The sequence below is a fragment of the Tursiops truncatus genome, chromosome 3 (genome assembly GCF_011762595.2).
Source record: "Tursiops truncatus isolate mTurTru1 chromosome 3, mTurTru1.mat.Y, whole genome shotgun sequence".
Taxonomy (NCBI): Eukaryota; Metazoa; Chordata; class Mammalia; order Artiodactyla; family Delphinidae; genus Tursiops; species Tursiops truncatus.
In genome coordinates, this window is record NC_047036.1 from 159,541,851 (window position 1) to 159,669,750 (window position 127,900).

Below are 127,900 nucleotides of genomic sequence, written 5' to 3' on the forward strand. Positions count from 1 at the left end.
GGTGTCATCACTTCCCCTCTCTGAGCCTCAGTTTTCTTACTATATAATGGTGCAATGCCTCTTGGAGTATCTTAAGAGTTGACTGAGCTGACTTCTATGTGTCTGGCTTCTGGCCAGGGCCTGATAGGCAGTAGGTGCCTCTAAATGGTATTCCCCCTTCCTGATACCCAAGGACACTGCCGAGTCCCCTGGTGAGACCACCCTGCAGGTTTGGGCTACTCACCATTGCCTCCAAAGTGGAAGGTGGACAAGACGGTGGACCACGAGGTGGGCTTCTCCGGGTGTGCAGAGGCAAAGATAGTGACGCGGTAACACTCCTTCTGCCGCATTGCCCCAGATGCTTGGCTCAAGCTGTGCATTGCTGGAAGGATGAGCAAGGGTCAGACCAGTAAATAGATTGTGTCCCCACCTCCGCACCTGTGCCATCTGCCAGGAGCTCTTAGAGCACTCCTACCCATGCTTTAAAGCCCTTGCACCAATGTCCCCTCCTCCAGGATTCCGTCCTCATGCCCCTTGCCACCCCATCCCCGCCCCTTCCCAACCTGTCCCCACCCCCTCCAGCACAGCTCCTACTCTATGGCGCCGGGGTGTCTGCATCCAGCTCTGTCTCCCCTGGCTGGGAGCTCCCCAGGCTGGGGCTGAGGCTTCCTGGGGCCCCGGCCAAGACCACGTCAGAGAGTGAGAGGCTGCTTGGGCCATTTGGCACCCTCCCTTTCCCTCCAGAGGCCTCATTAATTTGCCACCTGCATCTTGCTAGCTGCTACCTTTCCTGGCACGGGTGAATGTTTAACAAACACCCTGGGACGTGAAACTCATTACCTGCTGGGGTGCAACTTTCCCAGGGCTGAGCCCTGACACCCCAGGATCCCAGCAGGAAGCACCAGACCTGCATGAGTGGAAGGGTCTGTCTTGGCCTGTCCCCACCTCTGTGTGACCTTGCGCAAGTGGCAAGACCTCTCTGGGCCTCAGACACCCCACAAGGATGATGCCTGTAGGTTTGAGCTGACCAGGAGCTCTAATGGAGGATGCAGGGCAACCGATATTACGGTACCCATTCTATCAGGGTCCCGGTCCTGGGGTGCCGTCAGGGTGCAGGTGGCAAGGCTCTCGTCCTGGCCCTGGGGCTGCCACTCAATGCAGTATGTCATGCCCTGGGCCTGGGCTGGCCAATGCATGGTGGTCCTGTTGGCTCTGGTACTGATATTCAGAACCCCTGGTTCTGGAAGAAGACAAGAGAGGCACATCAGAATAGCTGCCTCATGCTCCCCCCAACCCAAGGCTCCTATAGCCCCATCCCACCCTCTTGACAAGCTCTAACCCCCCAGGGCCAGGAGTGTCTGTACCTGGTTCTGTCTCCCTACGCTGGGGGCTGCCAGGATAGGGGCTGAGCACAGAGGGGACAGCAGGGGCTGTTTGAATGAATCGAGTCCTCCCCCAGCCTAACTGTGGGTTCCCTGCCAGGATGCCCACAGTCAGTGCTCCCTAGGCTGCCACTACTACCCTGTCAGGCTAGTGGGCATCTCCTGGTCCAGCAGATGCCTGGCCACCCACCACCCACTTTGCCCAGCGGTGGGTGGCTGTGGTGGAGGAGGAGCCTCCCGGCTGGACCAGAGCTCAGAGCCCCGAGGACAGACCCACTCAGCCCCCTGGGCTCCTCTCTCCACTCCCTACAGCAAGGTCACCTGCACCAACCTGAGAGGTGGGTACTGCTTCCAATTCTAGGGACAATAGCTATCATTTATTGAGTTCCGACTGTATGCGCCAGGCCAGTGCCGAGCATTTTACAGGCGCCACTTTCCCACAAAGTGGGACGATGATTATCCCAATGATATAAAACCTGAGGCTCGAAGCCGGAGAGCCACCAGCGCAAGGTCACATAGCGAGGCCATGGCCCAAAGCAGACCAGGAGCTGACAGACTTGCTGCTGTGTCACCCTGGCAAGTGGCTTCATCTGTCTGAGCCTCGGTCATCTCATCTCTGAAATGGGCATCATCCTAACAGCCCAGCTGGGTGCTCAGCAGGCTCAGGACTAAGGTGAAGCGAGCAGGGCATGAAATTAAGGAGGCGCCAAAGAACTCAATCACCGAGATCAACACTCTGCTAATGCAATATTTTTTAAAAAATCAAAACGAACCTAAAAATATGTACTGAGTACTATTCACAGTTGCCAAAACAATGGAAACAGCTCAAATGTCCGTCAGTGGAAAAACAGATAAACAAAATGTGGCCCATTCACACAGTGGAATATTACTCAGCCATGAAAAGGAATGAAGCACTGATGCCTGCTACAATGTGGATGAATCTTGAAGACATCAGGCTGTGAAAGAAGCCAGACACAGAAGGTCACATAGTAGATGATTAATTCTATGAAATGTCCAGAGCAGGCAAATCCACAGAGACAGAAAGCAGATTGGTGACTGTCAGGGGCTGGGGGAGGGGGAGGGGGAGTGACTGCTAAGGGGGAGGGGGTCTCCTTTTGGGCATGATGAAAAGGTTCTGGAACTAGACAGAGGTGATGATTGCACAACATTGTGAATGTAATTAGGGCATCAAATTGTACTTGTTAAAATGGTTCATGTTGATATGTGAACTTTACCTCAATAAAATACATACGTTTACATACATACATAGAAACCTTAATTTTTAAATTTTAGATTTTTTTTTGAGGTAACACTGGTTTATAATATTATAATAATAAAAATGTTTCATGTGCACAATATTATATTTTGACTTCTGAATACCCTACTGTGTGCTCAACATGAAAAATTTAGTTTCCATCTGTCACCATACAGTTGATCCCCTTTACCCCTCCCCTCCCCTTGCCTCTTCCCCTCTGGTAACCACTAATCTGTTCTCTATATCTAGGTATTAGTTTTGGTTTCTCCATCTATTTAGTCAGTCAGTTGTTTGTTTGGTTGGTTGGTTGGTTGGCTGGTTGGTTGGTTTTTATATTCCACATCTGAGTGAAATCATAGGGTATTTGTCTTTCTCCAGCTGAATTGTTTCACTAAGCATAATATCCTCAAGGTCCACGCATGTTGTCACAAATGGCAACATTTCATTCTTTTTCATGGCTGAGTAGTATTCCGTTGTATACATGCACCACATCTTTTTTGTCCATTCATCCATTGATGGGCACTTAGGTTGTTTCCATATCTTGGCTATTGTGAATAATGCTGCAATGAACATAAGGGTGCATATATCTTTTCCAATTATGTTTTCTTTTTCTTTGGATAAATACCCAGAAGTGGAATTGCTGGATCATATGGTAGTTCTAGTCTTAATTTTCTGAGGAATCTCCATACTGTTTTCCATAGTGGCTGCACCAATTTACATTCCTGCCAACAGTGTATGAAGGTTCCCTTTTATCCACATCATCGCCATTGATTTTTTCATTGTGTATAAATATATGTATATATTTAATATATGTATACATGTATATAAAATGAGCAAAATGTCTAGATTTTAAATAAAGACAGGATCAACCCTGTATTTGCATGACCCTGCCTTGCTTGCCACATCCTGATCTTGGCCCTGGTCCCAATAAAACTTTATTTACAAAAACAAGTGTTTGGCCTGGGCCACAGTTTGCCAGTGAGAAATTTTTTAACTATTACACTATAGCGCTATGCATTTTTTAATGCTATGCATTTTGAATACTTACTTTACACGCTCCTAAATTAGACACCATATTACATTTTTGTGCCTCGCTCGCTTCACTCTAGTCTAGCTGAGGCTCGAGTACGTACTCAGCTCCAAGAGGCCCCCCCCCCACCACTGCCCAGCCAAAGGCACCTGAGTGGGTATAGGCAGGAATGTGCCATGTCTGGTTGGGACCGAGGCCAAAGCGATTCCGGGAAAAGACAACCAGGTCATAGGCGGCACCCGAGAGGCTGAGATTTTTCCGCAGGCGCAGAGTCCTCGTGGCCTTGGCCTTACATGGGCAGGACAGCATATGCAGGTGGACATGGTAGGTCACCTCCATGCCTGAGTCGGGCCCGAGGCAGCCTTCTGGAAGCTCCAGCTGGGGCAGCTGTTGTGAGTGTGAGAGATGGTTTGTGGGGACCTGAACATGCACGTCGTCCCCGTGGGTTGACATCAGGATGCTGCCCACGAGCACAGGCTCATCCACGGGCCACAGCTGATGACATGTATGAAAATTTTTTAAAAAATAGTAAACCTCAGTGCTGGCAAGGCTGCTGGGAAACTGACACATCCACTGCTCATTGGTTTAGGGGGAGGGGGGAATAATTTGGCAAAACCCACTGAAAACCAGAGAAAAAAAAATGTTTCTGTCTTTGGACCCAGTTACTTCGAGCCTGGACATTTTTCCTAAGTAAAGAAATTCAAATTATAGGAAACCTAGGACGAGAAGGAGCTTCACTACAGCTTTATCGTGCCAGCCCATTGGGGACCTGGCGGAATCAATTATGGTGAAGCCAGGGGTTGAAATGTATGGTGAGTTTGCCCTGACTCAGGCAGGGGATTTCCCCTCTGTGCCTCAGTTTCCTCCTCTGGAAAATGGGTTCATTCGACTGTACTTAATGAGCTGTTTGGGGGACTTCAAAAAAATCATCTCCCATCCAGACCAGCACAGTCAACCCCTTCCTGGCCTTCCAGCTTTCACGTGAGCCCCCCAAACTCTGCTCCCCCAATGGCTGCCAGAGGGAGCCTGTGAACACCTGAGTCCAGCCATATCCTTCCTCTGCTCACACACCCTCCATGGTTCCCCATTACCTTCAGAGTTCAACCCACAGTCCTTCCGGTCCCTACCACCTCCACGGCTCATCTCCCTCCTTTTAAACACTTCCACTCCAGCCTCTTGTCTCCTTCTCTCTGTCCTCAGGCCACCCCACAGACCTGCGATGGTCCCATTACCTGCTCATGGAAGGTCACCTTCCTCCTCCCATTCGGGCGGAGCTGCTCCACCGAGAACCTCACCTTGGCCTGTGGGGGGTTTTCTGCAATGAGACAGCAAGACAGTGACACTGGGGGTGGCGTCCTTGCTCACAACGTCCTGCAGACCCTGGATTGGGACCCAGGACCTTTTCCTTCCCTCCAATGAGATTCCATGGGTCGTTAAGTAGTTTTCAAAATCTGCAAACATGGAGATCCACTCCATGATAGTGTGAATATACTTAATGCAACTGGCTAAAAATGGTTAAAATGGCAAATTTTATATTATGTCTTTTTTTACTACAATTAAAAAAAAATCTGAAAACAGCCGTCAGAGTTGTTTCCCAGCAGATACGCACTTGGGTGGGCAGGAGGAAGCTCCAGCTCAAAGGGTAGGGGGACAAATGTTGACAGTCACTCCCCCCATCTCTCCCTCCCACCCCCACCTCAGGCCACGTCTCCACTCTGGAGCTGCCCTGGCTCCAGCTTCCTGTGTCATTTCGAAAAATCTGCCTTCACGACACAGCCACTTGCACCCATCAACTCCTTGTTCGGCTTTCAAAGAACAAAACCCACCAAACTAATTGGAAGGAGAGAAAGACTGATAAATGTTTTCTTTTTATTATGGATTTGCCACATTTTACAAAGTGAAACTTGCCCACTGCCCTGCCACCTTGCACTAATTTTCCCTAATTTCTTCGGCAGCCTTATTTCTAACATCCATCACCTTAACGCTAACGCTCACCGCCTTATTTCTAATACTACTACCATCTTTCTAATGCCCGTCTCCCTTCCTGTGGTCCAGGGTGCTCTCACCAGGGGGGATGCACACAGGGCTGCTCCAGCTGCTCCAGGGACCTCCGGAGACCCCCGGCCTCAGCCGTCGCCGCAGCTGGAATTCCTGGGCCGTGTCCATCTCCAAGGGGCAGAGGCATGACTCTGGGAAGAAGCAGATCAAACATCAAGCAAAGGGGCTGTCCCAAAGCCAGGAGCACCCAGGGCTTGGCACTGGTCACTTAGCCATCGTGCACATATTAAGCTCCAACTGTGCACATGCACTTATTGAGTGCCAGCTGTGTACAAGCACTGATTGAGAGCTAATCATGTGCCAGACCCTGAGGACACAGCCAGAATAGGCCAGGTCCTGCGCTCTTGGGGCCTCAAGGATCACCCACTTCTTCTACTGTCTGGAGTTCAAGTCTCAGCAAGGCCACCTACTAGGGATGTGAACTTGACCAAAGGCTTCACAAGCCCAAGCCTTTGTTTCCTCACCTGTGAAATGGGAATAATCCAATACTGAACTACAGGGAGGCGCAAACAAGCCTACAGAGAATTTAGCACTGGGTCTAGCACACAGTGGGTGCCTAATTAATGCTAACTTGCTACCGCTGTCATGGTCACTATTATTCTCACCGAAGCCAGCATCATCCTGATGTCCACAGTCGCCCTAAAACAAGACCATATTTATACATTGTTTTACATTTGGATGTTGAACATTCTAGCTTTTTTGAAATTTTCAACAATTACTCTGCTAAATGTAACATGGAACCCTGGATTGGATCTGAGAACAGAAAGAGGACATTCTTGGAAAAGTGGGTGATAATCCAAATAAACTCTGGAGTTTAGTTCATAGCGAGAGACCAGTGACAGACAGACTTGGGAACGAAAGCCATTAACCTGTGGGGACGCTGGGTGAAGGCTCTATGTACTTCTTTGTAACTTTTCTGAAAATCTAAGATTATTCCAAAATAAAAAAGTTTGTTTTTTTTTTTAAAAGCATTATTTGGGGGAATTTCCTGGCAGTCCAGTGGTTAGGCACGTTCACTTCCGGGGCCCGAGTTCAATCCCTGGTCAGAGAACTAAGATCCCACAAGCCATGCGTCGAGGCCAAAAATTAAAAAATAAAATAAAATAATTATTTTAGGAGGCAAAATTATATTTTTATAATTTCCTAAAAAAATATTTTAAGAGACAAAACCTATCTGTTTGTGGTGTCGTGGATGAGGAGAGGCAAGTTTAGGACCCAGCTAGCCCCACACTCCCCGGCTGATGCTGAGAGGTCCCTGGACATCCTGAGCCTCAGTTTCCTCATCTGCAAAGGGGGCCTGAGAGGGTCCACTGCAGAGTGTGTTAGGGGGCTGGAGATAAAAAGCAAAGAGATGCCCCTCCCCAACAGGAGTCCCATGTCACCTGCCTCTGACTGATCCGAACCCATTCACTTGATGGGAAAACTGAGGCTCAGGGAGGGGCACAACATTTGGAGGGAAGATGGGGCCCAAACTGAGGCAACTCCCTGGACTCAAGATGTTCCCAGGCTGAGGGAGGGGGAGACACCACAATTCAGAAGCTGTGTGGGTGTTCTCTGTCTCTCCCAAACCAGGGACTCCTTGGGGACTTGGTCAGGGCTGAGGTTTCTTGCAAGCCTAGGCTTGCCCTGCTTGCAGGGGACAGAGGGGAGAATAGAGTGGCTGAAGCATGAATGAAGGTCCAAAGAAGACATACAGATGGCCAACAGGTACATGAAGATGTGTTCAACATCACTCATCATCAGGGAAATGCAGATCAAAACCACAACGAGATACCACCTCACACCTGTCAGAATGGTTATCATCAAAAAGACAAGAGATAACAATGGTTGGCGAGGATGTGGAGAAAAAGGAACCCTGTGTACTGTTGGTGGGGATGTAAATTGCAGCAGCCACTACGGAAAACCGAGTGCAAGTTCCTCAAAATATTAAAAATAGAGCTACCATATCATCCAGCAATACCAATTCTGAGTATTTATCCAAAGAAAAGCAAAACACTAATTGGAAAAGATACACGCACCTTCATGTTCACTGCAGCATTATTTACAGCAGCCAAGATGTGAAAGCAATCTTAGTGTCCATCGATGGATGAATGGATAAAGAAAATGTGGTACATGTATCAATGGAATATTATTTAGCCATAAAAAAGGAAATCCTGCCATTTGCAACATGGATAGTCCTTGACGGCATTATGTTGAGTGAAATAAGTCTGACAGAGAAAGACAAATACTGTATGATCTCACTTACAAGTGAATTTAAAACAAACAAAAAACCAAACTGATAGATACAGAGAACAGAGTAGTGGTTGCCTGAGGTGAGGGGTAGTGTGTGGGCGAAACGGGTGAAGGTGGTCAAAAGGTACAAAGTTATCAATATAAAATAAATAAGTCCTGGGGATGTAATGTACAGCATGGTGACTATAGTTAACAATACTGAACTGTATTGTCCGAAAGTTGCTAAGAGAGTAAATCTTAAAAGTTCTCATTACAAGAAGCAAAATCTGGAACATGCCTGTGTGGTGACGGAGGTTAAACAGACTTATTGTGGTGATGATTTCACAATGTATACAAATAACAAATCATGTTGTACACTTGAAACTAATATGATTTTGTATGTCAGTTACATCTGAATTTAAAAAAGGAGGGACTTCCCTGGCAGTCCAGTTAAGACTCTGTGCTCCCAATGCAGTGGGCAGGGGTTCAGTCCCTGGTCGGGGAACTAAGACCCCACATGCCACACAGCACGGCTTAAAAAAAAAAAACAGAAAAAAAGAAAGGAGGGAGGGAGGGAGGAATGGTGGAAAGGTAGTTTCCTGGAAGAGGCAGCCCTTGAACTGGACCCTGAAGGTGGGTTGGATTCACATGTGCTCAGATACAGAGGAGGGCATGCAGGTGGAAGGAACTGCATATACCAAGGCAAAGAGGCTGGGAATCCAGGGCATAGGCAAAGAATGATGGCCATTCAAAAAGGGGCCAGAGGAAGCATGAGGCAAGTGAGGGGAACTAGGGCCAGCTGAAGATAAGGATGACTTACTGAGGGTAGTGGGGAGCCATGGAGGGTGTGTGAGCAAGGGAGATCACAATCAGATCTTCATGTCAGAGAGACCCAGAGGCTAAACATGGGGCAAGAGTGGAGGCCCCGTGGGAAGGGTGATAGATACAGAGATTGCAAAACTGATGGGAGAGGTGTGAGGGTGCCCTGTGCCTGTGCAAACCCCTGATCTGGGGAATAAACTCACCCACTTCCATGGGCTGCCAGGTGTCCGGTGCCGGAACTGTACCTCAGCACCATCCTGGTGGGCTGGGGTCTCCCACTCCATGAGCAGCTGCCCCGCTGACCTGGACACCTTGATGTTTCCTGGGGGAGGGTCGTATTTAACTGGAAGCAGAGTTGGGGGTTGGGAAGGGGAAGCCGGCATGTGTGTGAGCTGTTGGTCCTGAAAACTCTGGAAAATCTTCCCATGATCCTCCTGGCCCATAGTAAACCACCAAGCTCCCCAAATTTGAATCAGGGGCACCTCTACAGGTCCCATCTAAGCCTGGGGTTCTATCTAAGCCTGGGGTCAAAGAGTTAAGACTTATACACAGGATCCTATTAGTAAAGGTATCTTTAAAATATTAATACTCATTGCTGGCAAGGCTGTGGTGAGACAGGCACTTCTGTAAATTGCTGATGAGAGGGTAATTAACTGATTCTATTTTTTTCTGAAGGACTATTAGGGAAATCTTACTAACTTTTTAAGCCGACTTCAAGGAGCCTGGCCTGAGGAGAGACATCTATCATGCTTTCTGCATCTCGGTCATAGTGTGCCTGATTCTAGCTCAGGGCCTTTGCACTTGCCGTATCCTCTGTTTTGCTGTATCCACACTTCCCCATCTTTATTCCTACTGGATCTTTTTCATCCTTGAGCTGGAGCCCTCCCTGACCTCCCAGCAGTATCTCATCATGTGTAACGATCATGCCTTGTCCATCACCCTACATGAATCTGGGCTCCATGAAGGCAGGGACAGGGTTGAGATTAGGGTGAGGAGAGGGAGGCAAGGTTGTACAAATACAGGGTCAGATCCTGTCTTTATTTGAAGTTCTGGGGAATTCCCTGGTGGTCCAGTGGTTAGGGTTCTGCACTTCCACTACAGGGGGTGTGGGTTCGATCCCTGGTCGGGGAAATAAGATCCTGCGTGCTGTGCAGTGTGGCCGAAAAAAAAAAATTTGATATTTGATTTGTCATGGCTTTTTTTTTTGCATTAATATTAAATTTTTTTAAATGTTGCATCATGGGACTTCCCTGGTGGTCCATGGGTCAATACTTCGCACTCCCAATGCAGGGGACCTGGGTTCGATCCCTGATCAGGGAACTAGATCCCACACGCATGCTGCAACTAAAAGATCCCGCATGCTTCAACAAAGAACCCTCATGTGGCAACAAAGATCCTGCGTGCCACAACTAAGAACGGCACAGCCAAATAAATATTAAAAAAGAAAAGTTGCATCATGCTATGGTTTATAATGACTACTGAGGTTTTTTGGCACCCCCATAACATCTTGTGGCCAAGGAGGGCGCCTCATTCATCTCACCCTTGTCCCAGCCCTGTGCTGTGACCTCCATTGGCCTTGCCCATGTCCCCTGTGACTGAGCATGGCACACAGTAGCAGTTCAACGAGTATAAACTAAGTATATGTTATTGATTCGTGAAAACAGATTTTAAAGACCGAACACGGGGGACTTCCCTGGTGACGCAGTGGTTAAGAATCCGCCTGCCAATGCAGGGGACACGGGTCCAGTCCCTGGCCCGGGAAGATCCCACATGCCGCAGAGCAACTAAGCCCGTGCGCCACAACTACTCAGCCCGTGTGCTGCAACTACTCAAGCCTGCACACCTAGAGCCCGTGCTCCGCAAAAAGAGAAGCCACCGCAGTGAGCAGCCAGAGCATCGCAACGAAGAGTAGCCCCCACGCTCTGCAACTAGAGGAAGCCCACGCATAGCAATGATGACCCAATGCAGCAAAAAAAAAACAAATTATAAGACCCAATAGGGTCTTGGCCACATTACAGTATCAAGGAGAAACCGGAAGCTACCTACATGTTCATCAGTAGGGGATCCGTTAGGGGACCATGAAAGACTCTGCCAGGTTACATGACAGAGTTGGACGTAAAAACAGCTGGCAGTATCCAGCCCCTTGCCAGGGACCCAGAATTCCCTCAGGTCTAGGCTTGGGGACCAGAGGCTTCTCTGGGTGAGGAAGTGGTAGTGGAGAGGAAGAGAACAGGGTGCTGACCTGAGCTGTAGAGGTTCAGGGTAATGTTGGGGGACTTCTCTGTCCAGTTGGCAGCCCGGGATTCCACCCAGAGAGTGACAGCGTGGAGCACGGATATGCCATCCTGGTCGGAGAACTGCAGCTTGGTGGCTGAGCCTGCGGCAAAGTAGCAACAGCGCCCGGGCTTGAGGCTGCGGGAAGGAGGGTATCGGTACTGAGTCTCAGCGGCCACAGCAGATGATGTGCATCACATCCCAGAATCCTTTTCTTCCCCTTTCACCGCCGCTCCCCAGCCTGGGGTTTTCTTAGGGATCAACTAGGACTAAGGGGTTTGGAGGATCCCAGAATCTCCTAACATGGGCTGCCACAGAGAGAGGGAAGAAATGAATAGATGGATGAATAAGTCACAGGGTGAGGATGAAGGAAGGACCACAGGGATCCTGATTGCCGCCCAAACTGTATGCCCACCCATGCTGACCCCACAACACAGATCCCCAGCCCTCCCTTCTGACATGAGAAACTGAGGCCCAGGAAGAGGCAAAGACACTGCCGAGCTCATACATCTGAGAGTAGAGGCAGGGGGTCAGGAGCAAAGGCAGGATCCTCACCAGCATCTCAGGAAGTGGCTGACCCCAGCTGCAGGGCCCTCATATTCCCAGGAACATTCATAACCAGCGTTGCTGAGTATCCGGTAGCAGTTTAGGTCCCGGGGGCCCGAAGCTAAGCCTGGAGGTTTGAGAACAGATTAGAGTGTGGGGGGGTGGGGTCCCCAAATTGACACACCCCAGAGAGGAATCTTTGTGACACTTATGCAATCCGGTGTCACCTCAGCCTAAACACGCTGTGACTTCCAGCACCTTCCTGTGCCCTTCCTGCCTGTCTCCTGCCATCTCCCTTGCACCTCCTCCTCCAGCCACTTCAGCCACTTCACTGGTCCTCAAACACACCAGGCTCACTCCTACCTCAGGACCTTTGCATGTGCTATGCCCTCTGCCTGAAATGTCCTTGGCCCAGATCTTGACATTCCAATTTCTCCTTCAGTGTCACCTCTTCAAGCACTAGGCTATTTGAAGTAGCCCCCTCCTTCTCCATCCCTCACCCTGCTCTGTTTTGTTCCTAGCACGTCATTGTATGCAGGATATGCATTTGTGTGCCTCTTGTCCACCTCCTGCACTAGGCTGTGGCCCCAGGAGGACAGCTGGGCTCGCAGCTGATTCCTTCATGTCTAGAACTGTGTCTGCACGTAGTACGTGCTTGGTAAATATTTCTGGAACAAAAGAATAGATGAAACGCCTTGCCCAGTGGCAGATTTTGTGACTTTGTTACAAGCATGAATGTTCCAGCAATGCTTGCCTCGGAGCAACTTCAAAATGTTTAACAGCTGCTTAGCCCCACATGCTGACCAATCAGGACGGACACAGACACCAGTCCTGCGACCCTGTTACGGAGTAGATGAGGCTTACAGAGGTGACTGCTCCAGGACACCTGAGTTTGGTGAGGACAGGCCATCAGGCTGTCGGGTTGGGGCTACTGAGACCCCAGTCTTTGGCTGGGCAGGAGGGAGCTGAGGGAGTGGCTGCTTGGGATGGGTCAGTCAGAGCCCAGTACAACCCCTTCCTCCCACGATGGGGAACTGCCCCAGACCTGAGTCTGCATCCGGATACGGCGGATCCTGAAAACAGCACCCCATGGTGCCACAGGCTTCAGCTGCAAAGGCAATGAAGAGAAATGACAGTCTCAGCCTTTCACTTCAGGGGAGGGGGGCTTGCCCAGTGACCATCCACGCACCTGCCCACTTTCCCATCCTTGCACCCACCCACCCATCCACCTTTCTATCCATCCATCCATCCATCCATCCATCTACCCATCCACTCATCTATTCAGCCATCCATCTTTCCACCCACCCACCCACCCATCCATCCATCCATCCATCCACTCACCTATCCATCCATTCATCCATCCACCCATCCACTCATCTATTCAGCCATCCATCTCTCCACCCACCCACCCATCCATCCATCCATCCATCCATCCATCCATCCATCCATCCACTCACCTATCCATCCATTCATCCATCCACCCATCCACTCATCTATCCATACATTCACCCATCCATCCATCCACCCACCCATCCAGCTCTCGAGCCGCTCCTCTAAAGCAATCCAGGGTCCCCTGTACCTCTCCCTTTTGCTGGTCTCCAGTCCTGCCTGAACTCTATAAGCCCTGAAACCTTGCTGATCTCCAGTTTACAGAGAGGGAAACTGAGGCACAAAGAAGTTGCCCAAGGTCATGGAACAGCAGAGCTGGGATGAGAGTCCAAACCTAGTCATCTGCTGGGGGCTGGGTCCCTTCCCATTCGATTCCACAAGATGGAGAGAGAGTATGTATATTACATACACTGGGTACATAACACTATTTTTTATATATATATATATTATATATATATATATTATATACTTGGTCTTTATCCCTTCCTTAGCTATTTCTCATTAAACTCTGGGATGTGGGAAAGATTCAGAGCTTCAGCCCACCCCACAGAAGACAAAATCAAGACCGGAGGGGAGATGAGATCAGAATCCATGATCATCCATGATCATCCAGCTCACATTTGATAGAGGGAAAGACTGAGGCCCAGAGACACAGAAACAACCCTGGGAACCGGGTCCACAGCCCTCCACATATACACACACAGCCCCCCGCCCCGGCAAGAAGAGCCATAGGGGACTACTCCAGGGTAGGGGACTCACCGCCCTGCCGGGGTAGCAGGAGGAGAAAGAGGGGGACCAGCCTGGTCACCCCCTGCCCCATTAGGTCCTCGAAGAGGGTGGCAATCCCGGACGAGCTTCTGTGCTGCTGGAGAGACCCCAGCCACCCAGTCCTCACCCAGGAACACATTAAAGCTTAGCAAGAAAAACTAAAAGGAAAAAAAAAGTTAGGTGTCGTGGCCCCTCCCAGGGTAAGTCAAAGTGAAAAAGAAACCCAGGAAGTCAGCCCGGGCGTGGTGGCCTCATTCAGACCACAAACACACCCGAGCCCCAGGTCCGGGGGGTCTTCTCTGCTGGCCCCAGACTGAAGCTGGACACTGGGTGAGAGCCCCATGGGTGGCCTGGGGCTCTGTGCCCTTGGCCAGGTCTCCAGCCCTCTCTGGTCCACTTCTGAGACTTAGGAGCTAAATGGGAGGCCAGGGTCTTCAGACGTCAGAGTTCACTCTCCCAGTAAATTGTTATGAAGTGCTTGCTGTAGGCTGGGCCTTCCAAAAATGTCCACCTCCCCGTTTCCCGAATTCCAGCCTCAGGGCACCCTGGGTTCCAGGTCTGGAAGAGTCTCCTTGCTTCCTTTAGACTCAACTTTGTCTTTTCTGTGTCTTTTTCTCAGCCAGAGGTGGAGAGGTTGAGGCGGGGAGGGGGGTGGTCTCAGTTTCTGACCCTCTCTCCGCACTGTCAGCAAAGGCCCAAAATGTCCATGGAGAAGAGCTGATTCATGCTACCAAGTGGATGAACCCCCAAAACAACAGGCTGAGTGAAAAAAGTCAGACACAGCAGCCCATATGTTGTATGACTCTATGCATATAAAATGTCCGGAACAGGCAAATCCACAGAGACAGAAGGTAGATTAGTGGTTGCCAGGGGCTGGGGGAGGGGAATGGGGAGCGACTACTCATGGGGATGGGGCTGCATTTTGGGGTGCTGAAAATGTTTTGGAGCTAGACAGAGGTAATTGTTGTACCATATCGTGAATATTCTAAATGTCACTGAACTGTATATATTAAAATGGTTAATTTTATGTTATGTGATTTTCACCTAAAAAAAATGTTCTCGGAGCCCAGGTGGGCAAAGAACAGGGTAAGGGTCTCTCCTGGGGGAGAGCATCTGGGGAAACTGAGGCCCAAGAGGCCAGGAGGAAGCCCATTCTCTGAGAGCCAGTCCTGAGGGGCAGCTGGGCTGGCCAGGGTCAGGCGCCCAGCAGGCCATGAAGTCAGAGCCATCAGAACAAAGAGGCAGTGTTCCAGGCCTGGCACAGTGGGGACGGGGACCCTGTGACCCTGCACAGAGCAGTCTTCACAGGCAGCAGGGCCCAGGCCAGGCCAGGGGGCGGAGTAGGTTTGAGGCCTGGGGGAGGGTCAGAGACAGAGAGAGACAGAGACACAAATGGAGAGAAACATAAAGATAGAAAGGACCATTGGAGATAGGGGTAAACCCATGGCCCACCTCTCAATGATCCTGAGACCCCTACGTCAGATGCCCTATTTTGCAGATGGAGAAACTGAGTCCAGAGACACCCAGACCACTCAGGGTCCCAGCTAGAGGTGAAAACATGGATGCAAACCCTGAGGCAGGGCACCCTCCACAGTGGGGCTGAGCTTTGCACCTTCCAGAGTAAGACCCATGCCCCAGGGCTACTCCCTACCTCCCACCAACCCCCCTCCCGAAATTTGGGCCTCCCAGGCCTTAGCTTCCCCATCTGCAAATGGGCTAGAGTGTGGATAAAAGAGGGTTGCTGCCCACCAGACAGCCAGTATGATTTATCATTCTTTGGGGGCTCGCAGTGGCCTCTGCTCTTGTCACACCTCTTTCCCATCCCCCCAAAGTTAGAGCAGTCACTGGAAAAACATCAAGGGGGGTGGGGCAGAGCTGGACACAGACGCCCCCAGCTCCTTGAGGTCAGGGGCTGGGTGCAGGGAGGGGCAGAGGTTAAGGGGGCCCTGCAGGGGACCAGGGAGGGCTGCCCAGAGTAAGGAGGTCTTGAACTGGCTTTGTAGAATTAAAGGGCATTCCCGGCAGAGGTCACAGAAGAGGCAAAAGTTCGGGGGACATGATTTGGGGAACAGCAAGATGAACGTGGCAGGTCTGGGGCTCCATGGGAGAGATGAAGATGGTAAGGGGGGCCAGGGCCTTGAGTGCTGGGCTGAAGGGCTGGGCTTTTTCCCAAGAGCTTTTTCCCAAGGAGCTACGGCAGGAGTGTGAGAAGGATTCCAGCCACTTGTCAGGTGTTGTTTCTACCCTTTTTGAAGTCACAGTTGGAAGCTCACCTTGAGGTTCACCGCAGCCCACCTTCCCCGTGCCAAATCTTTATACTCCCACCTCTCTTGGCCTGCCTGCCACCTACTCCAGGAAGCCCTCCCAGCTGCCCCAGAAGCACACCTGGGATATGTCCCCAGAGCTGTCCCACTTTCAGATGCCCCACAAACTGGGGGGAGGGAGAGGCAGGAAGGATAGGGTCATAGGCCCCCCTCCCCAGGAAATGGTAATGGGAAGAACCACAGAACTTCCCCACCCCCTCAGCTTCCGCCTTCTGGGGGAAGGACGGGTAGTAACCTTTAGCCCGAGAAGGGCTGAGCTTCTCTCCATGTGGTCAAGAGACCTGGTGCCCCTGAGGGGCATCTAAGGAGGATCTTGAAGGATGAGTAGGAGTTGGCAAGGAGAAAATCCATGAGTTCATTTAACAAACACATTTATTAATAAGAACATTTTTCACCAATAAGAACATTTCTCATTTACTCAACCAGGACTTCCTGAGGCCTCCAGAGGATCAGTTGAGGATGTTTTAAAGAATACATAGTGGTGATCATTTTGTAAGATATAGAAATATCAAATCAATATATTGTGCACCTGGAACTAACATAATGTTGTAGGTCAATTATAATTCAATTTTTTTTTTTTTTCGGTACGCGGGCCTCTTACTGTTGTGGCCTCTCCCGTTGCGGAGCACAGTCTCCGGACACACAGGCTCAGCGGCCATGGCTCATGGGCCTAGCCGCTCCGCGGCATGTGGGACCTTCCCGGACCGGGGCACGAACCCGTGTCCCTTGCATCGGCAGGCGGACTCTCAACCACTGCGCCACCAGGGAAGCCCTATAATTCGATTTTTTAAAAAAGAATACATAGGGGAACTTCCCTGGCGGTTCAGTGGTTAAGACTCCGCACCTCCGCTGCAGGGGGCAGGTGCTCGATCCCTGGTCGGGGAACTAAGATCCTGCACGCCGTGCAGTGTGGGGCCCCACCCGCACCCCCCCCAAAAAAGAATACATAGGTGGGACTTCCCTGGTGGTGCAGTGGTTAAGAATCCACCTGCCAATGCAGGGGACACAGGTTCGATCCCTGGCCCGGGAAGATCCCACATGTCCCAGAGCAACTAAGCCCGTGTGCCACAACCACTGAGCATGCACTCTAGAGCCCGCGAGCCACAACTACTGAGTCCGCGTGTCACAACTACTGAAGCCCGTGCTCCACAACGAGAAGCCACCGCAATGAGAAGCCCGCGCACCGTAACGAAGACCCAATGCAGCCAAAAATAAATAAATAAAAATTTAAAAGTAAATAAGTACATGTATTTATTTTTTTAAAAAAGAATACATAGGTTACCAAGAAAAGAACTCATTCATTCACTCCCTGATTACACTCCCTGATACTCTTCATGGAGATATTTGAGGAGGGTTTTGATGGATGTGTAGAAGTTTGCAAGAAAAAATCTATTTATTCATTCAATAAATGTTCTCTGATGCTTCTCAAAGAGAATTTGAAGTGGATTTTGAAGGATAGGTGTTCACCGTGGAAAAATTGCATTCAGTCAGTCCTCCAGTCGGTCAGTCAATAAATGCTCCCTGTTGCCCTTTGAAGAGGTCATTTGGGAAGGGGTTCTGGGAAGAAGTTCTCCAGATAGATCACAGGCATTTGAGACCTCTCTGGTGGCTTCCCCTCCAGCAGCTCCCCATCTGTCCAGCCCAACCACCTCTGGTACACGGAACCTCTCTTTCCTCAGGGTTCCAGCCAAAGTCCCAGGGAAGACTATGATTGACTGAGCTTGAGTCACATCTCCATCTTGAATCAATCACAGTGACTGAGATGGATAAGGACTCTAGGTCACATGTCCACCCCAGCCTGGATTACAGAACTTTTAGGCAGAACTAGCCAGAGACAGAAAGTTGGCCATGGTAGGGTGTGAGCTTACCATCACCTGGGGTATGCAAGCTCCAGATGAAGTCCATTTATTGTAGGGTTGTCAGATAAAACACACAACATCCAGTTAAATTAGAATTTCAGATAAATAACACATAGCTTTTTAGCATATCTATGTCCCAATTATTGCACAGGACATATACTGAAAAAGTATTCATTGTTTATGTGAAATTAAATTTAACCAGGTGTCTGTATTAGTTTGGTAGAGCTACCATAACAAAGTATCACAGACTGAAATCACAGAGTGATTTCAACAACAGAAATTTACTTTATTATAGTTTTGGAGGCTAGAAGTCCAAGATCAAGGTGTCGGCAGGTTTGATTTCTTCCAGGGTCTCTCTCCAACGGCTTGAAGATGGTATCTTTTCCCTGTGTCTTCACATAGTCACTTCCCTTGTACAAGTTTGTATACTAATCTCCTCTTATAAAGACACCAGTCACATTGGATTCGGATCTACCCACATGACCTCATTTTCGTTAATTACCTCTTTAAAGGCCTTATCTCCAAATACAATCACATTCCGAGGTACTGGGGGTGAGGATTTCAACTTATGAATTTTGGGAGAATGCAATTCAACCCATAACAGTGGCTGCTTTGGAAAACGGTCTGGTAGTTTTTGAGAATATTTAAATGTAGAGTTACCACAGGACCCAGGAATTCCACTCCTAGGTATATACCCAAGAGAATCGAAAGCATATGTCCACACAAAAAGTTGTACATGAATGTTCACAGAAGCACTCTTCACAATAGCCAGAAAGTGGAAAAACTCAGATGTCCACTAATGGATGAATGAGTAAAGAAAATGTGTCTATCCATGCAATGAAATATTATTCAGCCATAAAAAGGAATGAAGTAGTGGCGTTTGCTGCAACGAGGATGAATCTTTGTTTTTTTTTTTTTTTTTTGAGGATGAATCTTGAAAACGTCTTGCTGAGTGAAAGAAGCCAGACACAAAAGGCCACATGTTGTATGATTTCATTTATGTGAAATGTCCAGGACAGGCAGATCCACAGGGACAGAAAGATTGGTCTTTAACAGGGGCTGGGGGAGGGAGAATGGGGAGTGACTGCTCACTGGTATAGGGTTTCTTTTGGGGGTGCTGAAAGTGTTCTGGAATTAGATAGTGGTGATGATTGCACATCTCTGTGTATATGTTTAAAAACCACAGAATTGTACACTTTAAAAAGGTGAATTTTATGATAGGTAAATTACATGTCAATTTCAAACCGTGTGTGAGAAAAGCAAATTTGGCCTTGGAGTCCTGTATTTTTATGTGCTCAATCTGGCCACCATAACTTGGTGGGACACTACTGTACCTCACAGGCGATTAGCCAGAGACCTTAGCTAGGGTTCCCTCCAATCTGAGAACATACTCTAATGTCCAGGTCGAACAGTTGGTAACCAAGGGACCCTGCAGCTGCAGAGACAGTGGGAGTCCCAGTGAAAGAGAGAATATGGGTGCCATCTTGGGACTTTGGGCTTTTCCCAGCCTCCCTTTCCCTTCTGCAAAGTCAGGCTGAACAATTATCATCAGATACCTGTGAGAGGAGGTCCTCATGAGGCATTTAGTTGGGTGCCCAATTGGCGCTCGGCAAAGGCAGCCATCCTCAAAAAAGAAACTGGTAACTACAGTGGCCACCTATTCTTGTAAATAAAGTTTTATTGGGACAAGGGCCAGGATTGGAGTGAGGCAAGCAGGCAGGGTCGTGCAAGGGCAGAGTCTGATCCTGTTTTTATTTAAAATGTTCATGTCTAGCTCATCATGCATTTTTGTATTCGTTTCGATTTGTAAAACTGTTGTATTAAAATGTTGTGTATCTTCATTACTGACTTTTTTTGTGGGCGCTTCTTAAATTTTGCACAGACGTGAGTGCCCCACTCGCCTCACCCTTGTTGTGTGCCCCCCGGGGCGGGGAACATGGATTAACTTTTCTGAGCCTCAGTTTCCTCTTTTGCAAAATGGGGATAACTCTCCCTTCTAGGAAGATTCATTGAAAAGTGTTTACTTCTAGGCTCTAGGGGTGGGGCGGGGCCTGAAAGGGCGGGGCAGGCTCGCTCGAAGGGGGCGGGCCTTTCGAGACCGGCTCTCGGAGAGGGGCGGGGTCAGGCCTCGTCAGCTGACCGCTTTGGCCAACGGCAGGGTGTGGCGGGGCCTGGCAGACTGAGACGGGGCAGGGCGCAAGCGAGCATTGCGGACTAGCCGGCGATGGACGAGCCGAGCCTCCTGCGGCGCCGTGGGCTCCAGGTGAGGCCCCTGCGCGGGCGGGCAGAGGGCGCGGGCGGAGTGAACCTGCTTGGGTGCCGGGGTCGGGGCTTTGGCGAACCTGCTTGGGTGCCGGGCTCGGGGCTTTGGCGGACCAGGGGAAACTGAGGCGGAGGGAGGTGCGCGCTCCGGAGACTCCCACTTGTCCACCCGCATCTCAAAGTGCTTTTCGCCTGTTGGGAAGAGGGTATGTCCATTTGACATATGGAGAAACTGAGGCTCCGTGGGAGAAAGGGGCTGAGGTTTCGACCTCTCCACCAGCAGCTCTAATCATATTTGCAGCGACAGCCTCTGAGCGCTCACCATAAGTTCATCTCGTTGTGTCAATACTTTTACTAGTGCTATATTAATATTAATTAATGTGTATTAATACATGCCTCGTGCCTTCGCAGCGCCACCGCAGCCCTGCCTCAGCTCACCCCTAAGGCAAGCTGGGGAGGCTGGGGATGTCAGTCCGCCCTTTCGTCAGATCAGGAAACTGAGGCTGGAGTCTGGGAAAGTCACAAACCCCAGGTCGCACAGCAGGGATTCAGTCCAGCGACCTTAACCAGCTCTCAGGTGCACAAGCCACTGCCAGCTGGCTCTGTGGCCTGGGGGGGGGGGGGGGCTGAGGCGTTGGGAGGCACTCTTGGGTCTCCCGACCTCAGTTTCCCCATTCATTAGAAGGGCCCTCCTTTTCTGACCACTGGCCCCGGGTTTGCGTTCGGGAGGCAGCGCCACCAGGAGATAAGCAAAAAAGGCATCAGACCTAGGAGAGGCTGACATTCTAACGCACGTGACCCCGCGGCGGCAACTTCCTTGACCTCTCTGGACCTCAGTGTCCCCATCCATCCAGTGGGAATTTAGACAATCTAGCCGTTTCCCTCTGGGGCTTAGACCACAACTGTAAGAAGCCACCAGTTGCAAGTGGGGGAACCCGGGATTCATCATTTACCCAACAAACATTTATTGAGTGCCTGCTGTAGTCCCCCGTCCCACCCCACCCCCGCCCCCCTGGAGAGGTGGGGGATGGGAGGATTCACCCCTGGAACCGCCCTCCTGGATCTCCCAGCCTGTTGGGGGAGACGAATGCCTGAGCAGCAGTGACCCCGCACAGGTGTCAGCTGCGATGGGGCACGCTCAGGCACCCCTGGAGAAGGCGGCTGAACCGAGGGTTGCTGGGTGGCCTTGGGACAGAGGAAGCAGCCACTGGTGGCAGGGCAGGGAGCAGGTGTTTGGGGAAATGAATGAGGCTCAGAGAAGCTAGAAAGTAGGGGATGGGGTGGGGAGGTGGGCACTGAGGCCGAGGAGGGAGGGGAAAGGCAGGCCTTGAACCCGGGCTGCGGAACTGCGAACTTGTTGGGAGGTGAAGGAAGAGCCACATGTGTTTCGGTTGGGAGTCAGGGAGGGTGTGGGTAGAGCTGCGAGGCAGAGACCCTGAGGACATGCGGGGGGGGAGGGGCCGTTGCCAGAGGCAGGAGTCGGGGGCCTGAGCATAGAGGAGGGGGTGCAGCAGGACTGGTTTGCAGTGGGGTGTTGTGGGGAAACAAGCCCCGCCCGGAGCCCCAGATAGAATTGAGCCCTGCCTGCAGCCTCTTAAAATAGAGAAACCGCCTTCGGGTAGGCGAATGGGGGGTGCAGCTGACGTCAGAAACGGGGGGGGTTGCTGTTCCATGGGGAAGAGGCACCCATTCCCTGATGACGAGTCCCATGTTACAAATGGGAAAACTGAGGCTCATAGAATCATAGCCTCTGTCCAGGTGTCACAGTGTGTAAGGCGACAGAGGATTTGAACCCAGGCAGATCTGGCTCTCCCTGCAGCTCAACCCCATACTGGCAGGCCTCCATCCAAGGAGGCGGAGGGGCAAGTAGGGTTTGCCCAGTTGAGTGAGGGCATTCTGGACAGAGGGAACAGCACGTGCGAATGCCCAGAGGTATGCAACCATATGTATTTATGGGGAAGCTAGAAGCCATTTCTTAGCGCTAGAACTGGGCATGTGAGATGGGACCATCTGCTTCCAGGGCTTCCAGCGCCGATTTTGAAGAGGTTAGACTTTCTTCCTAGGGTGATTGGGAGCTATGGAAGGTGATGGAACAGGGGAGGTCATGTCAGATCTGAGCGCTTTGAAAGACTCCTCTGGAGCAGGTGGGGGCCAAAAAGGGGGCCAGAAGCCAGGAAGGCATCTAGAGTAAAGGACCAAGTAGGAGACACATGAAAATAATTTTTAAAATAACAGTAGAAGTGTAAATAACTGCTCACATTAAGGGGCATCTACAAATGCTAAGCACTGTACATGCATGTAGTTCTCCAACAGCCCAAGAGATTATTAGCCTTATTTTTCACAAGGGGAAACTGAGGCTCAGAGAAGGAAAATAGCACCCAGGAAGTCAGGGAGTTGGAATTCTAAGTGTTCTGGCACTTGAGGATGCAAAGATGTTGAGGGCCTTGGTTTGGGGCATCAGTCACACACTCCTTTAATTGGAGCCCAGAGCGCCCCCAGCCAATCAGGTCAGAGCCAATCAGATACCCTGGAGGGTGATCCTTGCCAAAGGTCAAAGAGTCAATTCATAAAAGCTTGAGGAAGTCAGGTGTTGATTGGCCAGTCCAGACAATAGCTGTGGGTATCCTGGCCAATCTGACTGTGGCAATGCAGGGCATGCGGTTGACTGAGTACTAGGAGGTTGTAAACAGGACCTGGCTTGGCCTGTGGACCACCAGTTTGCATTGGCTGTGGGTAAGGGGAAGAGGTGGAGACTGGCCCTTTCTGGTTTGGGTTAAGCTCAGTCTTCTGTGTAGCATTTGTAGGCGCCAGTTAACGTAAGCTGTTATTACTAGGACTACTACCACTATTATTTTATCATTATTTTCATCATCTCCCACTTTGCCCTTTGCTTAACAAACGACAGAATTTTAAAAGCAGATCCCCAAAGAGAGCATCCAGGGACAGGGAAGGTGTCCAGTCTGTCTGGACTTTGTCTCTCCTGCTGCTGGGGAAGCTCCCTGGAAGGTCCATCTGACATCCTCACGGCCCAGTTCCAACTATTCTCCTCCTCCAGGAAGCCCTCCGGCTGGTGCCATGTGGTCCCTGCTGACCTCTCTTTCTTCGCTCCAGCTGCCAACTTCCTATGAGACTTGGTGCCCACTGGGCTGAGTCCCACCTCCACCCTACTGTTTCCCACTAGCCTGCTAGCCCAGCCTGAAGCCCTCCTCCTGGAACTCCTTTGGCTCCCCTCTCCCTCCAGCCCCTTCTCTTCCTCTGGGTCCCTACTAATGCCTCCAGTATGGGGGTGTCCATGCCCTACCCTGTCTCCTTCAGAATGTGGGTTCCTCGGGGTGGAGCTGAGGCTTCTGGTGAGGAGGCAGCATCTCCCAGCCCAGTCAAGCCCAGAAGAGGATGCCATAAATATTATCTTTAAAGGGCAGTTCCGGGGGGGTTAGACCACCCCCACCCCCACCCCCTTCCTAGGCGGGAGCCACTCGCTGAGGAACAGCTGGCAAAGAGGGGGCTGAAGGCAGAAGCAGATGGCGCAGGGAGCAGAGGGTCCGGGGGTGGTGCCGGGAGAGTTCCATGTGGGCCCAGCGTTCCACTGAGCCTTTGTAGGGGGGCTGCTGACCTCACCTCTCTGTGCCACTTCACATCTTTTTGTATTTTGGAAGTAAATTAAAATTTGTGGTTAAATTGGTAGTTATTAACCTCACAAAATCATTGTGTGGGCTCTGATTGATCAAAGCTTCCCCCAGCGCCAGGCCCTGAGCCTGCTACTTGATTCCTCCCAGGGCCCTATGTAACTGGACCATTTTCCAAAGGAGGAAACTGAGGCACAGACGGGTGAAGTCGTTTGTCAGGGATCACACAGCCCAGATTAGGGAGCCAGACTGGGAACCCAGGACTGTCCGTGTTTTGGAAGGAAATGGCTGGGATGGGGTGTGGGGGGGGGGCAGCATGTGTGGGCACAGCAAGAACCCCTGAGTTCAGATCCCAGCTCCTCACTGTTTTGCGGGTTAGTAGGGGAGGAGGAAGCGGCATGAGATCTCATAACAACCGGAGGGGGCCGAAGGAGACCCTAATGGTGGTGGTGGTGGTGGTGGGTCCATGAACGTTTGCACAGAATGATAGTGAGCTCTCCATCCCCAGAGGTATTCAAGCAAACAAGGGGACCTCAGGGTGGCAGGTGAGCCTCCTCCCACCTTGAAGGGCTCTGACTTGATTTTCTGAGCTCAAGGTAGCGGGGGTCCAGCCTCAGGGCGACGCCCCACCCCCGCAGATCCTCCTCTTCCCCTGCCTGGAGACCCTGTTAACCCCTCCCAGCCCTGTCATCCCGAGCCCAGCAGCTTCCGGCCCCCTCCAATTGGCTGCGGGGGCTGATGACATCATTGGTTGCCATGACGAACGCCCAACTCTGGATGTGGGCAGCCCTGAGCCCACCGAGGTAAAAATAGTCCTGCATCCTCGGCGCAACCGCCTGTGTGTGTGTGTGTGTGTGTGTCTGTGTGTGTGTGTGTGTGTGTCTGTGTCTGTGTGTGTGTGTGTGTGTGTGTGTGTGTCTGTGTCTGTGTGTGTGTGTGTGTGTGTGTGTGTGTGTGTTTGTGGTGTCCAGAGACCTGGATTCCCGGCCCTACCTCCGTCGAGAGATGTGGGCAGCTGCTGCCCTCCGCGCCTCAGTTTCCCCGCCTGTAAAAAGGCCTCTGCTCCTGATGAGTAGTAGCGGCTCAGTAAATGTGCGTAAAATTTAGCAAGTATTGCGATAGTCTGCGAAGGCCCTTGCTGAGCTCAACAGTAACACAACAACAATAATTTCTGATCATTTTTACCCCAGAACCCTCTTACGTTATCTCCAAATTACAGATGGGGAAACCAAAGCACAGGTAGTACCAGTCACTTGGCTCAAGGTTCCACGGCCAGGAAAGAACAGATGATAGATCTGGACCCAGGTCTGGGTGTCCTCAGATTCTAAACTTGTGCCACACAGCCTTTTGAGAATTAAAAAGCCCTCTTGGGCAAGCCATATTTGAGGGTGGACTCTGGGGTCACAGTGGAACCCAAGCACAGGGCTTTCTGCCCTATATATGGTGAGGACACCCAGGGTTGGTGCAGATCGGCTTGCTGAGCTCTAAAAGAGTCTTCAGTAGGGAGTCACTGGTCAGTGTGCCCAGCCCCCACAAATGACCAGGACCCAAACCTGCATAGATTCTGCAGAAGGTGAGTGGGGAATGGCTTTCAGATCTGGGAGGGGACAGGGTGAGGATGACTAAGGAATCTCCCTTTTCTCAATAGATTATTAGTATTTAGCCACTACTGACATACATCTTTGTAAATATAACTAATTTATTTTGAATAATGACTTTTAAAAAATGCAAGTACGGGAGCTGAGAAGGGAGGTAGATTGGGAATCTGAAAGGGCTTCCTAGAGGGAGGGACACTTGAGCTGAAACCTGAAGGAAGAGCTTCAATTAACAAGCACCAGAAGGGAGGGAAAGTGGTCCTGGCAGAAGATACAGTTGGTGCAAAGGCCCTGAGGCAGGGCTGAGTCCAATGTGTGGGGTGAGCAGAAAAGAGGCATTGGTTGGAACAGGGTGAACAAGGGTCCAACTGGGAAATGAGGTGGGTGGAAAGCTAGGGATGTGAAGGGTTTGTCTCCTTGAGAATGACCCCTGTTTTCTTTTCAGAAGGAGCTGAGCCTACCGCGCCGGGGACGTGGGTGAGTTTACCTGGGGCCAGTGGGCTGGGTGGGGCCCTGTGGTCCTGGGCACAGATATTTCAGCAGCAGCCTCCAAATTGTGAATTTATTTAGTAATTACTACAAAGCTTCTCACCTTGATCCTGCCCCGGTGTTTGCAAAGGACTTCACAGGTGCCTCACGTGGCCCTCACCACAGGCTGGGAGGTGAGGTACAAACTATGCCAGTTTGCAAACGAGGAAACTGAGGTGCATAAGGGTTGTTTCACTGGCTGTACGGCAACCAACTTGAAAAGGTGGCATCCAGAGTCCAGACTGTAGAATTCCAGTCAAGTATCCTGGAACCAGCTTGCATGCCTCCCATGACAGGAAGCTCACTCTATTTTGGGGAACACCGGCAGAAAATCATACACTTCAGGGTCACATTAATGTTCCTGGTGATTGGCATTTTGAGATCCCAAAAGCTCAAAAAACATTTGTTCAGTGCCTTCCCCTGTTTACAGATGGGGAAATCAAAGCCCAGGAGGGGGAGGAGTTTGCCTTGTACTGGTGGTCTGGGGGAGTGTGAGTGCAGACACTCCCTCTTTGGAGGCTGCATTTGCCTAAGTTGGGGGTGGGAATTCCCTTGCGCCTCAGTGAAATCACTCACTCAACAAACATTTTTTTAGGATCTACTGTGTGCTGGGCTCTGTTCCAGGCACAGGGGACACGGTGACGAGTCAATGCTGGACCCTGCCCGTGGAGCTTGCACTCTCTTGGGGAGAGTGATGAAGTGATGTTATACAGGGGAGAAATTAAACAGAGACAGACAGAGGGGGCTGGAGGGTGGCTTTAGCCCTGAAGATGTGGGATCTCTTAGAGGAGGTGACATTTGAGACTAGATCTGGAAGAGGAGGAAGAGCTAGGGGGAAAGTGTCAGGGGAACAGCATTCCAGGCAGAGGGAACAGCATGGTCAAAGGTCCTGAGGTGCGAACTAGCTTGGCACTGGAAAAACAGCATGGAGACAGGGGTAGCTGGGGTGAAGTGAGCATAGGGGAGGTGGAGGGAGAGGAGAAAGGGTAGGTCCTGGGGGTTGGATGAGAGTTTGAAATCTGATGGTGGGGCTGGTGTCAGAGTAGCCCCCAAGCCCAGACCATCTCTTGTTGGACTGGGGGTAGTGCACCTGGTGGGGAGGGCCCTGAGGACCCCAGTAGGGAAGGGGTTTGGACACTGCCCGGAAGGCAGGCACTGTCCCCAGCCTTTGCCCAGGCTGGGGGCGGGGTAGTGGACCGTGAATCAGTACAAACCACTGAGGGCAAAGTCCTGGGCCACGGAATAGGACGAGGACAAAGACTCCCTGAGGGCTGTCTAGTCTTTGCCACCTGCGGTGTGCCTGACTGGGTCCAACCAGGATTTCAAGGGGGCCGTGGCCGGACACAGACAACCGCAAACCTTCGGAGTCTGGGCTGGGCAGGAGGGAGGGTGGGGCTCTGAGCGCCAGGGGTCCACGTGTAGGGAGGAGGCTGGTGGGGCTGAATTAGGATATGAATGACGGGGATGACTGTCCTGGCAGAGGGAACCCAGGGAAACAAAGTGCTGGAGGCGTGGTCGGGGCCTCCGGTGTGCGCCGGGATGGTGACACCCGCTGCGGGCGGCCGGGAACGCCTGGGCTGAGCGGCTGCGGGTGGGAGGATTGGGGTGGGGCACGCACACCGTGGATTGGTGTCCGAGAGACACCCCCCGGGGGCGGGGCTGGGCGGGGCTCGGTGAGCGCGGAGGTAAGGCCTCGACAGGGAAGGGGCGGGGCCAGTTGATGGAGCAAAAAGTCCGGCAGAGAAGGCAGTGACTGCCCTTCCTTTCCGGCCGTGCAGCTCGGGGGCTCGATACCCGGCACCCTCGGCGTCCCTGCTCGGGAGGGGTGGCACCGCGGCTCCCGCCTCGCACAATCCGACCTTTGCTGCGGGTCTGTGCCTGCGCGCAGGTGCGGGGCTCCGAGCCCCGCCCCGGGACGGAGAGAGCCCGCCCCCCCACCACCACCCGGCGGCCCAGGCCCCACTCCGCGTCTGTCTCGCCTGCCAGGCGTACTGTCCCGCTGTCCGCGTCTGTCTGTCTGTCCGATCGCGACACAGTCAGGGCTTGGCGGCCACGAAGGGGCCGTCAGTACCCGGTCGCGTAGACGCGGCCCCGGCCTCGGCATGAAGTCCCGCAGGGACAAGCTGCACATCCCGGCGCTGACCCTCGAGTGAGTGCTTGGACCTGGAAGGGGAGATTTGGGGGAAGAGGGGCAGACTGACAACCACCCTTCTTCCGTGTCTCTGTTCAAGTCGCCCCGAGTCGCACCGCCGCCTCCAGGGAGCCCTCCCGGGTCAACGGCCTGGCCCCGCCCTCGCGGCCTGCGCGAGATCTAGTATCCCCAGCCTCAGGCCCCTTCTCCCTAAGGAAACCACAACCCCGGTCCCGTCTCCCCATTCGGCCACACGCAGGGGCCGTTGCCGGGTTCACCGTCCCCGGCCTCTTTCTTTGCAGTCTGTCTCCAAGCAGCCAGAGCCCGTCCTTGCTGAGTCCCAGCAGCCCCTGCAGCCCCTGCAGCCCCTCTCTGGGCCTGCACCCCTGGAGGTAAGTGACAGCGCGCGCGGGCGGGGCTCGGACATCGCCCTGGCACCCCAGAGACTTGGAAGCTGCCCAGACCCAGCTCCCCCGCAAGGTACTGTGGGCTGGTGACATGGACTCTCTGGGCCTCAGTTTACCTCTCCATAAAATGGCACTGTGATCCACACTAGGACCATGATGGGAAAATTCCATATTCAGTCATAGGCAGCAGGTTCCCCCTTCTGATAGACGGTCAGGGCAAGGCCAGAACTTGAGCTGTTGCCCAAGGACTTCCTCGAGACAGGTGCTGGGTTCCCAGCCTGCTCAGGGCCCTGCTGAATTGGCCTGGCCTCCTGTGCTGTGATCCAGCTCAGCTGGCCGGAAAGCTCCTCCCTGTGAATGTACACACACACACACACACACACACACACACACACACACACACACTCCTAACTCTGAGAGTCCACCATTAGAGCCCTGTGCACTGAAGTCAACCAGGCCAAGTGGTATAGGGAGAAAAGAACCAGCTTGACTGAGTGCCTCAAGTTCCTTCTGTCCCCTCTGCAACCCTGGGAGAGAAGCACCCTTTCTGATCCCATTGCCCAGCGGAAGAAACTGAGGCTCAGAGAGGAGACACCAGTTCTCCTGGTTCAGTACGTCTGGGGGCCAAGTCAGGGCCAGCTTTGCCATCAGAGTCTGTTGAGGGTTTGAGCCACTCTCTGCGACGGCGGGGTCTCAGGATCTTGCCCCTGTATGGGAGAGAACATCAGGGATATAGTGGGTGCCTCACACAGCTTGGGCAAAAATTCAGGGAGGGGACAGATGTACAGGTCAGTGATGTCTAGAATTTGATGGCCCATCAACCATTTACACCTTAGTATGAATGAGCTGCTCACACTCTTCCCATGGGCCTTTAGTGGGGAGAAGAGAGAACACTTTGGAGCCCACACTGGGAGCTGGGCAACAGGCCAGTACCTTCATTAAGCAGGCATCTACTGTGTGCCAGGTGCTAAGGGCATAGCTGTGAAAAGATGAACATAGTTTCTCCCTCATGAGGCTCTCAGTCAGTTCTCAGGAAGTAGGCAATGAACAAGGGAATGGACAAACAAGACACATTCAGACGGAGACCTCTTAATGTGGTGTTTGAGCCAAGGCCTGAGCAGAGCTAGGGGAAGGGAAGCACCAAGCAGAGGGAGCTGCACATGCAAAGGTCCTGAGGCAGGACCAAGATTTTTAAAGCCCCTGTGGCTACCTTGGGAGAAGAAAGGCTGGCTGGGGACAGGAGACAGGAATGGAGGTGGCAGAGGCAGGGAAGTGGCTAGGGCAACATCTAGGTGGGAGATGGTGGGGCCTGGACCAGGCTGGGGTGTCCAATGGGAGGCAGAGACTGTGTCGCCCCCATTTAGCTGAGGAGAAACTCGGCTTGGGACCTCAAAGTGTATTGTCCAGAGGCACGCTGAAAGAGAGTGTCAGGCCAGATCTGACTCTGGGTCCTTGGCCTCAACCTCAGGTGAGGACAAGATGAGGGGAGGGACCTGTTGAGAGCAGATAAGCCAGTTTTACCAGGAGGAAATAGAGGCAGAGAGTTTGGGATTCTAGCTGAGTCCACTGGCCCCTTGCTTGCCACCAGGGGGCAGCAGAGCCCCGTTGACTTGGGCCAGGCAAGGAAATGGGTACCTGCCTCCCCTGCTCCAAGGGGAATAAGCCCACATTTGTCCCCTCGGCCTCCAAGGCCCTGTGGGTCCAGCTCCTGTGATGAACCACCCTGCCCGCCCCGCGTTCTCCCATCCACCTCTCCAGTGCTCACCCTATTCTAGCCGTGCGGCTTCCTGGACTGCCAGAATATAAGCTGGCCGGGCTCAGGGCCTTTGCACTTGTTGTCCCCCCTGCCCAGAGCTCCGTTTTCTCTGTTTACTCCTTTATTCACTTGTCAAGTCTCCATCAAGCTCTCAGATAGGAAGCCTTTCGTGTCTAAACCTCCCCGCCCCTGCCCCACCCCACCATAAAGGCCCCCAAGCCCCAGTTGCATCCATTATGCACATCCATTTCCCTCATCCTGACCCCATCATGGTTGTGATTTCCATGTTTTCTTGTGTGATTATTGAGTTGTTTTTCTCATCCAAAGGTTTGAGAGCCCCCTGAAAGCCTGACCTGGATCTGTCCTGGTCATCCTATAGCCTCAGGCAGGGCCTGCTGTACATCAGGTGCTCAATTAATGCTTGTGGCACAGACACATGGGAAGCAGCTGGGAGGGCTCTACCTGTGGTGTTGGGGGGGAGCAGTTTGAAGAGAAGGTCATGAGTTGGGCCCATATGGCCAAGGGGACAACAAAGAGGCTGTTCCAGGCAGGAACAGCATTGTCAGAGGCGTGTTCCCTCTGGGGGCTTGACACCAAGGACGGGAAGAATTTGGATTTTCTACCGAGGGCACTGGGAACCACATAAAGTATGGAGCTTGGAGGGGCATGGACAGCTCATGGGCAGGTATGGAGGGCTGGGGTGGCCCTACCAATGTGGGGTCGGAGATGGGGGTCTGTATGTCCACCTGGGGCTTTCCTATTTACACAGTTACTGGCACAAGCAGAGAGAGGCAAAGTCTGAGGCACAGAGTTAGGATTCGAGCTCTAGGAAAGGGATTTACCCAGGAGTGTGAATTTGCTGTGAAATGAGGAGCCGTGGAGGGTGTGTGAGTAGGGGAGGGGCTTGATCTAGTGGGCAAGGGGCTGGCACCAGAGGTCACTTGATCAGCCAGCCTTTCGCGGGAGGTCTTTGCCATGGCCACAGGCCCTCTGGATTGCCAGCTGTAGCCCTGTTCTGCAGAGGAGGAAACTGAGGCCAGATGGGCGTGGGAGAAGCAGCTGCTGGGGATGCCAACACAATGGGCATAGTGGGAGGCATGTAGGCAGCACAGGCTGGGGATGATGGGCAGCTCCTTTACTAACTGTGTGCAGAAGTGTCCCCGGCACACATGGTAGGGGGAGCTTGTGGACACAGCATGTTAGCCTATGGTGCATGAGACCGTGGCTTCATCCCCACTTGGGTCCCCAGACCTATGGGACCTCGAATTCCTCCCATGCAGGAGGCTCTGTTTCCTGTATGTGGCTCAGACTAAGCACCTGAGGATGATGGGTAACCTCTCTCATCCTCATCTACACATATGACCCCACAGCAGAGCCTGTTCTTTAGCCTCAGAATAAGTCCAGAATCCACCCACTTTACTCCACAGCCCCACCCTGGTCCAGGCCTGTGTCCTCCCCTCCCAGACCCTGTTACAGCCCCTCACTAGCCTCCTGCTGCCTCTACTCCTGCCCCCCAACAGCTTCTGTTCCTCATGGCAGACATGGGGGGCGGGGTTTACAGACATAGTCCAGATCACACCCTCCCGCTGCTCACACATCCTCCATGACTCCCTGTTGCTGCTGCAGTAAAACTGCACTCCTCCCTGTAGCCCACAAGGCCCACATGGTGAGTCTTGCTGGCATCTTCCCCTCAGTCCTGCTTCAGGGCCTTTGCATGAGCTGTGCTCCCTGCCTGGGATGCTCTTTCTCCATGGCTGGCTCCTCTTCCTTCTCGATGTCTCACTGCTGGCTGCAGTGTCACCTCAGAGAGGCCTCCTGGCTAAAGTCGTCCTTTGCCAGCCTTACCCCTGTGCTTTTCCTTCCTCAACTTCAGTGTGTGAAATTAACTTGTTCATTTAATTGTTTCCTGTTCACTCTCTGCCTCCCCTACCAGACTGGGGACTCCTGGGGGCAGGGATTATTTGTGGCCTGCATCCCCAGGGTTCAGTACAAGGGCAGACACACAGTAGGTGCTCAATGTTTGTTGAGTGAATGAGTGGCCAGATATGGGTTGTTTGAGCCCCAGTCTGGGGGGCATGGAGAGCAGGCCTGGGGAGACACTCAGCGGATATCTGGGCCACTGCGTGTGGGCCACCTGAAGGAGACACTGGGCTTGGAGGCAGCAAGGCAGGGAGTCTGAGACTTGAGAAGCAAAATGGGTGGCAAGATGGATGGGCAGGGTCAGGGCTACACATCAGGTAGCAAGACCCCCTGTACGCCTCAGTTTTCTCAGATGTGGGGTCTGGGCTCCAGGTCAGTCCTGCCTGGGCCGGTTCCCAAAGTGTTGTGTGGCCTGTGGAGGGTCCACCTTCAGGGTGACACTGTCCCTGACTTCCTGGGGCTGTCATGAAAGGAGGAAGCATTAATTCACAGACATTCCATAGTGAAGATGAACTGTACCCCCAGCTCTGTACCAGGCACTTTCTGTGCCTCTGATTTTATTACATTTTCACAAAGGGACGTGTGTATATGGGGAACCAGAGGCCTGGAAGTTTGCCTAATGCTAACGTTTATCGAACGTTTACCAGGCACTCTTGGGAGGCACAGTGTAGTCTTAATGTCAGCCCCATTTTCCTCCCATCTTACAGTTGAGAATACTGAGGCTTGAGAAGTTAAATCAGGCATCTGATTCCTGATAGTAGCCAGGCTGATGGCCTTTCCCGTCGTACAGACAGGAAGAGCATATCAGATGCCCTGACTCAGTTTGCTAAACACACCCTCTGTGCCAGTCCAGTGCTGGAAGATGCTGGGACCTCAAGGAGCCCAAGCCTGGGGAAGACAGAGCTGGACAGACACAAGAGAAGACCTCCTGAAGGAGGGGACGCTGGATTCTGCCAGGCAGGAAAGGCATTCCAAGAAGTACAGCCAGCGTGGGTGCAGTAGCATGAGCTGGGCCAGGCTGCTGAATGGGTCTTGAGTGCCGCACTCAGAAGGGGTTAGCGCCGAGGTAGGGGAGAAAGGGGCGCGATCGGATTTACATTTTGAAGGAGGGGAGCCAACTTCGAAGGCCCTACATCCAGGTACCGCCAACGCCCCGCCCCCGCCGCCCGCAACCCTGGCAACGTCCCGCCCCTCCGCCCGCGGCCATGGCAACGCCACGCCCACCAGCCAGCACGCGGGTTCGCAGGTCTTGCTTCCGCGTCGCTCGCCCCACCCCGCCAGGCCAGGCCCCGCCCCCGCGCTGTCCTGGGCGGGGTTCCAGGCCTCGTTCCCGGCCTCGCGCTTCCTCCTCGCCCCCCACCCCCAGCCCCGCGGCGCGTGCCCCGCCCCTCACCGCGGGGCTCCCGGGGCAGATACCGCCGTGAAGGTTCGCGTCCCGCCGCCGCTGGTTGCGCCCGCGCGCCTCTCGGGCCTCTGGCGGCGGCGGCGGCACAAAGGGAAGCAGCATGTCCGATCCTAGCTACTGGACGGCGGTGGCGGCGCCCGGCCACCGGAGCCGCCTGGCCAAGGGCGCGCTGCTGCAGCGCTCCAAGAGGTAGGGGGCTTCGCGCGGGCAAAGGCGCGGCGGCCGACCGAGCAGACACGAGTTGCCAAAAGTGTGTCTCGGCAGCGCGGGGAGGGCCACTGTGTCCGGCGGTAGGGGGAAGTGGGCGGATGCACTGGGATCCAGGTATCCCCTGGGGTCCCAGGCACCTTCCTTTCACCGCTCCTTACCCAAATTGGGATGTCTGTCCGCCGGGGTCGCAGCTCAGGTGGTGACAGAAGCAGCAGGGATTTGGGACTGAATCAGGATTCGAACCTGTCCTCTGGGCAGACCTGCGGAGGAGCTTCCTGGAAAAACTGAGGCTGTTTAGTCCCTGGGGCCCAGTCAGCGGAAATGATGGTTCAGAAGCAAATATTTGCTGCGGGAGGATGGTGTGTTTGTCGGTTATGGGGGGGTGGGGGGAAATCACGGTGTTCTATCCAGAGCAAAGTGGAGTCTCAGTTTCTCCTGAAAGGCAGAGAAGCTAAGTGAGGGCTGTGAGCTCTGCTGGACCTGCGTTGAAATTCCAGCTCAGCCACTGTCAGGCTGTGTGCCTTTAGGCAGTTCCTTAACCTCTCTGTGCTTGAGTGTCTCACCAGTGCTTGGTCGGGGCACCAGAGGGGAGCACAGGCAAAGGCTGGGCGGTGGGACCAGCTGCTGAAGGACCTGGAATGACTAATCCAGGGTTTAGGCTCTTCTCCCAGAACCTGGGGAGCCACAGAAGGCTCATGGGCACCTCAGGGATCAGGTGCAGGAAACTGGCCTCAGGCGCCTCTTTTCTGACATAATTCTCACTCTCTGTTGTGCCACAGGGCTGGTTATTGAAAAACGAGGCAGCTTCTCAGGGTCCTGGGCCTTCTCCAGGGAGGGCTGAGCATACAGTTGGTGCTCAGTAGATGCTCGGGAATTGAACAGATGATAGATGATGCCCAGTTCCCCGTTGAGATCTCAGATTTGGTTGTTTTCAAGAAAGCCCTGCCTGAGAGCAAGAGGGAGGCTCCCAGTGTTTTTCCCAAATGCTGTTGGAAGTGAAAAATGATGCATTGGGGTGCAGTGTGGGGGTGAGGGGCTGGAAGAGGATGTGGGCTGTCGGATGTGTGTGTGTTGGGGGGGTGGTGACAGGAAGTTTTGCAGGAACCTGTGGGTTTCGCTTTTGCTTTTGCATCTCAGACTAGAAGACAATCTTTGTGGCTGATGACATCTGTGGCCTCAGTTTTCCAGGCTGGGAAATGGGTGCAGCTGGTCTCTCCCTCCTCTAGGCTTGTTGGTATTGGCAGATGTCGGTGATTTAATTCGCTGGAGAGGCATTGCTTGCTCTCCCACCATGCACCAGGCCCTGTGAGTGATGTCAGGAGAAAGATGACAATATACGTACATGCCACAATTTACCCAGTGCCAGGCCCAAAGCTGAGCACTGTGTATGCACCTTTGCAAAGTATACAGATGGGGAAATAGGCTCAGCAGAGCAGCTGCACATGGAGCCGTGGATAGGCTGAACCCCTCCTCCGTGCATGTCTTGTCTCCTGAGCCGGTTGCTGACCTCACTCTCCTCGGCCTGCACTGTGCCTTCTGCCTGGGACGCCATTCCTGGCCCTGTGAGGCCCCGAGGTGTCATCTCTCCCTCCCTGAGCAGTTCTCCCGCCAAGGCTGGGCTGCGTTGGCGGCTCAGGCTGTGTGGGCTGATGCACTTGTCGAGAGAGAGCAATCGGAGCCGTTGCCGGGCGACTGCTGGAGTGGGTGGGGGGAACCGTGTCGCTCCCAACTTCCCTCTGCCAGGGCGGGGGCTGGGGCCAGGGCACATATGGGAATTACTGGGCAAGGGTTGCGGGGGGCGCCTGGGTCAGGGGTCTGGTGGCCAGGAGGGAGCTGGGATGAAGGGAGGAAAACATGTGGGCAAAAGTTTGGCAGAACAGGGACTTCCCTGATGGTCCGGTGGGTAAGACTCAGTGCTCCCAATGCAGGGGGCCCCCAGGTTCGATCCCTGGTCGGGGAGCTAGGTCCCGCATGCCGCAACTGAAAGATCCCGTGTGCCGCAACGAAGATCCCACGTGCCGAAACTAAGACCCGGTGTACCCAAAATAAAATAAATAAATAAATATTTTTTTAAAAAAAACATTCTTTGAAAAAAAAAAAAAAGTTTGGTAGAACAAGAACAGGACCCAATGTGCAAGATGCTGGCTTTAGGGTTTCCAAGGATCAGATTGGCGTTTTAGGGGGATCTTGGGGAGGGGGTCTGCTCAGAGATTGGAGCAGTGGCCCTGGGAAGAGGTGCATAAAATGGAGTTGGCGCCTGCCTCAACCCACCTGTGGGTTCCAGGATCCTCTCCAACCTCTGCCTTATTTGCCATTGTTCCTGGCAGTGGCCACGATGTGGGCAAGGCTGTGGGGGCGGGATTGTGGAGCAACCTTCCCCCCCCGCCCCCCACCCCGACATTGCGCAGCATGCAGAACTTCCCCCACCAGAGATCGAACCCGTGCCCCCTGCATTGGAAGTGTGGAGTCTTAACCACTGGACCGCCGGGGAAGTCCTGGGTGTGGGATTGTGAACACAGAAGCTGGAGAAGCTGGGCCAGGGCCATGATGTTGCAGAGGGGCGGTCCGCCTGGGGAGCAGAGAGAGAGTGGTCGCCCCCAGCTTCCTGTCCTGCCCGGAAGCCATCACCCATGTGCTCCCAGCTGAGCAAGTGGTCCTGTGAAGCAGGAGTCCTGGACCTGAGCATGTGGCCCTGGACCTGAGCGTGTGGTCCTGTGAAGCAGGAGTCCTGGACTTGTCCCCACCTTCCCCCCCAACAGCTGCCGCAGCGGGAACCGCAAGAGCCTGGTGGTAGGAACGCCCTCGCCGACGCTTTCCCGGCCCCTGTCACCCCTGTCCATCCCAACAGGTGAGCACGGGGGCAAGCGGGGCAGGGTGGGAGTGTCCTGTCTCCACCCCCACTGACTCAGTTCCCCCCCACCTCCTCCTCAGCAGGCAGCAGCCCCCTGGATAGTCCTCGGAACTTCTCAGCTGCATCTGCTATCAACTTCCCTTTTGCCCGGAGGTGAGTGGTCTCCGGCTTTGGGGGATGGTGTTGACGTGATGGGCGAGGGGACAGGCAGGGGCATGCACCTGGTGGCTGGACCTGCCTCCTCATTAGCCTTTTCCCCACCCCTGGCCTCTGCCCTGCTGTGGTCTCTCCTCTGGCTTCCGCCCTTGGCAAATGCACACATGCACGCACGGTCTCCTGCAGCCACATCCCAAGCACAGACAGGTAATTTCTATGAGCCCTCCGGGAGGGGCAGGGGGAGGGCGTGGCATGACTTCGTCCAGGAATCACTCATTCACTGAAAGTTGTTAATTCACTTAACAAGACCTGATGGAGGACCTGTTATGTGCCAGGCACTTAGATGTCACTTATTCATTCAACAACGTTTATTCAGTGCCTGCTGGATGCCGTGCCCTACACTGGGGGCTGAGGAATGGGAGGCTGGACTTTGGCCCTCAGGGAGTCCTCAGTCTGGTGGGAGTGGCCAGCGTGTACTCACTCCAGCAGCTGCAACTCAGAGAGCATCTTTGATGGGGGACGTACTGGCCGCTGGTGTCAGGGAAGACTTCCTGGAGGAGGCAGCTGAAGAACAAGGAGAAAACACACAGTGGACTTGCTCACCCTGTATTCCTGTTCTTGGCCTTTTCAGAAGGTCCTTCCTCCAATGGGGCCAGGATCAGCCAGCCACAGTGCTTGCCCTTGGTCCCCACAAGCTGCAGGGTCCTTGCCTTCCTTCCAACTTCTCATTCTCTCCAGGGCCGACGGCAGAAGATGGTCCCTCGCGTCCCTCCCGTCTTCTGGCTATGGAACCAACACGCCCAGCTCCACTGTCTCGGTACCCACAAGTCCTACCTTGGCAGGCAGACAGGGGAGTGCCAGGTTGGGGGTGGGGAAGACACGTCTTTGGGTTTTTTTTTTTTTTTGCAGTACGCGGGCCTCTCACTGTTGTGGCCTCTCCAGCCGCGGAGCACAGGCTCCGGACACGCAGGCTCAGCGGCCATGGCTCACGGGCCCAGCCGCTCCGCGGCATGTGGGATCTTCCCGGACCGGGGCACGAACCCATGTCCCCTGCATCGGCAGGCGGACTCTCAACCACTGCGCCACCCGGGAAGCCCCTTTGGGATTTTTTTTTTAAGGTGTTGGATAGTTATCCAATCAGCAAACCTCCTGGCTGGCCCCTCTGTGCCCCATTTTGGTCAATGTTGGGGCGTCCCTGAAAGGACCCAGCCTCAGCCCCAAGGGACTCCTGGTCCGGGATACACAGATATCCTCATCCTTGTGTGGTCAGGGAAGGCCTGGTCAGAGGGGGTCTTGGGGCTGCCAAGGGAGCAGGTAGGGAAGGCTTCCTGGAAGAGGGGACATCAAAGCTGGAGTTTTGAGGGATGCATAGGAGCCAGGCAGGAGAGTTACCATCTGATGACCAGCAGACAGCCTGAGCCTTGAGGGGTAATGCTGGGGTCCTGGCTGTGGCACTGACCATGAACCCATGGCCCCGATACCCCCTCCTGCCAGTCGAGCTCATCCTCCAGGGAGCGCCTCCACCAGCTTCCTTTCCAGCCGACGCCGGACGAACTATGCTTCCTGTCCAAGCATTTCCGCAGCTCAGAGAGCATGGTTGATGAGGAGGGCGGCCACCACTCACCTCGCCTTCGGCCCCGCTCCCGCAGCCTCAGGTGGGCCTCGACCTCTGACCCCAGCCCCAGCCCCTCCCTGGGCTGGCTTTGGGACCCACATCGTGGCTCCTCGTCCACCTTTGGTCCTGACCGTGCACAAGCCTGGCCTCCGGCCCTTGGCCCTCAGACCTGACTCAGCCGCCCTTCCCTGGGCTGTGTTTCGGGTCCCATGTCATAAGCCAGTTGTCCCCTCCTTCAGCCCTGGACGCACAACAGGGGCCTTCGACAATGAGATCGTCATGATGAATCACGTGTACCGGGAGAGATTCCCCAAGGTGGGCAGCGCCTGGCGGCTAGACCAGCCCCAGCTCCCTCCATGTTGCTGTCCCTCCAGTGGCACCTGCTGTCTTCCTGGCTGCGTCCCCCCATCTGTCCATTTCTGTTTTTCCCTATCTCTGTCTCAAACTCCCCCCTCCCCCACCCACACCTGTACACGTTGCTCCTTCTCCTCCAATCTTTGGACCCCATCGTCACATCTTCTCTCTCTCCCGCCCCCATCTGCGCATGTCGCTCCCCAGCCCCATCCAATGACCAGGTCACCCCATCTCCCCTGCTCCCTGCCCAGGCCACAGCACAGATGGAGGGCCGTCTGCAGGAGTTTCTGGCCGCCTTCTCACCCGGCGCCCGGCTGGCACTGGCTGACGGTGTCCTGGGTTTCATCCACCACCAAATCATCGAGCTGGCCCGCGACTGCCTGGCCAAGTCTGGAGAGGCTCTTGTCACCTCCCGCTACTTCCTGGAGATGCAGGAGAAGCTGGAGAGGCTGCTGCAGGATGTGCGTGGGGGCAGGGGAGCGCAGGGTTTAGGGGTCCCCAGGGAGGGCAGGGCAGGACCAAGGGCTTGCGGATGACGCTACCACCCATCTGCCCCCAGGCCCATGAGCGCTCAGACAGTGAGGAAGTTGGCTTCATTGTCCAGCTTGTCCGGAAGCTGCTGGTCATCATCTCGCGGCCAGCGAGGCTCCTCGAGTGCCTGGTGAGTGTCTTGGCACATGGCCAGGTGCCGGGCCGAGTCCAGGCACCCAACAGTCCTGCCGAGATACAAGAGACAGGCCCCATCGTATAGGGCTTTGAGAGGAATGCCGGGGGCTGCCGGGCTGCGGCGGGCTTCCCAGAGGAGGGGCCGGGAGCTAAGATCCCAGGGATGAGCTGGAGCCACTGGTGAGGATGCTTCAGACAGAGGGAGCGGCGTGTGCAAAGGCCTGCAGGTGGGACCAGGCCTCGGCTGACCAACCCCTCTGCACCCCCAGGAGTTTGACCCTGAGGAGTTTTACCACCTGCTGGAGGCTGCCGAGGGCCAGGCCCGTGAGGGCCAGGGCATCAAGACGGACCTGCCGCGGTACATCATTGGGCAGCTGGGCCTGGCTAAGGACCCCCTCCAGGGTGAGCTGGGGGTGGGGCAGAAAGAAGAAACTGGGGTGAGACTGCGGTGGAGCCGGGATTCCAACCCATGCCCACCTGACTCCAGAGCCGCCACACTGTCCTTCCTCTCTCTTTGGCCCTGTCCTCAGCCACCTGCAGGGCATATTATGGGGAAAGTGCCCAGGATTCCGGGGTAAGGTGGCCACAAGTTGGAGCCCCTGACCTGCCAAGTCCTCAAATGCTAAGTCAAGTTGGGCCAGGGTGCCAGGGGACCACCTTTAGCAGTGGCATTCACGTTGTCCTGTGAATTCACAAAGCACTTTCCCAATTTCATCCTACTGTGGCCCGGGAAGTGGGAGTCAGACGGGGCAGCCCATGGGCACGACCAAGGTAGCCGAGAACCCCCCAGCCAGGACAGGGGAACAACCGAGACATGGTGCTAGGGGAGCGTTGAACCTGCCCTGGTCCAGGGGTGGTTGGGGGAGCTCTGGGAAGAGAGGATATTCAGGCTGGGGCCTGGAGGATGGAAAGGTGTGCAGATTTAGGGGAGAGAGAAAATGAACCGGGCAGGGGGAATGGTGAAGGCAAAGATTCTGAGGTGGGTCTGTGTCTGGTGTGTTGGAAGAGCAGCAAGGAAAGGGGTGTGGCTGAGGAAGGAGGGGAGCTGGGGGGAGGCGACGGGGTAAGCAGGGACCAGCCGCAGTGGCCAGCGTCCACTGGGATTGGGCTGCCATTGTCCCCATTTAAAGCCAGAGAGACTGAGGCTCCGGGCAGATGAGATTGAGCTGGGGTTCAGGCCCAGGTGTGCCCGAGACCAGATCGCCCGTGGACTAGCCGTGTGGCCGCAGCCAACCTCTTTTCTGTCTCGTGAAGATGACGCAGGTGGCACTGTGGGTGGGCCCGGGTGTCAGAGGAAACACGAAGTGGCCAGGCAGGCAGGTGGCAGCTGAGGCTGCGGGGGCAGTCATCTACCCAGCACCGCGCAGTGGGCCCACTGACAGTGGGACGGGTGGGCTGCATTTGAACCCGGGCCTCCCTCACCCTGAGGCTCACTGCCTCATCTTAGCCTTGCTCTGTGACCGCAAGACACTGTCTTCATGGCCACCGTCACTGCTGTTGTTCACCAGCTGCACACTCCCACCCGGGGCCACCCCTCTGCTAAGCCCCAGGGCTGGAAACTAAGGGGGCTCGCCTGGGCCATGCCCTGAGCTGAGGAGGATGTTAGGAGCCATCACCCAGAGGGGCAGTGTCACAGCCGGTGTTCACAGGCCCAAGACTTGGGGCCAGGGTTCAAGGTAGGCTGAGCATTCGGAGCCTGGGCTTCCCACTGGCCCTTCTAGAAGGTTCCTTAGTCGTTGTTGAGCCCAGCTTCCTGGGTTTGACCGACACCTGGACGCAGTAGGGGCTGAATGACAGTATCGTGGGAGCTGGTCAGGGGAGGCACCATTTCCCCAGCCCAGGATGAGCCCTGGAGGCCTCCGGAAGTCTCTGGGTGGTGGAGGGGCGGGGCTCAGAAACCCCATTTGAGGCTCCTCCCTCATTTTACAGAGACGGTGCCTCTGAGTCACCTTGATGACAGTGGAGGACAGCCCCCAGCACCAGCACCGGAGTCCCCAGAAGTAAGACGCAGAGCTTTGGCGGCCCCACCTGTCTTGTTCTTTTGACGGTAGACCAGGTGGCCATGAGAAGGGCTGGGTTTGCTGTTTGCTGAGGTTTTGCATACAGCAGGTGCTTAATGAATGCCTGTGACTTTGGGGGGGATGGTGGGGGCAGGTGAGACTGCCCTGCCATGGAGGTTGGGCAGGGCAGGGTTGGAGGGGGCACTGGAAAGGGGAGCTTTGCAGAATGTGTAGGAGTTTTCTGGAAGGAGGGCATGCGTGGCTTAAGCAACAGCTCAAACTCGGAAGCTGAGTTTGACAAGTTTGTATAGGAGAAGAGGTAGCGTCAGGTGCCAGGACCAGCAGTTGGGACTTGGGGGCAGGAAGAACACAGCCTGCTCAGCGGTGGGGCAGGACCCTGACCCCTCTTGCTACCCACCCCCCAGAGTCGTGCCCTGGTCGGCCCTTCACGGAGGAAGCCCTGTGAGAGCGACTTCGAGACTATCAAACTCATTAGCAATGGGGCCTACGGGTGAGTCCTTGGGTACCCCGTAGACGCATTTCTCAGATGCCCATGGGGATGGTTGAAGCCCACACAGCCCCTGAGTGTGCAGACAGGGAAACTGAGGCCTGAAGAGGGAAGTGGAGGCACAAAACAGCAGGGGCATGGCCTTGGAAGGGCTTGTCCGTGATCTAGGTCCTTACTTACCCCAGGTGTTTGGGGTTCTAGGAATCTGGGGACTGAGCAAGGGAAAAGATGGCCACACGATGGCAGTAGCGTGCGCCAAGCATTCTTTAAGTGCCGCTTTGACGGATTTGCTTTGGGGGAGGGGGGAGGAGTCCCTCACAGCGTAAGACCGTTGTGGGGTCTGGGACGGAAGGGGGCTTGCAGAGGAGGCTTCTGTGTCCACAGTGGGGGGCTCTCTGGGTCTCAGAGCTCCACAGGGCAGGAGCGGCTTGGGGTCTTTAATAGCCCCAGCGTTTATCTTATCTACAAGGTATGCAAAACCAGCAGGCTCTAAACGGCTAAAAGTCTGCTTATTTGACTTGTAGTTAAAGCGATTTGAGTGTGTGCCAGCGGGGCTTTTGAGCTAACGGGTCTCAGTCGGCTGTGAAGAAATACACAACGTAGGGGGTCATCTTTGGCTCTTTATATGACACCAGGGAGAGTGGCTTAAACCCACGGGGTGGCCGCTTTGGGAGAAGGGAGGGCACAGCGCAGGCAAAGGCACAGCGGGTTGGGTTCTGGACCCAGGTCGGGTCCCAGTGCTTGCCGGGACCTGGATCTCGGGCCTCAGCGAGCCCGGCTCCCCCCCCACCCCACCCCGCCCCGCCCCGCCCCAGGGCCGTCTACCTGGTGCGGCACCGGGAAACGAGGCAGCGCTTTGCCATCAAGAAGATCAACAAGCAGAACCTGATCCTTCGCAACCAGATCCAGCAGGTCTTCGTGGAGCGCGACATCCTCACCTTCGCTGAGAACCCGTTTGTGGTCAGCATGTTCTGCTCGTTCGAGACCCGGCGCCACCTCTGCATGGTTATGGAGTATGTGGAAGGTGCGGTCACTGGGGCTTGCATGCCTCCAGAGCAATGGAGAGCTTACTCCTGATCCAGAAGGAATACCTTATCCCTCCTTTGATCAAGCCCGCAGTCTGCTCTGTCCTCCATGGGGTCCCAGCCTGCCTTGGGGGGCCCTCAGTCTGTGGTGGGGGACCCAGCCTCAGGGAGTTGGAACTGGGGGATCCCAAAGAGAAGTGTGAGGGCAGGACCCTAGGGTATAGGGGTAGGATGGACAGCCTAGGCAGGAGGGACTGGTGGGCAAGGGCCTAGAGGCTAGAGCAGCGAAGGGAGGGAGGCGTGCGTCAGAAGGACTAGGGGGGTTGGGGGCCAGGGTGAGGAGTTGTGGGATCAGGTTTGCAGTTCAGGAATGAGCAGGGCCTTCAGGTAAGTGCAGGACATGCATTTAACCAAGCGGCTGCCGGGTGAGCAGAGGAAGCATGCACTTAGGAGGCACCAGCTGTGTACAGGGGAAGGGACTGTGCACTTAACAGAGCTGCTGCCCTGCCAGGGGAAAATGAGAAGGCAGGGTCTGCCTATCCTCCCGCACCTCCCAGGTCCCCACCCCAATTCAGGACAGATTGGAGACACTTTCCAGAAGGTGGGGAGGGCACATAGGCACAAATCTGGGCACGGCTGTAGAGCCGAGGGCCTCTGTGAGCACGTCCACCCCTCTGCAGGCGGCGACTGTGCCACGCTCCTAAAGAACATGGGCCCGCTGCCCGTGGATATGGCCCGCATGTACTTCGCTGAGACGGTGCTCGCGCTGGAGTACCTGCACAACTATGGCATCGTGCACAGGGACCTCAAGCCAGACAAGTGAGTGGGCCTGGCTCTCAGGGGGCGGGGCTCAGAGTAGCCTGGGGGCGGGGCCTCTGAGTGGGTCTGAGACTGCTCAGGAGCCCCACCACCTAGATTCTCCTGGCATCAAGGGCCCCCTGCTGGTAGAAAGCAGGGATCTTGGCAATGTTGAGCACCTGGTGTGTACTGAAGAGAGCAGGTATTTAATAGGCGCCTGCTGTGTGCAGGGGAAGGACAGTGCACTTATCGAGGTGCTGGCCAGGCAAAGTGAGGGGGCACAGACTGGACAGGGGAAGGGACCATGCACTCACAGAGCTGCTGCCACACAAGGGAAGTGAACATGCACTTATGAGGCACCAGCTATATACAAAGAGCAGGGACATGCACTTTGCAAGACCTTATGTGTAGAGAAAGGGACTGCATGTCTTGAGCTTCTGCTGTGTGTTAGTGCAGGGAAGAAAGAGAGTCCTAGAGTGTTTATTTTATCCTAGTTTCTAGTAGCCACCTACTGAGTGCCCGGTGCTCTCTGGGTGACTGAAAAACGCAAGTGTGAGTGTAAATAATCCCTCATGCTTTGTAACCCTTTCATAATTTTCAAAGCACTCTTCCGTACATTAGTTGAGCACCTCCTGTGTACAGAGGAAAGGGCTGCTCTTTCATCAAGTGCCCTTTGGATACCAGGCAAGAAGTATGAGTTTCTCAGGTACTTGCCATGTGGAGGTGTGGACATAAGCGTTAAGAATCTGCATGTTTTCAGGGCATCTTGTAGTTTGCAAGTGGCTTAGAAAACAAAGCACCTGTATTTGGCACCTGCTGTATACCTGCGCCTGTGCTCACCGTTTTAAGGAACCCAGACGGCGGTATAACTAACTTCTCGCACACTGATGACCTTTTTGAGTTTATAAAGCACATTTTTTAGCTGGCGTGTATTTACTGGGCACCAGCTGTGGAAAGGTGATCAGAACCACAGTTATTAGGCAATGACTGTGTGTCAGTCCCCGAACACTGCAGCTATCTTTTTATAAAGTTTTTATGTTGAGGTCAGCATGCATTGATCACCTACTGTGTGCCAGGGATATGGGTCCCTTTCCAATGGAGGTACTTGCCGTGTGGAGGCGTGAAGAGCCCTGCGTGTTTTCAGGGCCTTAAGAGCCCTGCATGTTTTCAGGGCATCTTGTTTGCGAGTGGCTTAGAAAACAAAGCAGATGTGTGTTGACATCTGCTGTGTACCTGGGCCTCTGTGCTCGACGCTCTAAGGCTGCTTGCTTGCCCATTGGGCCTCTGTGGGATCATCCTGGAGTGGGATCTTCCAAGTGTCCCCAAGGCAGGGCCTGCCCCTCCCAAGCTCAGGACCCTCATCTGAAAAACGGTGTGGGAAGGTACAGTCCTGGAGGGTTCAGGGAGGGATAGGCCCACACAGTAGGTGCTCGAGAAAAATATTTTTTCCTCTTCGCTTCGGAAAATTTCAAATACACCCCGAGTCAGGAGAAGGTACATTTGTTTGCTAGGGTTGCCCTAACAAAGTACCACAGCCTCGGGGGCTTAAACAACAGAAATTTATTCTCACAGTTCTGGAGGCCAGAAGTCCAAGGTCAAGGTGTCGGCAGGGCCGCGCTCCCTCTGAAGGTGATGGGGAAGGATGTGTTCCAGGCCTTTCTCTAGGTTTCTGGTAGTCCCTAGGCTGTGGTGCTCCTCCTGTGTGTGTGTCTGTGTCCAAATTCCCCCTTTTTCTTTTATTTATTTATTTTTTACTTTTTAAAATATTTATTTGGTTGCACTGGGTCTTAGTTGCGGCAGGTGGGCTCCTTAGTTTCGGCCCGCCGGCTCCTTAGTTGCGACACGCATGTGGGATCTAGTTCCCTGACCAGGGATCGAACCTGGGCCACCTGCATTGAGAGCTCTGAGTCTTAACCACTGGACCACCACAGAAGTCCCCAGAAATTTATTTTTAAATGGGCAGATGTCCCCCGGAGGTGCGTGAAAATGTGACTTTATAAAATAAAGCTGGCGCATATCATTTTATCACTTAAAATATTCATATCCTTAAGCTTGCAGGAGAACATGAACAGCAGCATACATGGTAGGTGTGTAAGTTTTAAAAAACTGGTGCGCCCGTGAGAGGCACAAATATTTCTGTACACAGCAGGTGCTAAAGACATGTTCACTTAACAACAGGTGCTTACAAAGTATTCAGTTTGTTAAAATCATGGATGCACGTACAAGAATAAGCTGTAGATCCCCCCCAGGAGGTGTTCACGAAACGTTTTCATGCCCAGTGGGGACGTGCTGTGATTCTCAGGAACTTAACGTTTGCACAGCGGAGTATACAGTAGGTGCTCAAGAGCAACACCAGATGCACCCAGTTGGTGCACAGAGATGTTTGCCAAATTTGTAATATTGCCCAAGACCCGCTGCTTCTTTCAATAATGTGATCATACACAGGCAGTGCTTTCTGATCCATGGAGGGGTCGGGCCGCCTCCTGTAGGACCAAGTTCTGGGGGGGGGCGAGGGGGCGGGAGCAGCCAGGCACCTCGGGCCCCCCAGCCCTGAGCGCACCACCCGCCTGCCCACAGCCTGCTCATCACCTCGCTCGGCCACATCAAGCTAACTGACTTCGGCCTGTCTAAGATCGGGCTCATGAGTATGGCCACCAACCTCTACGAGGGCCACATCGAGAAGGACACTCGGGAGTTCGTGGACAAGCAGGTGGGCGGGGCTGCCTCCCTCTGCCCGAAGCCTGAGCCCAGGACATGGGGAGACTTTGCAGCAAAAAGGAGAAAAGAAACTATCCCTGTAATTCTACCCATACTTTCTTCCCTGGCTGGGGGCGGTCTTTCATTTCCCTGTCCCACCTGGCCCAGGTATGCGGGACGCCTGAGTACATTGCCCCCGAGGTGATCTTCCGCCAGGGCTACGGGAAGCCAGTGGACTGGTGGGCCATGGGCGTCGTCCTCTACGAATTCTTGGTGGGCTGTGTGCCATTCTTCGGAGATACCCCTGAGGAACTCTTTGGCCAGGTGGTCAGTGGTGCGTTCCCCCTGCCCTGTCGCCCCAGGTTTAAGTCTCAGCCCCACTTTGGCTCCGGTCGGTGGTCCCCCCTGCCTTTGCCGGGGAGGGGAGCAGGCCCACTTGTGGATTGGGCACCTATGGCGTGCCCGGCCCCAGCTGAGCCCTGGGGACACAGCCAAGGGCGAGAGGGACAGTAAGGGAGATAAATAAGCAAATTATGGAGCAATCAGAGGCAAAAAATGCTGAGGAGGGAAGGAAGCAGGGAGAAGGGAGGGGGCGGGGGGCGGGTGCAGGGGTGCTATATTAAATAGAGAGTCATGCAGGGCCACACTGGGTGACGTGTGGGCAAAGACTTAAAGGAGCGAGAGGGAGTCACAGAGATGGATGAAGGGAAGGTGCTCAGGGCAGAGGGCACAGCCAGAACAAAGGCTGTATGGGACCAAGCCTGGTATGCTGAAGGAGCAGAGGAGGCTGATGGCTGGGAGCATAGAAAGGGGAGGTGGTAGGAGGTGCTAGGAAGCGCTATCCCCAGTCCCTCATTCCCTCCTCTCATTTTAGATGAGATCATGTGGCCAGAGGGGGACGAAGCCCTTCCAGCTGACGCCCAGGACCTCATCACCAGGCTGCTCCGACAGAGCCCCCTGGACCGTCTGGGCACTGGTACGTAGGTGTGGGTGAGGCCCAGGTGGGTGGGATGGGGGCTGGGGTAAACAAGAGCTCTATTTGAGAGGCTGCATAGAGGAGGGGGACTTGAAACTGGGGTTTTGACGGATGCATAGGAGCTCACCAAGAACTAGCATAAGATTTTGAAGAGTAGCAGGTAGCTGGGTCTGGTTCAGACAAGGGGCACTGAGGCTGTGTGTATGAGCCTGCCAGGTTGCCATGGGCTGTGTCTTACGGTCCCCAAGGCCCAGCCCAGTGGATCCCACTGTCCCAAGTTTCCCCAGCCACCAAAATATTGATTAAGGGACTATTTAATATTCATGCAGCCACCCATTATGTGGCCACTACAGATCACAGTCAGGATGAAGCTTGGCCACTGGAGAGGACTATGGGGGCTGAGGTTGGGGAACAGGATACAGTCAGCTCTGCTTCATGCAGTCAGCTCTGCTCCGTGGGGTAGAAACATGTGGAAAAAGCCCCCTCCTAAGGTTCTGGGGTTTCTCCAGGTGATGGGATCTCAGAGTCCAGCAGAGGGAAGAGCAGGGCCTGGGTTCTAGCCCTAGCTTGGTTCCCCTATGGGCTCTTAAAGGATGGCTCGTTTCCCCTCTCATCTTTCTGGTTCTGTGTTGGCCAAGTTTGGGTTCATAATTGGCCCAGGGGGCCATGGGGGGTGGGGACCAGCAGGGCTCAGCCAGGCATGTCTGCAGGAGGCACCCACGAAGTAAAGCAGCACCCCTTCTTCTGGACACTGGACTGGGCGGGGCTTCTGCGACACAAGGCCGAGTTTGTGCCGCAGCTTGAAGCTGAGGACGACACCAGCTACTTCGACAGTAAGCAGGGGTCCAGGAGGTGGGCTGTGCTGTCCCACGATCTCCTGGGGTGGTGAGGGGTGTCTAACAGGGTCTCCACCCCAGCTTGGTGCCTCACCTTGGGCCTGGAGCTTCCAACTTCCTGAGCTTTCCAAGAAGCTGGGGCATGTCTGCTGGCTGCCCCCCTGCCTGGATTTCCTATGCGTCTGAGCTCAGGAGGCTGTCGCACCACCTTGGGTTGCGGGAGGGGAAACCAAGGCACTGCATGTGGCAGCCCTTGCCTGGGGGTCCCCCAGCAGGTTCAGCCTCCTGAGTGTCAGCCCTGACCAGGCATGGAGCCCTGCCTGCCATACAGGAGGGTGGGGTGCCTCGCTCAGCTTTGGTGGAGGGGTCCCCTCGAGCACTTGAGGTGAGCTCAGACAAATCTCCTTCTCCCCACTCGGGGCTCTGGCCAAACACAGAGTAAACGCCCCCGGCTTCCAGTACCTCCTCCAGAACTTGATGTGTGATCTTGGGCATGTCAGAGGTCCTCTCTGAGCATCTGTTTCCTTTTCTGTAAGATGAGGGACATCCTTTATGTTTGAGAGGCACAATTTTACCTAACTCTGGGTAACCCATCTTAAGGGTGAGGAAACTGAGACACAAGAATGCCCATCCCCAGTCCCACAGCTTTTAGGAACACAACTGGGATTTATTCCCAGATACTAAATCTGCCGCCCAAGCCTCCTCTGGTCCTTAAACATACCAAGCCTGGTCCCACCACAAAGCCTTTGCCCTGACAGTGTCTCCCGACCTGGGAGGCCCTCTCCACATCACCCCACAGCCCCTGTGTCCACCTCCCCCAGCATCAGGTGGGCTGCACATGCCTTTCCCTCCCGCAGCGCGCTCAGAGCGTTACCGTCACCTGGGCTCTGAAGATGACGAGACGAATGATGAGGAGTCATCCACGGAGATCCCCCAGTTCTCATCCTGTTCCCACCGGTTCAGCAAGGTGAGCCTGGGCCCTGGATGTAGCTAGTGCTCAGGAAACAGGGCAAGATGTTTGGGAGTTTTTTTTCTTTTTTTTATTGTAGTGAAATACATGTAACGTAAAATAGACTATTTTAGCTATTTTAAACTGTACATACAATTCAGTGACATTTAGTACATTCGCAATGTTGTGCAACCGTCACCTGTATCTAGTTCCACAACATTTCCATCATCCCCAAAGGGCAACCTTGTACCCGGCTGCAGTCACTCCTCGTTTCCCCTTCCCCCGCTCCCCGGCAACCACTCATCTGCTTTCTGTCTCTATGCATTTCCCTGTTCTGGACATTTCACATACATAGAATCATACGCTATGTGGGACCCCTGGGGAATTCCCCGCGTCTGGCTTCTTAAGGTCGATCCACATGGTAGCATGTGTCAGTGCTTCATTCCTTGTTATGGCTGAATGATATTCCATTGTGTGGTTGGACCATATTTTGTTTGATCCACTCATCAGTTGATGGACGTTTGGGTTGTTTCCACTTTGGGGCAATTGTAAATAGATCTGCTATGCTGGGTGTTATATTATAGTCTCATCAGCTTAACTTGAGTTCCTTCCTTTGTTTATAATTTGATTTAAAAACCTGCACTGCTTATGGGTCTGGGCCCCAGGCAGGAAACCCCAGCTGTGGCCCCTTGGTAGCCAGGCCGCTCTGAGCCTCAGTTTCTCCACCTGTACAGTGGGCTAAAGACTCTACGTCTTGGGCTTCCCTGGTGGCGCGGTGGTTGAGAGTCCGCCTGCCGATGCAGGGGACACGGGTTCGTGCCCCGGTCCGGGAAGATCCCACGTGCCGCGGAGCGGCTGGGCCCGTGAGCTGTGGCCACTGAGCCTGCGCGTCCGGAGCTTGTGCTCCGCAACAAGAGGCCACAGCAGTGAGAGGCCCGCGTACCACAAAAAAAAAAAAAAAAAAAAATCTGTACGTCTTTAGAGATGTGGTAAGTAAGCATCTGAGGAAGTGACTCAGGGAAGTGTCAGGCATGTAGGAAACACTCAACTAAGCCGTCCCCCACGAATGCGGTTGTTGTTACGGTTTTTTTGTTTCTGTTTTTTTTTTTATGATGTGGACCTTTTTTTTTTTTTCAGGTACTATCTGAATTTATTGAAGGGCTTCTTAATCTAGGGTTTGTGAACTTGCATGGGAATAAATTACATCTTTATTTTCACTAATCTCTAACTGAAATTTGGTATGTTTTCCTATTGTAATATAAGCAACAAATCACAGTAATATTAGCATGACCTTGACTTTGTCACCAATACAAATCATGGATTTTTCACATCACTCTGGAGTCGTTGTAAAATATCTTTCAAGTTCAAAACTACTTCAAAATTATGGTACTTATGAGACCTGCTAGATCTTGTTATTTAATGCATTACTAAAGAGGCACGTATAGTACCATATTGCTGGTTTAAAAAATATTCTAATATTATTTTAATATAATCAGCCTCACTTGCAACCTGACCTATTTCATTTGATGCATTTAAAAATACTACTCTGAGGGCTTCCCAGGTGGCGCAGTGGTTGAGAGTCCGCCTGCCGATGCAGGGGACACGGGTTCGTGCCCCGGTCTGGGAAGATCCCACATGCCGCGGCGCGGCTGGGCCCGTGAGCCATGGCCACTGAGCCTGCGCATCCGGAGCCTGTGCTCCGCAGCAGGAGAGGCCACAGCAGTGAGAGGCCCGCATACCGCAAAAAAAAAAAAAAAAAAAAAAAAAAATACTACTCTGAGAAGAGGTCTGTAGGTGTCACCAGTTTGCCAAAGGGGCTCATGTACAGAAATCCATGCTTGTCATGATGGTAGCAGCTCCTCCTCAGAAGCCTCAGGGGCCAGAGCTCTGCCCAGAACTCGCCTTCGTATGTGGACCATTTTTTAAAGTCTTTATTGAATTTGTTTCGATATTGCTTCTGTTTTATGTTTTGGTTTTTTGGCTGCAAGGCATGTGGGATCTCAACTCCCTGACCAGGGATTGAACCCACACCCCCTGCATTGGAAGGCGAAGTCTTAACCACTGGACTGCCAGGGAAGTCCCGTTACTGTTATTTTTAATTGCTTCCCAGGTCTACAGCAGCTCTGAGTTCCTGGCCGTCCAGCCCACCCCAACCTTTGCTGAACGGAGCTTCAGTGAGGACCGGGAGGAAGGGTGGGAGCGCAGCAGTGAGGGGGACTATGGGCGCCGGCTGAGCACCACCGAGGTCCGGTAGGTGGGCTGGGGAGTATAAGCAGGTCCAGCTTCCAAACCTGCTAAGAGGTGGAGCCACAAAGTCTTAACATTGGAAAGAGCTTCCCAGTGGCCCAGTAGAAAAGGGTAAAACATATTGGCCAGCCTGTCAGACCCCTGCCAATCTGGCCCCTATCATCACTCCCTTTGGCTTTGCATTCCTAACCACACTAAACCTAAAGCAGCCATGTACCATCACACTGCTAGGCTTTTGCTTGCGCTGTTTCCTCTGCCCAGAATACCCTTTGCTCATGAAGTCCCTTTCATCTTTCAATGTCCAAACTCACAGAAATAATCAACGTCTGCTAGAGGATGGGCGTTGGAAGCTGGGTTTTAAAAATTGAATAGGAGTTCTCTGGGCAGTCACAGAGGACAGAGCAGGCAGAGGGAACTCACCTTATATTTACAAATTATCTCTGACTCTAGGCTGAGAGTTAAGGTATGGTCACTAGGGGAGACTGGGTGTCCTGGGGTGAGGGCACCTGGCAGGTGTGACTCAGGCTCTTCCCTGCTACAGGCTGAGGTCCTGCACATCCTCCGGTTCCTCCTGCCACTTACCCTTTTCCCAGCCTGAGCGGGGCCCTAGCCCATCTTTCCTGAACACCATCAACCTGGACACGATGCCCAAATTTGCCTTCTCATCAGAGGATGAGGGAGTCGGCCCAGCTCCTGTGGGCCCCAAAAGGCCCGTCTTCATTCTCGGGGAGCCCGACCCACCCCCAGCAGCCACCCCAGTGTTGCCCAAGCCCTCAAGCCTTTCTGGTAGGTGGAATCCAGGGTGGGAGGGATGGTGTCATGGAGAGTTTCCCACAGGAGGGACTATTTGAGATGGGTTTTGAAGGATGAGTAGGAGTTCTCTAGAGACAACATTCACTTGTGTAACAAAGGCCTCAGTCTGAGGGTGATACCCCCCAGCTTCATTGGATTAGGATGGGAGAGAGGAATTGAACTGGGGAGCTCCAAGAGTGGGAGTTAGGAATCTGACTGGGGTGAGGGGAAGGCTTCTTGAAGTAGGGGACTTGAAGAGTGGAGCTTCCCAGGGAGAGCAGTGAAAGAAAGGTGTGCAGGAAGAGGGAATGCCTGAACAAAGGCCAGGAGGCTGGACTGTGTACACACCGACCAGGGAGGAAGGGGCTTTGCCTTCTGTGGGCAGAAGGGCCAAGTGGTGAGATGGGGGAGGGGCAGACTGACCCCCCGACCCTGCTGATCCCCGTAGCTGACACAGCTGCCCTCAGCCACGCGCGCCTACGAAGCAACAGCACCGGTGCACGACACTCTACGCCGAGGGCCCTGGATGCCGGCCGGGGCCGCCGCCTTGGGGGCCCGAGAGACTCAGCCCCTGAGAAATCCAGGACCTCCCCCAGCGGGGGTCGCGTGCCCAAGTCAGCCTCAGTGTCTGCCCTGTCGCTCATCATCACGGCAGGTGACGCCCATGGCCCAGCCTCGTCTTTGCTTGTCTGTCCATGTCCATTTTAACCACGGAGTAGGGGCTGCTTTGGCCAGCGGGAGATGGAGGGGGTCCCTCCAGGTGATGTGTCCCCAGGCACAAAGCTCCCAGGGCTGCTCTTCGGGGCTGAGCCCAGGAGATAGGAAGCAGCTGGGGAACTGGCATTCCTGGCAGCGGGCACTACATGTGCAAAGGCCTGGAGGGGAAGGGGGAGGGTGTTTGGGGCATTGGAGTGGCAGCAAAGCAGCCAGAGTGATCAGTGTGGGGACTTCCCTGGTGGTCCAGTGGTTAAGACTCTGAGCTCCCACAGCAGGGGCACAGGTTCGATCCCTGGTCCGGGAACTAAGATCCCACATGCTGTGCCGGGCGGCCAAAAAACAAAAACAGAAACAAACCGACTGATCGGTGTGGAGGGAGGGGAAGGTGCCTTGTGAGGGGACCCACAAGGGAGTGACCCCCCTCCCTGAACCTCGTCCCTGCAGATGACGGTAGCGGCGGCCCCCTCATGAGCCCCCTGTCCCCACGCTCGCTGTCCTCAAACCCGTCGTCCCGCGACTCCTCTCCAAGCCGAGACCCTTCCCCCGTGTGTGGCAGCCTGCGGCCCCCCATTGTCATCCACAGCTCGGGCAAGAAGTATGGCTTCAGCCTGCGGGCAATCCGCGTCTACATGGGTGACAGTGACATCTACACCGTGCACCATGTCGTGTGGGTGAGTTGGCCCTGGGATGGGCGGGAACAGCCAGACCTGGTTTGAGTTCCAGCTCTGCCCTGGCAAGGCGCTTCCCTTTTGGAGCTGCATTTGTTAGTCTTGGAAAGCAAGCGAGTACTCATTGCCTATGAGGTTTTGGAGCCCAGGGCAGGGAACTGATGCCACCTGTGTCTTAATGGTCCTTGTCAGTTATGGGGAGAGGACTGGGCAAGAGGGATGGAGACCTCAAGGGGGCACAAAGCTCCCGTACAGTGTTTTGTTCTCTCTCCCCCAGCCCAGGACCTGTCCCCTCCCTACTGGTCTCTGAAAGTTCTGGGAAACCGGGCAGTGTGAAAGGCAGCAGCTTGCTGGGGGCCTGTAGCTGACTCAGCTGGGCTGGGGTCTCTAGCTCTGGGGCCCAGGGCACTGACCCCGCTATCTGCCCCCACCCCCAGAGTGTGGAGGAGGGAAGCCCTGCCCAGGAGGCAGGCCTGCGGGCCGGGGACCTCATCACCCACATCAACGGGGAGTCGGTCCTGGGGCTGGTGCACATGGACGTCGTGGAGCTACTGCTGAAGGTGCAGGCCCCCAACCCCACCCTCCACCCCAGAGCCTCCACCCCCGTCCATCCTCAGGGCCCCTGGATCTCCCAACACTGCCCACCCTCTGGGCTGCTCCTGTGACCTCCATCCCTACGCCTTGGCCTCAGCTCCCAATTCTGTGTGTTTCCCCCCATCCGACCATACCACTCCGCATTCGGCCCTGCATGCCCCGTCCCCTCTGCCTCAGAGCCACTCCTCCAGGAAGCCCTTCCTGCCCCCTGGGTGCCCCTTCTCCTGACCTTCCCTCTGGCCCACCCTGACTTTGTGGGGCTGGGGGTATCTGTACCATCTTGGCCTCCTGCCTCCCCTCAGACCAAGGGTCCTCAGGGGCTGAGGCCTAGAGGCGGGGAGGTGGACACAGGTGAGGAGGCAGACCCCTAGTTGGATAGCTCCTGGGACCAGTGGGTGGGTAGATGGCTCATTGGATGGATGGACAGATGGCAGACATCCATCTTTGGCCCAGTGAGTGGGGGGGTCATTAGGTAAGAAGCGGGTGGTTAGGATCCGGGGCTTCCAATGGATGAGTAGATGGGTGGGTGGGTGCATGGATGGCTCGTTGGATGGAAGGCACACAGGCGACCCCTTGCCATCCCTCCTGCAGAGTGGCAACAAGATCGCCCTTCGGACCACGCCCCTGGAGAACACCTCCATCAAGGTGGGCCCTGCACGGAAGAATGTGACCAAGGGCCGCATGGCGCGCAGGAACAAGCGGAGCCGAAGGCGGGAGACGCAGGAGCGGTGAGCGGCGGCCTGGCTGCCGGGGAGGGTTGATGCAGGACCTGTGGCACATTTGGGCGGCCCGGGCCGCTGGGGGCAGGGGTTTTGAAGAATCTGGGTTCCTAACCCCAGGCGGAAGTCGCTCTTCAAGAAGATCTCAAAACAGTCGTCCGTGCTGCACACCAGCCGCAGCTTCTCTTCCGGCCTCCACCACTCCCTGTCATCCAGCGAGAGCCTCCCGGGCTCACCCACCCACAGCCTCTCCCCCAGCCCCACCACGCCCTGCTGCAGCCCGGCTCCCGATGCCCCAGCAGGTGGGTGCACCCCCAGGACCACCCCTTAGGGCTGTGGTGGTCAGCCCAGCGGGGGAGTGAGCAGAGTTGGGAGGCTGGAATGACCTGATGTGTGACAGCCTCAAAGGCAGTCTGGGATGGGCAGGGAAGGTTGTGCCCAGCAGACGGAACATCATGAACAAAGGGGTTCCAGACAGGAGAGATGTGAAAGCTAGACGGAGGCTAGGGAGAGGGGATTGGGGGATGGATCAAGCCGAAGAGCTGGGCTTAAATTGGGGGGCAGTAGGGAGCCATGGAGGGTGAGCCAGAGAGGGCATGGAAAGATTGTTCTGGAGCAGGAAAGGATGGTGACTTGGCCCAACCCTGAGGGTCCCCAGTCTGTGAGAGACAGCCAGAGGTGGACACCCCTAGTCCCACTGGGTTAGCATCAGACTAGAGAGACAGTCTGGGGCAATCCACAGAGGCAGGGAAGGCCTCCTGGAGGAGAGCCACCAGGAAGCCCTCCCTGCCTTCTGGGGACCCCAACTGCTATCTCTCCCTCTGGCCTACCCTGACCTCACGGGGCTGGGGGTATCTGTGCCATCTTTGTCTTTCTCAGATCAGGCATCCTCAGGGGCTGAGGCCTAGGGGTGGGGAGTGGACACAGGCAGAGCAGGGCCCTTACTGGATAACTTCCAGAACCAGTGGATGGATGGTTCATGGGATGGATAGATGTACGGTGGGCAGGTACCTTTGGCTGAATGATTCAGTGGGTCATTTAAGTGAGAAGTGGGTGAAGAGGAGCTAGGGCTTTGATGGATGAGTAGGAGTCCACCAGATCTAAGCCAAAGGAAGAGCCTGTGCAAACAAAGGAAAAACCAGGCCTGATGGGTGGCCACAGGGAACAGTGTGGGCTTTTGGCAGTCAGTCTTAGGGCCCCACCTCGAGGCTGGCATATTGAGGCTGGTGGCCCTGACCCTCCCGTCACCCACAGACACAGTGTCTCCACCCAGCGCATCCCCAAGCTCCAGCAGCCCTGCATCTCCGGCTGCCGCTGGCCACACCCGACCCAGCTCCCTGCATGGCCTGGCCACCAAGCTTGGGCCACCCCGCCCCAAAACCGGCCGCCGCAAGTCCACCAGCAGCATCCCGCCCTCCCCGCTGGCCTGCCCGCCCGTGCCAGCGCCCCCACCCCGCTCACCCTCGCCCCTGCCAGGGCACCCGCCTGCACCTGCCCGGTCCCCAAGGCTGCGCCGAGGCCAGTCGGCTGACAAGCTGGGTACAGGTGAGCGGCTCGACGGGGAGCTGGGGCGCCGCAGCCGCGGGCCAGACTCCGAGCTGGTGGTCATGCGACGGCTGCATCTGTCCGAGCGCCGAGACTCATTCAAGAAGCAGGAGGCTGTGCAGGAGGTGAGCTTTGATGAACCACCTGAGGAGGCCACTGGGCCACCCACCTTGGTGCCGCAGATCGCTGTGGAGGGCGCTGAGGCTGTGCCAGGAGCCCTTGGACCCTTTGAGAAAGACTAATCCCTCCTACCTATCCTCTCCCTGGCCTGGAAGTCAACGCATTTTTTGTGGAATGTGTTTTCCATAAATTGACACCTGGATGGAGACTGAGCCACCAGCCTCTGACACCTGGAAGATGAGAAGCGATCGCGTTTCTTGCTGGAAGGTGCCTCCCTCATGTTCTGGAGCCGATCAATCAGGGGGCCATAGGGGCAGGCAAGGGAGACTAGGGTGGCATTGTAAATAGCAGCAAATCCCTGCAGCTAATTTATTATGTTTTATAAGCGATAGCCAGACTGAGCTGCCACTGTTAAGGCGGCTGCCCAGGTCTTGTCCCATGCACTTGGGACTCATCTGTAGACCCTGCCCCCTGGGCTGAGAAGGAAGCACTTTGGACAAGTCAACGTGTATTCGTGTTTTATGGTTTTTCTGTACTTTTAAAATTTTTTTGTGTTACTTGATCCCACCCCTGACTCAAGACCCGCAGATTTGAAGGGATGCAGCCAAGCTTACCTGTCCAGGCCCAGTTTGGATGACTTGGAGATTCCGTAAACAATTCCCCTCCACCACAAAACAAAGTAATCTTGATGATGGACTGGATTCTGAAGGCTACTTCCTACCATCATAGCCTCCATCCCTAGGCCAGCCATGCTAGAGTCTGCCTCCAGTCCTATAGGCTTAGGAGGTGTGGGAACTGGGGCTTTGATATATGAGTAGAAGTTCACCAGATCTAGGCAGAGGGGTCACCTGCGTCACAAGCAGACACTGATGCCCCAGGAGGCAGAAACCTCAAAGGACACTGCCGGGTAGGAGAAGACCCTGGACAAGATTTTTTGTATTTGATGCCCACCAGGGTGAGAACTTGACCATGATGTGTCTGAAACAGCCCCTGGGGGGTGCCCTCGATATGCCAGAGCCTTGTAGGGCTGAAATTCGAGTGAGAAAAATCCAACTGGGGGGCAGTGAGGCCCAAGTTGGAATCTTGGCTTCACTGTTTGGCTCTGGGAAAATGACTTCCCCACTCTGTGCCTCAGTTTCCTTGTGTTTACAAAACAAATCCCAACGACTATTAAGCACCTACTGTATGCCAAGCGCTTTACTTGTGGCTTTCCCCTCAGCCAACCTTGAGAAGGCTGGAGGTGGTGTCGTCATCCCCATTTTACAGACAAATAACTAAGGCCTGGCAAGGCGTGGAGACTTGCCCCCACCATTGCCTGGAAAGAGTCATGCGGCCAGGCCCTGTCCTGGGCACTGTAGTCAAGGGAGCTGGAATGGAGAATCTGTTGTCAGATACAGCCGACTCCAGCTCCAGCTCTCTCCCCTGTAATGCTGTGTGACCCACTGGGCATCTCAGAGTCTCCATTTCCCATTCAGAGGTGGCCAGCAAGATCACCATACCCCACAATGGTGAGGGCACTTTCCAGGCACTGCAGCCCACGCTGTGTTCTCTCTGGAGACATCCGTGTAGCACTGCCTGGTGTTGGAACTAGATCAAGGCTGTGCATGACTTGCTCCCGCCTTCCATCCCGGAGCTGACGGTGAATAAAAGCCCACATTTACAAAGAAGAGGTCCAATGTCTGGATTTGTGAGGGGCCAAGAAAAGGGTAAGGGAAGAGTGGGGTGGGGGGCGGGATGAAAACAGACCCTTGGCTCAAAGTCACTTTAAGTGGTTTTTTTGTTTGTTTTTGGCGGTACGCGGGCCTTTCACTGTTGTGGCCTCTTCCGTCGCGGAGCACAGGCTCCGGACGCGCAAGCTCAGCGGCCATGGCTCACGGGCCCAGCCGCTCTGCGGCATGTGGGAATCTTCCCGGACCAGGGCACGAACCCGTGTCCCCTGCATCGGCAGGCGGACTCTCAACCACTGCGCCACCAGAGAAGCCCTTGAAGTGGGTTTTGAAGCCTGCTGGGAATTCACTGTTGAGATTCTTCCTGATGCCTTCTCTGGTCCTGGCCTCCTGCTGCCCTCCTGCTGCCCTCTCTGAATTGAGTACCCATCATGGGCTCTGTCCTTAGAAGCTTCATCTAGACACCCGTCTGGGGCCTTGAAGCTGTGTTAATAAATAAATAAACCATCTTTGTGTCCTTTTTTAACCGGTCTTTGCTTGGGCTGTGCCCTTAAATTCCCCTCACCACCACTGGAACCCAGCCCAGCCCGAGCGCGTTCGGTTACTTCCGAAACGCTCCGTAGGTCGGAAACCTTTGGCCACGCCCCCTGTTTCCGAGTGTCTTCGGCTATCTCCGGAAACAGTCCGCATCTGTACAGGCGTTGGGCTAGTTCTCCGTACCCGAGAGAGTTAGTTCAGCTGTTGCCAGACGCTCTAGGCTACCACGGAAACCCCGGCTTTCAACTCCGGCTCCTTCTCGGCTCTCAGCTTGTTTCCTGAAAAGCGCAGCTTTCTGTCTGAGCCCCTCCCCCCAACCCTGCCGCCTCCATTTCCTGAGTTCTGGGCCACCTCACTCGTCCTCTGGAGCCGTCCATGCTTCGGCAGTTTCCGGAAGCTGGTGGTCGCCCCTAGATCTAAGTTCCCAGGGCCTCATATGGGACCAAGCACCCTTGGTTCTTTCCAGAAACTTTCCGAAGTCTCGGGGCCCAGTCTCTGTTATGCCGGTCCAGGCGGGGCGCGCTCGGTCATTTCCGGAATCGCTCGGGCATCTCTGAGTCCAGCCGAGCCTAGCCGAGCCTAGCCGAGCCTAGCCGAGCCCAGCCTCGGAATTATTCATCTGACCCGATTATGTTCGGCTATTTCCGGAAATGATCGGCTATCTCGGGGCGCCCCACCCCCGCCCCGTTACCCTCCAGTCCCGCGGGAGTACGTTCGGCTCTTTCCGGAAACATTCGAGCGTTCCCAGGCTCTGCCTCGGCCTCATTGCACCCTCCCGGCCCGAATACGCTCGGCCGTTTCCGCCGGGGGCGGGCCCGACCGTTCGGAACATCGGCGGCGGCGGAGGTGGGGATCCCGCGGCTGCGGCGACGGCGGCCGCGGTGGAGCCACGGGTCTGGCTCGGCTCTGCGTGACGGCGGCCGCGGCAGCAGCGGTGGCGGCCGCGACCAGGTAAGTCCGCGTTGGTCCGCGTGGCAGGCCGGTCTGGGGGTTCGGTCAGATGCGGGGCGCCCAGGCAGAGTGTGGGGCCACGGTGGAAGCCAGAATGCGAGCAGGGTTGCATCGGGCCCCGCGGGAATTGGGGGCCGCAGGGAGCGGGAGGCCTCTGGCTCGACCTGGCTGCGTTGCAGCCTTCCCCGGACGATGGGGGCGGAACGGGGGACCCTAGGGAGAGATAAGGGGTTGGAGCTGCGGCCCTGAATTGAGGGAGGCCCTGCCGGGAGTGGGGCATCGAGCAGTAATGAGGGGCGCCCAGGCATTGTGTGGGGCATAGTGGGGTGCAAGACGGTAGAGGGTCGACTCCACTTCCGGCCCCTGGGCTGGGCTGCGGGGTCCACGCAGGCCCGAGTGCGCGTCTGCACACGCGTGAGCGCGCAGGCCCTGAGTCCAGCCGCCAAGACCCCAGCCAGGCCTGGCCTCTCCACCCGCCTCTTGGATTCGGGGAGCGCTGGTTCCCAGGCGCGCACACCGCGGCGTGTGCAAACGTGTGCTCAGCTGGGCGCGGAGGCGGGCAGGCAAGCGGATTTAGGCGGTTTCCTGGACGTCCCCCTCGCTGGGCCTCAGTTTCCCCACCTGTAGAGTGGGGGTACAGGGGCCAGGGAGTGGGTAAGTTGGGGCGTCCTGGAATGTGGAGCTTGTGCTCCCTGCTTGGACACCTCTTGCTGCTCCCGTGGTTGAGGGATAAAGTCTGACCCTCTGCCTGGCACTCGAGGCCCTGCGTGGTCTGCGGCTTTCTTAAAGCCACCCTGAACTCTCGGCAAGCATTTCTTGCTGTCAAGTCTTTGCCTGTACTATTTCCTCTGGCCAGTGCCCCCTCCTCTCCTCTGGAGGACCCGCCCCTAGGAAAAGCACCGCCTACCACCCCCCAACCTCTCTGGAGGACTGAACCTGCAGGGCTGAGATTGAGAACGTGTCTGTGCTGGGCTGTGTCTCCCTGAGGCTGGGGGCTCCTAAGGAGTGATCATTGCCCCTGCATCCAGCAGCCTCCCTCTTGTCAGTCGTAGTGCCCTCCTTCCCTTCACCCTTTACTGGCTCCATGTCTACCCTGGGGCTAAGGTCCTCTTGGCCTCCCACCAACCCCCTTCTGTTTTGAGTACCTACTGTGGGCACCAAACTGAGCAATGTCTGGACACCGCCCCCCCCATTCCCTCCTCCCTTGCAGAGATCAGAGATCCATTTGTTTGGACTCACCTCTAGGCCTTTGCCTGTGCTAGGGCCTCTGCTTGGACCTCCTTTCCTACCGCCTTTTGCCCCTGATGCCTCCTTCTGTGCTCAGCTGGCCCAGTCTCTCCTCGGGGCTCCCACAGCACCCTGAGCATCACCCATTACACCCTACCCACTCTGGGTATAACTATCTGTCATGTGGCTGCTGCCTCCTCTCATCTATCCTGGGCCTTGTGAAGTTGGACGGATCTGAGTTTTTGAGTCCTGGCATCCTGGCCCATTGAGTTGTCCAACAAAGACCTCCCTGCTCTGAGCCTCAGATTCCCCATCTCTAACCAGGATGATGAAGAGCTTGTTTACTGAGCATGCAATATGACCGGGGCAGATGCTTTGGAGCTCTGCCCCCAACAACCCCAAAGGAGGGCTATTATTGTACCCATTTTACAGCTGGGTAAACTGAGGGGACAGGGACTGGCCCCCTGTTACCCAATGAGTCAGGGGATTCTAACCTGGTGTTTGGGCCCATCTCTGAGTTGGGGGTGGCAGGAGTCCAAACCGGCTGATGCTGCCCTGCCCCTCTCCCCTTAGGTCGGCGTCCCGAGCCGAGCATGGTGACAGCCTGTGCCCTCGGCCCCCTCGCCTGGCGCAGCTGGAAGAGCCGCCAGCCTCGGGAGCCGATGGCTCCCCACGCGAGGGAGTGAGCGGCCCAGCCCAGCCCTACGGATTGAGGGGGGACGCAGCGGCTGAGTGACCTGCGATCACGCTGCTGCCGACCCCCTCCCACCAGTTGACGAATGGTGGACCGAGCAACGAGTGACCCTTGTCAGGGTCGTGGAACAATGGTGGGAAGCAAGGCGTGAGCATCCCCTGTGGTCACCTGTAACTTCTTGGTGGAAATAGAGGTCTGAGTCCACAAGCCCACCCAGCGGACCCTCCTGGCCCCCACCCCAGGCTGATGGGGCCACTGGGGCCCCAAGCAGCCACCTGACCATCCATACCCCACCCTGCCCAGCCATGGCTGGCGCCGAGGGCTTCCAATACCGTGCGTTGTACCCGTTCTGCCGGGAGCGGCCGGAGGACCTGGAGCTGCTGCCGGGCGACGTGCTGGTGGTGAGCAGGGCAGCCCTGCAGGCGCTGGGCGTGGCCGAGGGCAGCGAGCGCTGCCCACAGAGCGTGGGCTGGATGCCTGGCCTCAATGAGCGTACACGGCAGCGCGGCGACTTCCCTGGCACCTATGTTGAGTTCCTAGGGCCTGTGACCCTGACCCGGCCTGGGCCTCGCCCACGTGGCCCACGCCCACTGCCTGCCAGGCCCCGAGATGGGCCCCCTGAGCCAGGTGAGCAACAGGTAGGGGCCCTGGCAGGGCTGGGGAAAAGGGGGAGTGCCCTCAGACCCTCAGTTTCCTCTTCTCTCCCATGAGGCAATGGTGCTTCTTCCAGGAGAGGAGGGATAAGGACATTTGGTTGGTCAGCAAATGTTGATTACACTGCCGTCAAGGGCTGGATGCAGTTCATGGCACTGGGCACCGAGTGGTGGACACAAGGCCTGGCCCTGCCCTCATGGAGCTTCTGGTTCAAGAAGTGACGAGAACGTAATTAGGGAATGACAGATGCTGTGAGGAAGGAGCCTCTCAGGAGAGATGGGGGTAAAGGGCTCCGGGCAGCAGGTACAGCGAGGACAAAAGCCCTGAGGTGGGAATGTCATGACGGGTTCAGGGAACAAGCCGTCAGGTGGAGCAGAGTGAGAAAAGGGGCAGGGTCCTCACCTCAAGGACTTCGTGGGATTGATTTTGAAGACAATAGGGAGTGTCCAGTAAGATTCAGGGGCTCAATTTAGCTTCATCTTGTGATTTGCAGACAAAGAGTGTCCTGGGAGTGGAGAATCAGGGCACCGAACATACGCTGCAATTGCTGCGTGCTGGGCTGTATGCTGGGCAGGGTGTGTGGGTTCCAACCAGGGAAACCGAGGCTCAGCTTGTGGGGAGGAGGCTGACGAGTGCTGAGCACCCGGCGTGGTCTGCTCCAACCCTCACAGCTGCCCAGTGAGGCCCTGTGTACAGATGTGGAGACCAAGGTGCAAGGGGGTCGAACCATTCGCTCAGGGGCAGTCACCCAGTGAAGGCCAAAGCCCCTGGGAGGCACCGTGGCCCCACCCGATGGCCTGCCTGGTCTTGTGCCCGAGGGACACTGATGCCCAGAGAGGGTCAGGCCAGAGTCCCACAGCGTGGGGTGGAATGGCGGGGTGCTGAGGCAGCACGGTTGCTGGCTTGGGCTTCGCAGCATCTGGCGTCTCCAGGGCCGGGGCCTGCGTCCCGCCTCGGCCTGGAGGAGCAGGAGGCGGCCCCATCCGGGCTCCCAGCCAGAATCTGCCTCTCCCCCTGGTAACAGCCGCCTCCCTCCTGTGCCTGGCCTGGGTCCAGACACCACACACATCCCCACTCCGGGCGGCCACCCAGCCCCACCCTCCAAATCTTCCAGGACTATGTGACATCGGCTAGGACCAGCCCTCTCCAGGCCTCAGTCTCCTCATCTGGAAATGGGGGGTACTAGTCCTTTTGTTCAAGCCCTGACCCTCTGGGATCCTGGGACCACCAGGCAGCAGGCTGCAGCTGCCTGCCTTCCCTCCATTCAACTCCACACAGGGAGCTGCGTGCCGAACCCTGATGTCACCTGCGCCCCCGTCTGCCTGTGCACCCACGGGGAGGTTGCTCCCTCCCTGAGCCTCAGTTCCTCATCCGTAAAATGGGGATAATGCCTATTCTGATGAGACCTCCCTCCATGCTTTGCAAACTGGTCACAGGCAAATTTCAAAGTTGAATTTCAGAGCCCCCTTACCAGCTGGGATGTCACCCACCTCCCCTTGTTCCCTCACTTTTTTTTTTTCTTTCATTTTCGACACAGCTGGGCCTTTCTTCAGCTCAAGGCACCACCTGGCCCATCATTCAGGGAGGCCCCGCAGGCCCCGGCTTGCTCCTGCTGTGTGCCAGGGCGTCCCCGCCAAGGGCCAAAGCTGCATCCAATGGTGGCCGTGCAGGCAGAGTGCGCCGGAGCACAAAAGGCTGGGTGGGGCAGAAACATGGGGCTGGGGGTGGGGTGGGGTTGGGACATGGAAGGAGGTCAGCATTTTTAAAAGGGGGGAATTTTTTTTTTTTAAAGCAAAATGACTTAGAAAATGGAGAAAGGTCCTTGGAATGAGGTGTTCTGATCCAGCTGGGATATTTTCCTTTTACTCTCTTCAACCACTTTGTTGTTCCCACTGAGAAAGGAGAGATGATTCCATCGACCAGTTTCTCAGTTGAGGAATCTGAGGCACAGAGAGGGTGGGTCCTGTGCCTGAGGTTGCACAGCAAGCAATGGCAGAGCCCGAAACCTGCCGTATGAGTGTCCTGTGGCTGCTGTAATGAACTACCATAAACTGGTGGCTTCAAACAACAGGAGTTTATTCTCTCATGGTTCCGGAGACCAGAAGTCCAAAATCAAGGTGTGGGCAGGGCTGTGCTCTGTCCAGAGGCTTTAGGGGAGGATCTTTCCTTGCTTCTTCCAGCTTCTGGGGGTTCCAGGTGTACCTTGGCTTGTGGCCACATCACCCCAATCTCTGGCTCTCTCTTCATATGGCCTCTTATAAAGACACTAGTCATTGGATTTAGGGATCTCATCTTGAAATCCTTACCTTAATTATATCCGCAAAGACCCTATTTCCAAGTAAGGTCACAGTCACAGGTACCAGAGATTAGGAAATGGACATACCATTTGGGAGGACACTAGTCAGCCAACTATATCTGGCCTCTGTAGTTGGGTGAATTGATATTTTAACCTAGAAAATCGTTTCCCACTAATTCAGCCCTCCCAGCCCCACCAGCTGGGCCTTCTGTCCACCCCCCGCCCCCAGAGTGGTGGTCCAGATGCCAAGCACTTGGGCTGAGATGCAGCAGGCAAAGAGAGGGGCCCAGGTCCTTCTAGGGACCCTGCCAACATTCTTTCCCCTCCTGCCAGGCCTCACACTCCCTGACCTACCCGAGCAGTTCTCCCCGCCTGATGTGGCTCCCCCTATCCTGGTGAAACTTGTGGAGGCCATTGAGCGGACAGGTGAGCCTCGGCCTGGCTGCAACCCCTGGATTCTGCTTGCTTGCCTCTGGTGATGGGCAGCTCATCTCCCTCACAGGGCTGCTGGGCTCACTCTGTATGGGAAGTGTCTTTGAGTCTGGATGTCCTGGGCCTCCATATTGAGTTGGGGAAGGAGTAACTCCCAGGGGAATGTAGACCCCATCATTGCATGTGCCGTGCCCTCTGCCACCATTTCCCTCCCCTCCCCCTGTTCTTACCTCTGGGAGGTTAGTAGCCACCCCAGACCCCACACGGGGGTCGAGGCAGCATTTGAGAGCTGGCCTTGCCACGTGGGGTGGCACTGACTTACCCCATCCCCTTCCCCACAGGGCTAGACAGCTACAGGCCTGAGGCACCCGCCGCGCGCACAGGTGAGGGAAAGCTTCAGTGGGCAAGAGTGGGAGAGGAACCTGCCCTGGACGGATGATGTCCCCTCCCTGCACCCGTCTTGGATCGACCCTGCACCCCCTTGCACCCGCAGACTGGTCGCTGAACGATATGGAGCAGTGGGACGCTGCAGCCCTAACAGATGGCGTGAAGGGCTTCCTGCTGGCGCTGCCCGCACCCCTTGTGACACCCGAGGCCGCGGCTGAGGCACACCGAGCCCTGCGGGGTGAGTCTGGCAGGAATCCCGGACTGGGAAGGGCGCTGGGGCGGGCGGGTGCCGGCCCTGGCTCACCTTCCCCTGGCCGTCTGTCCGCAGAGGCCGCGGGGCCCGTGGGGCCAGCGCTGGAGCCCCCGACGCTGCCGCTGCACAGCGCGCTCACACTGCGCTTCCTGCTCCAGCACCTGGGCCGGGTGGCCCGGCGCGCCCCAGCCCTGGGCCCAGCTGTGCGTGCCCTGAGCACCGCCTTCGGGCCGCTGCTGCTGCGGGCGCCGTCGCCTTCGCCGCCGCCAGGGGGCGCTCCCGACGGGTGAGAGGCCGGGGCTGGGGAGGCGGGGCTGAGCCGGAGCAAAAAGGGGTGGGGCTTTAGATGGAGGAAGGGCTGGAGCCGTAGCCAGGGTGGGGGTCTAGACGATGAGAAAGGAGTGTGGACGGGGCCCAGCGGGGGAAGAGGCCAGAGCTGTCATGATGGGCGAGCTAGGAAAGATAACAAGGGGTGGGACTTGAGGTCCAGGAAGACTCTAGCAGGGCTTGGGACAAGGCGATGAGGCCTAGACCGGAGGGCCGGCACTTGGGTGGTGTCTGTACCTTCCTTCACATGCTGACTCCTGTTGTTTGTTGTATGAATACTTACTGGGAGCTAACTGCATATACATAAACAGTAGTGGGTCTCGCACACCAGCTTGCGTCACCTACTCTTCTTCCCCTCGCATGCTTTCACGTAGACCCCCCCGCCAGACGCACATGCACATGCAGGGCCCTGTGCACACCAGGCCCTACCCAGCGCTCACGACACGTCCCTTCCCCCTAGGACTGAGGCCACCCCCGACTTCCCTACGCTTCTGGTGGAGAAGTTGCTTCAGGAACATCTGGAGGAACAGGAGATTGCGCCCCCAGGTGACCTCCACCCCCTTTTATTAGCTCCTATCATTGGGGACCAAGGATGCTGACTCGGAGCCCTGCCAGCATCGGCAGGCTTGGTCGCAGTGGGAGCTGGCCACGGTATACAACTGGTGTTCAGTGTGCGTTTGTTTTCCTGTCCCCCAGCACTGCCGCCAAAACCCCCCAAGGCAAAGCCAGCCCCCACAGGCCTGGCCAATGGGGGCAACCCGCCCTCCCTGCAGGATGCTGAGTGGTACTGGGGTGACATCTCCAGGTAGGGTTGTGGGGTGGAGCCACGTGGTGGGCAAAGCCTGAGGGGTCGGGTCTCCCAGTGGGCAGCCCCAGTCCTGGCTGTCTCCACAGGGAGGAGGTAAATGAGAAACTGCGGGACACACCTGATGGCACCTTTCTGGTCCGAGATGCATCTAGCAAGATCCAGGGGGAGTACACGCTGACCCTCAGGTGGGGGCCTGTCCCTTCAGGGAGACCAGGGGTGAGCGGTGGGAGGGAGAACACCCAGGTCAGAGGACTGGGGGTCGCACAGCCAGTGGGACGTTGCTGGGTCTGGCGGATGCTGCTGGTTGCTGACACCCCCTCTCACCCGCCCCTAGGAAAGGTGGGAACAACAAACTGATCAAGGTCTTCCACCGAGACGGGCACTACGGCTTTTCGGAGCCACTCACCTTCTGCTCTGTCGTGGACCTCATCACCCACTACCGCCACGAGTCTCTGGCTCAGTACAACGCCAAGCTGGACACGCGGCTCCTCTACCCGGTGTCCAAGTACCAGCAGGTGCAGGGCTGGGGCGGGAGCTGGGGGCGGTGGGGGTGGGGGTGCCTGGCCGGCCCTGGGCCTGTTTCCCAGGTAGCTTCCCTGATGGCACCGGGTATCCCCAGGACCAGATCGTCAAGGAGGACAGTGTGGAAGCAGTGGGCGCCCAGCTCAAGGTCTACCACCAGCAGTACCAGGACAAGAGCCGCGAGTATGACCAGCTCTACGAGGAGTACACACGCACCTCCCAGGTACCACGGGCCAGCGCACCCCGGGAGACCCAGGCACGGAGGGGCAGTGCCAAGGCCACAGGGACAGACGTCCACTTCTAGGTCACAGCAGGCTCTTACAACCAGGGACCACCCTAAAAACATAGAAATCAATGTATGTGGTTCTAAAAAGAACAAAAAAACAAAACGGATGAAGAGGCACCAACCAGCCTCCCAGGAGCGGCTGAGCTGTGGGAGATGTCTTGGTTGAGCCTCTGGGCCTCAGTCTCCCCATCTGGAAACTGGAACCGTGAGTCTTAATTACTTCTCCATCCCCTTCAACCTGGATGTTATTCAAAATGATAATAACCACCTGACAAAGAGTTGCCTAAGACAAAGGGTCGGGAGCTCATGGAAAAGAGCAGTGTCTTTTAAAAACAAGGAAGTGGGGGGAGGTTTTATTACTCAAGGACTGTGTTAATAAATTTCTTTTGTAAGTTGAGATGCAACTTATTCAGATAGAACATCCCATCTCGAGCAGGGAATTTCTCTGTCTCCCCTGTAGTCCCTGAGCAATTTCTGTCTTGTCCCCTTTCTAGTGATGGGTCACCTGAGGTTCTAAGTGGACAAGATACCTGTCTGGGATCAATTAGGAACATCATGACCGTGGAAATGGCTTAGGCCCCCTGAGCCTCAGTTTCCCCATTAATAGTTCTGACTTTGTAGGAGGCTCTTGGGAGGTTTTATGAGATGATGCATGGAAGGTGCTTGGTGCAGCATCTACTCTGAGAAGGAGCCCCATGAATTGTAGCAACTAGATTTATCATTAATTCTCAGCCGTGCTCACAGACCCAGGTATTTTTTAAGGTGCCTAAAGGAGGATCTAAAGGAAGAGGGGGTTTGGGGAGTGTGGGGTTTGAAGGCTGAATAGGAGTTCGTTTGGCGAAGGAGGGGCTAGAGGAACGATGCACGTGGTGGAGGGAACAGCTTGAGCAAAGTCTCCATATCAGGTTGGGATCTGCCTTTATCCCTCACGAGGGACTTGGATGGAGTCCCAGGAGGTGCTCAGATTTACCCCCTCCTCCAGGAACTGCAGATGAAGCGCACAGCCATTGAGGCCTTCAATGAGACTATCAAGATCTTTGAAGAGCAGGGCCAGACACAGGAGAAGTGCAGCAAGGAATATCTGGAGCGCTTCCGGCGTGAGGGCAATGAGAAAGAGATGCAGAGGTGAGTCTGGTTCCTCTGCCCTGCCCTACTGCACCTTGATCTGACACAGCGCAAGTGGGGAAAGAACGGAAACAGAGAGGGCAGCCTGGGTTTCAGGGGAAGAGAGGGTCAGTTGAAATGGGCTTTGAAGGATGAATAGGAGTTTGCCAGAAAGAGCAATCAGGGAAACAGCATGTCCAAAGGCTTAGATACTGGGAGCCATCTGAGGCCTCTGAGCCACTCCTCCCACAGGATCCTGCTGAACTCAGAGCGACTTAAGTCTCGTATTGCTGAGATCCACGAGAGCCGCACAAAGCTGGAACAGGAGCTGCGGGCACAGGCCTCCGACAACCGAGAGATTGACAAGCGCATGAACAGCCTCAAGCCAGACCTCATGCAGCTGCGCAAGATCAGAGACCAGTACCTCGTGTGAGTGCCTGGCTCTGCGCTCACCCGTGGATCCCCCCGTTAGTGCAGGGGCACCTGGCGAGGTGACCTCTGCATGCGTCTCACTCTTGCTTTCTCCACCAACTAGCCCTACCTGGTCCCCTAGCCCCCTCGTCTGTCCGCCAGCCCCTTCCCTCTCGATCAGGCCCCTCCCAGCCCCCTCAGAAGGGCTCCCTGTGCGGCGGCCTCAGCCTCAGTTGTGGAATGGGAACGCTGCTCTCACGAGGCCAGGTCATTGGGAGCCTCCGACAGGGTCCACTCCATGAATGCCAACTGTGCCACCCAGCACACGGCGCCCAGCCTGAGCCCAAGATCCCTCCTCTACCCACTGACCCACTGAGGACTTCATCAGGGGCTTCCTTCTTCCGCCTGGGTCTTGGACGCTCATGTGCACCTGTTGTGTGCCAAGCACCTTGCACATATTAGCTCACTTGGTCCTTTCAAAGTCCTTTGTAAATCTGCCCTGTGCAAAGGTGCACCACCGTGTAGTCCCCAGGACTGAGCCTCTGATAGTGATAAGACCTTGCCATGATGGTACAATCCAGAGTCTCAAAAAGTGTTAACAGAAACATAATAAATAGGGGGGTTCCCTGGCAGAGCTTGGGGAGTCCACCTGGGTTCAAGTGGTTCTTGGCCAGGCCAAGGCTGACCCCTTGTGGCAACCAGGGGTATCACACCCAGAACCTGCGCTTGTCAGCCCTTGCCTCCAACCAGGCTGGCCTGGCCCATGGTGGCTCGCCCTGCCTGTGTTGCAGCTGCTGTTCCCCTACCAGCAGAGCGGCAGGAGCCCACCTTTCCTCTTCCCCCCAGGTGGCTCACTCAGAAAGGTGCCCGGCAGAAGAAAATCAATGAATGGTTGGGGATCAAGAACGAGACTGAGGAGTGAGTGACCAATTTGTGGTGGGGGGGAGGGGTCGTCCCAGGGGAGGGGCCATTTTTGGTGGGCTTTGCAGAATGACTAGGAGTTCACCAGGGAGGGACAGTTGTCCAGGTGGCAGGGGGACCTTGGAGGCTAACGAGTAAGCGACCAGGGCTCCTCCCTGCCTCCCCCACAGCCAGTACTCACTGATGGAGGATGAAGATGATCTCCCCCACCACGAGGAACGCACATGGTATGTAGGCAAGATCAACCGCACCCAAGCTGAGGAAATGCTGAGTGGCAAGCGAGATGGCACCTTCCTCATCCGTGAAAGCAGCCAGCGGGGCTGCTATGCCTGTTCTGTGGTGTGAGTGCCTGGCAAGGGAACGCGAGTGGACTGAAGGTGGGGAGGAGGGATCCGCCCATTCCTTCCGAGAGCTCTCATTGAGTGCCACCTGTATGTTAGGCCTCGGGAAGACAGGAAGAAGCCCTGGATTCTTGGGGACGGGGGAGGAAGCTGGGACGGTACCAAAGCAGGAGATGGCGGGGTCTGGACCGGGTCGGCATCCAGCATCCAGGAAAGGGGGAAATATACGTCCCAGGCAGGGTCACCTGACAGGAATAGGGGGGCGGGGCTGGGAGAGCCTAGTGGGGGACCATCTGACCCACCCCTTCGCCTGCACCCACAGGGTAGACGGCGACACCAAACACTGCGTCATCTACCGCACAGCCACGGGCTTTGGCTTCGCAGAACCCTACAACTTGTATGGGTCGCTGAAGGAGCTGGTGCTGCACTACCAGCACGCCTCGCTGGTGCAGCACAACGACGCGCTCACCGTCACACTTGCCCATCCTGTGCGCGCCCCGGGCCCCGGGCCCCCACCTGCCACCCGCTGAGCTCTGAGCAGGAGAACTGGCCCAGCTGGGGTGGCAGCTACATCCGCGGTCTCCATCTTTTTGAACCTGTCTCTTCTTTCTTGGGTTTTCTCCATCTCTCTCGTCTTTGTGAATGTCTTCAGGTCTATCTGTTTTTCTCTTTAGCTCTCTGCAATTCTCTCTCTCTCAGGTTCTCCTCCATGTCTGCCTGTCTCTCCATCTCTCTGAGTCTCTGTGCATCTCTCCCGCTGTCACACTTTGTCTCTTTCTAGCTCCATCTGTCTGTCCTCTCTTTTCCTCTTGGTCTCTTTCCTTCTATTGTGGGGGTCCCGCCTCCCCCGCTCCATCCCCCTTCCCCCACCGGCACTGCCCTCCCTGCAGCTCTGGCCACCCACACCCCTGTGCCCTGCCCCTGACAGGCCCCTGGGGTCCCCAAAGCCCCACCTTGGCTGCACCTGCCATGTTTACAGAGGCCTCCGGGCTGTGCGGCCCCGACCTGGGTACCCCGATTTTTAAGCCATAGACCTGGGATCAGGGCAGGAAGGAACTTTGCTTGGCCACTTCCAAGAACCTCATCCATGACGTCTGGGGCCAGGCGGGACCTGCCCCACAGACCCCAACTTCCCCTTCAAATCCTGAAGTGAAACCCAGTTAACACCACAATGGGGCTGCTGCCAAGAAGTAATCCCAAAAAAGAAAATAAGTAAAAATAAACTCATGAGCTGACCGCAGGCCTCCCAGGAACTGAGGCCACCAGCACCTCTGGGGCAGCCGACACGCAGCGCTGCCCACAGCACCTCTACGCGACGCAGACTCAAGGCTTCTCAATCATGTCGGGCTCTGATTTTGTTTTTCCTTGACTGTACGTAAAGCCCTCTTTTCTCTCCTCTTTGGGACGAGAGCCCTGGTTTTCTATGCCGCCCACGGACCCCCACCCCATCCCACCTCCTGCCTGCCTGGCCAGGCTGGCAGGCCGGTTTTGTATGGTACGTTGATACTGATGTGGATATAAAACATTGAACTTGATGAATGCTTCTGTCTTTGGTGACAGGCTTCTTTAGCTCCGGGCTGCCAACCCCGGCCTCCTCCCCACCTCCACCCCCACAACCCCAGTTTATTTTATTATTTTTTATTTAATTTATTTTTTGCTTGCGTTGGGTCTTCGTTGCTGCGTGCGGGCTTTCTCTAGTTGTGGCGAGCAGGGGCTGCTCTTCGTTGTGGTGCGCGGGCTTCAGTAGTTGTGGCACGTGGGCTCAGTAGTTGTGACTTGCGGGCTCCAGAGCACAGGCTCAGTCGTGGCGCACGGGCTTAGTTGCTCCGCGGCATGTGGGATCTTACCGGACAAGGGCTCAAACCCGTGTCCCCTGCACTGGCAGGCGGATTCTTAACCACTATGCCACCAGGGAAGTCCCCCAACCCCAGTTTAGATGCTCATGTCCAGAGAAGTTGAGAGACCTGCCAAGGTCACACAGCAGAGAGGCTCAGACCCCAAGCTCTGCCCCACACCCTGGCCTGCTGGGGGGACCCCAGGCAGACCCTGGCCCAGCTCCTCCCTGGCCCCCAAGTTTGAGTTGGAGTTCCGGCAATCAGCCACCAGCCCTACCCTCCAGAAAGTCACCTCCCCTCTGATGTGTAGCTTCATTGCCAGGCAGGCTTAATAGTCACAACCCCTCCCGTGACACCCAGAGGAGTCCGCAGTGCCAGCCCCTCCCTGCTGACCTTCCACTGACCCCCTCTCCACACCTGTCCCTGATGCCGGCTGCCATGTCCCAGGGGACACTGAGCTGGGTACTCCTGCTGTCTTTCTTTATTTATTTACTTATTTACTTTTTGCAGTACGCAGGCCTCTCACTGTTGTGGCCTCTCCCGTCGCGGAGCACAGGCTCCAGACGCGCAGGCTCAGCGGCCACGGCTCACGGGCCCAGCCACTCCGCAGCATGTGGGATCCTCCCGGACCGGGGCACGAACCCGTGTCCCCTGCATCGGCAGGCGGACTCTCAACCACGGCGCCACCAGGGAAGCCCTCTTATGCTGTCTTTGATGCAGATTCATGTTCACCATCTTCCTCCTCCCAAAGGTCCCTGTCTCTCTATCCTCCCCTCTCACACCCCCAGGGCTGGGAACCTTCTGACCTTTCTTCTCCCCATACAGCACCTGTCAGGATCCACCACGCCTGAGGCAGCCCCAGGTGGATGAAGGAACCAGGCTGCCTCTGACCCATCTCTCCACTGGGCTCTCAGAGGGACAGGACTTGCTTCCCTTGGCCTCAGAGCTCTGGTCCTTCCCAAGCACTGTCCCCGCTGAGTGGTCAGTCAGGAGGCACCCCATAAATAACTCCAACCCGGACTCTGCCCCCACTGCGGTCTTCACCCACTGCATGGGTGGACGCAGGGTAAAGCTCACCTTCTCAGTCCCATGAGTCCAGCCGGGTGGAGCCTGGGGGCACAAGAGAACAGCCCACAGAGCCTCTAGCCGGTCCCCACACTCAATCAACTGTGTTTTCTCAGAGACATCACCTCCCCTCTCTGATCCTGCTTCCTCTTACCAAGTAGGGTCAATAGTTTCTACCCCTGCCCCCAGTGGACACCTCTGAGGGTTCCATGATCAAATGGGTGAGGTTACATTTATGAATTCCTCCAATAGGGCTGATGTTTCATAACCACCGGAAAAATAGTAGCAATTATAGTTATTGCTATTTCTTCTGTCCTGCCCAGTACAGGACCGAGCACACACTAGTTCCCCAAAGTTGTGTTGCTTAGTCTTGCAGAGGTTTCACAAAGGAAATGGGTTTTGTTAAGGGTTCAGAAGAATGGGGTGGGGGGATCATCCCACAGTGGAGACTTCAGGGGAACTCCAGCTCCCAAACCTGCTGCTATGAATGTGGCCACGTGGGCCAGGGTTTCCCCAGAACTGAAGCGGGACACGGGCTGTGGAGCGGAGGACTGGGTTGTTTTCCTGCCCACGGGTGAGCATTTTCTCTGGTGGGGTCCGAATCTGTGTCGTGTCAAGGCCTTGAAGTCTGAATGTCTCGGTTACTTCCCCCAACACTACCGGCGCCAAGCCCTTATCTGGGCTATTCTCCCTGCCCGCACCACTGTCCTGTCAACACCTCCCCAGGCTCACCTTGTCACCTCCACACCCAGCCTGGGGCAACGCTCTCTGCTCCGAGCCCTCTATGGTAGCTTTATTCCCCAAACCTCACTTCTCCCGTTTTACAGAATGAGTTGAGGCTTCATCTCTTGAGATGCCCACACCGTCCCAGAGCTGATTCCTGTGGGTTTGGGTCCTACGGGGCCAATCCCCCACCCCTACTCCATGTACAGAGTACAGGCTTCAGGTAATGACTGCTCCAACCCGGGCCTCTTCTGACAAGGGCGCTGGCTGAGGACAGGGGTGGCCCCCTCCTCAAGCCTTTGGACGGTGGAAAGAAGGAACACCAGCTTTTTTCTCTCCCCAGTCCCCAGCCAGGGGTGAGGGAGCCAAGAGAAGTGAGCCCCTCCCTGCTCTGGCTTCTGCTTTCTGGCCCAGCTGTGGCCAAGCCTGAGTCAGCCCCACGGGACCATGCTGGTGGATCTGGAGGGTCTGGGCTCTGGAGCCTGAGAGGGGGAGGGGGTGGAGGTTGAGAATGAGGGGGGCCCGGGCCAGGCTAGGGGAAAGGGCCCGGGCTGCTCAGCTGCTGCCCGCTCCCAGGCCAGGGATCACCTCACCAGAGCATGGGATGGGGAGGCGGGGTTCCCGGGCTAGGACCAGGGGCCTGGAGCACCCTGGCGGCCCCCAGAGGGATCCGTGGACCCATAGAGACCCTCCTATCTCTTGGTCTCTCCGTGTCTCTGTCTCTAAGCCCCCGCCTATCCTCCGCCCAAGGTGCTAAAGCCCCAACCTCACAGGGCTGGACGGGGCTGATTACAGGGAAGTGTCGGGGAAGATCGAAGGGCAGCCCGTTGTCCAGGGGATTGGGGGCCCAGAACCTGGCGGGCGGTGGGATGAGGGTGGGGTCGGGGTGGAAAGAAAGACCCAGAGAGAGAGAGAAAGTAGAGATCCCTGGAGACGTCAGCCCCGGCCCCCGAGAGGCGTGTGCACCGGGAGGCGGGTCCGGCCTGGGGGCTGGGCCACCGCCTGGTTAAAGGCGGCTTCTTCCCCGGAACGCTGCTCCCGCCGTCGCACTTTCGCCCCCACTGTGATGGCCTCGTCGCCTCTCCTGCCGTTCCTGCCTCTCCTGCTGCTGCTGCTGGAGGTCGCCGCTGCGGCGCGGGCGTCCCCGCTGGAAATACTCCCCGAGGGGGCGGCCCCCTGCGAGGTAGAGAAGGCGACGCGGCGGTCGGGCCGGCGGGGACCAGCGCCCGGGCGAGGTGCGCGCGGCTCCTCCCGCACCCCAGACTTCGACGGGGATGACCGGGGTCCGGAGGGGACGCTGCCCGGGTCGGTGCCGGCCGCCCCACCCCCCACCCCCGCTTCAATCCTGACACTTTGGCCATACTTTCCTTTCCCTTTCCGTTCCCTAACTGGAGTCTGAGTCGCTCAGCTGTCCCCCCACCCCATCCCCCCGCAACTCCCCCCGCCCCCCCAGGGTGCATTGAGCACCTACTGTGTACATCTGGAGCAGGAATCAGAGTCTCCTCTTTTAGGCCAGGGGAAGCCCAGACTAGCTACGCGGCTTGCGCGTGGCCACCGCATTTATTAGGGGCTCCTTATTGGGTGCATTTCGGCCGGGGAAGAGCTCGCGTGCTCCTGGTGCGGAGCAAGCAGATGCCCTGGACGCTGAACGACTCGCTCACAGACGCGACCGCCCGCCACCCCTCAGCTGTAGTCGGAAGTCAACACCTATTAGGCGCCGCCTCTGCAGTAGCCTTGGGAGGGGTTCAGTGGGCCCGTTGAGAGGAAGAATAAATGAGTCAAGCGGGTATGTAGGGCCTTGCTCAGCTCAGGGCCAAGGCTCTAGGGATGAAGTGGAAACGAATGAGCCTGCCTTAGTGGTATGCCTCATGAGAAGGCAGGATTGCGGCAGAGACCAGAAATGTGCATGCCTTGAATTCTTACTGCATGGCGTCCCCTGGGTGAGGAGTTTCACGTCACCTGGAGGAAGAAAGCAAGACTTGTGCATTCATTAACTGCCTACTGTTTGCAAATCTTTGTCACATCCATTCTGCAGACAGACTGACATTTAGGAATATTTAGGAATGCCATAAAGCCTCAGAGTCAGGATTCCACCTGGCAAGGTCTGGAAGGAGTGTGAGATAGAGCACCTACTGTTTGCAGCTCCCTTCCTGCAAGAGAACCAAGCAGAGCTGCATTTGAATCACATCCCTCCCTTCCATGCAGGCCGGTGAGCTGTGCCTGCAGGCGCCCCTCTGGAAGTCTGACCCTCCGCCCATCAACGTGAGCCTCTACTATGAGTCACTGTGCCCCGGCTGCCGGTACTTCCTGATCCGCGAGCTCTACCCGACGTGGCTGATGGTCTGGGAAATCCTCAATGTCACGCTGGTGCCCTACGGAAACGCTCATGTGCGTGGGTACAGGTGAAACTGAGGCCCGTGGCCAGGGGAAGGGGGTCGGGGGGGCAGCCAGCACTCACCCCACTGCTTTTCAGGAACAGAACATCAGCGGCAGGTGGGAGTTCACGTGCCAGCACGGCGAGCAGGAGTGCAAGCTTAACAAGGTGGAGGTGAGCAGCACCCAGAGTTCCCGGGGGTGGGGGGGGCACGAGGCTGGGGAGACTGCCCACCATAAGGAAAATGGAATCAAGGCTCACAAGGGATGGACTGCAACCAGCTCCGTCCCTTGCCTGTGCGCCTCCACTTAATCACGTCTTCATTCTCCGCTTCATTAGTGGACACTCGTGGTTATTCCCGGAGTGGTCTTGGGGTGCTCTGGGCCACCCTCACATCCTTGCCTGTCCCCCCCCGCCCCCGCCCACCAGGCCTGCCTGTTGGACCAGCTGGAAAAGAGCGCGGCCTTCCTGACCATTGTCTGCCTAGAGGAAATGGATGACATGGAGAAAAATCTGAAGCCGGTGAGCAATGCCCCTCACTCAGCCTGGGTCGGAGGGCCCTGGCCTTCCTGCATCCAGACAGACCCAGGTTCAAGTGCTGGCCACGACTACCACTCTCCGTGCAGCCCCAGGAAAACAGCCTCCCCTCTCGAAGCCTCGATCTCTGAATCAAGAGAACGAAGATCTTCTGGGGTCGTGGGTAGATCAGGGAGGGCTTCCTGGACAAGATGGCTCCGAGCTGGGCTCGGACAAACAGGAATGTGCAGGGACACAGATGGTGACCCTTCTCTGGGGTAAGGAGATGACAGGACAGGCCCACTTAACTCCCTGGGGGGTTATGAAAAAGAACTCCCAAAGGAGTGACTCATCTGCCCTGATTGTTTATTCATTTATCAAACATCTGGGCTACCCAAGAGACCTGAGCCACCCTGAGACACCTCCAGGCCCTGCAGAGTCATAGTATGGAGTGCAAAGGATGAGGGGACACTCAGGAGACTCAGGGGAAGGGGAAGGAAAAGTGCTCCTGGCAGAGGGAAGAGCAAGTACGATGCTCTCAGGAAAATAAAACACTATAGGGCTCGGGCTGCGGGTCTGGTCTTATGGGAGACAGGAGCAGCCTGAGCCCCTGCCTTGGGGGCCTCCACTCAGGCATGTATTAAGCACCCATTGTTTATGGGTATTGCTGCGTCCCTGTGAACCCAACTGTCTCCTGTTGCTAGTGAGGAAACAAAAGCTTGGCTTGGGTTGGGGGGTGGTGCTAGTGGGAGGACCGTTGGGGAGATAACAGGGAGGAAGCTGAGACAATACCCCAGCCGGCCAGCTCCCCCTCTGCCCTCAGTGCCTGCAGATCTATGCTCCAGAGGTGTCCCCTGACTCCATCATGGAGTGTGCCACAGGGGACCGTGGCATGCAGCTCTTGCACATCAATGCCCAGCTCACGGACGCTCTGCAGCCACCCCACGAGTATGTGCCCTGGGTCGTCGTCAATGGGGTAAGAACTCTTGCAGCTCTCAGGTCATCCCCCAGGCAGGGACTGGGTTGATGGATGTGACCCCTGGGCTGGGAGGCAGGAGGCAGGGGCCAGACTTGGGGCCATTTGCAGCCCCTTCTGGGCCGAGCACGGGTCGGTTGGGGCAGGTGGGACTTATGACCTCCTGTCTTGCTTGTGCAGAAACCCATGAAAGAGAAGGACCAGCTCTTACACCTCGTCTGCCAGTTGTACCAGGTAAGCTAGACAGGGAGCAGAGGGACTCAGCTGGTGGGGGCAGGGTCTCCTTTCAGGACCCCAACTCGTGGCCATCTCCTCCAGGGCAAGAAGCCGGATGTCTGCCAACTCATAGCCAGCTCCCACAAGGAAGTCTGCTTCAAGTGATGGCCGGTGCCCTGGGAGGGAACTGATGCAGGAAGAACAAGATCCCACCTGCCCTCATTTTTTGATCCCTGACTCAGCAGCCACTACTTATCATCCAGATAACTTCTACACATTCCACGAAGCCGAGACTCAAAATTCTGCCCTGAGATCAAGAATCTCGCCCCACTGAGAACGGTGCTACACTGAAACTAGTTCAATAAACACTTCTGGATGTTGTGGTTCATTTGATAAGTCAGCAAATCTCCTTTTCCTGGATCTGCACAGTGCTGGAATCCCTGAGAAGCCCCCTGTCACAGAGCCAGACAGACATTCCTAGTCCCATGGGGGCAGGGATGGGCTAGAGGGGGAGGCACCAGCACTAGAGAACCCAGAGGAGGAGTGAACGTTCTGCATAGGGAGGAGGGACATTGGGACTGGTGTTTTGAAGGGTGACTAGGAGTTCATTGGGCAGAAAATGTATTTATTAATTCAACAAACATCCCTAGCTCCCCTTTTCTGTTGCCTCACATTGGGTGTTATGGGTTAAGCCAGAGAATGGTAACTGGAGCCAGGCAAGGCCAGAGGATGGGGCAGGGACCTTGTCTGGGGAGTTTGAAAGAATATGTTCACTGGGGGGGAATCATGGCGTTTCAGGGAAGGGGAACCAGTGTAAAAAGGCCCAGACAGCAGCAAAATCAGGAGTTAGAATGGCAGGCTGAGGGACTTCCCTGGTGGCGCAGTGGGAATCTGCCTGCCAATGCAGGGGACACGGGTTCGAGCCCTGGTCCGGGAAGATCGCACATGCCGCAGAGCAACTAAGCCCGTGCACCACAACTACTGAGCCTGTGCTCTAGAGCCCGCGAGCCACAACTACTGAAGCCCACATGCCCTAGAGCCCGTGATCGTCAACAAGAGAAGCCACCACAATGAGAAGACGGCGTACCGCAGCGAAGAGTAGCCCCCGCTCTCCACAACTAGAGAAACCCCACGCGCAGCAACGAAGATCCAACTCAGCCAAAAAATTAAAATAAATAAAAAAATAAAATCTCAAAGAAAGTCCTTCCTTGACAGGTTTCATGGGATTTGCCCTGATTATTTTACACAGGTGCAGCAGGTGTTCAGTTTGCTTTACTGGAAGTTTCTGTAAGGAATCTCAGGGTGGACTTCTAAAAGCCTCTATCATTTGTTAACTGGAGATAACAACTCGAGTTTCACCTGCAGTTTCATCTGTGCCTTTTGGTGAATTTCTCTCTTCTTTGATGTCCCCAAAGTATGGCAAGGATCTTGGTTGGCCAGGCTGGACCTGTAGGGCTGACCCTCAAGCCAGGGACAAGCCAGTTTTCCCGTGAGGGTTTTGTAAGCACTGGCTCCCAAAAGTCCAACTTAGTTTCTTGAAACTGGCTGGTGAAACTGTATCTGGAAACAGTCTGTCTTCCAGGAGGTGGAGCTTAATTCCACCCCCCCCAACACTCTAGCCCTGAGAGTGGACTGGATTTTGGAACTCAATTCCAAAGAGTAGGGAAAGGGAGAAATGGTAACCTGACAGTGGAGTAGAAACACCTGGCAGACGTCCCTTAATCACGTGAGCCAGCTGAGCCTCACGTGACCCTGGTTAACATCATGTGACCCGAGTTAGAGGCACTGGGGTAAATCATGTGATATCACACGCACCATCTGACGCAAGGAGGACACCACCTCTGTGGGATTCTCCCCAAAAACCCAGAACCCCAGTCTAACCACAAGAAACAGCACCCGAACCAAGATGGAGGGACATTCTACAAAATGTCCCACTGGTCCTCTTCAAAAGTGTCAAGGTCATGAAAAACAAGAAAAAACCCAGAAAGAATCACAGACCAGAGGAGCCTGAGGGGATGACTAAACGCAATGTGGTGGGATCGTGGCCAAGTTCACACTTGAACGAGTAACTGGAATTAGGATTGATAATGCTGTCCTGTGGTTCCCTAACATCAGCCAATGCACCTTCAGGAATTCGCCAAATAGAATTGTATCACAGGGACTTCCCTGGTGGTCCAGTGCTTAAGAATCTGCCTTCCAATTCAGGGGATGGGAGTTCGATCCCTGGTCGGGGAACTAAGATCCCACATGCTGCAGGGCAACTAAGCCCGCGCACCACAACTACTGAGCCCACGCTCTCTCGAGCCCACACACCACAACGAAAGATCCCACGAGCTGCAACTAAGACCCAAACGCAGCCAAAAATAAAATAAATAAATAAATACTAAAAAAAAATTTTTTTAAAGAAATGTATCACAGAGCTAAAAAATACAACCAACTACTGAATGTAACAAAAAAGAAGCAGAGTGGCATGGACATATAGACACTACCAAATGTAAAATAGATAGCTAGTAGGAAGCAGCCACATAGCACAGGGAGATCAGCTCGGTGCTTTGTGACCACCTAGAGGGGTGGGATAGGGAGGGTGGGAGGGAGACGCAAGAGGGAGGGGATATAGGGATATATGTGTATGTATAACCGATTCACTTTGTTATGAAGCAGAAACTGACATACAATTGTAAAGCAATTATTCTCCAATAAAGATGTTAAAAAAAAAAAAAGCAGACCTCACAGATATAGAGAAGAAGCTAGTGGTTACCAGTGGGGAGGGGGAGGGGAGAGGGGCAATATAGGGGTAGGGGATTAAGAGGTAGAGACTGTTAGGTATAAAATAAGCTACAAGGATATATTCTACAACACGGGGACTATAGCCAATATTCTTTTTAATTGTATTTTATTTATTTTATTTTTGGCTGCGTTGGGTCTTTGTTGCTGCACGTGGGCTTTTCTCTGGTTGTGGCGAGCGGAGGCTACCCTTCGTTGCGGTGCGCAGGCTTCTCATTGCGGTGGCTTCCCTTGTTGCAGAGCACGGGCTCTAGGCGCGCGGGCTTCAGTAGTTGTGGCATGCAGGCTCAGTAGTTGTGGCTCGCGGGCTGTAGAGCACAGGCTCAGTAGTTATGGCGCATCGGCTTAGCTGTTTCGTGGCATGTGGGATCTTCCCGGACCAGGGCTCGAACCCGTGTCACCTGCATTGGTAGGCGGATTCTTAACCACTGTGCCACCAGGGAAGCCCAATCTTTTAAAAAAAAATACTTATTTATTTGGTAGCACCAGGTCTTAGTTGTGGCAGGCGGGCTCCTTAGTTGTGGCACGCAAACTCTTAGTTGTGGCATGCATGTGGGATCTAGTTCCCTAACCAAGGATCGAACCCAGGCCCCCTGCATTGGGAGCGGGGAGTCTTATCCACTGAGCTGCCAGGGAAGTCCCACCAATATTTTATAATAACTACAAATGGAGTATAACCTTTAAAAGTTGTGAATCACTATATTGTATACCTATAACATATCATATTATACAACTATACTTCAATTAAAAAAAAAGAAATGCATCACAGTGAGGGCACTAACCAAGCTCCTTTTTTTAAACAATTTTTTTTTTTTTTTTTTTTTTTTGTGGTACGTAGGCCTCTCACTGTTGTGGCCTCTCCCACTGCGGAGCACAGGCTCCGAGGCCATGGCTCACGGGCCCAGCCGCTCCGCGGCATGTGGGATCTTCCCGGACCGGGGCACGAACCCGTGTTCCCTGCATCGGCAGGCGGACTCTCAACCACTGCGCCACTAGGGAAGCCCCAAGCTCCTTTTTAATTAACTGACTAGGGTACTTATGCCTACAAAATCCCTTCTAAAAATTAACACAACACTGTAAATCAACTATACTTCAGTAAAATAAGTTTTTAAAAAATCCCTTCTACAATACAACATAACGTCATATTTGCATTTTATCATATTCACAAGTTCTACCTACACTTGAGGAGGATGTACTGGTGTACATCTGAGGCAGAAATCTTGGGGCCATATCTTAGAATCCTGCCTCTCACACCTCCTGGTGTAGAAAAATACAACAAAACATAATGAGAAGTAAAAGCCTTCTGAATTACAGACCAATAGGTATGCAGACAGAGTTTAGTGGCTCCAAATCTAAAATTCCAACCATGGTTCAAGAGGAAACACGGTGTAGGGGAAATAAAATTTAGAATTTGATTTTGGGAAGTTTGTCCAGAATGTCAAAGATTTGAACACTAGGTTAAATTGAACACTAGGTTAAATTAACACTAAGTTAAATGAAACAACACTTAGTTACCTATTTAACCAAAGTGACAATAAAAGATGTGACAGGCAAATACAGTAACATAATAAAAGAAAAAGCTCCAGCTCTTTTAATTTTGAGACGACTCAGTTTTCCTAATTAGAGACTTGATAAAGACAACATTTTGATAAAACAGAATCTTTGTTTTCTATATGAATTACTTAACAGGTAAAGAAAAATCTCTTACAATAATCCAAGAAAATGTTATTCTTTTAACAGAGAAAGAAAGTCAAATTCTAGTTTTGCATAGTCACATTATTGATATTAAAGCTCATTGTTGATAACCAACAAGGACCTACTGTATGGCACAGGGAACTATACTCAATATCTTGTAATAACCTATAATGAAAAAGAATTTAAAAAGGAATAGATAGGTATATATGTATGTATAACAGAATCACTTTGCTGTACACCTGCAACTAATGCAACATTGTAAATCAACTATATTTCAATAAAAACAATTTTAAATAAAGCTCATTTTTTAAATTCTTATAATAATCCATTTAATTTTTGCCAATTTGACCACACAAGATAAGATTTCCTCTTTCTCCCTCTCCAACTTTCTAAATCCATTTAGGTTTTTCTCCTTTATTTTCCTCTTTTGTATTTTGAGACAATCACTAAATACCCTTAAACAAGGACAAAATTACTCTTCTTTTTCCTTCCTAAGAACGCATCCCTGGACTTCCCTGGTGGCTCAGTGGTTAAGAATCCGCCTGCCTATGCAGGGGACAAGGGTTCAATCACTGGTCCAGGAAGATATCACATGCCGTGGAGCAACTAAGCCCGACTGCCACAACTACTGAGCCTGTGTGCCACAACTACTGAAGCCCACGCGCCTAGAGCCTGTGCTCCACAACGAGAAGCCACCACAATGAGAAGCCCGCGCACCGCAACGAAGAGTAGTCCCCGCTCGCCGCAACTAGAGAAAGCCCGCGCAGCAACGAAGACCCAACGCAGCCAAACATAAATAAATTACATTAAATACTTGTTAATTAAAAAAAAAAGAGCGCATCCTTCATACCTCATACTCTTTCCTGCAGAAACACATCTTATTTTCCGTGCACACTTCACATACAGAGTTTTTTTTCCTGTACCTTTATTATTCCTAGCAGTTTCATTTACTTACATTGATTATAATTCATAACCCTAAGTTCCAGTGAAAACTAGGAAGCAAGCAATTGTAAACTGCCTGTAGCCATACCAACATTCTATAGTAGATTAGCAAATTTATGAATACATCATTTCATAATTTCTAGAGGCATATGCTTCCTTATAATACAATTTTTTGATGTGGCAAAGGACGTGTTTACTAACGGAAACATCACTAGTCCCTTTGTAAAAATTAAGAAGCCAACGAGATAAACTTATGTTTAGTGATTAATATTTCAGTATTTTCTCATATTTGAAAATTATCTACATATTCAATGAATATCCACCATTTCACTTAACTTAGTATAAGGTTTCAAGTTTCCAAAATGATTCTGGAAACTTTTTTTTTTTTTTTTTTTGCGGTACACAGGCCTCTCACTGTTGTGGCCTCTCCCGTTGCGGAGCACAGGCTCCGGACACGCAGGCTCAGCAGCCATGGCTCACGTGCCCAGCCGTTCCGCGGCATGTGGGATCCTCCCAGACCGGGGCACAAACCCGTGTCCCCTGCATCGGGAGGCGGACTCTCAACCACTGCGCCACCAGGGAAGCCCTGAATCATTTTTTTTTTAATTTATTTATTTTTGGCTGTGTTGGGTCTTCGTGGCTGCACGCAGGCTTTCTCTAGTTGTGGCGAGCAGGGGCTACTCTTCGCTGCGGTGCACGGGCTTCTCATTGCGGTAGCTTCTCTTGCTGCGGAGCACGGGCCTTAGAGCGCAGACTCAGTAGTTGTGGAGCACGGGCTTAGTTGCTCCGTGGCATGTGGGATCTTCCTGGACCAGGGATGGAACCCATGTCCCCTGCATTGGCAGGCAGGTTCTTATCCACTGCACCACCAGGGAAGCCCTAGAAACTATTTTTAAGGAGACATTATAAAACAAAATTATTGTTGAGAAGTTCACTTATAAACTTTTATCCTATTTACATTTATTACTTAACTTGTTTTTAACAATTATGCTTAAATTATTCATGAAAATTTCATGAGTCATTAAATAGCTAGCCATAATCTTGTTATTTTTCTTGTTGATAAACCAAGCAAGTATCAAAAATCACAGAAGAATGTAAAAAGTTAAATATATGACCTCCTTTATTTTAAAATTTACTATTGTGCTTGATATACATCAAGCAATTAACTTTTTTTTTTTTTTTTTTTTTGTGGTACGCGGGCCTCTCACTGTTTTGGCCTCTCCCGTTGCGGAGCACAGGCTCTGGACGCGCACGCTCAGCGACCATAGCTCACGGGCCCAGCCACTCTGCGGCATGTGGGATTTTCCCAGACGGGGGCACGAACCCGTGTCCCCTGCATTGGCAGGCGGACTCTCAACCACTGCGCCACCAGGGAAGCCCAAGCAATTAACTTTTATTGTCTGTTTTGTTCTTAGTTTGAATTTACAGTTTTATAATCTAAACATCTAGTAGAGACTGTTTGACTAATCAACTTACATAAGCACTTTTTTTTAAGCCAATTAAATAGAGCTCTTTTACAAGTTAATTTTTAGCAATACTTCCCAGAGGTAGAAGAATATCACATGTATATAGACAAACATAAACCTAGAGACAGAAGCAGAGATCTTATAACTTTTATTTTTAAATTTTAGCCATGAGACAGGTACAAGAATTTTAAACTCATTATTGAAGAAAAAAAAAATTTGGATCCAAAGTGTGTTTCTGGCAGATGGATCAAGTTACTAATATTTGTGAAGAAGCCTTTTTAAACTTTTTTTCTTGCCGGTGTATTTCCAAATAGCCCTCTGAGTACATAGTTCCATTTTAGCTTAGGAAAGAAGAAGGCCTTGAAAATAGTTCTAGTCAGGCTCTGAATGTCTCCAATAAAGTCAATTTCTGACATAGAGTTCCTTTTAAAAAAAAAAATCCTTTCAATATCTTATCATCAGGTTTCAGCCCAGACAAACAGTAAATTTTCCCGGCAGTATTGAACTCCCTTTTTTTTTTTTTTTAACCAAAAGCATACCAAGTGATTCAAAACCAAAACCAATCAGCCTTCTATGACTAAACCATAGAGGGGTCCCCAAAGAGGGTGCAAAAAAGGCAGCTCTCTCAAGTTCCACAGCCACTCCCAAAGATGGGCAAAAGAGAGAAAGACTTAGACAATTCCCCTCAGAGGCTGGCAACAGTGGTCCAGCAGTCGGTAGGACCCTAGCCACAAATGGGGTGCAACCCACATTTCTTTCTGGCCATCTACATATTCTCAGGGCTCTCACCTGATGGTTGGACATGTAGGACCAAAACCAGCATGGCCTAGCAGACAGAAAGCCAAGCCAAGCTCTCGGCACACAAGTCTCTGGCTGAGACTGACACACAAGACAGATTAACAGGGGAAAAGCATAAAAAGTTTATCTACATGTACGTGGGAGTCTTCGCAAGAAAAATGAAGACCCAAAGACTTGTTATTTACTAGGTTGAACACAGTGTCAACTGCAGAAAAGCAACTAAAATACATGGGGGAGACTAAAGGAAGATAAAAGTTACTTCAACAAGACCTGTTTGTACAGATTTCTCTCAGCTTTGACTCCCTGTCTCTGGGGATAAGAGGGTTTCTTCCTCCCAGTAGAGGGAGGGCACCTTTGCCATGGGAATTTTATTTCCTGCTTTCAGTAAGAAAAAGGAAAGACCAAGAGCCCTTCTTGCATCTTGCAGTCTTACTAATGCCTTTAACTCAAAATAATCAATCTGCCAGAGCAGCATATTTTGCGGTGGCATGTTCTGAAAACTCCTTCAACAGAAACACCCAAAATCACAGGTCTAGACGTCAAAAGCTGTTCCTCCTGGTGGGCACTCAATTCTTAATGGATTCTCCACTGCTTTTCAGCCAGTAAACCAGTAATCCATTGATAGAGATTGCCAAATGGTCAGACCATAAAGCCAAATTCCCAGTCCCTGATGCCTCTAATGCTGGTGACATTACCCATCATAAAAACATCAAAAACAAGGCACCTATCTAGAGAGAGGAAAACACAGATGAGAAAAATAGAGAATCAGCGAGATTCTCTTACCTCTTGGAGTTGCCAGGGCTTCAGCCACCATGAAATGCACTTCTCTGCTGAAAAAGTTGACCTGACTCTGTTTTGTGAATCATAATTTGACTTTTCCCTCTCTTTTAACCATTTTGGAGGTTTTCCACAAAAATGCAGTAAAATCTGGAACCTGGAATACCAGACTGAGTTACTTGACAGCAGTAGGAAGTGTTGAAGGATAATTTTCCCAAAAAAGGTAAAAATCACGACTCTCATACAGAAATAAAAATGAGCATGTGTTAAAAATTGTTAACTCGTTGTTAATAAAGGGAACTAACTGGTCAGGCGTTAAACCCATTTCAAAGAAGAACCAAACAACAAGACAAAACAAGCACAGTAAAATGAATGTGCAAATGAAGGCAAAAAAATGGGGGGTGGGCATCTCTCCACTCAGCAGAATTCATTTGCATGTCTATAGGGAAGAATTATTTTTCCCTGTTATCAGTTATAACCACAGGGTTTATAAAATATCTCCCATGGAATCAAAATCAGAAAACCCTGAAGGGTGTCCTCTAACAAAGAGGAAAAAAAATTTTTTTGTAAAGAGTCAAATAGTAAATAGTTTAGTTTTTGCAGACCATACAATCTTTGTTGCAACTGCTCATTGTAATGAGAGTAGACAATAAAGAAACAAATGGGCATGACTGTGTTCCAACACAGCTTTATTTATGGATTCGGAAATTTGAATTTCATATAATTTTCACACGTCCCAGAATATTATTTGGATTTTTTCACCGACCAATTAAAAAAGGTAAGAGAATTCTTAGCTCGCGAGCCTCACCAAAACCGGCGCCGACAGGATTTGGCCCACAGGCTACAGTTTGCGACACCCTGTTCCTGTAGGTAACGCATAGATTTGCATTGAAACTCACATTTTCCCCTCCAGGAACACAGGAAATAACAAGGTGATAAAACTGTCCCTGCAGCAACACAAAGTTGCTGTGAAATGTCTTAACGCACGTCATGTGCCCAGAACAGTGCCTAACGTTTTAATTATATTATTCTTGAACTGAGGTCAGATACCCAGCAGTCGTCAGGACCAAGGTCAACGTCTACACAAGGATCCCAGCGGCCTGCGCGCGCCGCAGAACTGTAGCCCCGCCCCCACTTTCTCGAGTCTCTGCGGGATTGGACTTCCGCCCCGGTAGTCATGGCCACAGTCCGATCCCCTTTTCAGGAATTTCGGGAGAATCTGGAAATCTGGAGGGCAACTACAAGAGAGAACTCGGTAGAGTTGTTCACGATTGGCCATCTCAATGCGGGACGCAGGACGACAGTCAGTGATTTGCTAGCCTAACGATAGTCAGCGAGGGTCTCCGATTGGCCAGTTCAGTACTGGGCAGGCAAATAAGGGTGTGGAGACGGTTACCCATAGGCCAGAGCTGATTGGGGCGGGAAAACGAGGTTAGAACCGGGCAATTGGCATGCCCGGTGTGACGCGAAGCCCATTTGCGATTGGCCCGTAAGGCGCGGAAGGCGGTGTGCGGCTTCGTTCGGCAATTAGCCTCTAGACGGGATACCGACTTTTGATTGGCTAATACCTCTCGGGGCGGGCAAAGTGAAGAGGCAAGCGGTCGGCGATTGGCTGCAGTGATTTGGGGACGCATGCAAATCACGAAGGCAGCGTGCGATTGGGTAGCACGGCGCGAGGCGGGGATCCGGGACGCGGGGTGACTGGAGATTGGCCGGCATGGGCAGGGCGGCCGGGTGTGCCGGTTCCTAGGTCCCGGCAGGCGATGGCGTCCGGCGGCTGGTGCTGGCTGCGCGGCCTTTGGGCCGCGGGGCAGCCCCTGTTCCAAGGCCGTGCGTTGCTCGTCACCAACACGCTGGGCTGCGGCACTCTCATGGCGGCCGGGGATGGAGCGCGCCAGTCCTGGGAGATCCGCGCCCGGCCCGGCCAGAAGTTTGACACGCGGCGCTCAGGTGAGGGGGCGAGTGCTGCTGGCCTTTGACCCCAGAGGATCTTTGGCCCCAACCTCAATTCGGAGACCTGTGACCCGGACCCGCGTGCCGTGACCCATGACCCGTGACCTCAGTCCCTGGCAAGACCCTTGACCTCAGCGTGCACCCTACACAGCCCCTCGCTGATCTCTGTCCCCTCCCCCCTCGGGGGTCTTCATCCCCTATCATACGTGGGGTTTCTGTTCGCTCCCATCCTGAGGGTCAGGTCCCCGCCCAACCCCTGGTCCGCTTCCCTCTCTCTTGCACTGAGAGACCTAGCGTTGGGCACAGGATGCTGCACCCGGGGTAGTCAAGGGCGCAGCGTCTGGCCCCAGCCAGCCTAGGATCGCGCCCTGGTCCCACACTTCCCTACCCGCTGTGCCTCTGTTTCCTCCTCTGGAAAGCGGGGCGATGGTAGAACACTCTGCCACGGTGGTGAGGGAATGAGGGAAGAAAATGCAAACGCAGCTCTTGGAATGGTACGTGGCAGTGGGGCTAGTAATGGGTTGGGCTCTGGGAGAGTGTCAGGCTTACCCAGGTCTTAGGGAGGGAGTGAATTGGGGGCTTTGCTGGCCTAACATGCACCCCCTGACTCTTGGACCGCCCACAGCGAGCATGTTTGCTGTGGGCTGCAGCATGGGCCCTTTCCTGCACTACTGGTACCTCTGGCTGGACCGCCTGCTCCCTGCATCTGGCTTCCGTGGCCTCCCAAACGTCCTCAGGAAGGTCCTCGTCGACCAACTGGTGGCCTCTCCCATGCTGGGCGTCTGGTACTTCTTGGGTAAGGAGCCCCGTGAGCTTGGGCTTTGCCCCTCGTAGGTCGGGAGGGACAGAGCCAACTTTGTGTTAAGGATGTGGAGACCCATTACTGATGCACCTCCTGAAGGCTGGGGTACGGTGGTGATAGGACAGACCCAGTGGAGGCAAGTGTGAATGGCAGAATCACAGAGAATGATGCTAAATGTAGGAAGGATGAAGACAGTGTCTGATGGGGCTGCCCTGGACAGTGGTTGGGAGAACGTCCCAAAGGAGAAGACACTCAGCTGAGACTTGAAGAAGGAGCCAGCAGGCAGGGGGAACAGCCCATGCAAAGGCTCTGAGGCTGGAGGAAGGGGAGCTGAGACTGACGTTGACAGGGCACAAGCATCCTAGGACCGGTAATAAACTAGCCTCAGCCTCAACAAGGGTGTGTGGCGTACGCATCCCTCAGGGTACGCGATTATTCACGACAGACCTCTCTCCTCTCACTTCTCCCCGACTTGACTTGTTCTGTTGTTTAGCCACCCTGCTGTGCTGCCCTTCCCACTGCAAGGCTTTTAAATGTCCTGTTTCCTCTGCCTGAGACACTGTTCCTCAGGGGTCCTACCCCACCCGCTCTACTGTCGTACTCCGTACTCCCCAGCCTCTGACACTCTCATCTCTTGGTTTCCTTCCTAGGCCTTGGCTGCCTGGAGGGCCAGACCCTGGGCGAGAGCTGCCAGGAGCTGCGGGACAAGTTCTGGGAATTCTACAAGGTGGGCGTGCCTTCCCAGGCCCCGCCTATCCTCCATCTCCGCCCCCTTGCATCTGTCCCTCCTCTCCCTTTCACAGGCACCCCCTTTCAAAGCCCCACCTCTCACAGCCACCCGGCCCCGCCCGGCCCCGCCTCTCACTGCATTCCACCCCTCCCCGTAGACTGACTGGTGCGTGTGGCCTGCTGCGCAGCTGGTGAACTTCCTCTTCGTGCCCCCCCAGTTCCGAGTCACCTACATCAACGGCCTGACGCTGGGCTGGGACACATACCTCTCCTATCTGAAATACCGGGTAAGCGCAGTGGGCAGACCAAGTACCCAGGGGACTCCTGGGGGGCCACATGTGTGAGCCCCAAGTGGCAGTACAACTACGCTCCAGGGTGCGGGTCTCTTGTGCCCGCGACAACCTGCACCCCATGGTGGGTGGGTGGGTTGCTGATCAATAGCGGGGTGAAGACCAAGCCCACATCTTCTGTCTGATGTGACCTCGGCCAGGTCCCTGCCGCATCTGTCCGGCAAGGCTGACCCCAGCCCTGACGGGTGGAGGAGGGTTCAGTGAGGAGCCCAGAGGGATGAACAAATGCCTGTAACCAGATCCTCTTGTGTGGACAGATCCCAGGCCCCCCAGCGCCCCCAGGCTGTGTGGCCCTGGGCACTGTGCAGACTGAGCTGCCCCACACTGCCACCACATGCCAGCCAGGGCAAGACTGACCCTCAGCTGACCAGCCGCCTGGGCAGGAAGGGGAACGGACTGCTGGGCCCCGTCCTAGGCCCACCCTGATTCCTAGGCATCCGGTTGGGCTGCCCCTTCCAAGCCCACTGCCGGGCCTCTGTTTCTCCATCTGGAACACAACCATGAAGATGGACCGTCATCCCCCAACCCTTCTGGGAGAGCCTCAAGTGACTGGTGACAGATGTTCCACCCTCAGCACTGGGCCTCAGCCAGCCAGCTAGTACCAAGCCCTCAACACTCCTGCGGGCTGGACTCTGGGACCAAGGTGGGGACATCGCCCATACACTTGGAGCAGGGCCCCCAGAATTTGGAGCCTTGGGTGGGGTGTGTAGCCTCCAGTCTCATCCTCTGTTCGTGGACTATGGAAGTACAGAGAATTAAATTCTCTTTGTAATTGAAAATCTTGTGGATGAGCAAAGCCAGCACTGGCAGGCCGGCGCTCATAGGGACACTGTGTCGTCCATTCACTTTATTGGGTGTGTGTAGTGTTGTCATGACATCTCCTGGGGGGACTGGGGGGCATGTTTGACACTCATGACATCAGAACAGGTCTGGTGAGAGGTGGTGTCCCAGGGTGGTGAATATCCACAGCAGCCCCCACCCCCCTTCAAAAACAGGTACAACCTTGGGGGCGAGGAGCCAGGCGGGCCATTTCCTGGCTCTGACACACCCCGTGGTCCACGTCGAGATGCCTGCAGTCACCTGGACCTACCGTGTCACAGCCAGGAGGCTGGCAGGTCTGGCTACCTTGCATCATGCAACCAGACTGCCCTGGGGTGTCATCCGGCCCCCACTTAAAAACTGATAACTGTTGATGGGGGTGAATTTATAAAAAGGTGGGGTCTGGAGAGAAGGGTGAGTGGTGAGTTCACGGGGCCACGACACGCCACTGCAGAGCGGGAACAGGTCTGTATGTACAGGGTGGGGCACGGAGCAGGTGGGGTGCCCGAGCCCCTGGGGGACATCTCCAATAAATAAATAAATAAATAGCTACGATAATAAATAGGGTGATGGGCTAAATCAGGGCAGGGGACTCACGCCCATGGCCAGTAGGGGCCCTGGCTCAGGCCCAGAGGGCGGGGCCAGGATGGGGCGGGGCAGCTCTCAGCAGGCGCAATCCTGGTGGGGGGGCGCCTGCTGGTCCGTGAGCTGTGGGCCCTGCTTGGTGCCCGTGACTGCAGGATCGGCTGTGTCCAGTGATTCGGACATCTTCTCGCAGATGACATCCACCAGCCGCTCAAAGGTCTGCTTGACATTAATGTTGTCCTTGGCGCTTGCCTCAAAGAACTCGAACCCTGTGGTCAGGGAAGGGAGGGGTGAGAACCCTGGTTCCCCCATGCCCAGAGACACTTTTCTGAGCGCAGGTAACACCTGGAGATTCCAGTGCCAACTGCATGTTAAAGGCACTGACAGGTCCCTTGGGGAAGCAACACTGGACTGAGTCAGCCTTTATTTCCTGCACTCCTTTCTTCACCCTAAAACTATCCCCTCTCATTGTCCCCAGAGCCCTGGTAAGACCCACTTCCCTGCTTCCACCATCCAGCCTGGCCCTGGCGGCATCTGACATTCAGACCCAGGCCTTCCCCTGCTCACACACTCTCCATGGCTCCCTATTGCCCTCTGAAAAGTCTGGCTCCTCAGCTTGTGCTTCAGGCCCTGTGAGATCAGCCATATTTCCTCCAAGTGACCCTCATGTTGCAGTCACATAAAACTTTGCCAAAAGGATCTTTCCCACGTCTGGCCTTTGCCCACACTGTTTCTTCTGTCTGAAAGACCTCCTTTTTCTTTAAGTACCAGATCCAAGGCCCACTTCCAGGAAGACTTACCTATGCCAGGCAGAGCCTGGCTCCCCCAGCTGAGGTCCTTTCCTCTCTCACAAAGCTGGAGGCCTCTCAGGGGCCCAGCAACACCCAGCACAAGGCTGAGCAGTGAGTATCAGAATGAATCAGAAACTTCCTGCAGAGCAAACTCCTAAGCATCCATCAGACTCACCTCAAGGGGCTTCCCTGGTGGCGCAGTGGTTAAGAATCCGCCTGCTAATGCAGGGGACATGGGTTCAAGCCCTGGTCAGGGAAGATCCCACATGCTGCGGAGCAACTAAGCCCGTGCACCGCCACTACTGAGCCTGGGCTCTAGAGCCCGCGAGCCACCACTACTGAGCCTGCGTGCCACAACTACTGAAGCCTGCGTGCCTGGAGCCCGTGCTCCGTAGCAAGAGAAGCCACTGCAATGAGAAGCCCGTGCACCCCAACGAAGAGTAGCCCCCACTTGCCGCAACTAGAGAAAGCCCACGCACAGCAGTGAAGACCCAATGCAGCCAAAAATAAATAAATAAAATAAATTAATTTAAAAAAAAAGAGACTCACCTCAAATGGCCCCTGGATCAAGGCCAGCTTGCAGAAAGTATGAATCATCTGGACTCGAATCCTGGCTTTGCTGTGAGACTTTGGGTGTGTCTCCTCCCCTTTCAGGGCCTCAGTGTCCCTCTCCTAGCCTGTGGGTGTCCAGCCTCGCTGGGTACTCACCCAGGTGGTCAGCCAGCTGCCGACCGCGTTCCGACGACACCACCCGCTCATCCTCCATGTCACACTTGTTCCCCACCAGCAGCACCTGGGCATTGTCCCATGAGTAGGTCTTGATCTGGGTTGACCTGGAGGAGGTGGTGACAGAGGAGGGTTAGGGCTTGGAGAATCTGGGCTCTGCCCCCCTCTCCCCCTTCCCCCCGTCCTCCCCCCACTCCAGCCCCCACCTCCCATTAATTCTTTAATTCTTGAGGGAGGCAGGCTCGATCCTCCTCCCTGTCTTTGTCCTGCCAGGAACACTCTGCAGGTGTCTGCTCCCACAGTTCACTGCTCTTGGGAGTCCCTCTTTCAAGCAGCTTTTCCCATCCTTCCCAGATACCCCCCACCCCCAGAGAAGGATTCTCGCTCTTAAACAAATTGAAACATTTTCTCAAAATGTATCATTACTCTAGTCAGAAAATGTCAATGTTTATATCCTCTAACCTATGCAAACTGTCTTCATATTTTCTGTCCCTCCCAGATTTTTTTTCCTTTATGTTTACAGTTTCATTATTCCACCTGAAACCCTGCTTCCCATTATTTTGAGCTGATGCCACACTGTTTTAATGATTATAGATTGATAGCAGGGCTGGGACCCCAATATTGTTATTTACATTTCTGCCAAGCGGCTGGGGCTCCCTGATCTCTGTCTGTACCCCAGGCTTTACACCAAGCCTAGCTCAGAAGACCATCTGTGAGCAGGTGGGGGCACGCTCACCAGTCCTGCACCGCATTGAAGGACTCCTCGTTGGTGATGTCGTACATGAGGATGAAGCCCATGGCGCCCCGGTAGTAGGCTGTCGTGATGGTCCGATACCGCTCTTGCCCCGCCGTGTCCTGGGGAAGAAGAGACAGGGTGTCAGAGAGGACACACACGGAAACTCCTCAGAGTGGGTATGAACTCTGAGATGGTCAGGTCCAGCGCCCTCGAGGCCCAAAGGAGCAGGGGCTTGCCCAGAGGCACAGTGGGTCAGGGAGAGTGAGCTGGCTGCCTGCACTGGGAATGTGGTACCCAGTCATACTAAGGTACCTACAGAATCGTTCCCTCATTCATTCAACACACATGTACCTGTGCCACACCCTGTGCTGGGCACTGGGGACACAGCTGTAAACAAAATGGACCAAAATCACTGCCCTTGTGAAACTGACAATCCAGTGCAGGAAACAGACAATAAACCTGTGAAAAGGTAGAAAATGTATCGTCAGAGGGTGGCGAGGACTGAGGAGAAAAAAGCCCGACAAGGATGGGCAGCGTGGGCTGCCTTCAATTTTAAACTTGAAGGATGAGGGAGGGAACCATGTGGGGATCAGAGGAAGGACGGTCCAGGCAGAAGGCACAGCCGGGCAAATGCCCTGAAGTGGGACTGCATTTGGTACATTTGAGGAACAATGAAGAGGCTGAGACAGAGATGGAAGGAGACAGATGAGATGGGGTAACAACAGGGGCAGACTAGGCAGGGTCTGGCTGCCTGGAGGGGTGCAGGTTTTGCCCGGAGTGAGGTGGGAGCCGCGGAAGGACTGTGGGCAGGGAACGAGCAGTTCTGACTTGGCATTTGGCAGGCATCCTCAGGCCTCAGGGGCGTTGAGGACAGTGGCCAGAAGACCCTGACGGAGGAGCCTGCTCCTGTCCCAGGGAATGAGGTTGGGGGTCAAGATCCCTCTGAAACCTGATATAGACACACATGGAGGAACTTGAACACGGGGAAACTGAGGCACCAAGCAAATGATGCATCTGATGATGTCAGGGTCAGGAGAGGACCCAGCATTTGCTCCTTCCCCACCCCTGAAGAGCACTGATTAGGCACTGATGGAAGAACAGGGGCACTCTCTTCAGTGCCTCTAGCCCCTTGTACACAGTAAGTGCTTGATAAATGCCCAGTGTGTAATGAATGAATCTAGACAGGAAAGAAATAGGCAAAGCTGGGGCTGCTATTCTCGGGAGGGAGAGTGATGAAGCCAGAAGCCCCCCAGCTGGACCCACCCAGATTTGCAGCTTGATCCTCTTATCGTTTCGGTAGATGGTCTTGACCTTGAAGTCAATGCCTACAGTGCTGACAAAGGCAGGCGTGAAGGAGTCGTCTGCGTAGCGGAAGAGGAAAGACGTCTTGCCCACGCTGCTATTTCCGATGATGAGGATCTTGAACATATAGTCGAAGTTCTGGTCCGAGGACTCCTTCTGCCCATAGCGAGAGTCTGTGGCGGATGCCATCTGGGGGTGCGGAGCGTAGACGAGCGTGAGGGGTCTCCCTCCACCCCCAAACACTCAAGCCCAGGCTCAGGATGGAGAGCTCCCAGAGAGGGACGGAGGTTACCCTTATCCCATCAGGAGCCCCAGTAGTAACGGTGCAGCCCACGGCAGAGGGCGGGCCATGACCTTGAAAGGCCCGAGGTTTCAGGGGAGAACCTCAGAACGCAGGGGATGGAGACACCCCTGCAGCCCCCTCCAGCACGCCTGTTCCCCAGGTCCGGCTGTAACCTAAGCACTACAGCTGCGCCTGGAGGGGTGACTACGGCCGGCCCCGCCCCCCATCAATCATTCATGTTCCTCAGAACTGAGCCACGCGGGCGCACGTGCACACGCGTGTACGGTACCACAGGGACGCGTGTCCGCAGTCCTCCTCCCAGACTCCCAGGCTGGGAGAGCTCGGGCTGAGACAGCTACATCACGTGATAGGAGCGGGGCGTGCACACGCTCACGTGCACACAGCAGGGCACACACTCGGACACGCTCGTGCATATCTGAGCGTCGAACACACTCGGTGCACGGGACAGAGCCTGTCTGCTCATCGACATGCATATACAAATGTGCAAACCCACCCGTGCGCACTGCGTCCTCCACCCGTGCAGCCGAGTACACGTCACCCACACGGGCACGCATCTCCGTGCACATATGCACATTGCTGTGCACGCACACGCACAGTCCACGCGTCTCCCTCCACATGCCTGAAACACGCACAAATTTGGATCGGGACCTCCAAGGGGTCACACGAGAATACCCTGGTACACAAGCAAGGGTACACACAGATCCGCCCGCACAGGCGGGCGCGCACACGCGTGTGCACACCACACGCACGCGCACGCACGGAGCCTCCCGCGCGCACAGCTTCCCGCAAGGCACTGGTCTCGTCTCCCCTCCCCCTCCGCCGCAGAGCCGGGGGTGGAGGGATGGGGGTGGGGGGTGAGGATAGGGCAGGTAGAGGAAGCCGGGGCCCTACCCCTCCCCAGGCTCGCGACCGCCGCATCCTTCCCTTCATTTAACGCCGGCCAACTTCGTCCCCCTACCCCAGCCCATCAGTCAAATGAAGGTTATGTATGTGCTCCGAGAGGGAGCGCACCGGACCGTCCGGGAGCTCACCTTGCCCTACACTGATGCGGCGGCGACCCTAGCGGCAGCGACTTTTTTGGCAGCGGCGGTGACAGGGCCCCCAGTGCGCTGATGTGGGGCTGCGTGTCAGCGGAGGCGACGGCAGCGGCTCAGGCCCCTGCAGTCCGCGGTGACGTCCTGCACAGAGGGGCGGGGCTTCATATGCAGATGAGGTCGTGACGCCATTCTGGGGAGGAGCCACAGATGGGGAGGTGGTCCACGGTCGCACGCAGAGCCGGGAGGGGCGGGGTTCTCACACAGATTGACATGAGAATGGGGCGGGGCCCAGCGAGCTCATCCAGTAGCTAGCAGAAGCGGTGCGGGAGGGGTGGAATCGCCTGCCGGCTCCACCTCTCTTCAGCGTTAGGGAGGCGGGGCTACGAGGCGCCTCCTCATTGGCTTAAGTTCTCGAGCGACGGGCTAAGTAGCCAATCAAAGATTGTCACGCCCTCCTCCTGTCCAATGGCGGTTCCCGAGCGGTTGAAGGGACGAGAGGTTGAGGCCTGGGCTGAGCCTGGGTCTTCTGGGGGTGTTCCCCTTCCCCGCCCCCATGCACCCTCGTCGGAGACTCAGGAGGTCCCCTTTCAGTCCAGGGTGCTGTGACCTCTCCTTAAACCCTCCCTATTCCCAATTTCAGAAAAGAGGAACAGAGTTTCGAGAAGATGCTCCACGTCTCCTATTTATTGGGTTCAACATAAGTAGAAAAGAAGAAAAAGCGGAAATAGGGGTCAAGATAGACTCCGTCTAATTTCAGCTGTAAGACCCAAAAAGAAAGAAAAAAAAAAAAGAAGAAATTGGGATCAAGAGAGTCACCCTTCCCCACCAATTTCCAGAAAAAAGGAAGGGGCTAACGAACGCTCCAGGAACCCCTTTCCTTCCTGCTCCCCATTTTCCAGAGAAAAATTCAACGAAATGCAGGAAGTAGGGCAGAAAAACGGCCTGTCCCTTAAACTCGCAAAGTCTGCGGTAAAAAACCTGGGAAACAGGGAGGATACGAGCGAGGTTCAAAGACCCAACAATAAAGACAAGGGGTGGGAGATGCTTTACTCCTCCCTGGTTCCTGAGTTTAAAAAGACAGGGACAGAGAGTCCTCCCTCCTCCATCCTGGCAAAATGAGACTCAGAGATGGAGACTTTGGGGTCCAAGGTGACCTGTCACATCCGTCTTCATGTGAAAAAGTCAGAATTGGGGGAGGGGAGGAAGAACGAGACCTTGGCCTCCATTCCAGGTCTCTGCCCTGACCCCAACTCCGGTCCCCACACCCGGCAGGGGGCGTGTGGCCCCAGGAAAATTCTGATCTCCCTGATTCCTCCTCAGGAGACGAGGGGCGGGGCTTGTCTTTTTTATAAAAAGCTCGCCAGCTGCAGAGGCGCCTAGAAACCAGAATAACTTAGCGCCTGGAGGCCGCCCACTCCCCCCACCCCCGCCCCCAGCGCCCCGGAAGTGCGGAGACGTCCCTCCAGCTCTCCTTGCAGTTGGGAAATCTATTTTTTTCTAAGGATAACATTTTTGTCCCTCCTCTTCACTCAGACTATAAAAGTATCACAAACCCACTGCGGAGAGCTGGGAAGATTCAGAAAAAGATAATGAATAAATATAAATCCACCTCCAATCTCTCCCCACGGGAAGACCAGCAGTCGAGTTCCCGCTTTGGGGTGGGGGATGGGGGGCGGGTCCAGGCGCTGCCCAGGTCGAGGGGAGGTCGTGCAAGGCAGCTAGGCTCCCTGACCTTCCAAATGCATGCTTCCGGGTTTGTACGTGGGTGTCGATCGGAAATACCCACTTATTTTTTTTCCCAAAAGGTAAAGGCCCACACCAATGTATACCAGCTTCTGCACAAAGGATTTTGTATTATATTTTATTTATGTATTTAATCATTTATTTATTTGGCTTCGTTGGGTCTTCGTTGCTACACACGGACTTTCTCTAGTTCCAGCGAGCAGGGGCTACTCTTCGTTGCGGTGCGCGGGCTTCTCATTGCGGTGGCTTCTCTTGTTGCGGAGCACGGGCTTTAGGTGCACGGGCTTCAGTAGTTGTGGCACACAGACTCAGTAGTTGTGGCGCACAAGTTTAGTTGCTCCACGGCATGTGGGATCTTCCCGGACCAGGGCTCGAACCCGTGTCCCTTGCATTAGCAGACGGTTTCTTAACCACTGCGCCACCAGGGAAGTCCCAGGATTTTGTATTTTAAAATAAAAATAATGGAAGGATTTATTGTTAAGAATAAGCATAAGGCTCTGGGATTAGGGATGGTCGAATTGGAGGTGAGGACTACAGACTTGAGGGGAGATGTTCTGTGTGGTCCGAGCAACAGAGCTGCATAGGAGAAGGGCCCTAAACCCTCTCAGATCCCATCCACTACCTCATCTTTCTCCTCTCCCTCCTCGAGGTTCCAGGTGCAACCTTGCCTCAGGGCCTTTGCACCTGCTGTGTCCTCTTCCCCAGGTATTTCTGTGCCTGGCTCTCTCATCCCCTTCAGATCTCCAATCAACACCCACCTCCCTCCAGAAGTTCTGATTTCACCATGTCACCTCCTATCATGTCACCATAGTTTTCCTTCCTGATACATCCCCATTAGAAATGATCATGTTAACTTATTTATCCAATAGCCAGCCGTGAGCTTTGACAGGCGGGGATCGGTGTCCCCAGCACCTACACCTTTGGACACAGTAGGTGCCCTGTGATGGTATGACATGAACAAATGAATGATTGGAAGGAGCGTGACTTTGGCCACTGAGGTTAGGGAAGACCTCTCTGAGGAAGTGACATTTGAGCAGGAATCTGAAGGAGGAGAATGAGCTGGCCACTGGGAGAAGTGGGGGAACAGTGCTCCAGACAGCAAGAACAGCAAGTTCAAAGGCCCTGAGGCTGGAACTCACTAAACAAGCTCAAGGGACAACCCCTCTCCAGCTCTGTGAGGAAGGGGGGCCAGGCAACATTTTCTCCCTCAAGAGAGGGCAAATTGAGGCCCTACGAGTCACCCTAGGAGTTCACAAGGGCTGAAAGTTCCCAGGGGCCCTAAAGATCTTCTCCCACTCTCCTCTTTGGGTCTAGAGTGGGCCACAAAGGCAAGGACTATGTCCCTCAGGAAGGACCCTAAACGGGAGGAAATGGGAGACCTGGAGCATGTGAGTGACTTCTTCCTCATCCCCTCTGTGAGCCTCAGTTTCTATACCTGTGAAGAAAGAGCTCAGGACATGCTTTCCTCAAACAATACCTGTTGTTACAATTCTGTGATCCTCACAAAGAGCACATTTTACCCGCGAAATGACAAAGGCTCGGGGAGGTTAAGAGATTTGTTGACGTTGGCAAAGACTGCCAGAGAGCTTCCACCAGTGCCAGCCTGGGGTGGGAGGGGGAGGGTCAGGAAGGACTTCCTGGAGAAGGGGATGCTGAGCTGAGACCCGAAGCGGGAGGATGAGAGAGAGAAGTATTCCAGGTAGGGGGCACAGCATGTGCCAAGGGCCTGAGGTGGGACTGTGCTTGGGGTGTTAAAAAAACAGTGTGGGTAGCGTGCAGTCAGTAAGGGGAAGAGGGAGGAATACCTGTGGCCCAAAATGAAGGGGGACATATGAGTGTTCTTATGAATGGGTAGAGAAAAAAACAGAGGGAAATAAGGTGAAATGCTGAAGGCAGATGATCTGTGGGTGAGGTTACAGCAGAATTTTATTTTCGTCTTTACATGTTTCCATTATTTTCGGATTCTCTACAGTGACATGTATTACTTGCAAGGTGGAAAGGATAAAATATATATATAAATAAAAATCCCATAAATCTCTGCCTTTTAAAAATCCCATAAATCTCTGCCTTTTAAAAGTGTGGAAGGAAATGCACCAAGTTCATGATCCAGATGCCCTTTAATTCTCCCTCTGTGGCATTTGATCATTAATTGTGATGACGATGAATCATCAATGGAATGAAATTATTAATGAAATTATTTAGGAATGAAGCCTGCTGTTCTTGAAGCCAGGGGCTGCTGTGATGACTTGTGCCATGTATAAATCATAGACACGCGGGGAGGGAGGCTAGGGGGTGGGGGGTGGGGTGGGATGGGGCGATACTGAGGCCTCCGGAAGCGAGAATTGAATCTGAGACTTGAGCACAGAGCCGCCTCACCTGCTCTGCGCCAGGCCGGCACCCTCAGGGTGAACTCAACCAAGCTGGGTGCGGGAGAGACTTCTGGCAAAGCGAGGAAGGGCCCCGAATTCGCCCCGCCTCCCCGCTGTGCCTCCAGCCACCAGGGGGCGCCGCTGGCTAACGTCTGCCCCCCAGCTACAGGGCCCTGAGCCCTCAGGCCACAGGACCTCTCCGCTCCTGTTTCCCCATCCGTGAAATGGGCACGGTACTAGTTATGGGTGATAGAGTTTATTTAAACCCAGAGAATGCCCCATATTTCTAAGATATTTCAGGGAGGTCACAAACACCACCCTCCAACCAAAGTTTACCCAAGTACTAAGGATCAGGCCATGGAGGGGAAACTGAGGCCCAGAAGGGGCTGTGACTCGCAAGAAAGCATCAGAGGCCTCCTTTTCCCTACGGGGAATCTGATACAGCCTCAGAATCAGAAGATCGAGAGACCTTCCCTGGGGGAGAAGTCTGTGTTGCTGTTCTAGAGAGGGAGAAAGTATAAGGGAGCCAGCAGTGGGTCCTGGGACCAGGGAGGACTAGGATCCTTAGACCTGAAGACAGAAACCACAGCAACTTAAAGCAACAGCCAGTGCACAAGCAATGAAGGCTAAATCAGTCTTCAGAGATAGTTCCTGACACAGTCCTCTCTTTCATGGCCCCCTATCACCCCCCACCAGAGCTCCAGAGCCAGAACTGGGTCTGGATGAAGCTTTGGTGCTGAGAATTCTCCCATTCAAGTTCTTGTTCTCTTGTAATGAGCTGCCTTGCAGATGAAGGGGAGGTGTCTCGGGGAGGGGGGAACTCCTTGAGGCTGACTCCCCACCTCCTTGTGCAGGGCTAACCCAGAGGCACATAAGAGGCACAGGCCTGGCACACAGTAGGTGCCTGGTAAATATCGTATAAAGAATGAAAAAATAAAGTGATTGACGTGGCTGAAGAGTGACCACTGGAGAAGATGCACAAGGGGCCTGGCAGATACTCCCTTTCTACACCAGGGGTTGAAGTCCAGGAGGGAGAACTCAAGGGCCCTGGAAGAGGCTGCCCCCAGCCCAGCTCCTTGGAGAGCTCTCTCAGCTGAGCTCAGGGTCAGAATGGATCCCGCCAGGTGCCTCCAATTCAACCCTGAGAGCTGTCTGTAGCTAAAAGCCTGATTGTCTCCCTCAGTGGGTGGGGAAGGCAAAGCAGGGGCCACCTGGGACCTCTTCCTGGAAAGTCTACACACCCTTCAGGGGCCACTAGGTGCCCAAAGCCTCAGCCATCACATTGCCCTCATGGTCCCCACAGGGCTTGCCCACGGTCCTCTGGTTGTCCAGGTATAGGGCCCCAGGGTCTGGGCTGGCCTCAGAGGACAGGAACTCAGTGTCAGGTGACTCTGAGGCCTCCCCACCCAGTGCTCCCTCCTCCTCTCCCTCCTCCTCTTCTGCTTCCTGCAGAGTCAGCTGAAACTGGAATCTGTCGGGACCACCCTGCTCGGGGCTGGTGGGCTCCACAGGGCTGCGGGGGATCTTGCTCTGGTACCACTCGCGGTTGTCCTCCAGAGTGTCCAGCAGGTCCTGTGCATCTGGGTGTACCAGGTCAGCCCACGTCTCCCACAGTGGGTGGGCGATGTAGTCAATGAAACCCACCTGTGGGGTGATACAGAATTGGGGGATAGAGGTTGCTGGGTGGTGAGTTACCATGGAACCTAGAGCCAGTCCAGCCCCCAGGCCTTTGCCCAGGTTGTTCCCTCTGCCTGGAATGCCATTTCCCAACTCCTACACATCCTTCAAAACCCTCTTCAAATAACCCCTCCTCTTGGAAGACTCCTCTGCCCCTTTTGAGCTCCCCCAACCCCTAAGTCTTTCCCTCTACCTCAGCTCTGACTCCTCAGAGCTGGATGAATGTGTCCCCCAGACTGGGAGCACCTCAAGAATCTCCTATGTCACTCAGAACAGATACTTCCAAACTCCACAAGTGAGTGAAGATGTCTCTTTCGACAGCCCAGAGGAAATACATACCAGGCCTGACTCTGCACAGCCCAGTGCAGACCCTTAGGCCACATCCCCTCATTTGCCAGCCAGGGGTCAAGCCAGGACTCATGGGGTCAGCTCAGCCACTCCTTTCCCTCCCACCTCCCCAGTGCCCACCAGCTCGGCTCATTCACCCTCAGACCTGGGACTTCTCCACTGAGGCCGTGTGCTTATCGCACATAGGGCTGATGTCCAGGCCTGATTCGCGCTCACGGTCGCCCTGCTGGAAGAACTCAGCCATGATGCGGTCTGTCCACTGGCGGTAGAGCGGCAGCGGCTTGGTGGGGTTGCTGAGGTCGGCACAGTGCACCAGGCTCTGCAAGACCTGGTGAGACCGAGGCTCGGGAAGGCTCAGGCCAGGCCACCCCAGGCCTGGTACCCGCCCCAGAGGCTGGCGCCATGGACATACCCATTTTACAGGTGGGGAAACTGAGGCTGGGCAGGGGAAAGGGTGGCTAAGGCACAGCCACGTGACCGTATGTGCCTCCATTTCTTCAAGTTGGGCACGCAGTTGGCACTTCATAAATGTAGTTGAATGAGAGTGTGGAAACCAAGACCTTAGGGCTGGCCCAGCCACACACCTGGATGTGGTCGGAGTAGTTGTCTAGCAGCAAGACTCCAAGGCTTGTCACCTTCTTGGTCTCCACCATGGTCTTGAGGTCAGCCAGGATGTTCATGTGTTTGGACATGTCTGTGGCCAGCACCTGGGGGAAGGTGAAGGAGGATGGCAGGTATGAGGATAGCGCCTGCCCCACCCCCACTCCCCACTTCCCAGATGCCACACCCACTTGGATCCACAGCCCTCTGAGCCTCAGTGTCCTCATCTGTCAAATGGGGGCATGTATCAAGATTTGCTGTAAACCCAGCTCACAAGAGAAGCTGAGTCAGTAGTCCCTTCTCGGGCTTCCCTGGTGGCGCAGTGGTTGAGAGTCCGCCTGCCGATGCAGGGGACACGGGTTCGTGCCCCGGTCCAGGAGGATCCCACATGCCGCGGAGCGGCTGGGCCCGTGAGCCATGGCCGCTGAGCCTGTGCATCCGGAGCCTGTGCTCCACAATGGGAGAGGCCACAACAGTGAGAGGCCCGCGTACCACACACACACACACGCAAAAATAAAAGTCCCTTCTCCAAGGTTGTTGGGCTTGTGGGGTGCATCCCACATGTGGGACAGGGCATGAGGGGGGGAGATTAGACCTGGGGGTTGACATGAAACACGCCTGAAGCCTAGCAGATGACATGGCCAGTGCAAAGGCCCTGAGGCTGAATAAGCTGAGGAACATAGAGGAGAGAGTTGTGGCTAGAACAAACGAGTGCAGGAGCAACATGGGAGCAAGTGAGGGTGACAAGAGTGGGGAGGGCCTCAGGGAGGAGCGGGGGATTTATCCAGAGGGCTGTGGGAGCCACAGGTGGACTGAGTGCTCCCCAAACCTTCCTGTGGCTGCTGCGTGGCCGGGAGGGCTGTTTTTAGCCACCGGAAGGGAAGTTCAGCTCTGAGCACAGCTGCTTAAAAATCATTTAGCTGGACCCATGCGGACCCAGCCCAGGAATGACCCATGGGCTTCTCTGAGAATCAGACCAAAGTCTCAAAACTTCTCCCCAGGGAACTTCCCTGGTGGTCCAGCAGTTAAGACTCCATGTTACCAATGCAGGGGGTCCGGGTTCGATCCCTGGTCAGGGAACTAGATCCCTCATGCCACAACTAAGAGCCCGCATGCCACAACTAAAGATCCCGTATGCCACAACTGAAGATCCTGCATGCCGCAACGAAGATCCTGCACACTGCAGTGAAGATCCCTCATGCGGCAACTAAGACCCAGCACAGCCAAATAAATAAACAAATATTAAAAAAACACTTCTCCCCAAACCTCCCATCTGGACCAAATGATGCTTCCACTGGGAGTGCCCACTGCCCAGAGCCCCCACTCTCCCTCAGCAAACTTTTAGTTCCTCTTCACTTGGAGCCTGGTTTCCTCTGAGCCCTCCCCACATGCTGTTCCCTCTGCTGGGAACACTCCTCCCCACCCCATGGTCCTCTACACTCTTCAGGCCCTGACTTCAGTGTTCTCTCCTGGGGAAGCCCTCCTCAACCTTGAGCATCTCTCCATCACAGCTCTGTCTACAGGTCCCCCATCATGGCTCTGCTTGTGGGCCCCCCATCATGGCTCCCACCTATGTGTCCATCTCCCCCACAGACTGTGAGTTTCATAAAGGCCAGAATTCTAATGGTCACTGTCACAGGACAAGCACAATGGATGCCCAATAAATGCTTGTTAAATAAATGAGTTGATGCATAAGACCCCAAAACGTACTGGTGTCTCCCAACTTGAAACATATCAAATGCACAGACTTAAGGGTCAGAAAAGTTGCACCTGAAACCCCAGAAAGTTTCCACATCGTTTGCACGTGAATCACATCCAAGACCTGATTAGCCTGACCAAGGGCCTAGTCACCCCTACCCAAGGCTTGGACAGTCATTGCCCCATTTTACAGACCAGGAAGCTCGGACTCAGAATGGGGACATGCCCTGGTCCAACTGAACCCCCAGCCATATCAAGATCGCCCCACCCCATCCATCGTTGTTGTCTCACCATGTCGATGACCATCCTGCGCAGACTCAGCCGCTGCTTGGTGGTGAGGTTCTGGAAGATGTCACAGTTCTCTGCCTGCAGCAGCTTGAAGCCCACAGCCAGGTGGTGGTTCTCCAGCATGGAGGTATCATTGTACATAAGTGCAAGCTCTGAGTCTGTAGGGGAGGTGGAGCACCTCAAGACCTGCCCACCCAACCCACTCCACCCAAAGGCCGGTTCTGTAAATTCTCGGTAAACTCCTACTCATGCATTGAAGCCCCAACTCCAATGTCCCATCCTCCAGGAAGCCTTCTAGGACCCTGTCTCCCCCCGTGGCCCTGCCCTGACTCTGTGGGCCTGGGGGCATCTGTGTTTAGCTCTACCTCCTCGAGACTGGTGACTCCTTGGGGACTTGGCATGGCAGGAGACAGTGCTGTGTGCTGGTTGAGTGAACTACCAAGTCTTTGTCTTATTAGACCCTGGGATCCTCAAGTGAGAGGGCTCCACTCTTATCTCCAGCTCTCCAGGGATGTATATAAGAGGTACCCAATAATTGCTTGTTGACTGAGTTTTTCTGACACCACAAAGGATCCTAAACTTTAAAATCTCAGTGGGCCCAAATCAGCTCTGTCACATTTGTTATTCTCTCATTTACTGAGTATCTACTGTATATCTGGGTCTGCTCTCAGCACCTAAGGGAGGGAAGATTGTGGCAGTCGTTTCACAAACAGGGAGACTCAGAGCAGGAACGGGACCACCTAACATCACTTGATTGACAGGTGGTGGCAGGGCCCAGCCCCCTAACTCACTGGTGTTAATGAGAAACTGATTGGAGACCCCAGGATGATCCACATCATGGATGGCGCTTGCAAAGATGGCAGCCAGGACTTCCAGGTCAGTGAACACGGCCTGAGTGGGCACGGAGCATAAGAGGTGAGGGGCAGGCTCTCTGTGCCCTGCACGCACCAGGGCTGCCTGCAGCTGTAGGGCCCTACCTCAAGCGCAGGTGTGGCCAGAAGCACATGTGTAGACTGGGCCACGTCAGCGGCGTGTAGGCTATTGTGGTAGGCCACATCGTTGTGGTAGTGACCCTCCAGTGTCAGTAGGTAGGTGGCAAGTGTGTCTGCTGGGATCCGAAATGTCTTGAGCAGGTCCCGTTCCTGGTGCATCACAGGGCCCCAGTCAGGGCCTCGGCCTCTGGGTGGCAGCACACACTATTCCTATGCCTTCTCTCCTTCTGAATCCCTATCCATCTCTCAAGTGCCCCCTCTTCCAGGATGCCCTCCCTGCTCTCCCTCTGAACTCCCCTGGTCTCTGTCCTTCCCCTCTGGCTCATCTCTGACCCCACAGTTGTTCCCTACAGACTGGGTCTCTTCAGGTCTGGCCCAAGGCTGAGGCTTGAGTCTTGTTGCCAATCAGCAGTGAACTTTTAAACCTAACAAATGCCTATCCATCCTTTAATGCCCCTGCTCAAATGACCCCATTCAGGGATGTTAGGGAGGATTTGAAGAATATGTGTCCGCTGAGGTCCTGAGGTAGGAAGGAGTGAAGGAAACACAAGGGTATTAGAAGCCAAGGGCAGGGGAGGTACCTGAAAGATGCTGAACATGATAGCTGTGAGGGGCCGGTTCCCACTTAGCTCTGCCACCTTGAACACATCAAGCCCCCACTTCTTGGTGTCTTCCAGCTCCTAAAATGTGAAGGACTGGAGCTTAACTGCAACCCAACTTCCCCAGACTCTGGAACCTCAACCCCCATCCCCAGGCCTCAGGTCCTACACTGAGCCCCACCTGGTCAGTATATAGGTGGGCAAACTGAGGCCCCAAATAGGGTAGCCACACAGAGCCAGGATTCAAACCTGGGTCTCAGCATTCCTATTGTAAACCCACCTTGGCCAGTTGTCCCTCCTGATCAGTCTGGACGCCAAAGCGTGGGACAGTGGCTGCAGAAAGGCTGGTACTGTGGGGGAGTCCACGCAGGCCGCTGATCTGGGACATGGGCCTTGGGGGCTCCGTGGGGGTCACCCTGGGCAACTCCACCTCAGTCTGCTGGTCTGTAGATGGGGCAGGTAGGGCTCAGAGAAGTCAATTCACCTGCTAGGGTTGGCCTGCTTGGCCTCAAGTACTGGACCTTGCCAAGCCTCAAGATCAACCTATTTCCTTTTTACCTGGACCAAAGTAATCTCAGAGTAAAGTCCTTTCTGGCCTGTAGATACCCTTCTCCTCTGTTCAAGGCTGATCTCAGTGACCTCTTCTGCTGGACGTGGCCCGTGGGCACCTGGAGCTTAGTATTTTTCCCAAAACAGTCAAATGTCCTTTCCGTCTCCCAAGCTGGAGACCCAGCTCTGTCGTTCCCTCTATCTCCTCCTTGGCAAACTTCTACTCACGCTTCAAAACCCTAACTTTAATGTCCCCCTCCTCCTGGAAGATCCTTCTGTCCCTCCCTCTGGTCCAGCCCTGCCTCATGGGGCTGGGGGTGTCCGTGTCTGGTTCTATCTTCCTCAGTTGAAGTCTGTAGCAGAAGTCTTTCCTTCCCTTCCCTCTTCCTACCTCTGTAATGTGGCCTAGTCAGTGACCCACCATAGCTCACCCAGGAAGGTTCGGGATATGTACTCAGACACTTGGTTCCCAGAGCTGCTGGCTTCAGACAGGTGAGTCAACTCCCGGTTCAGCATCCACTTGAACTGCAGGGGAAGGTGATGTCAGTGATGATGGGGGCACTGTGGACATAGGCAAGTGATCTCAGTTATCTGGCCCTACTAACCTTGTTGGAGGCCATCTCCCCCACCGAGTGCCGCGCCTGCAGTGTCTCCAGTTGATCCAAACACCAATCCAGCTCGTCCAGTGTCTCCAAAGCCAGCTTCTGCCCAGTGTCCTCTGGGGGCCAAGCTGGTCAGGGGCCTGCCCCACCCCTACTTGGGAACCCTGTGTCCCTCCTGCTCCCATCTCTGCATCTGGACCCTGGATCCCTTCCCAATGAGAATGAGGCCACTCAGGACCCCAGGATCTCCGCATCCCCAAGGGTGTTTGGGCGGGGGGGGGGGTGGCGGGGTTGGGGGGGGAGGTTTACAATTAGCACAGCCCAAGGATTCATGGGCTGGGGAGGTCCCCATAGAGAGGAAGTTCACAGCTGTCCCACAGTGGAAGGAGGGGATAGCAGCAGGCGCATTACCTGTTGGTGGAGGGGGCTGACTGCCAGATGGGGTGTTCCCGACGCATGCCTGCCTGCAGTACAATCGGCTCAGGAGCGGTCTGCCCCACCCATAGGGCCCCGCCCCCCAAGACCTCCTGGCCCCTGCCCCTCCTCCTCTTCTCCCATCCCCAAATTGCCAGCCGCGCCCCTTCCGCCCGTGCCCCGCCTCTGCTTCGCCCACCTTGTCTTCTGATCCCGCCCCTCTCCGCCAGGCCCTGCCCTTCTCTCCGCCAGGCCCCGCCCAGCCCCGCCCCCTGCGTACTTGGCTGCCCCGCGGCCTTGCAGGTGGGCAAGCGTCGCAACGTTGCTCCGAACCGTCCTCAGACTGGCCAGGACCTGCGAGGGGGGGGTGGCCAGCGTTGGGAAGGAAGGGTCGGTTCTACCTGCCCGGCACACGGGAGAAAGGAGAGGTGGGTACCCACCTGGGCAAAGGGTGTCACAATCACGTCTTCTCCGTGTCTGCGGGGAGACCAGACATGGAAGGGCGGTCAGAGGGAGCCCTCCCACACGTTCCCATCTTCCAGTTTTTTCTGGGTTTTTTTTTTTTTTTTCCTTTTTTGCGCCACGCGGCATGCGGGATCTTAGTTATTGAACCCGTGCCCCCTGCAGTGGAAGCGCAGAGTCTTAAGCACTGGACCGCCAGGGAAGTCCCCCATCTTTCAGCTTTTACCCACACTGTGCCCTCAGCTGAGGGCATCCTCCTGTCCCGACTCCCTCTTTTGGGTGTCTTCCTAGTAGTTCCTGGACTCCCCTCACCTGACTCTTCTCTGAAAGCAGCCACAGCCCCTCTGACCAATCACTCACTTTATCCCCATCTCACAAATGGAGAATCTGAGTCCCAGGGGCAACAGGGGTCTTAGTAGAGGCAGGAAATTATTGCTACCAGAAAGCTCAAATCAAAGTGTACGTTCGGTTGCTGTTAATTGGACTTAATGTCACTGGATTGCCACCCAACCCCAGCCTAAAGTGAAGCACAGAGGATCACTGGATATCATTCTTTTTTTTTTTTTTTTTTTTTTTTGCAGTATGCGGGCCTCTCACTGTTGTGGCCTCTCCCGTTGCGGAGCACAGGCTCCGGACACGCAGGCTCAGCGGCCATGGCTCACGGGCCCAGCCGCTCCGCGGCATGTGGGATCTTCCCGGACCAGGGCACGAACCCGTGTCCCCTGCATCGGCAGGCGGACTCTCAACCACTGCGCCACCAGGGAAGCCCCTGGATATCATTCTTAGCATGTCCTACTGAACAAGCAAATAGGCAAACTCCTACATAAACTTTAAGGCCCACCTCAAACGGTCATTTGAAGGAGGTGTGCCGAATGGAGGAATAAAGGAAGGAAGGAAGTAGAAAGCGGTATTATCCCCCAGCCTCAGACTCACAGGTCGCTAGCCACAGAGGAGTTCCGGGACATGGTCTTGGACGAGAGTTCGTAGTCACTGTCTGAGCGGTACAGGAAGGACTCCCGTCTCTGGCTGTGCTGGGCAGGGGCTTGGATGACCCGGCCAAGGCCAGACCCAGCCTGATGGTCCAGGGAGCTTCTTCCGCATGATAGCCCATTTTCCAGGTCCAAGCTGAAGGAAAAGGAGTCACAGTCAGAGCCGAGGGTCCTGGCATATGGATGCTGGGTCATGGCCTATATCAGTTTTGTCACATCCTCCCTGGGGCCACGTGGTGGGCTGGGCAGGAGTGGCCTGCAGCTTGTCCATCTGTCCCACGGTCACACCCCCACTCAGGGACACTGCCGCGTCCCTCACGCCTCCATCTCCACCTCTGTACCCCAGAGTCTTTTCCACTGGGACTAATCTGGACTCCAGGACGTGAGTTTCAGATCTGTCTCCAAGTGGCTGTTGTGACCATGGGTAGGTCTCAGCTTTTCTATGGACATCAACAACTTTGTTTCTAATATGGGTGTGGTAGTCTTCATCCCCAGGGTGCTTTTAAGGAGCTTTTTAGGGTGCTTTTACCGAGCACCTGAGGAGAGCGACAGGGCTCCCGTATTACTAAGGAGTAAACTGAGGTCCAAGTCGCAGGGTAAGTTCATGGGGATTGGAAACGACTTCCTGGGCTTTCCTCTCTGGAGGGGACCTGGGCCCCGCCTAGACGGGGCACACACGAAGGCTCCTCACAGCCAGGAGAGGCCCCATCCCCAGCCAGCTTTGGCTACGCCCTGGACCACCTGTCCCCTTTCCCCAGCTCCAGCCCATATGGCCCCACCCCAATCTCACCAACCACGCCTCCAGCTCGCTCTGGCCCTATCCTTAGCTCCCCAGTTCTTCCGCTTTATTTTTGGCCTGAACGCTCTGCCTGTTCTCTTCCACCTCTGGGCCTTTGCACAGGATGTGTCCTCTCCCCAGAGCACCGTCCTCCTCCTGTTCCAGGCAATCCCCAATCGCCCCTCCCATCCCTCCCTCCAGCCACACTCTGACGGAATAAGGGGGATCTACTACTCTCACCCTTCGAGTCAGAGGTCAGAGAAAGAGTGGCAGGGGGCATGGGGCTAGAACAGAAGTGTGGGAGGGGGAGTTAGCAACCAGGGAGAGGGGCTGCAAGTGAGTCACAGGTTTCTGAGAAGGGAGCGGGCAGGAAAGACGGAGACAGGAAGAGGCCAGGGGCCGCCCCTAGACACGCCCCTCCTGGCCGAGGGCCAGTGTCCACCTGGTCCCCCTCCAGGTCACCCCATCCCAGTCCACGGATGGGATCGGCGCCTGCCGGAAGATTCCGAGCAGGGAATTCGGCTCAGACCGGGGTGGGGGTGGGGAATTCGGCAGGATTCTGTCCGGTTCAGCTGGATTCGGTCCGGCTCGGTCAAGTACGGCCAGGTTTGACTAAGCTGGGTCTGATCATACAGGATTGGACCTCTTCCCCTGAGTTCTGTCGGGTGAGTTCGGTAGAATTCGGCTACAACCGACCGCATTCGGGTAGGTTCGGATGCGTTCGGGCGTGTTCGGCTACGTCCGGTCGCGCCAGGTTTTCGAGCAAGTCCGGGTGGCACTCGGGCCAGGTCGGGCATATTCGGCTGAGTCAGGCCTCACTCGGGTGTTCGGCTATGTCCGACCGCTCTCGGTCTGTTCGGGTTCTGGGTCTCCTGGAGAAGCCCCTCAAGTCCAGCGTTTCTGAGTTCCCGCTTCGTGACGTCACCCGGAGGGGCGGGACTTCTTAGCTCTTACCCGGCCTCCGAGTGTGCCCGGTGACTGGAGGAGAGACACTCTTGGGGGCGGGCTAGTGGCGGTGGATACCCTAAACCTGTGCTCAGAGGGGGAGGCCTGGGAGTGGCTACCACCTACCCCTCCCTCTCATCTCCCCAAAAGTTCTGGGAAAAGCACACCTATGGATGAATAGGGAAACTGAGGCCGGGAGAGGCCACAGCGTGCTGGGTTCGAATCCAAGTAGCGAGCACGGAGAGTTAAGGGCTGAGCCGGGGTTTTGTCGCTACGGGGGAAGCTGTTTTTCTTTCTGCTCTAAACTTAGCCGAGAGCTGCTGGGTCAGGCCGTGGTTCCATGACGCGGGCAGCGGGGAGGAGCTCGCACCGACTGTGGGAACGGCGCGTCTGTCCATCTGTTAGACAGGTAAACTGAAGCACAGGGGCCTCGGAGAGACCTGCCCTCGCCCAGCCTCACGCCCTTGACGTCCTCGACGCCCCTGTGCTCACTCCGGAGCCCTCGGCGGGGACCCCTCTTCGCAAGCTTCTGGTGCCCTGGGGGCGCTCTCCCGGACCCGGGACCCCAGTCTCGGCCTGAAATGGCCCATCAGGGACCACCGTCACAACTGCCCCCCTCTCCACCAGCTGCCACTGGCCGTGTGACCTTGGAGAAGGGACCTTTAGTCTCTGAGCCGCAAGATGCCAAATTACCAAGTGAGAAAACCGCACGAGCCAAGCGCAAGGTATGAGACCCAGTCGGCGCCCACCAGCCCCACCTCCAACCCCAGCCTCTGCCCTGCGACCCACGATGTGACAGTCGCTTCCTGAAGGGCCGGAATTCGAACCTAAAGCGGCGGAACGAGTCCTTGGAGAACGCAACCGAGTGGGGCTGCGCAGAGGCGGCGCTCTGCGCGGGTGCGCAACAAGCTCTCTTACACCGCGAACACCCTGCCTCAAAGGCCTCCATCAAATCACTTCTTCCTCCGCGGAGATCGAGGGCTTAGTGTGAGGCCACCAGGCCATCCCGTTGCTGGCGCCAGAACGGATGGCGGGGGCAGACCAAGGGGAGGAGTGACCCTCTTCCCTCCACCTCCAGGACTCTCAGCCCGCCTGCCCCGGGTTGGCGAGGGTCAGAAGGAGACGTGAGCCTCAGCCCGTCCTGCTCCAGGCCGCACAGCTGGAGAGGGACAGACGGCTGGTCCCCTGGGCGTGTGTCCAGGCGGTGGGTGGAGGGAAACAGAGATGGAGAGAGACAGTCATCAACTAAAAGAGACAGAGATAGGACAGAGGGAGAGAGATACCGAGAAAGGGCAAAGAGGCAGAGCCTTTATGCCCTGACCCCCAACCTGGCCCCAGCTGTCCTTGACTCTGCCCTTCCCACCACCAGCCCGGCTGTTCCCATGAGCCCTGCGAGGCCCACTGTCTCGCCTCACCACAGCGGATGGGCCACGGTGAAGCGCCGCTGCAGGCGGATGCTCTGGTTCACCAGGAGCTTCCTGAAGAGCCCGGGGGAGCCGCGCGGGGAGCCCCGGGGGGAGCTGGGCACAGGGGCCGGGGCGGACGCAGGGGGACCCTGCATCGCCAAGACCGCGTGGAGGCTGGACGGAGTACAGTCTGCGCGGGACCTTTTCTGGACAACCACGGGGGCGGGGCCCGGCGGGGAGAGGGCAGGAGGCGCACCCGCCCCGCCTTCGCCGCAGGACCGCTCAGGGACGCCCTCACCGGGACAAATGGGGAAACCGAGGCACTGAGCTAGACGGGACACTCTCTGCTTCCCCTTTGGGGGAGCCCAGAAACCGCATCTTATACCACTTCCCTCTGCCACCATGGCCCCCAGTAGTGCAGCTTGCTCAACTGATAACTCGGCTGAAAAGAGATACAGAAATCAAAAAAGGAAGCGCTCTCCATTATCAGGGAGTCACCGAGACACAGAGTTTGCCGAGGGGCTGCCCAGATCCCACACAGTGCTTGCAATACCCCTCTACCCATTTTCCAGATGGAGAAACGGAGGACTGAGCCACCAAGGGGCTGCTCAGAAACTACAAACCCTTAATCCTCTGTCAGGTGGGGAACTGAGGCTTGGAGAAAAGCGGTAACAGACGCAAGTCTTCACAGCAAGGCAGCTCCCCCTCTTCCTGTCCCCCTCCACAAGTCCCCACATGACCTCCACCTGCTCTGACATTCCCCAGGCCCTGTCTCTGGATCGTTTCCCCTCTCCCGCTGTCTCTACTGGACAAACATCCGTACTCCACTCCTGCCAGGCCTTCCGGTCCTGTGAAGCTTCAGCTGCCACCGCCCACCCCAGGAAGGACCCTTGGAAAGGGAAGCCTTGCCCCTGGTATCAGGCGGGGCTGTTCAGGGGTCTGTACCAGCTGGCCTACCCTCAGAATGCTGGGGTTGGGTGGTCTTGCCCCATTCTTCAGAAAAGGAAACCAAGTCTCGGAGAATGTCACACTTGGAGGCAAGACCCAGGACACCCACCTCTCAGGCAGAAGCAACCGAGGCCCACCTGAGGCCACACAGAAGCTATGGGCCTGACTGTGTCCTGCTGTGGGATAACAAGCCCCCTGCCTGGGCCTTGCCCCAGGGGACGGCACTAGTTTTGGGAGTCCCAGACAAATGCCACCCAGGTTTCTGGCAATCCTGGGGGGATGTGAGATACTATTTCGGGAGATCAGGGCTTCCGTGGTGAGACCCTGACCCTCCCCTGACATCTCAATCATACTATGGTCCCCGTTGCATAGATGAGAAAACGGAGGCTCACAGAGGAGTCACACTGGGGCTCAGGAGGACAGAGAGTCTCAAGGGTCTGGCTGGGAACCCCCTTCTGTCCCTGTGGCCCTGCAACCGGACACCTGGTGGGAATCAGACTCTCTGTCCCCAAGACAAAAATACCATCTGTAGCTGCTGTGGCTATACCTAATTATAGCTTGTCCCCAGGGGATAGAGGCCGCCAGGATCAGTCTAGTGGAGAGACTGGGGCTGGGTCCAAGGAGCCTTGACACCACCTCAGCCCCATGGGGGAGACTCACAGCGTTCTCATATCCCCAAGGAGAGACTGAGGAGATGCAGTCCTTCTCCTGAATTCACAAACATAAAATGGAAGGTTAAGGCTAAACACATGGGTACGAACTGAGCACTCCTTGCTCTCCCGGTGCTGAGCCAAGGGCTGTGCATGTAAAAGTCATTTTATTTTCAGAGCAACTCTATAAAGTGGGGACTATTATTCCCATTTTGTGGATGGGGAAACCGAGGCACAGAGAGGTGTGCTCATTGCCTGAGGTCATTCAAGCCTAGGTTGGCAGCCTCCCCAGCCTCTCCCAATGGCTCCATCTCCTCTGCAGTCCCAGGTGCTACTCTGACATTAATGCTTTATCAATAGTTTTAATATTAATGTTTCATTAATAGATTCAACTTTAAATACTTTATAACCAGTTTTAACGGTAATGCATTATCAATAGCTTTTTGGATGGAGAAACTGAGCCACACAGCCAAGATTCAGCATTCAAAACCTGGCCTGCCTGACGCTGGGAGATGACCCCAAGCTTCACTCAAGAAGGGGCAGAGGCCAAAGGAGGGGTTGACGTGACTTTGTTTCACCCTAACTTTGTCCCTGCACGCTATGTGACCTGAGGAGGTGCCCAGCAGCCTCTAATGTCCTTAACACTTCGGTGTCTCAATTTCCCCTATTTGAGCCTCTTCCCTGGGCAAGCACTTGTCTCCTCTGCCACCAGGTGGCCCCCGTGAGACAGGAGGTGGGTACTGTTACACCCATTTTATGGACAAGTATACCATAAGTCTGACGCTTTGCACATTCTGTTCCTTCTGCTTGGCATACCCTTCCCTGCACTCCTCCCGGCTGACTTCTCTTTACCCTTCAGGCTAAGCTTAGATGTCACCTCTTCCGAGCAGTCCTTCCTCACCCCCTACCTCCAAAAGCTGGGTCAGAAGCCTCCTCTGGGCCCCACGGCACCCTGATCTCTCTCCATCACAGCACAGATCACTCTGTGTTGTCTCCAGCTGGTATGAGTCTGTCTGGAGAGGAGAGATGACTTGCCCACGTCCGCCTGAAGAATCTAGTTATCTTTTTCTGTTTTTCTAAAAAAAAAAAAAAAAAAGTTTTGGCCCCACTCCAGGACATGTGAGATCTTAGTTTCCTGACCACGTATCAAACCCGCACCCCCTGCCTCGGAAGCGCAGAGTCTTAACCACTGGACAACCGGGAAAGTCTCCCTTTGAAGAATCTAGATAGAGAGAGGAGGGTGGAGGCTGAGTCACATGTGCAGATGGTCACATGGGTCAGATCTCACCCTCCTCTGCTCCAGGTCCTCCTGTGGCTCTCCATTGCCCTCACTTCTGAATCCATACCTCCCTGGACGCCTGTGTGGCCTCACTCCTGCCGGCCTCCCCAGCACACTCCTCTTGGCTCACTCTGCTTCAGTTTCATCATCCCCTCCCTACTTGCTGTTTTTCAAAGCATCCAGGCTCATTCCTATCCCATGCCCTTGCCTGAAGGCTCTTCCCCTGCTAACTTTTTTTTTAATTTATTTGGTTGCACCGGGTCCTTAGTTGCGGTTCACGGGCTCCTTAGTTGTGGCATGCGAACTCTGAGTTGTGGCATGCATGTGGGATCTAGTTCCCTGACCAGGGATCGAACCCAGGCTCCCTGCACTGGGAGTGCGGAGTCTTAACCACTGCGCCACCAGGGAAGTCCCCCCTGCTAACTTTTTTGTCTTTCAGGTCACAGTTGAAGCGTCACCCCCTGCAGGAAGCCCTCTGTGACCAGCCAAGTAAAATAAATATTCTCAGAACACCCTCCTCTCATGGGTACAATTTCACATTTACTGTCCTGATTATTTGATCTGTGTCTGCCTCACCTGCCAGCCCCTTGAGGGCAGGACCAGGTCTGCCTTGCTCCCAGTTGTGCCCTCAGTGCCCAGCACTCAGTAGGTGCTCAGTAAATGTTTGTGAGATGAATAAGAGCCTCCCCTCGCACCCTCCAGCCACACTGATCTGTGTTCATGTCCTCATATATCTGATCCTCTTGAGTCTGACGCTTTGCACATTCTGTTCCTTCTGCTTGGCATACCCTTCCCTGCACTCCTCCCGGCTGACTTCTCTTTACCCTTCAGGCTAAGCTTAAATGTCTTCTTCTTCCGAGCAGTCCTTCCTCACCCCCTACCTCCAAAAGCTGGGTCAGAAGCCTCCTCTGGGCCCCACGGCACCCTGATCTCTCTCCATCACAGCACAGATCACTCTGTGTTGTCTCCAGCTGGTATAAGTCTGTCTCTACCTTTAGCCTATGAGCACCTGCTTGCCCTTGGGCTGTGGCCCCAGTACAGGGCCTGGTACATGGTAGCTGCTAAATAAATGCTTGCTGAACAAGATGCTCAGACCCTCCCAGACCCATGTGATCCACCCGGGGTACTGGGGAGGAGGGCCACAGCTGAGGACCGTGCTCTGGCACAGACCGTGCATGACAAAATGCAGAAATTACGGGTTTGTGTTTGCATCTCACTGATGACACAGGCTCAGGGAAGCACCACCGCTTGCTTGGCAGTGCACAGAACATTGGCCTTGAACCTAGCTTCCCTGAAGGCTGAGCCTCTCCCACCACATCAGCACGTATATGCATGGGCAGGACACACACACACACTCACAGGAACACAACCCACCACTCCTGCCTTCCAGAGCCACGTGGTTCTCCCCCGAGATGGGCCCAAACCTAGTCTCTGTTTGTTCTTTCTTGAAGATGGAAAGTCATGAGTCACGGGGAGAGAGGGGAGGAGAAGCTGAGGGCTGGAGGGTGGAGGCAAGGGGCCTGCTGGGTCACCTAGGAAAGCTCCAACCCTTCTGGGCTGTGGGGCCCTTCTGCCCCAGACACCAGCCAGGGCTGCTGGAGGGCCAGGCTGGGGTGTTAGGCCAGGCTTGTTGATCAAGAAGTCTGTGGCCCCGGGAGGTCCAGGGACCAAGGCAGGAGAAAAGTCCAGAGAGGAAAGAAAGCGACTCACCCAAGGTCGCTCAGCCTGGCCTCAAACCCAGGGCTCTAGATCTGGCCTGATTTAGCTCCCCCTCCCATCCAAGGAGGGCCTGGGACTCCTGGATCCTGCTCTTTGGTGGCACTGAGGCCCCTCTGACCCCACTAAGGCCCCTGTTTTTCTGTGTTTCTATTCTGTCTTTGTCTTATTCTGCCCCCCTCCCTCAGTTTATATGAAACGGGAGCAGCCCCTCCCCCACCTCTACTCCCCTCTTCTCCACCTCATTCTTGTGTGGAAGAAACATCCTGTGCTCAGGCTTCCCAAGAGGCTTCCCTCTGACAGCAGGGGACACGTGAGTGTGTGCGTGTGTGTGTGTGGACACGCCACAGAGGAGGCTCCTCCCCCAGCACAGCAGACAGCCTGCCCTGGCCCTCTCATATACCCAACCCAAGCTCCCCTGAAATGCTTGCCGTGGCCACAAACCCACAAACACCCGAGGACACTCCAGGGTCTGGAGGGCCCTTGGACACCGAACTGGATCAGAGCGAGGACAGTGGCGCCCAGCCACACACACGGGCACCACAAGGGGAAACACCCAAGCACGTAGGTAACTGGTATACACACACCTGAACACATCCCCATCACCCACAGACACACAGCCAGCTGTGGACACTCACACAACAGATAGGAGCACGCACGGGGTCGCAACTGCTCAGACTCACACGCATTCGGATGCAACGGCACTTGGGCACACCAGGTCACACAGACCCATAAGCGATCATGGCACTGCCACCCCCCAGCTCCACCCTCCTCTAAAGCGCCAGCCTGAGCCAAGAGGCAGAGACCCCCGCCCCTGGAAAAGCAAAGACCCTCCCCTACTCCCGCCAGGCCCTGCGCGCCCCTCCCCCACTCCGCGGGAGGGGCTGCCCCCGCCCACCTACCGCCTGTGGAAGGAGGAGGGCCAGGAGCGCAGCGACTTCTCGAGCGCCGGCCGCGGGCTCAGGTCCCGCTCCCTGCGGCCCACAGACTTGTCCGGGTCTGAGTGGAAGCGCCGCTGGATGCGGATGGGGTGCCGGGGCTGCCGCCACAGGTGCTTCGGAGCCCTGGCTATGCCTTGGCGGCTGCGAGCGCGGTTCAGCTCGCGGGATGCCTCTACCCCTTCTTGGACCCCTGGGGTCTCCATGCGACCGAGCGGGGGAGCAGGCAGAGAGCAGGGCGCGGGAGCGGTCCCCGGGAACGAAGTGTCTGAGCCCGGGTCCGGCCAGAGCCGGGGGTGGAGAAGACAGAGAGGAGCTGTCCGCGCCGGAGGTGCTGAGGCGGGAGAAGGTAGACACAGGGGCTCAAGGTGAGGCTGACACCGAGGAGCTGTCCTTGTTGAGAGGGTGCTGAAGGATAGATAGCAGGGGAAGAAGAACTTGGGAGTGAGGGTTGAAGACAGGATCTGGAGAGATCCCCAGCGCCAAGAATGGCCTGAGGTCCCCTCTGGTGCTGAACGAAATAGGATCAAGACATGGACTTGGAGTGAAGACAGAAATTGTCCTCCCGATTGCTGCTGAACGGAGAGTGGGAAAACAGGGGCTCTGGAGACCCCCAACGCCAAGGCACTGCCCCGACTCCTGATGCCGAAAGGAAAGAAGGCAGTAGATTCAGGAGCTCCGGGTGGCTGAGACAGAGAGGAGCTGTCCGCGACCTGTCGGTTCTGAAAGGCAGGGCAGACTGCCCAGGAGGTGCTGAAAGCAGTGGTGGGTCCTCAACCCTCCCCCATGACTGTAGCAAAGACGAGTCTGGAAGCAGAGTCAAGGGCTCAGGTCTTCAGTGGTAGGCACAGATGTCAGCCTCTGCTGAGGAAGGTAGGCTTAGTGGTTCAGCCCCAGATGGGGTCTCTCTGGGACCTTAAAACGCCCATACACGCAGGGCAGGAATCCGGGATGTAAAGAGAGACGGGGGAGGGCTGTGGCAGGGCTCTCCAATGCCTGGGATGGGCACACAGAAGCTGCCTCTGGTTGGGATTGCCAACAGTGGGGGTGGGTAGAGAGGGGCACTTTTTTACAGCCACACTGACACCCAGATCCTCAGCAGAAATGGCAGGATCTCATTTGCCCTGTGACACCCTGGGCCCCACCTCACAGTCACAATTCCTGCCCTCAAATCCCAGGCCTGCCCCTCCCTTCCACAGTTCTAGAAACTCAAGGCCCTGCCCACAAGGCATTCTAATCTCAGGGGTAATTTCCTGGGAAGTGGCAAAGGGAGGGCGAGAATATTTTAGATCACGGTTAACAGAAGTAGACATGGACAAGAGCAGGGCTGAGAAGGTGGGTGTGGCTGGGGAAGGGAAGCATTTGCAGCCACTTGGGAGCAGAGAGCTCACAAGGACATCTCAAGGATATTTCCCATGAAGACTGTCTACCCTCTACCCCAGTTCTCAAGGCTGTTTCCCATGAAGACTGTCTACCCTCTACCCCAGTTCTCAAGGCTATTTCCCATGAAGACTGTCTACCCTCTACCCCAGTTATGTCCCCAAGTTGGAGGAATGGAAAATGCTTGGGCCAGGGATTCAAGCAGACTGAGCTCCAGCCCCAGTACTACCACATCTTGCTGGGTGATGCGAAACAAACTGCTTCTCTCTGTCCATTACATATGGCTCAGTCCCCTACCCTCCAAAGCTGACAGTGGGAGACAACTTGGTCCAGTGGTGGGAGATGTGGGCTCTGTCACTGGCTGGCTGGCACTTTCCCTCCACAACCCTGTTTTCTATTCCAGAAAATGGGGATAATGATGGTGTTCCCACCTCTTGGCATTGTTGCGAGGATGAAAAGAAATGTCCCATGTGAAGGGTCAACGACCAGGAGCTGCCCATACCAGTCCCCGCTCTCTCTCACCCCCTGCTGGTGTCCACCAATGCCTGATGTGTCTACTTCAAAAATAACCTACTTCTCTCTAGCCCATGGCTCCTGTCCTGGTCCAGGCACCACTGCCCAGGCCTCTTCGTTGGGCTCCAGCTATTTCCACTCCTGTTCCTGACACTTCTTCCTACAGCAGTCACAGGGAAGTTTTTTAAATGCCGATCTCACGCCCCTGAAAACCCACCCATGTCTCCCCATTACACCCCATGAAGTCTTGTGTGGTCAAGCCCCTGCCCACCTCCCCAGGCTCCCCTCCTACCCTCCAGCCACAGTGCACCTGCTCTTCTTGAGTCCAAGACCTTGCACATCCTGTTTCTTCTAATTGGCAGACACTTCCCTGTGCTCCTCCTGGCTGACTTCTCTTCATCCTTTAGGCTAAGCCTAGATGTCACTTCTTCCAACCAGTCCTTCCCCCACCCCTCCACCCCCCGGCGCTGGGTCAGAAGCCTCCTCTGGGTTTCCACATTGCCCTGATCTCTCCAGCTAGTATAAGTCTATCTCCACCATCTCCCTGTGAACACCTACTTGCCCACGGCTGTGTTCCCAGTACAGAGCCTGGCTCACAGTAGGCGCTTAATAAATGCTTGCTGAACAAGTTAAAGAAAGGTTCAGCTAGACAGAGTACTCTCCCTCTCCTGGGACAGGGCCTCTTGACCCCCCACATGCCTCCTCACCTGCCTGGGGCCAGGCTGTGGCTTTGCTCATTCCCTCCAGCCTCGATGTTGAACACCACACAGGCACTGGGCTCCACGTCTCCAGTGGTCCCGAGACGGCTCGACAGTGGTGGCAGCAATGGGGTCCCTGAGAAGCACCTCCGGATGACACCACTGCCAAGGGGGTTCGTGGGGGCCAAGCCAGAATCCGCCGACTCCCAGACTGACTGGGGAGAGAGTGACAAGATATGAGCCAGTTCCCAGGCATGAGACCTCTCTGGGACCCTGGGGACCATGAGACTCTGAGACGCCCTCACCCAGATTCCTGGACTGACCCGGAGAGTTGTGTATCTCAGTCCTACTTATTCCCTGAATGAATTTCCTTCTCTGAGCCGCAGTTTCCTCATCTATGAAATGGGGATGTGGATCTCAACTTTGCAGGATATGAATAGCGCCTGGCCCACAGTAGACTTTGCAAAAATACTTATTTATCAATCAATTAATACACAGTATATTCATTGTTTATAACATTATATAATATATTGCCAGTTATTATAATAATACGCACTGTAATTGTATCCTAGCATAGTATATTATTTATTAAAGTATAAAAATAAGATATGCAATAAGTAAACAAGTGAATAATGGCAGTACCAATAGGTAATCACTCCACATAGGTGGTGTTCTAAGGGTCCCTCATGGGTCAGCTCACAAGAACACAATGAGGCCATTTTATACAATTATCCTCATTGCACAAGCAAGAAATACCGAGGCTCAGAAGTTAAGTAACTTGCTCAAGGTTGCCGTTGGTAAGTAAATGGTGGAGATGGGATTCTGAATTCTGAGCTTTGGTGACTCATTTCTTGAAGGAAGGACTTAACAGGAAAAATTAAATGAGATGGTGTTTGCAAGCATGTGCTGGGTAAACACTTGGGACATTTAAAACTCAAACAGAATCGGGATGAGTTGATGAGTCGGGAGTGTGCGCTCTCCAGCCCAACAGATCTGGATTCAATCCATGCCATGTGGTCTAGACCAAGAATGCCTCAGTGTCCCCATCTGTGAACCAGTGATGAAATCCAAACAGATTCCTTGGGGTTGTTGATAAGAAAAGGATTCGGCCGGCATGGGCCAGTCGTAGGCTGGGAGCTGTCCGCAGTGCTGACCCCAGGCAGTGGCACCAAAACTGGAACCCACAGCCATGGGGGTAGGGATGGGAGTCAAAGGAACAAACATGGGAGACGCAGAGCTCAGAGCCAGCCTTCTCCTGCTGTGCCCCTGCACCTCACAAGTGAGTCTGTCTCCACCATCAGACTCAACATTCAGATGGGGAAACTGAGGTCCAAGACCACAAGGCTAATCAGGGAAGAGCCAGGGTAGGGGGATGGGGAAGAAGATGAGAGAAGGAGACATCAGTTGAACCTCTACTATGTTTATTTCCTTCCTTATGAGGTGGATCTTCTTATTCCCATATCACAGAGGTGGATGTTAAAGCTCAGAGAGGAAATGACCTGCTGAGGGTCACATAGCTGGGGGCGGCTCATGTTCCCCCTCTCCCTTCAAATCTTTGCAAGAATCTTCTCCTCCTAGGACCTAGGATACCTGACTGTTCCCTGACACACACCCCATTCAAGCACTACCGTCACCACCCTCTCCCAAGGGCGCCTGAATTCTAACGCGAAAATCGAAGTGTTCCATCCTAGGCGTCCCCAGGGAGGATTCCTGGCAGCCGGGAGGATGCGCAGGGAAAGCTGAGGGTGGGGTGTATGGAGACAGTGGGCCCCTCCCAGAACAGGAGGCTCACTGAGATGTCAGCTGTCTGTTTTCTTCTTGAGGAAACTGAGTTCCAGATGGGAAAACCACTTGCCCACATGTATATTCATTCATTTATGCATTCAGTACAAAAAGATAATTCGTATGGTGCTAGAAAGAAAATTAAACTATGTTAGAGCCTGGAGAGTGATTGCGGGAGGGGCCAGTAATATTGCTCAGGGGTAGTTAGGGGCCCTTCTGAGGAGATGACTTTGAGCTGAGACTGGAAAGAGGAGAAGGAGCTGGCCAGGAGAGAACTAGGAAAAAGCATACTTGGCAGAGGGAACAGAATGTGCAAAGGCCCCGAAGTGGGAACAAGCTGGTGTGGTTTGATGAACAGTGAGGGGAGGCCGGAGTGGAGTGCGGGGAGGTGGGTTGGTGGGGAATTGATGTGGGACCTCAGGGTTGGTTCTGGGAGTGGATTGAGAGCTTTCAAGAGATGCCACTTGTGGGACTTCCCTGGTGGCGCAGTGGTTAAGAATTCGCCTGCCAATGCAGGGGACACGGGTTCGAGTTCTGGTCCCGGAAGATCCCACATGCCGCGGAGCAATTAAGCCCATGCGCCACATTAGCCTGCACTCTAGAGCCTGAGAGCCACTACTACTGAGCCCGTGTGCCACAACTACTGAAGCCCACGCGCCTAGAGCCCGTGCTCAACAAGAGAACAAGAGAAGCCACCGCAGTGAGAAGCCCGCGCATCATAACGAAGAGTAGCCCCCAGTCACCGCAACTAGAGAAAGCCTGCACGCAGCAACGAAGACCCAATGCAACCAAAAACAAGTAAGTAAATAAACACCGATGAGTTTTGTTTTGGTTTTTTTTAATATAAATTTATTTATTTTTTGGCTGTGTTGGGTCTTCATTGCTGCGCGTGGGCTTTCTCTAGTTACAGCGAGCTGGGACTACTGTTCTTTTTCTTTTCTTTTTTTTTTTGCGATACGCGGGCCTCTCACTGTTGTGGCCTCTCCCGTTGCGGAGCACAGGCTCCGGACGCGCAGGCTCAGCGGCTATGGCTCACAGGTCTAGCCTCTCCGCAGTACGTGGGATCTTCCCGGACCGGGGCACGAACCCGTGTCCCCTGCATCGGCAGGCGGACTCTCAACCACTGCGCCACCAGGGAAGCCCTGGGGTTACTCTTCATTGCGGTGAGCGGGCTTCCCATTGCAGTGGCTTCTCTTGCTGCAGAGCAGGGGCTCTAGGCGCGTGGGCTTCAGTAGTTGTGGCACGTGGGCTTGGTAGTTGTGGCTCACGGGCTCTAGAGCGCAGGCTCAGTAGTTGTGGCTCATGGGCTTAGTTGCTCCGCGGCATGTGGGATCTTCCCGGACCAGGGCTCGAACCCGTGTGCCCTGCATTGGCAGGCGGATTCTTAACCACCGAGCCACCAGGGAAGCCCCCGATGAGTTTTTAAAAATTAAAAAAAAAAAAGGGCTTCCCTGGTGGCGCAGTGGTTGGGAGTCCGCTTGCCGATGCAGGGGACACGGATTCGTGCCCCGGTCTGGGAGGATCCCACATGCCGCGGAGCGGCTGGGCCTGTGAGCCATGGCCGCTGAGCCTACGCGTCCGGAGCCTGTGCTCCACAACGGGAGAGGCCAGAACGGTGAGAGGCCCGTGTACCGCAAAAAATAATAATAATAATAAAATTAAATTTAAAAAAAAGAGATTCCACTTGCTTTATGATGTTAAGAAGCCTCCTGTGTCTGCATCAGGGACCATTGGGGGAGGATAGAGGCTGGGGCAGCATCTGGGTGGGACATGGGCCAAGGTGGGGCCCATGAGTGGATGCGGGACATGTTTTGGTGGTTGAGAGATGGGCCATGGCCATAGGGTGTTCAAGAAGATGCAAGGGTAACTCGTGATTATGATGGGTGACTTGTCACACAGTTCTCTGGATGGGTGGGGCCACCATGACCTAGATGGGGAAGATTTGGGAGGAAGTACCACGATCTGGTGAATTCAGGTTCCACATGGCCTCCAGGGGGAGCCAGAGGAGGCAGTTTGATGTTTGGGTCTGGGCTTGTGGGGGGCCTGGCTGGTTTTGGGGTGAAACAGACAAGACAGGCCCTAGGGGGAGCAGTCGACAGCATCTGCAGGGGCTTGGGTGGTGGATTCTTCAGCAAGCCCCGACTCCCGGGATCTAGCCCAGCTGCTCCCCCGCCCCCGGGGGTAGTGTAAGGTAAGGATGGGGGCTCTCAGAGCTGCAGGTGGGGAGTGGAGGGTCCTCCGGACCTCTCAGCTGCAGCGTTAATCAACCTGCCACCCCAGACTAATTGCTTTCCTCCTTGAGAGTCTGGAGTGGGGACAGAAGGCCTGGCGGGATGGGTGGGGAAGGGATGGCGGGGAGGCTGAGAACCTGTCTTTTGATTTGTCCATCTCTCCTGTCTCTGAGATCCTGATATGAGCTAGCTCTGGCTGCAACCCCAAGTCCTGCCTCTAAGACAAACCCTAAATCTGTCCCTTGACTGATCCTAACCCTCCCGTGGCCTCCAGCACCCCTAGATCACAATCTACACCCCTCACCGCAGCCCCCAAGACCCCACGTGCCCTAGTCCCTGCCCTCCATCACCTCTCACCTTCCTCTTCTCCCCTCACTCAACCTGCCTCAGCCTCACCAACCTTGTCGTAGCTGCTCCTTAAACCTGCCTCAGGGCCTTTGCACAGGCTGTGCCTTCTGTAGGAAATTCCCTTCCCCCAGCTCTCCCCATGGCTGGCTGCTTGTTTTCATCCATTCTTCAGCTCAAAAGTCACCTCCACAGAGAAGCCCTCTCTGCCCGGCCTGGGCAGCCTTACTCACATTCACCCACCTCCAGAGGTTATCCTTTTTCTTGGTTTAATTTCTGTCTGCCCAGCCTGTGAGCCTCCATGTTCCCAGGCCCAGCACAGTAGGCACTCCACGTGCAAGTGGAATGACTGATGCTGTAAACTGAGTGTTTGGAGGAGCATAATGTGGTCCCCACTTTGCAGAGGAGGAAGGTGCGACTTGGAGAGGGAGTCAGCTGCCTGATCACACACCACATTAAACAGGGGGGCCAGGGATTTTCCTGGGCGGTTGGAGCAGTTGGGGGCTCAGCTCAATGGCAGGGGTTCAGAGCACAGACAAGGGTCCCAAAGACTCAGGTTCAAATCTTGCTCAACCATTCACCTTAAGGGAGAGGTAGCCTCTCTGGGCCTCAGTTTCCTCATCTGTAAACTGGGACTACCCTTATCTTTCTCCTCCTCCCACAGACAGCTGTGGCGTGACTCAATGAGTTAAAAGCATGTGGGACCTTGCCTGTTGCCGGGGCCCACCTCATCCTGACTTCTCTCCAGCCACAAAATGTTAGCCCCCACCTTTTTTTACACAAGCATATAGAGTCCCAGAGAAGTTAGCAGCCACTCAGGCATCAGCCTGGGATTCAGATCCAGCTCCTGCCCAGTTCCCCACTCACTACTGTCATTTTCTCCTGCCTCAGTTTCCCTGCCCCGAATGTCTGGCCTCACGCCCTCCCCACCCTGGACTGAGGGCATCCAGGCCCCCTTTTCCTTGGGCAATCAAACCTTGCATCCATACCCAAAGGGTCCCTAGTGCCCTCCCTCCCCCATGCCCCCCACCCCGGTCCCCTGCTCCCAAAAGCAATGGCTGCAGCCCGGGACTGGATACTTGGATCGAGGCTTAGTGGCCTTTATGGGCCTCAGTTCCCCCATCTGTAAGTGGGTTTCCAGGCAGCTCTGGGTGTTTCCAAGTACTGGAACCCCCCCCCCATGGCCTGGACAAGGGCACCCCACTTCAGTCGCAGCCCTCTCCCCACTGCTCACCTCGTTTAGCGGGAAGGAGAGCGCTGTTCTGCTGCGCCTCATGGCAGCAGGAGTTGTCTCTGAACCTGGGGAGATGGACGTGAGACCTCTGGGCTCTGAGAGCCCTGCTGTACTCCTGTGAGAGCCCCCCCCAGACAGGGAGCCCACTCCCATACCCTGCATCCTCTCCTGGAGCCCGCAGACACTCAGTCAAGGTAACCTGGGCCAGACCACAGGCACCAGTGTGGGGCAGCCACCCGGTCCTCTGCAGGGGCTTCCGTCTAAGGGCAGTGGGCTCGGTGCCCAGACATACTCCCCAAGCCCCCTCCCAGCTCCCTGCCCAAGTCAGCAGCTTTGGAGCATCCGGACCCTCAGGAGGAAGTCCCCTGGCCCCATGGGGGATCCATTTAGCTCCCAGCCAAGCTCTGGAGGGTGCAGGGACCCCAGCCCACTACTTGAGAACCCCCCAAACTCACACCAGCTCTGCGAGGCCTGGGTAGGCCTGACGCTCACTGCCACCACTGAGTCCTGCCTGAGTCCTGTGACCTCGCAGGCAGCGGGGGAGGGGAGGACTTAGCCTGCCCAAGTGGCGGCCCAGGGTCCCCGCCCAAGTGGAGCCCCTTAACTGTCTGAGCGCCAGGCCTGAGCAGGATACACCCAGCCGGGAGGTGGGGGGCAGAGCGACTGGGAGGGTGTGAGGGTGTCACCAAGAAGGTGTGAGAGAGAGTGGCCAGGAGCGAGTGACCACGTGTGTTTGCAGGGGGAGGGAGGGTGGGGCGAGGGGCGGGCCCAGAGTGGGCAGGTGTTAAGTTGAATTGTTCTAGCGTTTGCTTATGAGAGATGGAGGGAGCCAGAGAGAGAAGAGGAGAGACGGGGAGAGAGATGGAGAGAGACAGAAAGATGGAGACAGAGACAGAGAAAGAGAAGCAGAGAGACAGAGAGGCAGAGAGAGGTGCAGTTTTGAGGTCAGAAGAGGAGGATTTTACCAGCTTGGGGTCTGGGACATGGGCTTCACAGCCAGAGCCCATGAGGTATGTCTTCAGGAGTTTGAAGATGGCC

General features: G+C 54.9%; 7 protein-coding genes across 43 annotated transcripts in view; 4 read left to right on the top strand and 3 right to left on the bottom strand.

Annotated features, from left to right (window-relative positions):
* IL12RB1 (interleukin 12 receptor subunit beta 1) overlaps positions 1 to 13,867 on the bottom strand; it is a 19,856-nt gene extending 5,989 nt beyond the window's left edge. For 2 of the 5 annotated variants that reach the window (XR_004525998.2, XM_073803045.1), the window contains exons 1-11: positions 13,706 to 13,863; positions 12,603 to 12,665; positions 11,567 to 11,684; positions 10,980 to 11,149; positions 8,941 to 9,080; positions 6,310 to 6,343; positions 5,713 to 5,835; positions 4,879 to 4,961; positions 3,796 to 4,033; positions 1,052 to 1,219; positions 224 to 361 (exon numbers count right to left, since the gene is read on the bottom strand). Coding sequence is in view for 3 of the 5 variants with exons in the window: in XM_073803045.1 (XP_073659146.1) it covers positions 224 to 361; positions 1,052 to 1,219; positions 3,796 to 4,033; positions 4,879 to 4,961; positions 5,713 to 5,835; positions 6,310 to 6,343; positions 8,941 to 9,080; positions 10,980 to 11,149; positions 11,567 to 11,684; positions 12,603 to 12,665; positions 13,706 to 13,853 (1,423 nt within the window). In the remaining 2 variants the exon portion in view is untranslated. Of the gene's footprint in view, positions 1 to 223; positions 362 to 1,051; positions 1,220 to 3,795; positions 4,034 to 4,878; positions 4,962 to 5,712; positions 5,836 to 6,309; positions 6,344 to 8,940; positions 9,081 to 10,979; positions 11,150 to 11,566; positions 11,685 to 12,602; positions 12,666 to 13,705 lie in introns of all 5 variants that reach the window. The other 3 variants (XR_012331049.1, XM_019931752.3, XM_019931751.3) reach the window with 3 other exon arrangements.
* A 6,215-nt stretch (positions 13,868 to 20,082) lies between these two features.
* On the top strand, positions 20,083 to 58,237 carry MAST3 (microtubule associated serine/threonine kinase 3). Of its 24 annotated transcripts, none has more exons than XM_073803046.1 (29): positions 20,098 to 20,160; positions 25,826 to 25,857; positions 28,342 to 28,431; positions 36,497 to 36,585; positions 36,669 to 36,741; positions 36,931 to 36,951; positions 37,483 to 37,561; positions 38,239 to 38,399; positions 38,599 to 38,674; positions 38,965 to 39,174; positions 39,273 to 39,374; positions 39,649 to 39,781; positions 41,309 to 41,379; positions 41,805 to 41,890; positions 42,703 to 42,911; positions 43,593 to 43,731; positions 46,288 to 46,420; positions 46,576 to 46,741; positions 47,282 to 47,383; positions 48,094 to 48,216; positions 49,041 to 49,186; positions 51,279 to 51,418; positions 51,957 to 52,201; positions 52,656 to 52,862; positions 53,369 to 53,595; positions 54,030 to 54,152; positions 54,778 to 54,914; positions 55,026 to 55,207; positions 56,160 to 58,237. In XM_073803046.1, exons 1-29 carry the CDS (start codon positions 20,122 to 20,124, stop codon positions 56,690 to 56,692), a joined length of 4,074 nt encoding a protein of 1,357 aa, XP_073659147.1. In that variant the 5' UTR covers positions 20,098 to 20,121; the 3' UTR covers positions 56,693 to 58,237. The 24 variants fall into 24 exon arrangements, with proteins under 24 accessions (XP_033709829.1, XP_073659147.1, XP_073659151.1 ...); XM_073803050.1 differs by having other exon boundaries at positions 49,077 to 49,186; XM_073803047.1 differs by having other exon boundaries at positions 36,672 to 36,741.
* Positions 58,238 to 59,571: 1,334 nt separating this feature from the next.
* On the top strand, positions 59,572 to 71,923 carry PIK3R2 (phosphoinositide-3-kinase regulatory subunit 2). 5 transcript variants are annotated; one of them, XM_073803063.1, is made up of 17 exons: positions 59,572 to 59,725; positions 61,526 to 62,273; positions 63,838 to 63,999; positions 64,930 to 65,022; positions 65,370 to 65,411; positions 65,522 to 65,653; positions 65,744 to 65,954; positions 66,456 to 66,541; positions 66,692 to 66,800; positions 66,890 to 66,988; positions 67,138 to 67,318; positions 67,423 to 67,548; positions 68,594 to 68,736; positions 68,968 to 69,144; positions 69,973 to 70,044; positions 70,194 to 70,388; positions 70,711 to 71,923. In XM_073803063.1, the coding sequence occupies exons 2-17, from the start codon at positions 61,952 to 61,954 to the stop codon at positions 70,916 to 70,918; spliced, it is 2,358 nt and encodes a 785-aa protein (XP_073659164.1). In that variant the 5' UTR covers positions 59,572 to 59,725; positions 61,526 to 61,951; the 3' UTR covers positions 70,919 to 71,923. The 5 variants fall into 5 exon arrangements, with proteins under 5 accessions (XP_073659164.1, XP_073659165.1, XP_033709835.1 ...); XM_073803064.1 differs by having other exon boundaries at positions 70,218 to 70,388; XM_033853944.2 differs by lacking the exon at positions 63,838 to 63,999.
* Positions 71,924 to 74,965: 3,042 nt separating this feature from the next.
* IFI30 (IFI30 lysosomal thiol reductase) lies at positions 74,966 to 78,489 on the top strand. The gene is made up of 7 exons (XM_033853946.2): positions 74,966 to 75,194; positions 76,217 to 76,399; positions 76,485 to 76,559; positions 76,815 to 76,907; positions 77,725 to 77,877; positions 78,058 to 78,111; positions 78,196 to 78,489. Exons 1-7 carry the CDS (start codon positions 75,078 to 75,080, stop codon positions 78,256 to 78,258), a joined length of 738 nt encoding a protein of 245 aa, XP_033709837.1. The 5' UTR covers positions 74,966 to 75,077; the 3' UTR covers positions 78,259 to 78,489.
* A 2,849-nt stretch (positions 78,490 to 81,338) lies between these two features.
* Positions 81,339 to 96,825, bottom strand: RAB3A (RAB3A, member RAS oncogene family). 4 transcript variants are annotated; one of them, XR_012331051.1, is made up of 7 exons: positions 96,684 to 96,825; positions 95,310 to 95,537; positions 94,047 to 94,165; positions 93,293 to 93,417; positions 87,455 to 92,062; positions 86,562 to 86,712; positions 81,339 to 84,400 (listed from the first exon to the last, which is right to left on the bottom strand). XR_012331051.1 is itself a non-coding variant. In XM_033853947.2 (5 exons), exons 2-5 carry the CDS (start codon positions 95,535 to 95,537, stop codon positions 91,872 to 91,874), a joined length of 663 nt encoding a protein of 220 aa, XP_033709838.1. In that variant the 5' UTR covers positions 96,684 to 96,825; the 3' UTR covers positions 85,112 to 91,871. The 4 variants fall into 4 exon arrangements, 1 of the variants encoding a protein (XP_033709838.1); XR_012331052.1 differs by lacking the exon at positions 86,562 to 86,712; XR_012331050.1 differs by having other exon boundaries at positions 86,562 to 92,062.
* MPV17L2 (MPV17 mitochondrial inner membrane protein like 2) lies at positions 88,261 to 91,168 on the top strand. The gene is made up of 5 exons (XM_004329304.3): positions 88,261 to 88,505; positions 89,134 to 89,304; positions 89,961 to 90,037; positions 90,198 to 90,326; positions 90,647 to 91,168. The coding sequence occupies exons 1-5, from the start codon at positions 88,319 to 88,321 to the stop codon at positions 90,743 to 90,745; spliced, it is 663 nt and encodes a 220-aa protein (XP_004329352.1). The 5' UTR covers positions 88,261 to 88,318; the 3' UTR covers positions 90,746 to 91,168.
* Positions 96,826 to 98,564: 1,739 nt separating the features above from the next.
* PDE4C (phosphodiesterase 4C) lies at positions 98,565 to 121,593 on the bottom strand. 3 transcript variants are annotated; one of them, XM_073803067.1, is made up of 15 exons: positions 121,280 to 121,593; positions 109,964 to 110,155; positions 109,009 to 109,045; positions 108,849 to 108,922; positions 108,566 to 108,618; positions 108,158 to 108,270; positions 107,984 to 108,077; positions 107,284 to 107,447; positions 106,986 to 107,084; positions 106,390 to 106,554; positions 106,204 to 106,303; positions 105,416 to 105,570; positions 103,411 to 103,533; positions 102,972 to 103,049; positions 98,565 to 102,445 (listed from the first exon to the last, which is right to left on the bottom strand). In XM_073803067.1, the coding sequence occupies exons 1-15, from the start codon at positions 121,552 to 121,554 to the stop codon at positions 102,056 to 102,058; spliced, it is 2,112 nt and encodes a 703-aa protein (XP_073659168.1). In that variant the 5' UTR covers positions 121,555 to 121,593; the 3' UTR covers positions 98,565 to 102,055. The 3 variants fall into 3 exon arrangements, with proteins under 3 accessions (XP_073659168.1, XP_073659167.1, XP_033711057.1); XM_073803066.1 differs by having other exon boundaries at positions 98,566 to 102,445; positions 102,972 to 103,154; XM_033855166.2 differs by lacking the exon at positions 121,280 to 121,593 and adding an exon at positions 113,158 to 113,476 and having other exon boundaries at positions 98,566 to 102,445; positions 102,972 to 103,154.
* Between the last annotated feature and the right edge of the window lie 6,307 nt (positions 121,594 to 127,900).

What these genes read in the sequence shown, in the direction of transcription:
- PIK3R2 (XM_073803063.1), top strand. Translation starts at nt 61,952, where the DNA reads ATGGCTGGCGCCGAGGGCTTCCAATACCGTGCGTTGTACCCGTTCTGC. An exon ending in AGTACACACGCACCTCCCAG is followed by an intron (nt 67,549 to 68,593) that starts GTACCACGGGCC and finishes CCCCTCCTCCAG; the next exon opens with GAACTGCAGATGAAGCGCAC. An exon ending in ATCAAGAACGAGACTGAGGA is followed by an intron (nt 70,045 to 70,193) that starts GTGAGTGACCAA and finishes GTAAGCGACCAG; the next exon opens with GGCTCCTCCCTGCCTCCCCC.
- IFI30 (XM_033853946.2), top strand. Translation starts at nt 75,078, where the DNA reads ATGGCCTCGTCGCCTCTCCTGCCGTTCCTGCCTCTCCTGCTGCTGCTG. An exon ending in AGGGGGCGGCCCCCTGCGAG is followed by an intron (nt 75,195 to 76,216) that starts GTAGAGAAGGCG and finishes CCTTCCATGCAG; the next exon opens with GCCGGTGAGCTGTGCCTGCA. An exon ending in TGGAGAAAAATCTGAAGCCG is followed by an intron (nt 76,908 to 77,724) that starts GTGAGCAATGCC and finishes CTCTGCCCTCAG; the next exon opens with TGCCTGCAGATCTATGCTCC.
- PDE4C (XM_073803066.1), bottom strand. Translation starts at nt 121,554, where the DNA reads ATGGTCCCCAGGGTCCCAGAGAGGTCTCATGCCTGGGAACTGGCTCAT. An exon ending in TCCTCTGTGGCTAGCGACCT is followed by an intron (nt 109,046 to 109,963) that starts GTGAGTCTGAGG and finishes GTCTCCCCGCAG; the next exon opens with ACACGGAGAAGACGTGATTG. An exon ending in GGGAGATGGCCTCCAACAAG is followed by an intron (nt 108,078 to 108,157) that starts GTTAGTAGGGCC and finishes CTTCCCCTGCAG; the next exon opens with TTCAAGTGGATGCTGAACCG.
- RAB3A (XM_033853947.2), bottom strand. Translation starts at nt 95,537, where the DNA reads ATGGCATCCGCCACAGACTCTCGCTATGGGCAGAAGGAGTCCTCGGAC. An exon ending in GGATCAAGCTGCAAATCTGG is followed by an intron (nt 94,166 to 95,309) that starts GTGGGTCCAGCT and finishes CTTCTTCCCCAG; the next exon opens with GACACGGCGGGGCAAGAGCG. An exon ending in GCAGCTGGCTGACCACCTGG is followed by an intron (nt 92,063 to 93,292) that starts GTGAGTACCCAG and finishes CCCTGACCACAG; the next exon opens with GGTTCGAGTTCTTTGAGGCA.
- MPV17L2 (XM_004329304.3), top strand. Translation starts at nt 88,319, where the DNA reads ATGGCGTCCGGCGGCTGGTGCTGGCTGCGCGGCCTTTGGGCCGCGGGG. An exon ending in GTTTGACACGCGGCGCTCAG is followed by an intron (nt 88,506 to 89,133) that starts GTGAGGGGGCGA and finishes GACCGCCCACAG; the next exon opens with CGAGCATGTTTGCTGTGGGC. An exon ending in TCTCCTATCTGAAATACCGG is followed by an intron (nt 90,327 to 90,646) that starts GTAAGCGCAGTG and finishes TTGTGTGGACAG; the next exon opens with ATCCCAGGCCCCCCAGCGCC.
- MAST3 (XM_073803046.1), top strand. Translation starts at nt 20,122, where the DNA reads ATGGACGAGCCGAGCCTCCTGCGGCGCCGTGGGCTCCAG. An exon ending in CTACCGCGCCGGGGACGTGG is followed by an intron (nt 25,858 to 28,341) that starts GTGAGTTTACCT and finishes CTTTCTTTGCAG; the next exon opens with TCTGTCTCCAAGCAGCCAGA. An exon ending in GTTCCCACCGGTTCAGCAAG is followed by an intron (nt 49,187 to 51,278) that starts GTGAGCCTGGGC and finishes ATTGCTTCCCAG; the next exon opens with GTCTACAGCAGCTCTGAGTT.